The 143,462-nt window shown below is 47.9% G+C and overlaps 4 protein-coding genes across 4 annotated transcripts; all 4 read left to right on the forward strand.

Moving 5' to 3' along the window:
* The first annotated feature begins 2,956 nt into the window (after positions 1–2,956).
* Positions 2,957–24,524, forward strand: LOC146356539 (vomeronasal type-2 receptor 26-like). The gene is made up of 9 exons (XM_084830171.1): positions 2,957–3,118; positions 3,749–4,552; positions 8,288–8,515; positions 9,381–9,507; positions 15,413–16,306; positions 16,549–16,607; positions 17,345–17,374; positions 18,167–18,234; positions 24,356–24,524. Exons 1-9 carry the CDS (start codon positions 2,957–2,959, stop codon positions 24,522–24,524), a joined length of 2,541 nt encoding a protein of 846 aa, XP_084686297.1.
* A 174-nt stretch (positions 24,525–24,698) lies between these two features.
* LOC146356540 (vomeronasal type-2 receptor 26-like) lies at positions 24,699–38,967 on the forward strand. The gene is made up of 5 exons (XM_084830172.1): positions 24,699–24,751; positions 28,498–28,789; positions 31,487–32,302; positions 33,275–33,496; positions 38,890–38,967. The coding sequence occupies exons 1-5, from the start codon at positions 24,699–24,701 to the stop codon at positions 38,965–38,967; spliced, it is 1,461 nt and encodes a 486-aa protein (XP_084686298.1).
* Positions 38,968–40,328: 1,361 nt separating this feature from the next.
* LOC146356541 (vomeronasal type-2 receptor 26-like) lies at positions 40,329–56,370 on the forward strand. The gene is made up of 9 exons (XM_084830173.1): positions 40,329–40,585; positions 45,135–45,232; positions 45,339–45,426; positions 47,287–47,472; positions 49,498–49,795; positions 50,409–51,233; positions 52,276–52,497; positions 54,375–54,501; positions 55,460–56,370. Exons 1-9 carry the CDS (start codon positions 40,329–40,331, stop codon positions 56,368–56,370), a joined length of 3,012 nt encoding a protein of 1,003 aa, XP_084686299.1.
* A 12,177-nt stretch (positions 56,371–68,547) lies between these two features.
* Positions 68,548–80,152, forward strand: LOC146356542 (vomeronasal type-2 receptor 26-like). The gene is made up of 7 exons (XM_084841134.1): positions 68,548–68,774; positions 69,906–70,078; positions 72,815–73,054; positions 73,658–74,482; positions 75,525–75,746; positions 77,622–77,748; positions 78,707–80,152. Exons 2-7 carry the CDS (start codon positions 70,076–70,078, stop codon positions 79,615–79,617), a joined length of 2,328 nt encoding a protein of 775 aa, XP_084697260.1. The 5' UTR covers positions 68,548–68,774; positions 69,906–70,075; the 3' UTR covers positions 79,618–80,152.
* Positions 80,153–143,462: the final 63,310 nt, after the last annotated feature.

Consider the following 143,462-nt stretch of genomic DNA (forward strand, 5'->3'; position numbering starts at 1 on the left):
GTATATAAATATTGGAAATAAATAATAAATACACCTGAACTGCTTTTGTTTTAAAAAGGAGAATGGCTACTGACCCTGAAACAAAGCTCCCCTCCCCTCCCCACCCCACCCCACCCCACCCACAAACACATAAACTATTAAGAGCGGATTGGAGATTGTGCATCTGGCTTTAGCTCAGGATCACTGTTAATTTCAGTCAAGTTCTGGAAATGTAATGCATATATATATATATATATATATATATATATATATATATGACAGAAAGACTAGCAGCGGAGTATTCAAAAGCTAAACAAAGAATTCAAAAGCAACAGTGTTAGTTTGAGTGAGGTTCTGCAAATGTTATGTGCATAAGAACACAAAAAGAGCCATGCAGGATCAGACCAAAGGTCCATATAGTTCAGCACACTTGTTTCCACAATGGCCAACCAGCTGTCCACGGGAAACCCACAAGCAGGACATGAGGAGAACAGCACCCTCCTACCCATGTTCCCCAGCAATTGGTGTACTGATTCTGACACTGGAGGTAGCACAGAGCCATCAGGACTAGTAGCCATTGAAAGTTTTATCCTCCAGGAATTTGTCCAATTCCCTTATAAAGCCAACCAAATTGGTGGCCATCACTATGTCTTGTGGAAGTGAATTCCATAGTGTAACTGTGGACTGTGTGAAGAAGCCCTTCCATTTATCTGTCCTGAATCTCCCACCAATCAGCTTCATGAGATGGCCCCGGGTTCCAGTATTATGAGAGAGGGAGAAAAATGTCTGCATATCCACTTTCTCAACACTATACATAATTTTTTTAAATACATTTTATTTATTTTAACTTTAGAAATGAAATAAACAATACCAAAAATACCAACCACCTGATCAATACTACAATTTCCCAACAATACAATATTCTGATGAGGACACCACAGTAACAAAAAGAAAAGGAAAAAGAAAAAAAGAAAAAAAGGAAAAGGGAGGAGGAAAGGAAGTGAAGAAGAAAAAAAGAAGATTCTTTCCCCTTCCCTCCCCCCCTCCCTCTCCCTCCCCTTTAAAGAATTAAGTTTAAACTCCAATACCCCCCGGCCTCTGATGCCATTCTATTTTAAAAACTATATCTATAACCTTAACAATCTTACAGTTTAATAAACAACCTTACATTTCAATATCATATCATCAATCTTATACCAAAGAAACAGGTCCGCAATTCATTCCCAGATGATGACAACAATGATAATGATGATAATAATAATAATAATAATAATAAAAATAGTGCTATTTAATAATAAAATTATTTAAATAAATAAATTTAAATACAGCATACCATATCTATTTTGAAATAAAAAATATAAAGAAAAGCAAGAAAAAATGAAAGATGAAAGAGAATAAATGAATATATGTATAATCATTTATCTTCTGACTAGCCTGGATCATGTAGACTAAACACAAACAGTTAACAAAGCTTTTTAAAGATTCCCGTTCATGGGGTTGTAACAGAAATCTCACACATTTTTATGTTCAGCCATGCCTCCGCCATTTCATGATTTAGAAACTTCTTCATCTGACCTTCAGACACAATACAAAGTGTAGCAGGATATTTTAAGTAATATTGTAAGTTCATTGTTTTGCCATATGTTTTGCTTTGATAAATTGCCTTCTTTTATTCGCCACCTCTTTGATGTAATCTGGAAATAGCATAACTTTATCTTGTTTCCAGGAAAGGCTTTTGCCAAACACAGGATATAATTCTTTGTGGAGACTTTTGCAAATTGGACTATGATCATATAGTCAGTCCCTTTAGCATTTGGCACACGAAATGCCTGTTCAATCTCAAGTAAATAATCAGATGGAATAGGGAGAATCTCATGCAAAAGTTTATCCACAAAATAGGCAATTTTACATCATTACACAGATTTTTAATCCCAATAATACGTACATTGGATCTTCTCATGAAGGCCTCCAGTTGAGAAATTCTATCAGAGGCATTTTTAAAAAAGAATGTGTCGTAGTTTCATTTCCTGCCACTCTGTCTTCCAGCTTGTTAATTTTGTCTCCATTTTTCCCCATGATGCACTAATTAAATCCACAGCTCCTTGCAAGGCAGTGATGGAATTTTGGATTAAATCCAGCCTTTTGGGTTGCTCCATAAATTGCGAAGATAAAGTCTTTATCAGAGTAATTAATTCCCCTATATCTTCTGTTTTTGAAACTTTTGACACAGAGGGTGCGGGGGGAGTTGATGCCAGCTCCTTTCTTCTCCTCAGTGCTGTCATGTTTCTCTCATAACAGATCTTGCAGGTCTTCAGATGTTCTCAAATATTGTTAATATGTATTAAATCATCCCTCAGGAGTTGTTGATATTTCTTAAAGCATATATTATTATGGAACATGTCAGCCCTGTTTTCTCCTATGAAATAGGAGTCTCAGAACAGCTTTTTGCATTGGTAAAGCTCTGGAGGGATAATCCTGGAATCCATTCCCCCCCACTATCTTGAGGGGGGTACTTTTCTCCAAGATGTTTTCCAGATGTTGCCTTGCCCCCCTTCTAATTCCAGGGGGGAATGAAAAGGTTTTTCAACCTTTTAAAAAGCTGTTGGAGAAAGCTACCATGGAGAGCCTGTGAGATGCTACCAAAGCGACATTGGTTCCAACCGGAAGTCAACACTATGCATAATTTTGTGCAACTCTATCATGCCTCCCCTCACTCACCTTTTATCCAAGCTAAAGATCTCTCTCTCTCTCTCTCCTTGAAAGACTCATGGAGAAAGAAGCAAGAATTGAATATTTTAGTTTCCTTGAAGCCAGGATGACAGTGTGACACATACATTTTTTTGCCAGGGAAATAGCGACGAGATACTGGAACAACCTTTCCTTCCTATTCGCCACCCAGGAGATCAACCAGAATCCCAGGCTGTTACCAAACATCACACTGGGCTACAACATCCACGACACCTATTTTGATGCAATAATGACTGCTGATGCCCTACTGAGCCTGCTCTCTACAGGGCAGGCAAATGTGCCCAACTACTACTGTGGAAGACAGAAGAACCCACTGGCTGTTCTTGAAGGGTCCAATTCTGACATCTCCATCCAGATTTCATCTGTGTTGGGCATCTACAAAATCCCACAGGTGTGTGTGTGTGTGTTGGGGGGGGGGGCTACATTTGCAGCTGAGTGTACAGTAACTCTACTTGGAGTTCCTTCCAGAGGAATCAAAAAGTTCTCTAGAGAACTTCAATGGGAACATCCCCTCATAATGACAATACGAGACATGTGGGGGTGGTGATCTGGACTCACAGTGGGGCATAAAGGGAAAGAGATCTCCAACCCTTCAAGCCCAGTCCCAATCTGTACTGCAGGGAACACTGGATATTTGTGAATGAAAAATCCTGCACACACGGGCAAAGCATGAGTTTAACTTCACGTTAACTTCATGTGAACTGATATGCTTATAGCTGAATGAAGGGGGGACTTGGGGGCAACAGAGACAAGGGAGGGTAAACTTCTTCAAAGCTCTTGTTCACCCTAAGAATCAAGTGTGCTCCTATTTTGGGTTCTTGGTTTAGTTTCTTGACCATGTTAGACAATGATGGGAATGTGGGATAAACTAATACTTGTTCCATTAGTATGAAGTCAGATCCCAGAAATATCTGATGAAGATTGTCTGAGTTATTGAAGAAGCTTGCACATTTTGTGAGGTAATATAGATTTGAGCTTTTATCTGAAACAACATGCATTAATCTCTTCCTTCCTCTGCTAGATCTCCTATGCTTTTGTTTCTCATGATCTGAATGATAAAACCCACTTCCCTTTTTTCTACCGGGTGTTCCCAAGAGATGAATACCTGTACATGAAGATTGTTAAACTGCTCCTGCATTTCAGGTGGACGATGACTGGTCTCTTTGCTCCAGACACTGACAATGGAGAGATGTTCGTAAAGATGTTGACGCCTGAGCTCATCAGAAAGGGTGTTTGTGTTGTTTTCTCGGTGATCATCCCAGCACTGAATACAGTAGAAATCCGTCTCCGTCATTCTTCATCTCACAGGTGGCCACAAGTGAATGTCTATGTTTACTATGCAGAGACTATTTCCTTCTTTGAAGGAATACTTCATATGCAAAAAGTAGTTGAAAAGTTTGTGAAACCCACTGTGGGGAAAGTCTGGATCACAACCGTTTTGTGGGACATCAACTTTGAGTTGATATATAGTAAGTTCTTTTTAGAGAGTATCCATGGTATTTTTTCCTTCTTCATCCCGAACATTAAAACATCCAATTTTGTTGATTTGCGACCCCTTCTGTCTGCTATCATGCAGTTTGGGGGGAAAGCATTTAGCTGTTCATACTCAAAGCACGCATTGTCTGTGAAAGGATGGACAAGATGCACAGAGAGCGAGGAACTGGAGGCCCTGCCCCTAGAGGACATGGAAAGAATCCTGTCTATAGACAACTACATGATTTACAACACTGTCCATGTTGTGGCTCATGCCTTAGATGCAGCTTATTCATCCAGATCCAAGAGGATGGCGGTGGAGGGCAGAGGCAGGCTGTTACAGCCATGGCAGGTATTCCCTTTTCCCTCACAGATATGCATGCTGAGTCAATTGTACAATCAACAGTACAGTTCCAGGATTATTGTCTTGGGTTTAGAATTTGTCAGAATGTGAAATGTAGAGCTTGGATGAAATGTGTATTTATAGGAGGGCTGTGCACCACCTTGTTAGGAAGCCCGAATAGTGAGGTGAAGCGGGCTTATTTGGAGCAAAATCCTCGTGATACAAAGCGGGTCAGAACAGTACTGAGGCGCCCTGGGGTGAAGTGCCCTCCCCCCACGAAGCACCTCCTCTGCCCTGTATATTCGGAGCTCTGCTTAATGCCTGAGCAGTCCAGAAGTTCATCAACTTCTGAATGCTCATGCGGAGGGGCATGAGGAAGAGGAGGAGGAGGAGGGAGGGAGGGATGGGGAAGGCGAGCGCAGGAGGAGGAGAGAGGGTGTTTTGGCGAATAGGAACTGTCAGCCAGAACTGACGGCAGCAGTCTCCAGTCAGAGAGAGGTGGAGGAAGGGTGTATACATACTTTGGCGAAAGGCTGCACTCAATTATTGTGCTAGCTGTGTCTTTGGGAGAGGGCTGATGTGGGTAGATGATTGTGTGTGTGTGTGTGTGCACGTGTGTGTGCACGTGTGTGTGCATTCCTAGGAGTTGTTCCTTCAATTTATTTGATTTTGATCACCGCCAGGCTTTCCTTAAAATTTAAATTAAAAAATTATTTATTTATTTGTTTGTTTGTTTGTTTGTTTATTTATTTCTATACCGCCCAATAGCCGAAGCTCTCTTGGTTCTCTCCCAGTACAACCAAAGAAACAGCTTGGTTGTACTGGGAGCGTTCCCTTCCCTCGCTCCTTGATCGTCCGTCCCCATTGGGACGGTGTCTTTTGCAGCACCTCTTCCAGCCGCTTTCTCCTATATCTTTGTACCTCCAGCTCGTTTGTTATTTGTATTTGATTTAGGGATGTCAGAGAATTCCGCGACGGATCTCGGTGAGGCCGAATGCCAGTGCATTTGGCTCCCCGAAATCCATCGCAGAACGAAGCCCCCGCCCCCCCACAAAAGGCACGCGGGACGAAGTCCCCACCGCCCCAACCCCACGAAAGGCGCACAAAACAGAGCACTTGCCTGCTCCTGTCTGCGCTGCTATGCGAATGGTGGGCGTCCTGCGGCCACCATTCGCTTCCTCCTCTTCAGCCTAGGGATGTACGAAAATTCTGCCATGTATCTCAGGGAGGCCAAATGCCAGAATATTCGGCCCCCCAAAATCGGTGGCAGAACGCCCCCCCCCCGGGACGAGACTTACCTTGGGCGGATCTTCCTGGAGGCAGCGGCTCTGGCAGCGGCTCCAGCGGCGGTTCAGAGGTGGCGGTTGCGGCGGCCAGTCTTCTGACCAGCTGCCGCCACCGTCATTTCCAGTTTAAAACAACAACAACAACAACAACAAAGTGATAGGCTACATAAATGTTTACGTAGCCTATCACGGCTGACTTTTTTTAAAAAAAACAAAAAACGCGCGTACGCAAATGGCGGCAGCCACGGCCGCCGCCATTTGCATTCCTTACTTTGGCACATCTTAGTCTACGTAAACATTTACGTAGACTAAGACATCGGAAATAAGGGGAACGCAAATAGCGTAGACGCTACGCTATTTGCATTCCCCTTATTTTTGCCGTCTTAGTCTACGTAAATGTTTACGTAGACTAAAACGTGCCAAAATAAGGAATGCAAATGGCAGCAGCTGTGGCCGCCGCCATTTGCGTACACGCGTTTTTTGTTTTTTGTTTTAAATCAGCCATGATAGGCTACGTAAACATTTATGTAGCCTATCACGGCTGACTGCAGGGACGCAAATGGCGGCGGCTATGGCCGCCGCCATTTGCGTCCATGCTAGCCAGCGGCCGGATGTCTGGCTGCTGGCGGAGCTGGCCGGCGGCTCCACAGAATTGCTGCCGAGCACAGCCGGCCGGCCAGGATTTCATGGGGGGGGGAGGAACGGAGTGCCTCCCCCCCAGCGAGGATTCCGGGGGGGGGACGGTACGCCTCCCCCCCAACCATAAACATAATTCGCGAAAGGTAAGTACCTTTCGTACATCCCTACTTCAGCCAGGATAGGCTACGTAAATACTTACGTAGCCTATCACGGCTAATGCAGGGACGCCATTTGCATCCCTGTATTTAGCCGTGATAGGCTACGTAAGTATTTACGTAGCCTATCATGGCGGGGGGGGGGAACCCCAGCGTATGCAAACGGTGGTAGCCGCCATTTGCTTAAGTATTTACGCAGCCTATCATGGCAGGAGGGACAAAAACCCTGTGTACACATATGGCGGCTACTACCATTTGCGTATGCTGGGCTTTTCCCCCTTGCCTTGATAGGCTGTGTAAATATTTGCGTCGCCTATCACGGCTCAATACAGGGATGCAAATGGCGGCGGCTATGACAGCCGCCATTTGCGTCCCTGCAGGGCTGCCCAGTGGCCGGATGTCTGGCTGCGGATGGCCGGAGCCGGCCGGCGGCTCCGCGGCTTGGCTACAGAGCGGAGCTGGCTGGGCAGGATTCCGGGGGGAGGGATGGAGCGCCTCCCCCCTACCGCGGATGCCCCTGCGCGGAGCCAGGTAGGTGTTTCGTACATCCCTGATTTGATTAGATTCATCACTCCTTTCCATATTTTGTCAAACTAACATTGCTTTTCCTCACTTGTTGCTGCTACGCTCTCCCCTCCCCTGCCATGCCTCTGTTTGTTTATCTCGATTTTGGACACCAGAAAAGGCTGAGTTTGTTGTTTAACGTCGAACCTTACTTCTGCTTACTCCGTTCTATTTCCTTGCCATTTTTGTCAGTCCACTCTGTCTCTTTTAGATTTTTACAAACCCAGTCTTATTTCTATTTTTAAAAACAAACATTGACTTCTGGGCATGTTCCTCCCCCCACCCTTTTAAAGCCATATTCAAGTGTTTTGTTTCTTCTTTCTTTCTAAATTCCTAAAGAAAGGCATATTATAGCAGCCTATGTGTGTAGTGTTTGTCCCTCCCCGCCCCCGTGCCGAACCGTCTGTGTCTTCTCTGGGTTGATCCTCCCTAAACCGAAATTAAAGAAGGTTGTTGTTGTTTTAAAGGGTTGTAGTTCCACCAACACTATACATCCAAATTTCAAGGCAGTGTTGAAAAAGCACCAGACACATAGTATTTATATTAACTACCTTCTTATTCCAAGAACACTCCACTGTGTGGCAAAGCAATCGAGCGCAATATGAGGGATCTTTGGAGTGTTGGCAGGGGCAGAGGTGGGTGAGGCCCTGCTCTCAGTAGGACCACTTTGACTTGGGAGTGGATCCCAGCACTGCCGTCTGCTGCCACTGCAAGGTGCCTCTGAGAAGGGGGAAACAGCCAGGGCACTACAGCACCAAAAGCCTTCTCCTGCCCTTCAGGAGGCAGCACCAATCAATCTTGCTCTGGGAAGAAGCCCCCGCGGCCCAGCAGGGCAGCAGTAGGGGCAAACAGAAGGCTGGTAGTGCTGCCGGAACTCCTGCAAGCTCTCCGTCTCTCACCCCAAAGAGGCTTAGACAGGCCACCATGGAGGAGATGGGGTGCGGGAAGTATGGATCCACCAGGTGGAGATTTCCAGTGTTCACTTGGGTTTAGGACCAGGCCTGAGTCATATGACAGACCCGAGACTGAAAGAGGCTGAACTGAGATATTGAACTTGGTGTTCTGTTTCCTAAATGGGGGTGTTTTCTCTGTCACTCTAGCTTCATCCTTACCTGAAAAACTCCCAGTTTTACAACACTGCCATGGGTGGAGTGTATCTGGATGAGAAAGGAGACCTCGCAAGTGACCTCGACATTGTGAACTGGGTGGTGTTTCCTAATATAACTGTTGTTAGAGTGAAATTTGGGAGCATAGAGAGACGGGGATCCACAGACTTCAAGTTCACCATTGATGAGGAGGCCATTGTGTGGCCCAAATGGCTCAACGAGGTGGGAGAAATCATGCATTTCATTCCACTGTAGGTATCATCTCCGAAGATCTAATAATGGCAACAGAGTGTATGAGCTTTTCTAGAAGAGGTTTTTATTGTGCACTTTCTGTTCCTCACTCAGGTGCTTTAGATGATAAGGTCACTATCCAGTTTCTCTTCTGTTCTTTAGCAATTTCAGAGGGTTTGGAGGAGTGGAGAAAATTCAGTATTCTTTGCCAAAGTGAAACAAAGTGCTAGTCACCACCAGTGTAGTTGCATTATTCCATTATACTAAAGTGCCACCTAGAGGTTATGTAGTGGAAAGGAAGGAAAATAAATTCATGTAGAGCTCCGAACTTAATTCTGCAACTAAACCAGAGGCAGAAAGTCCAGGTAAAACAACCTCATTTAAAACAGTTATATGTGGAGTTGCCTTGGAATGCTGGTAAATTCCAGCTTGCAGCAGTCCTTCAAGATCTCAGAGAGGGGTGGATGTTTTCCCAGCTCTTCTACCTGACCATGCAGTAAAAGCCTGGTCTTCCAACACAGGCTGGTGGTCACATGGAACTTAAATTATTTATTTATAGAACCATCATTGTGCATGGCTCTTTACAGGCTGAAAGAAGACAGGTCCCTGCCCCAACTAGCTTACAGTCTAACATTTGCCAGAAGGAAACAACAGCAAAAGGGGTTGGAAGAGGATACACAGGATAAACAGGGGAGCAATATTCAGTTCTTTCAGTTGCACATAAATACACATAGTTGCAAGCATTAAGTTAAACTTGGGACTAGATGAATGCCGGGTCCTTTCTAATGCCATGTTTGCTTTCCATAGATAAATTATCCATAATGCGTTCCTTGATGTTTCTTGTTTTTATGCTTAGACCCTGCCTCTTTCCCGGTGCGTGGAAAGCTGTCACCCTGGACTCATGAAGGTGGTTCAGGAAGGAGTGCCAGTGTGCTGCTATGACTGTGCTCCCTGCGCGGAAGGGACCATCTCCACCCAGGAAGGTGGGTGACTCGGGTGAAAGGGCAGCTCTTGGGGAAGAGGCAAAGATTTAATGAGCTTCCGTCGTGCATTAAAAATGTGGTTGTTCAGGCAGGCATTTGGGGTGGGTTAGAGTATTTTAAAAAATGTTTTTACTGTAGAATTTTATTGTTTTAAACTGTTTTATTGTATGTTGTACATCGCCCAGAGTGGCTGGGTGACCAGCCCGATGGGCGATTAATAAATTTAATAATAATAATAAATAAAGATTCACCCAGACATTTTCTGTGAAAATATTTGAAGTTCTTTGTTGCACTATCCGTATGTTATTTCACAAACGGAGTCACAAGATGTGACTTTGGAGGGTGGACTGGAGGGTGGGTGGGGAGACAGTGGATAGGACAGGCAACCTCTGCCCTTTCAATGACATGCAGGTAGGAACCTCCTCATACATCAACTGGGAACCAGCTTTTGTGTGCATGGGGCTTCCAACCTTGGGGAAGTCTAGGAAACATGAACCTGCCCCAGTCAGCTTCTCCTGCCCTGCACCTTCTCCCATTGAGTGAGTGTGCAGGGCAGGCAAAACTTAATTGGCTGGCAATTGCAGAAATTTCCAAAATTTATGGGCCACTTGAGTCTTACTGGATTGCTAGAGGAATCCTCCTGTGAGCTGACCCATGGCTGTTTGTTGCTTACATCAGTAACTGACCCAATGGGTTAAACAGTAGATGGGGGGGTCTCCTCGGATGCAGCAGGGCTGAGAGTGGTACCACTGCTAATGACTTGGGGTGTGGTCTTGGAGCTGTATTTCCTAGCATCATTGTGATTGAGGATATGGCCTCTAAGGAGAAATGTCAAAGCAAGTTTTGGAAACAGTACGTACATTTCATAACTTTTTAAGAGACACTAAGAAAAGGTGTACCTTGGCAGTGTGGGCATGTGAAGCATATTGATTCTGAGCAGGAATGGCTTGCTTCCCCCCCCCCATTTTTATTTCAAAATAAAGTTAACAAAATAAAGGCAACAACAACAAGAAGGAGAATATACATAATAGTCAATCAAGGTGGGGGAAGGGTGAATGGGGCAGGGATCATCATTAATAGTCTACGGGTGTCTTCTGACATGCACCCTGGTGTCATTTAGTTCCTGGTTGATGCAGTGGGAGGATATTTATTTATTACATGTACTGTATATCCCACCTTTCTTCCATGGTGGAACTCAAGGTTGCTACATGTGGTTCCCAGGTGGTCCCCCCTCCAAGCACTGACCAGACCCAGACCTGCTTAGCTTCAGCAAAGTGGCTGCCTCACGTGCCTTCAGACCAGGCCCTGGATAATACTCCTGCAACATCCAGCAGGAAAAGGCTTCAGTGTGAATGTGGCTTTCCAAGTTGGAGAAGGGAAGGCCCACAAGCAGTGAATCTGCCCCAACTGGCTTCTCCTCCCCTGCACCTTCAACCATTGGGTTAGGACTAGGGATGTCCACAGTTGGGAAATCCCGTTCTTTATTTTTTAAAAATTTGATGGAGTTCTGCAGCATTTACGACTTGCTTTGCATTTGCAAACCAAGCTACTGGCCTTTTCCGGGAACTCTGGGAAAATTTTGCACATTTTCTTTCTCTGGATTACAGAGATTTGGAGGCCACATTAGGCCTGTGGGCCAGATGTTCTGCACCCCTGTTCTAGACCTTATTGACAAATTGAAAGCTGAAACATCACTGGGTCCAGATGCTATCCATCCAAGAATTTGTAGGGATTGAAAATGTGAAACTGCTGATCTTCTAAAGAAAATATGTGATGTGTCCCTAAGATCATCCTGTCTAGCAGAAGAATTGGAGAGTGGTCAATGTAACACCAGTGTTTAAAAAAGGGATCCAGGGTTGATCCTGGAAATTACAGGACAGTTAGCATAATGTCTTTTATGAGTAAATTGGTGGCTAACATTTATAGGTAAAAAAATTACCAAGCATATAGAATGACACATCCTGCTGAAAAGTATCAACAAGTCTTCTGCAAAGGAAAATCCTGCCTCACTAAGGGTTCTTTTTAAGTGTCAAAAAGCAGGTGGGCATGGCTGGGATGTCTTCCATGGGACAGGACAGCAAGAAAAGGACTCTGCAGAGCAGGGGGCTTCTGGGGTGTGGCCTAAAATGCGCTGACAGCTAAAGAGGAACAGAGGTTTCTGGTGAGGTGTAGAGCACAGTTTCGAGCTAGGTTTCTCTGCCAGGATTGAATGTCTGAGAGGGATCTTTAGTGGCCACTCCCCTGTATTCAAGCTAGGGAAAAGACTCTGGCTCGGAGCCCCGGATGCCAGTCCGCAGACCCTAGGGCTTGCTCGATTTGGTGCATGCTGAGCTGGGCAAGTGCGTGGTCATCCACTTCCTTGCCAAGCGCCATTTTCCACTGAAATGGCTGCCCGTGCTTTTCCGTAACTATCCCATATACACAAAATGGGGCCTTAAAGGGGCCATGTCAGCAACATTACAGGTGTTAGAATCATAGAATCATAGCATAGTAGGGTTGGAAGAGGCCTATAAGACCCTTGAGTTCAACACCCTGCTCAATGCAGGAATCGAAGTCAAAGCATCCCTGACAGATGGCTGTCCAGCCTCATCTTGTATGCCTCCAGGGTGGGACAGCCCACCACCTCCCTAGGTAATCGGTTCCATTGCTGTATTACTCTAACAGTCAGGATGTTTTTCGTGATGTTCAGCCAGAATCTGACTTGCTGTCACTTGAGCCCATTATTCCGTGTCCTGCACTCTGGGATGATCAAGAAGAGATCCTGACCTTCTTCTCTGTAACAGCCTTTCAAGTCCTTGAAGAGTGCTATCCTATCTCCCCTCAGTCTTCTCTTCTCAAGGCTAAACATGCCCAGTTCTTTCAGTCTCTCCTCATAGGGCTTTGTTTCCAGTCCCCTGAACATCTTCGTCACCCTCCTCTGAACCCTCTCCAGTTTGTCTGCATCCTTCTTAAAGTGTGGTGCCCAGAACTGGACACAGTACTCCAGATGAAGCCTAACCAGTGCTGAGTACAGGGGAACTAGCACTTCCTGGGATTTGGAAGCTATGCTTCTATTAATGCAGCCCAAAAGAGCATTGGCCTTTTTTGCAGCCACATCACATTGTTGGCTCATATTCAGCTTGTGATGGACAACAATTCCAAATGTTTATGGCTGTAATGTTGCTGACATGGCCCCTTTAAAGCCCCCTTTAAGGCTCCCCATCCTGCTGCCTCCCACTGCTACAAGACTACAGCCAGCCACCACTGTGCTCACAATGGCAGCTCATTGGGGAATTGTGCACCATCTTGACGGACTTCTGTGGACCTCTGGGCAGCTCACACCCTGGCATGAGCAGGGATGGGCAGCTGGCAGGGGTCTGATGACTGGAAGGTGAGGCAGCAGCAGATGAGTGCATCCATCCATAATTGAAGCAAAGGCAACAGAACTATGGCACAATCTGTCCTCCGCTGATTATTATCGGGACTGTGAAGCCTGAAAGCCAGTTCAATATTTCAGTAGGGACGGGGGAGAATTTCTCCCCGAAACTTTGGGGGGCCGAGTGCCAACGCATTCGGTCCTCCGAAGGTTGTTCGGGGAGAACTTCTCCGCCCCCGCCGCCCCTGCCCCCCCCGGGATGGGACTTACCTTTCACGAATGTCCCTCCCAGCGGCGGGTCCCGGCGGCGGTTCGGCAGGTCTTCGTCAAGGCGGGGGCAGCAGCCGGTCTTTCGACCGGCTGCCACCGCCGCCATTACAAGCAAAGCAAAAAAACCAAAACGCCCCCTGTGATAGGCTACGTAATGATTAACGTAGCCTATCACGGCTAGATTTGCAAAGTCAGCCATGATAGGCTACATTAATCGTCACGTAGCCTATCACGGGTGACTTTAAAAAAAAAAAGCACGTACGGCTAATGGCGGCCCCCATAGGGAGCCGCCATTCACGTTCCTTATTTGGTCCCTGTAGCCTACGTAAAGATTTACGTAGACTACAGCGAAAATAAGGACAACGCAAATAGCGTTGCCCTTATTTTCGCCGTAGTCTACGTAATTCTTTACGTAGACTACAGGGACCAAATAAGGAACGCGAATGGCAGCTCCCTATGGGGGCCGCCATTTGCGTACGCGCTTTTTTTTTTTTCCAAAGTCACCCTTGATAGGCTACGTGATGATTAATGTAGCCTATCACGGCTGACTTTGCAGATCTAGCCGTGATAGGCTACGTTAATCGTTACGTAGCCTATCACAGGGGCGTTTTGTTTTGTTTTTTCTTTTGAAGTTCGCGGCTGGGGAGACGGGGCGCTTCTCCCCAGCCTGAATTTCGGCCGGGCAAGGAGGGAAGCTTCCATCCCCCGGCCTGAACTTCAGGGGGAGCAGCGAAGCGCCTCCCCCCCCACCGCGAAGCAAGCTGTGAGACCAGGTAAGTGACTTTCGTGCACCCCTATATTACAGCAATAAAAGGTTTACTGAAATGTGTGAGCCACAATATTGGGATGTCCAGATCTGACAAGATGAGAGGTCCTCTTATGGAGCAGTAACAGGTTTAAGAAGAGAAAGAAAGAGCTGGAAAAAATGGCCAGCAATGGAGGGATGTAAATAGTGGGCTTCCCCAAACATCTGAATTGGGACCAGTGCTTTTTATCCTGTTCATAAATGGTCTGGCATTAGGGGTGAGCAATGATGGAGCCAAGTTTGCCAACAACACCAAATTGTTGAGGAGATGTAAGGATTGGACCCCACATCTCTGAAGAAGCATCCAGAGAAGGAGTGGGAAGAGAGTCAGAGTCAAATGAAGAAGAGGGAGAAGGGATGGAAGAGCTACCAAGGCAGAGCGACAGTGACAGGGAGGAGTCTTTCCAGATGCCAGCTAATCAGTTGGATCAAATGTTCTCCATCCACCATGGGAATGCCTGATCTTACAATGGGGCAGGAGTTGGGAGTGACAGACCCAAGGATCAGATGTTGGGTGAGGAGGGAGAAGCAACTTCTGGAAGTGAGGTGGTCTAAAAGGTTGGCCACTCAAAAGAGGTCCCTAGGGGAAGACTCTCCCTGAGGGTGCCTGGAACAGCCACTCAGGTTTTCTACTGCTGTTCAGCACCAGTTTTGTCTCAACGTCCTAGCATAGTGCATTCAACAGAGAGAACTTCTTGTCGTCTAATTAGTATTGCACAAAGCTGACTAGAGAACTTAGCTCTGTGTTGCTGGGTGCTCGTTAGGTCTTTAACCTGAAGAGCTGTTGATCTTGCTGTGATTTGCATAATAAATCTATTTACCAAAAGATTGTCTTCCTTGTGTGACTGCAAAGATGCCTGGAGGCTTTGACAGGGGGGTTAAATTAGGAAGGAATTGCTATGAGTTCTGAAAGGATCGCTCATAACTGGGGGAATGATCCCTCCTCAGCCAGGAGCTTAGAACTGGGTGAAATTAGATGAGTTATTATTTCTCACCCTAACTTAACCACATGTATGCTACCAGACCAACTTCAAGGAAGTGTAGGATTCAAATTCAATACACAAGCATTGTCCTCTTGGACTATTTTGGGTTCATTTACCTGCCACCACACAGCTATTTGAACAACATTTAACATTTAACATTTAAATCCATTTTTTGGATTCGCAGCAAATGGTCCACCACAAAACTGCCTACCATCACTGGCATAGGTTCTCCAATGTGTTTGGGAGATGGTCCTCCCTGTCTTGCTGCATCCATTTAGTTGCAGATATCCAGTCATTATACTGAGGTTTCCTGCAAGCCAAGCATGTCCCCTACCAATGAACTTCTTCTCTTCCCCATCCCGACTATATGACCTCTCCACCACTCCAAGATTTTCAGACCCTTCGATTTCAGAAAATGCCCCCAAACATTATTTGATGGAATGAAAAAGAACATGGATTATTTAAGGAAGCAGCTCTTTTTGTTTTTTGCAGATGCAGACAATTGCAACAAGTGTCCAGAAGATCAGCACCCAAACAAGGACCAAGAGCGTTGTATCCCCAAGGTGATAACTTACCTCTCCTATGGACAATATTTGGGCATCATCTTGGCTTCCTTTGCCCTATTCTTGTCCTTAACCATGGGCTTTGTGTTAGGAATCTTCATTAAATACTTAGATACTCCAATAGTCAAAGCCAACAACCGGGACCTCTCCTACATTCTCCTCATCTCCCTCCTGCTTTCTTTCTTGACCTCCTTCCTCTTCATTGGCCAGCCAAGGAAAATGACTTGCCTCCTCAGACAAACAGCCTTCAGCATCATCTTTTCAGTTGCTGTGTCTTCTGTGTTGGCAAAAACAATCACTGTGGTGCTGGCCTTCCTGGCCACAAAGCCAGGGAACAGCATGAGAAGATGGCTGGGGAAGAGTCTGGCCAACTCCATTATCATTTTTTGTTCCAGTGTCCAAATTGTCCTCTGCACCATCTGGTTGGGGACCTCTCCACCCTTCCCTGTCTCCGACATGCACTCCCAGCCTGGAGAGATCATCCTGCAATGTAATGAAGGTTCTGTTGCCATGTTCTATAGTGCCCTTGGCTACATGGGCTTCCTGGCTGCCATCTGTTTCATGGTGGCTTTCCTAGCCCGGAAGCTGCCTGGAGCCTTCAATGAAGCCAAGCTGATCACTTTCAGCATGCTGCTCTTCTGCAGTGTTTGGGTGTCCTTTGTGCCCACCTACCTGAGCACCAAGGGGAAATACATGGTGGCCGTGCAGGTCTTCTCTATTTTGGCTTCCAGTGCTGGGTTGCTGGGCTGCATCTTTATTCCAAAGTGCTACATCATTATACTGAGGCCTGCTCTGAATACGAAGGAGCACCTAATGATGAATAGTAAAATAAATGTATAGTGTGTATGGAATTGTTTCTCAAGTGGGTCATTTAGCAAGCACAAAGCAAAGCATCTGCTTCCCATTCACCTGCACCCCTGTGTTTCAGATCATATTTAATCATTCTTTCAGGGGGATGACAATATCTCTGACTGCTTTGCTGAGTGATAGTAATATCTTTCCTGTCTATGGGCTTCTCTATATTAAGCAACAATCCCGCATCCTTACCTGGGCTTTTTCTTCCAGAGTCTGTCCAGGTTTACAATGGGCTCCTTGCAAACACGCGATTCGGAATTGAAAACTTGGCAATGCTTGGCAATGCTCTATATGTTCAATGAAAAAATGCCATCTAGTGGCTGAATTATAGCACAACGGTGGCATTCCACACGGCCGATATGGCACCATTTATTGCAGCTTAACTCTGATTTTTTTGAAAGTGGGATAAAGGGGGGAAAGCATGGAAAACATTATTGAGGTTGACAACATCATGCAAGGACCCCCAAACTTCTGTGAGTGACCAAGCACGAGTGTGCAATAAATTGTTCATGTAGAGAAGCTCTATAATATAACCAGAATTTTTTTTAATGTTTTTGAAACTTCATGCTTGAAAATGTTATAAAAATGCCAGTACCTCCAAATTCCAATTTATAAATTTGGGACTCCTCCCTGCCATCTGAAAGCATGGGCCATCATTCTATGTGGATGTTATCGGTTGCCAGCTGGGCACTTGTAACATGGAATGGTAACTTCAATTGCATGATCACTTCAGTTGCATAGACTCCATATGTCTGTTCCAGTGAACAGACAAATACTGGACTTTGGTCCACCACTCTGCCACTCACAACCATCCAGCTCCAAGGAACTGGTGAAGCCAGATATTACCACAGCATAAGATACCATTTCATATAAATAATGGCCTAAATAATGTGTCCAGTAAGGGCTTGGCCCTTTACAGCCATCATTTTATGGCCTTTTGGAGCTTGAGTGAATACGAAAAACCCTTAATGCAACATGTTGAATATAAAAGTTTTTTGTTTATTAGAGGGACACAGGAGTGCCCCTTTTGGTTAAGGTGAGTCACACACACACACACACACACACACAGAGTGATATAACCTAATTAGCCATACTGAAGTGACTGCACTGCAAAGGCACAGCCCATCACTAAGGAAATAGTTATGAAATACATAATAAATATATCCCGGGCAACAAGAAATATACCCCCATGGATCTACACAGCTGGTAAAGGTCCCCCACCCTTTCAGTATAATACACCGGGATGACCCTGCTTTTATTAGATTTGGGCAGGGGAACTGCATAGTTAAGGTTAGCATGTGCATTGATCAGGGAGGTTTCCTTGAGAAGTTTATATAAACCCAAGGCTCTTGTGCCCACAGTTCTGGTCTGGACCACAATTTCAGTTCCCATCAGCTCTCCATTTCTAGCTTCCTTGCTGAAATCACTGTGCTCAAACCACTGTAAGACACAGAAGCTAGGCCTTTGCCAGAGAGCCTTCTATATTGACAAAGGCTCATTGCCCTCAGCAGCTACAGGAGATGCTCTCCACTTCTGCATCATCTTCAGGATGATCCATCCCTGGAAAGGAATATTTCAAACCCCGTCCTACCATCTGGAGGTCCTTTCTCTACCATTTGTAGCCTCCTTCTCTTTTACCCACTTTCCGTTGTGTGATTGTGCAAGTGAGTGTGGAAACGTGACCTATCTTGGATTCAGTTGTGTGGTCGGAAGCCCAGCCACTTAAGTGCAGCCCTTCCCTGGTGTGCTAATGGAGAGGATTGAAGCCAGACCCCCTTTTGGGATCTCCCTGTGCCCCCCTTCCGAAGTGATGGACCGTTCAATTTAGTGGAGAGCTCCCAAGTGTGGCCAGAAGAAACTTCACTACCTTTGCTGCACTGCTCTAGTGTTCCAAGGGTAATGGGGGCCAAAAAAGGGTGTGTCTGGGGCGGATTGGGGAAGCCCCCTTGTTTCCTGGACAAGGGGGCCTAAACAGGGGGAAAAAATTATCCTAGCCTTGAAGCTGGTGCAGTAATTTCCCCTCCTATTGGAATCAAGGGGGGGGGATGAAAAAGAAAACTGGACAAGGGAAAAGACAAAATACAGTAACACACACATCCAACACACACACACACACACATACCCCTTCATGACCCTGGCATGGCTTAGGAAGTTGCCATTCCTCCATCATGAAAACTGAAGGAGGCAAGCATCCAAATTAAACCACAAAGAAGAGAAACAGGTTCTCAGGATACAAAACAATTTTATGGTAGGAAGCCCAATGTACACCTTTTGTAGGGATGTCGGAGAATTTCTCCACGAATCTCTGGGAGGCTGAATGCCAACGCATTCGGCCCCCCGAAATTGGTGGAGAAATGGTCCCCCCCCCCGGGATGGGACTTACCTTCGGCGAATGTCCCTGGCGGAGGCAGCTCCCAGCGGCGGTTTGGCGGCAGTTTGGCGGTGGTGGCAGCGGCCGGTCTTCCGACCGGCTGCCGCCGCCGCCATTTCCAAGTAAAAACAACAACAACAACAAACATGATAGGCTACATAAAGATTTACGTAGCCTATCACAGCTGACTGCAGGCCAGGGACGCAAACGGCAGCGGCTACGGCCGCCGCCATTTGCGTCCCTGCTGCCCAGAGGCCGGATGTACGACTGCCGGTGGAGCTGGCCGGCGGCTCTGCGGAATCCCCGTGGAGCAGAGCCAGCCGGGCAGGATTCCGGGGGGAGGGACAGAGCGCCTCCCCCTCACCGCGAAGCAGATCCGCGAAACGGGAAGTGACTTTCGTACATCCCTAAATATCTTAAACAAATGTATTGATCTTGGTTCATATATGAAGATGTTACATTGGTAATTGTAAGGCCAAGTTCAACTCCCCACCCCCACCCCTGTCTCATGTTAAGATTATGGCACTGCATCAGTGAGTTCTCACAAAGATGTTTTTCTCCAGCTGTGCACTTCCAAAAAGAAAGTTAAGGAGCTTGCAGAGCTGATACAACTTCTTCCCCTTATAATGAATGCAGTCATGGTGGTTATTATTATTCTCTCCAAAGCTCAAGGGATTTTTTTCCCCAAGTATCACCTTTGAGTCCACTGACATAAACAACAGATTGGAGAGCAACAGGAAGTGAAGTCTTGTATCCAGACTGGTTCATAAATGTGTATGTTCCATTGAGAGGTTGGGAGGGAATTTGGAGCAGGTGAGAAGGACTGTGTCATGTGATTTCCCTACTTTCATCCCCTGAAGATGTGAAGCCTTGTCTGGCTGGGCTCCATCTATATTAGGAAAGTCCCTGTTGCAGAAGGGTGTTGGCTTCTTTTAATGATTCTTCTAATTAGTTGAAAGGAGCAGCCAGAAAGACAGAGGCTGTACCAGGCATATCCAGAATGATTCTGCTACTGTTGTTGCTTCTGCTACCCCTGGAAACCTGTGGGATGCTCAAGGCCAAATGCCAGCTGAATTTGAAAAGGGATGGAATAGATCTACTTAATTATTACAGACCAGGAGACCACCTCATTAGTAGGGTTATCTCTGCAACACGTGCGATGTTTCTACCATACATTTTCAACAAGGCCCCCTCTTACAGATCCAACGCGTAAGTCATTCCTTGTGTGATGGGATTACTGATGCTCCACTTGCTACAGATTTCGTAAAATCTAATAATCTCTAATTACCAGGGACTGTCCCATTATCTGGGACCTGGCAAATCACTGTACTATTTTGCCATTGGGGGACGAATTTGGGGATGCACCAACACTAAAAGACAGCCTGCCATGTCAGAAGGTGAAGCTAGATGGGTTCTTTATGAAATATCAAATGAGGTAACATATCACCTCATTTGTGCCCTTCCTGCCCTCTCTTTAATTTGCGGAATTAACATCCAGTTCTCTTTCAAAACATGCAAACAGGCACTGGCTGTAGGTGACAGAGAGGTGCCTGGTCACCTCTCTGTCCTCTCCCTGCCACCCTAACTGCCTATTAAGATTGTAAACATCAGCCTGGAAACCAAATCTGATGAGGAAGAGCTGTAAGAGTTGAGTATGTTTAGCCTGGAATACAGAAGATTAAAAAGAAGATAGTTGTCTACAAATATCTGAAGGGCTGTCGTGCAGAAGCTACCGCAATCTTGTTCTCTGTTGCCCAGGATGGCAGGAGTAAAACAAGGGAGTAGAAATTGCAGTGAAGTAGATTTTGGCAATACTAGGGATGCCAGAGAATTTTGCCACGAATCTCCGGGAGGTCGAATCCCAGCGCATTCGGCCCCCCGAAATCGGTGGCGGAACAGTCTGCCCCCCCGCCCCCCCGGGACGGGACTTACCTTGGGCGTATCTTCCTGGCGGCGGCGGCTCTGGAGGCTGTTCGGTGGCAGTGGCTGCGGCAGCCGGTCTTCCGCCGCCATTTCCAGTAAAAAAAAAACAAAAACAAAAAAACGTGATAGCCTACATAAAGATTTGCATAGCCTATCACGGCTAGATTTTTAAAAAACACCATGATAGGCTATGTAAATGTTTACGTAGCCTATCACAGCTGATTTAAAAGAAAAAAAAACATGCGTGTACGCAAATGGCGGCGCCCATGGGCGCCGCCATTTGTGTTCCTTGTTTTGGCACGTCTTAGTCTATGTAAACATTTATGTAGACTAAGATGGCGAAAATAAGGGGAACGCAAATAGCGTAGATGCTATAAAAATGACATCTGTTGAGCTGGTAACTTGAAACTTGACATCCATGACCTACCTGCAGTTGTGCACATTTTTAAACCAATACGATAAAATTTTCGAAAGGTATAGAAACTTAAAGAGTGCTGGAAATTGACACAGTTGCACTTTTTACTCCAAGCTGTGGCTCAGCATGTCATTTCTTTCTTCCAACTTTTGGTGAAAACTACCACTGTACCTTATTTTGGCTTGTTTGTTTGTTTGTTTATATACCACCCAATAGCTGAAGCTCTCTGGGCGGTTCACAAAAATTAAAACCAAAAGGCACACAGTAAAACGATATAAAATATATAAAAAATTGAAACCACAGTATAACACTACAACCAGAATACAACCAGAGTAAAACCTAGCAGCAATGCAGAGATTTAAAATACAGGTTTAAAACAGCAAACCAAAAAGACTAGAAAGCTAATATGCTAAAATGCCTGGGAAAATAAAAAGGTCTTCACTTGGCACCAGAAGGAATACAATGTAGGTGCCAGGAGAACCTCACTAGGGAGCTCATTTCACAGCCAGGGTGCCACCATGGAAAAAGCCCTCCTCCTAGTAGCCACCAGCCTCACTTCCTTTGTCCGAGGATGGCCGCTGAGGATGATCTTAAGGTCCAGGCAGGCACAGATGGGAGGAAGTGATTCTTCAGATAGCCTGGCCTCAAACCGTTAAGGGTTTTGAATGTTAATGCCAGCACTTTGAATAGGGCCTGGGAATGGACTGGCAGCCAGTGCAGCTGGAAAAGTACTGGCATAATATGAGCTCACTGGCTAGTCCCTGCTAACAATCTTGCTTCCCTATTTTGGAACAGCTGAAGTTTCCAGACCATTTTCAAAGGCAGCCCCACGTATAACGCATTGCAGTAATCCAGACGAGAAGTTATCAGAGCATGGATAACTGTAGCTAGGCTCTCTCTGTCCAGATAAGGGCATAGTTGATATACCAGCCTAAGCTGATAAAAAGTGCTCCATGCCACGGAATTCACCTGTGCCTCAAGTGACAATTCTGGGTCTAAGAACAACCCGAAAGTTCAAACCTGATCCTTTAGTGGGAGTGTAACCCCCTCCAGAATAGGTTCAATATCACCTAGCTGGGCAGACGAACTGCCCACTAACAGTACCTCCATCTTGTCTGGATTGAGTTTCAGTTTATTGGCCCTCATCTAGCCCATTACAGTGCCCAGGCACTTATTCAGAACAGCCACTGCCTCACCTGGGTTTGATGAGAAAGAGAGGTAGAGCTGGGTGTCATCCACATATTGATGGTACCTCAGCCCACACCTCCAGATAACCTCCCCCAGCTGTTTCATGTAGATGTTAAACAGCATGGGGGATAAAATCGAGCCCTGTGGAACCCCATGGCACAATTGCCATGGTACAGAGCAACAACCTGCCAGCACCACCTTCTGGAATCGGCCATCCAAGTAGGAGCGGAACCACTGCAGTGCAGTGCAGTGCCTCCAACTCCCAACCCAGACAGCCTATCCAGAAGGATACCATGGTCAATGGTATCAAAAGTCACTGAGAGGTCCAGGAGAATCAACAGGGTCGCACTCCCCCTGACCCTCTCCCGGCAGAGGTCAATCCACAGGGTGACCAAGGCAGTTTCCATTCCAAAACCAGGCCTGAAGCCCGATTGAAATAGATCTAGATAATCCATTTCATTCAAGGGTGCCTGGAGCTGTCCTGCACCCGCTCAAGCACCTTGCCCAAGAAGGGGATGTTGGCCACTGGCCTATAATCGTTATCGTGTGAGTCTGTCCATCCCTTTAAAAATACTTCTACCGCAGTAAAAACAGTTCAAGGAGCAGTAAAATGGGTGGCATTATTAATTTACTGAAAGCCCAGGGAAAGCTTGGGTGAACCAGTGTGTTTTCAGGAGGCATTGTGAAGATGTCACATTTTCTACCTCCCAAGCTGCACAATGGAGGGTTCTCCAGAGGGTGGATGCCACTACAGAGAAGGCCCACCATTAGGCATGGTGGAGAATTCCGCCATGGATCTCGGTGAGGCCGAATGCCAACGCATTTGGCCCCCCAAAATCTGTGGCGGAACAAAGCCCCCCACCCCCCTGCCCCACGAAATGGGCCTGGAACAGAGCCTACCTTGGTCGGCCGTTCCGGTGATCCTCAAATGGTGGCCGCGTCTGCAGCTGCCATTTGCGTCTTTCCAATGGCCATGACAGGGATGGACAAAAGACACTTACCTGATCCCGACGCTTGCTTTGCGGTGGGGGGGAGGCGCTCCGTCCCTCCCCCCAAAATTCTGGCTGGGGGGGAGGTGCCCCATCCCTTCCCGCTGAAATTCTGGCTGGGTGGGAGTGCCCCGCCTCTCCGGCTGCGGATGTTCTTCTGCCGGGAAGAAGTAAAAAAAAAAAAAAAAGTGATAGGCTACGTAAAGATTTACATAGCCTATCACGGCTGGATTTTCAAAAAACACCGTGATAGGATACGTAAATCTTTACGTAGCCTACCACGGCTGACTTTGAAAAAAAAAAAAGCACGTACCCAAATGGCGGCGCGCATGGGTGCTGCCATTTGGGTTCCTCATTTTTGCACGGTGGTCGACGTAAATATTTACGTAGACTACGGTGAAAATAAGGACAACGCTATTTCCGCTTTTTTTTTTTCAAAGTCAGCCGTGATAGGCTACGTGACGATTAACGTAGCCTATCACGGCTGACTTTGCAGATCTAGCCATGATAGGCTACGTAAATCGTTACGTAGCCTATCACGGGGCTTTTTTTTTTACTTTTCTTTTGAAGTTCGCGGCCGGGGAGACGGGGCGCTTTTCCCCGGCCTGAATTTCGGCCGGGCGAGGCGGGAAGCCTCCCCCCCAGCCTGAATTTCAGCCGGGCGAGGCGGGAAGACACCCCCCCCCTCGCATGAACTTTGGGGGGAGAAGCGAAGCGCCTCCCCCCCACCGCGAAAAAAGCTGCGGGACAAGGTAAGTCCCTTTCATACATCCCTAGTCTGGGAACATATGATATGGCAAATGGGATTTTTCTGCCATGCTGTTAATGTGCAGAACCAATATCCTGCTCCCCAAACAGCCTCATAAGATGGTTAATGTTAGTCTGGAAATGAGGTCTTCTGAGGAACTGTTGAAAGAGCTCTGGACTTTTAGAATGGAGAAGAGAAGATTAAGGGGCTTTAAAAAGGGATTGGGCAGATTCCTGGAGAAGAAGGCTATCAATGGCTACTAGCCTCGGTGACTATATGCCACCTGTAGTATCAGAGGCAGTGTGCCTATGTACCTCAGTTGCTGGGGAACATGGGCATGAGGATGCTACTGCCCTGATGTCCTGCCCATGGGTTTCCCACAGGCAGCCGGTTGGCTGCTTTGGGAACAGAATGCTGGACGAGATGGACTCCTGGTCTCCTCTAGCATCCGGGTTCTTCTTGTGTCCGAAAGGGAGTCAGGACAGCCGTGTTCAAATGCTGAAGGGCTGTGATGCTGAAGATGGAGCTGACGTGATCTCTAAGACCATGTGAAGGAATTGTGAGGAGGTGTATTTCAGCTAAGCATTAGAAGAGATTTATCATCACTTTTGGACAGTGGAACAGACGCCTTTGGGAATGCTCTCCTGCACTCGGATGTATTTAAGTGGAGGCTGCATGGCCAAATGTCAGGGACACTCTAGTTGCATCCTGCCTGGTAGACCCTGTATGGAGTTCTTTGATGATGTGACTATATCTGTTGAAGTGGCAGATATTCTGCAGTAAAGTGGGACCAAATCCACGGCGAGATTCAGTATTATATCAGGCATTCTTAAGTTGTATAAGACTGAAACTCTTGGTAATCTCATGTGCCAGTGCAGCCAGGGCAGAGTAGGAGACTGCACAGGGGGGGGGGTCCTTGGTGGGAGAATTGTATACGTGTGTGTGTGTGTGTGTTTAGGGGCTGGTTGTGACTATTTTCATTTCCTTGTGATTAAAGAGTGTGTGATCTCAGTTTCTAGATCCATTTGTATGTGAAGCAATGCTTTGCATGGGAGTGAGTGGTGGAGGAGGAGAGCTGATTTGCAGCCTGAAGTTAACAGCATTCCAGGGATGTTGCGACTCTTTCTCATTCCCTGAGGAAAGTATGGATAACACAAGACAACGTGCTACGTGTAATACATGTCTTGAAATTATAAAGATAAGAACATGAACAGGGATAATATGGGGCTAAGAATAAAAAGAGTATTTTGTGCATCATCCCAGAATGCAGGACACGGAATATTGGGCTCAAGTTACAGGAAGCCAGATTCTGGCTGAACATCAGGAAAAACTTCCTGACTGTTAGAGCAATATGACAATGGAACCAATTCCCTAGGGAGGTGGTGGGCTGTCCCACGCTGGAGGCATTCAAGACGAGGCTGGACATCCATCTGTCAGGGATGCTCTGACTTGGATTCCTGCATTGAGCAGGGGGTTGGACTAGATGGCCTTGTAGGCCCCTTCCAACCCTACTATTCTATGATTCTATGATAGGACAGTTCTTCTGTACCTTAACAGACAATACTAATGCTATGGATTGTACATAATCTATTGTAAATAATAGAGTTATTTATTTATTTTTAAACACAACAATTCTATGATGCAGGGTGGTGCTGGGCTAAAACTGAGACAAAGTTAATTGCACAGCCCTGGAATGTCACTCGCTGTTGTTAGGGCGGACTTCAAATGAACTGAACTGGACAGAAATCTCAAAAAAGGATACAGAGTAGAAACCGCAAGAAACCACCACTCAGTGTGGTCCAGACAACTCCCTCCCGCTCTATTGCCCATAGATACACATACGAAGGCATGCAAAAAAAATCTATTCACTCATTTTCTTCATAATTTAGATGCTGGTGGTTATATTTTAGCACAAGAAATTCCAAGCACCACCATCTTATTTGATGCAGCAAATACAGTAGGGATGGATGAAAGTCACTTACCTGATCCCGAAGCTTGCTTCACGGTGGGGGGGAGGCGCTCCGTCCCTCCCCCTGAAATTCTGGCTGGGGGGGAGGCGCCCCATCCCTCCCCACTGAAATTCTGGCTGGGGGGGAGGCGCCCCGTCCCTCCCTGCCGAAATTCTGGCCGGGGGGAGGCGTCCTGTCCCTCCAGCCGTGAAACCTCGTCTCCTGCCAGGACGCAAATGGCAGCGGCCGTAGCCACCACCGTTTGTGTCCCTGGCCTGCAGTCAGACGTGATAGGCTACGTAAATGTTTACGTAGCCTATCACGGCTGACTTTGGGGGAAAAAAAATGCGTACAACAGTGAAAATAAGGGCAACGCTATTTGCGTTGCCCTTATTTTCGCTGTAGTCTACGTAAATGTTTCCGTAGACTACACGTGCCAAACTAAGGAACACAAATGGCGGCGCCCATGGGCTCCGCCATTTGCGTACGCGTTTTTTTTTCCCCAAAGTCACTTGGGGAACACAAAGTCACTTGGGGAATAAGGGCAACAGCGTTGCCCTTGTTTTCGCCGTAGTCTACGTAATCTTTACATAGACTACAGCGACCAAATAAGGAACGCGAATGGCGGCTCCCTATGGGGGCCGCCATTAGCCGTACGCCCTTTTTTTTTTTTTAAGTCACCCGTGATAGGCTACGTGACGATTTACGTAGCCTATCACGGCTGACTTCGGAAATCTAGCCGTGATAGGCTACGTTAATCGTCACATAGCCTATCACGGGGACGTTGGTTTTTTTTTACTTTTATTGGAATGGCGGCGGCAGCAGCCGGTTGAAAGACCGGCTGCCGCCCCCGCCCCTGTCGAAGCCCTGCCGAACTGCTGCTGCGACCCGCCACCGGGAGCGACATTCGGGAAAGGTAAGTCCCATCCCGGGCGGGGCGGGGGGCGGGGGGGCGGAGAATTTCTCCCCGAAACTACTTCGGGGGTCCGAATACGTTGGCACTCGGCCCCCTGAAGTTTCGGCGAGAAATTCTCTGACACCCCCAGTGTAGCCTATCACGTTTGTTTGTTTGTTTTACTTGGAAATGGTGATGGCGGCGGCCAGTCAGAAGACTGGCTGCCGCCGCCGCCACCGCTGAACTGCTGCCGAACCGCCTCTGGAGCTGCTGCCGCCAGGGACATTCGAGCAAGGTAAGTCCTGTCCTGGGGGGGCGGGGGGGCAGACCGTTTCTCCACCAATTTTGGGGGGCTGAATGCGCTGGTATTCGGCCTCCCTGAGATTCGTGGAGAAATTCTCTGACATCCCTAAAATACAAGCAAAGCCAGTGTGGACACTGGTGATGTTAAAGAGAAGTTGCAAAACTCAGGTTCTGCCATCATAAGCCTCAAAATTCTACCACTTCTACAAATACTGTTGAGCTAATAACTTGACACTATGTATTCATAATCTACCTGATGGGGTCTACGAATGGCAAAACAGAAAACGATCCAATACAAATTGCTATAGACATAGTGAGTTAAAATGGGCTGAGAATTGTCCTCTTTACACCAAGCTGAGGCTCAGCATATCATATATCCCTTTCACATTTTTGTGGCGATTACTGATCGAGGGTTTTCTTCTTCTCGGAACGGCAATATCTGGCTCACTCGCACAACTCATGACACACTTCCCAGTCCATTGCCCACTCGATAGTTCTCTCTAAATGCAATGGATTGCACATTTGCTGGGCAAGAGCTGAAGCACATGGCTAATTCCAGGACTGGGACTGCTTAGGTTTTGTTTCCGAATGGACAATGGCTGTTTACCTTGTGTAATGGCCCCATCAGTGTAACAAAGTTACCTGTAGTTTTAGAGGGACCTAGAGATCCATAATGCTTGGCTTAGGTTCATTATAAGTGCAATTTCCTTGCTAGTGGGCCTCTGAGCATGTGAGATGAGTCAAAGGTCACTCGCGTGGCCTCAGCTCTTTCCATGCTAACGAAGGCTAGTATCTTATCAGGGCCTAGGATGTGCCTGCAAAGTGAGGCTCTGTTTAGGCTGAGTTACAGGTGGCTGTTCTGGGAAAGTTCTGATTGTTTTCCTTCTGAATAAGCACCGTTAGTCTACGCTGGGACAGTTGCAGATGAACGCTAATTAACACTTGCTGCTGTCATGCTGCCTCACTGCTGACATGTATGGCATACAACCCATGTTACCCCTTGGCTCTGGGTTCAGAGAAGCTGCCTGATCCAACCACTGGGTATGCCTGTATGTTGTAGGCACTCAATAAAGTCTCCTTGTAAGCAAACCTGGGTCTGGCTTCTCATTATCTCGGCACCTCCAAACCTTAGCAGCCCATGGGTGGGGCATACACCCTGGAACAAGGTATCCTTCCCACCCCACAGACACAAACACCATTCAGTGGGGATTGCTTGTTGTGTTTCTGGCTTTGGTTATGCATGACTGGAGTTTTAAAAATTTAATGCAGAGTTATATATTGCCTGGAAAGGCTCATGCATTGAAAGAAGCAATCACTGAGTATTTTAGTTCCATTGGAGAAAGGATGACAGTGTAGCACCTATATTTTTTCTTCCTAGGGAAGGATCTGATAAACTCTGGTACAAGTTGTCCTTCTTGTTTGCCATTCAGGAGCTCAACCAGAATGCCAAGCTCTTAGCCAACATCACCCTGGGCTACAACATCTTTCAGAACTATTTTGATGCAAGAATAACTTTGGAGGCCTTGGTAGACCTGCTTTCTACTGGGCAGGGGAATGTTCCGAACTACTACTGTGGAAGACAGAATAACCTGTTGGTTGTTCTTGAAGGGGCTAACTCTGACGTCTCCATCCAGATGTCACACATGCTGGGCATCTACAAAATCTCACAGGTGTGTTCCTGTGTGCAGGGGGTGGGTGCATTTGCAGACTGAGTATAACTCTACTTGTGTTCTCTCCAGAGAAATCAAAAAGTTCTCCAGAGAACTTCAGTGGGGAGACTGGATCTTCACTGGGGGCAAAGGGTTAAAGTCCCCATACCCCACTGCTGGATATTTGGGGGCATGCTGGATACTTGTGAAAGAAAAATCTGGCAGTCAAGAGCAAATCATCTGGTTTAATGTCACATATAGTTTTGTCCTCATTCTTATGCTTGTAGCTCAGAAACGCATGAATGCTAGTGAGGTGGGAGGTTCAACTACTTCTCCACTGTTGGCCACCATTAAGAATCGAGTGTAGGAATGTCGGATGAACTTTTTGAAAGTCACTTCCTTTATGGAGGCCCATGCGGTACTCCATTGTTTTGGACATCCCTATTTTCCTGGTGTCCTAACATTATGAAGATAGAAATTTTTATTCATCATAAAATTAATGACCCATTGGTATGAGGTGTGGCACAGATAATTGCATGTTTAGAGGTATGATCTGACCAAATATTTGAGGAAGAACAGCTGCGTTATAGAAGACGCTTGTCCAGTTTGCACTGACAGCCGCTGATGGGGGACCCATTTATTTATTCATTCATTCATTTGTTTGTTTGTTTGTTCATTTATTTATTTATTAAATTTATTAATCACCCATCTGGTGGGTTACCCAGCCACTCTGTGTGATGTAAGACAATAAAATAGTTTTAAACAGTAAAATTCTACATTAAAAACATCGTTTTTCTTAAAATGCCCTAACCCACCCCAAATGCCTGCCTGAACAACCACATTTTTAATGTGTGGCGGAAGCTCATTAAAGAGGGGGCATGGCGGAGTTCCCTAAGGAAGGAGTTCCACAGAGTGGGGGCCACCACAGAGAAGGCCCTCTCCCTCATCCTCACCAGCCTAGCTGTGCTGGCTGATGGGACAGAAAGAAGGCCATCCGAGGCTGATATTGTTGAGCAGTCTATCTGGTGTTGCTGGAGGTGCTCCTTGAGATAGGCTGGGCCAGAACTGTATAGGGTTTTAAAGGTCAAAACCTATACCTTGAATTTGGCCTGGAAAACAACTGGTAACCAGTGCAACTCCTTCAGCACTGGAGTGATGTGGTCTCGCCGGTGGCTGCCTTTAATCAGGCGAGCTGCCACGTTCTGTACCAGCTGCAGCTTCCGAACCATCTTCAAGGGTAACCCCACGTAGAGCACATTACAGTAGTCTAGATAAGAGGAGACCAGGGCATGTACTACCAATGGGAGCAGATGGTCAGGAAGGTAGGGGCACAGCCACTGAATCAGATGGAGTTTATACAGCGCTGCCCAGCTCACAGCTGACACCTGAGCCTCCATGATCAACTGGGAGTCTAAAATGACCCCCAGGCTGTGGACCTCGTCTTTCAAGGGTACCTGTATCCAATTCAACACCAGGTCAACATCCCTCAACCTCCTCTTGTCTCCCACCAAAAGTACCTCGGTCTTGTCAGGGTTCAGCTTCAGCTTATTCCTCCCCGTCCAGCCACTCACCGTCTCCAGACATTTGGACAGGGATTCTACAGCTAACCTTGGTGAAGATTTGAATGAGAGGTAGAGCTGCATGTCATCAGCATATTGATGACACTGCACCCCAAACCTCCTGATGATAGCCCCCAGAGGCTTCACATAGATGGACCCATGGAAGGAAGCTTGAGCCAAGTGAACAGGGAGGAATTGTACCCACCCAAGGGTCCTCCTTGTGATTGATGGGATCTTTGTACCTCATAATCACCAGCATCTTTCCAATCTGTTACTACAGATGGGCTGCGAGGGGAGGAAGGGAGTTGCCCAAACTCCCGGTTCTGTAAGCAGGGTCAAAAGTTTGCTCAGATTGAACAATAACCTAGCATGGTAGGCTGCCACTACCCCTTGCATCCAACTCAGTCAGAGCAGGGAATTCACAGACATTACACACTCTTGTAGCTTTATGAAACAAGGGTCCAAGCCAGTACCTTCTGTTTCAAAGTTCTAAGCCTGAAACTAAAACAGTAGCAATAGCCAAGAGGAAAGGTCTGGACTTAGTACCAAGGCTCAATTGGAATGAAGTATACACATTTCCTTATGATAGGTGGTAAGTTAATTTACAGAAAAAGGGGATGGAAAAGGGATAACATACTACAAACAGGGCAATACTTGGAAATAATACTTATAGAGCAAAACAGTAAAACTGGCTGAACCTGTCTGTAGGTACCAGTTTTTTGAGTCTTCAATGGAAAAGGACTTTGGAAAGCCAACCCTCCAAGGCAAATCTTGGAGAGGCCAAAATGAAACCAAAGGAAGACAAAAGATAGCTTCTTACCCTCCTTGTTTTATACCCCAAAGGCTTTAGCAAGGCTTCTTATTAGGCAATCACATGCTAACTGAAACAGTCTTCCCAGGCTTTCTGGGGGGGGGGGGGGAGTCAGCTGAACTCATTCAGTCCCATTAATGGGAGTGCTGCGAAAGCCCTGAAGCCCTGGACAGGATGAGATAACACACACAGATGGCATGACGCATATGCGCAGCTCAGACTAACGGAATGGAACTTTTCAGGCTGCTAAGACATAGACAGAAAACTGATTTCTTAACATCGTGTAACAAATATTTGAGCTTTGATCTGAAATGAAATACAACCTTGATCTCTTCCTTTTCTTGATAGGTCACTTATGATTTTGCTTCTCATGTTCTGAATGATCAAACCCAGTTCCCTTTTTTCTACTGGATGGTTCCCAAAGAAGGAACACAGTACCTGGAGATTGCCAAACTGCTCCTGCATTTCAGGTGGATTTTGATTGGTCTGTTTGCTCCAGACACTGACAATGGGGAGAGGTTCGTCAAGGTTTCGATGCCTGTGCTCATCAGAAATGGCATTTGTTTAGTTTTCTTGCAGAGCATCCCAGCACTGAATACAGACATAATATCATTGCATGCTGCTCCATTCCTCAAGTGGAGACAAGTCAATGTCTTTGTCTACTATGCAGAGAATAGTTCCTTCTTACATCTAATAGCAATTATGCAACAAGTCATTGAATCTTTGATCAATCCCATTGTAGGGAAAGTCTGGATCATTACAGCTTTGTGGGACATCACTTTGGAGTTGACGTATGTTCATCTGCCTTCCCAACACATCCATGGCATATTTTCCTTCTTGATCCAGACAATGAAAATGATGAATTATGTTGATCTGCCCCTCCTTTTCAATGCTATGAAAGAGTTTTCAGAAAAAGCATTTCATCGTTCCTATATGAAACATGCTCTGTCTGTGAAAGGCTGGACAAGATGCAGAGAGAAGAAGGAACTGGAGGCCCTGCGCCAAGAGGACATGGAGAGAATCCTATCTCTAGACAGCTACATCATTTACATCACCATCCATGCTGTAGCCCATGCCATAGATGCTGCTCATTCATCCAGAACCCAGAGGATGGCAGTGGAGGGTGGACACAATTTGCCTATTCAGAGGCTACAGCCATGGCAGGTACTCCCTTTTCCATCACAGAGAGCCATGCTGAATGAATTGGACAATCAAGTGTACCATTCCAGGACCATTGCCTTGGACTTCGCCTATGAGAAACGGTCAAATGTACTACTTGGATGAAATGTTCTGCATTTCTACAGCAAATCTAGTTGCAAAATGCCCTGTGCTAGTCCCTCAGCTCTCGACACCTACACCTATGTCTGCAGGGACCCATTACTCATGTTTCAGCATGGGTGTGAGAAACGCCCCCTACCCACTGCATGGGATTCCCTTGGATGAGGACAGGGGTACTATGCTGGTTTTCTTTGTGGCTTTGTGCTTCCTGACTGGGCTGTTACTTTAGGGCTGACCTGAGACATCTGTGGCACCTTCCTCACTCCTCCCATTCTCAATGTGTGTGGTGAGGGGCCCTTCATGCTTTTATATCAAGCGGATGATTACAAAAAAAATAAAAGATCAGCTCATAAAATGTGATGCTTGAAGCAAGAAATGCAGATGTCTCTCCTAAGCACACAGAAAAAAAGATACTTTTTGCCATTTACGTTATACATGAGTATGCTCAGAAGTACATCCTGTGAAAACCAATGCAACTTAATCCTACATTAGTGTGTGTAGGACTGCAGCATTAATAACATGACCAATGATTTCTGCCCTTGTAACGGTCCCCAAAATGTGCCACATAGAGAGATGCCCTGACTTTGCCTCAGGGTAAGAACAGGGCCAGATGGAAGAATTCTCCCTAGGGTGCCAAAAATGCATTTATATGTCTAGTAACTTCCCAAAATGCTAAAGCAGACAGAAGGTGTTTAGGAATGAAATCAGGTCCCTTCCACAATCTAACACACACACACACACACACACACACACACCCCTGAGCAATGGGAGAGAGACCCAAGCTTGAAATAGGCAGAACTGAGATGTCAAACATGGTGTCCAGTTTCCCACATTCTGGTGTTTTCTCTGCCATTGTAGCTTCACCCTTTCCTGATGAGCTCCCATTTTGACAATACTTCCATGGACGGAGTGTATAAGCATGGAGAGCTGGCAGCCGGCCTTGACATTGTGAACTGGGTGGTGTTTCCCAATAAGTCCATCATTGGAGTGAAATTTGGAAGTATAGAAAGACGGGGATCCCCAGACCTCAAGTTCACCATTGATGAGGATGACATTGTGTGGCCCAAATGGCTCAACCAGGTAAGGAAAAGCATTACTGTTGTTTCACGGTATCGACCATCTCTGAAGTATGAATAACTGCGACAGACTCCATGTGGGGCAGCCTTTGAGTGCCTGTCCATTCCAACTAGAAGACGCCCTTCTGCATCTCAGAGAGAGGTGGGTCTTCTCCCAGCACTGCTTCCCAGCTGTAGATCAAAGGTAAAGACTGGGGGTCATTCATGGGGATGCTGGAGAAATTCACGATGGAGTGACATGGGCTTGGATTTCTAAAGATCCGACCTGCAGAATCCACTGAGGAGTGATCCCAGCAGGCTGCACCGAGTCCGTGGACTTTAGGAAGTTCCTTTTACTTCCCCAAATTTACACATACTTATTTGTAGGAAAATGTGCATGTTTCTGCTGAGGAAAAGATGAATGGAATGGGGGACAAAACACTAAATATTATGTATTAAGATAAGTTATGTAAATGTAACGAAATCTCTTACGTATTTGTGTATTTTTCTGCATGATGAAAAAAGAATGTCATCTATCTGAGAGTGGATGACAGTAAAAAAAAAGGCACCGACAATGTGTGTGAAACACAAATGGGGTGGATTTTACATAGTCTGTATATCCCTAGTCATTCAGTACTTAAATTATTTAGAGATCAATCCTACGGTCCCTAGGAGAGCATTTCAGGGACCATAAGATTGCTGGGGAAAACCCTTTCAAGGTCAGAGACAGTGCCCTGACCTCAGAAGGATATTCACTTGTATACCACCAAAATTTTGCAAAGTGCTTTAAAGGCTTAGGGATGGTGGAGAATTTCTCCCTGAATCTCCAGGAGGCCGAATGCCAATGCATTCGGCCCCATGAAATTGGCGGTGAAATTCTCCGCCGCCACCCCCCGGGATGGGACTTACCTTTGGCGAATGTCCCTCCCGGCGGCGGGTCCTGGCGGTGGTTCAGCGGCATTTCGGCAGGGGCGGGGGCGACAGCCGGTCTTCCGACCGGCTGCCGCCACCGCCATTACAAAATAAAGTAAAAAAAAAAAAAAACATGATAGGCTACGTAACGATTAACGTAGCCTATCACGGCTAGATTTCCAAAGTCAGCCATGATAGGCTACGTTAATCGTTACGTAGCCTATCACAGGTGACTTTGAAAAAAAAAAAGCGCATACGCAAATAGCATTGCCCTTATTTTCACCGTAGTCCACGTAAATCTTTACGTAGACTATCAGGACCAAATAAGGAACGCAAATGGCAGCACCCATCGGGCGCCACCATTTACATACGCGCTTTTTTTTTTCAAAGTCACCCGTGATAGGCGACGTAATGATTTACATAGCCTATCACGGCTGACTTTGGAAATCTAGCCATCATAGGCTGCGTAAATCGTTACGTAGCCTATCATGGGGTTTTGTTTGTTTTTTTCACTTTTTCTTTCGCGGCCGGGGAGACGGGGTGCTTCTCCCCGGCCTGAATTTCGGGGGAGCGAAGCGCCTTCCCCCCACAGCGAAGCAAGCAGTGGGACAAGGTAAGTCCCTTTCGTACATCCCTAGGCTTCATGGAGACAGGTCCCTGCCCCGACAACCTTACAGATGAAAAATTGACACAAGGGAAACAACAGAAAAGGTGGGTGCTAAGAAAGGTCAATGGGAGCAATAGGCAGTTGTTTCAGTGGCATGTATTTAGGCTTCCTTACAGGCTCAATGTTCAGTCATGTTAAATGTGGAGCTATTGGACCATTGGGTCTTTTCCATTTCTGTGTCACCTTTACATGGATTACCTAGCTTGTCTCATCTTCCTTGATGTGCCTTGTCTTTATGCTTAGACCCTGCCTCTTTCCCAGTGCATCAAAAGCTGTTGCCCTGGATTTGTCAAGGTGGTTCAGGAAGGAAAGGCAATTTGCTGCTATGCTTGTGCTCCCTGCGCAGAAGGGACCATCTCCACTCAGGAAGGTGGGTGACTCTTGGGGAAAGGGTAGACCCTTGGGGAGGAGGCCAAGATCCACCAATATATTTTCTGTGGATGTTTTTTTTTTTTGAAAAAACATTTCTTAAGTTGGACCCTTTCTTTCAACATCCATAATTTAATTTAGGGATGTCAGAGAATTCTGCCACAGATCTCGGGGAGGCCGAATGCCAGCGTGTTCGGCCCCCCGAAATTGGTGGCAGAACGGTCTGCCCCCCCGCCCCCCCCGGAACGGGACTTACCTTGGGCGTATCTTCCTGGCGGCGGCGGCTCCGGCGGCGGCGTGGCAGCGGTTTGGCGGCGGCGGATCTTCTGACTGGCTTCCACTGCCGCCATTTCCAGTTTTAAAAAAAAAAAGTGATAGGCTACGTACCGATTTACGTAGCCTATCACGGCTAGATTTTTAAAAAACACCATGATAGGCTACATAAATTTTTACGTAGCCTATCACGGCTGATTTTTTTTAAAAAAACGCGCGTACGCAAATGGCGGCGCCCATGGGCGCCGCCATTTGCGTTCCTTATTTTGGCACGTCTTAGTCTATGTAAACATTTGCATAGACTAAGACGGCGAAAATAAGGGGAACACAAATAGCATAGATGGAAAATAAGGGGAACACAAATAGCGTAATCCATGCCAAAATAAAGAACGCAAATGGTGGCACCCATGGGCGCCGCAATTTGCGTGCACACGTTTTTTGTTTTTGTTTTAAATCAGTAAACATTTATGTAGCCTATCACGGCTGACTACAGGGACGCAAACGGTGGCGGGGTGTCCCTTTGCGTCCCTGCTAGCCAGCGGCCGGATGTCCAGCTGCTGGCGGAGCCGGCCGGTGGCTCCGCAGAATCCCTGCAGAGCAAAGCTGGCCGGCCAGGATTCCGGGGAGGGGGAGAAACGGAGCGCCTCCCCTCAGCGAGGATTCCGGGGGGAGGGATGGAATGCCTCCCCCCCAACCATTAGCATAATCCCCGAAAGGTCAGTGATTTTCGTACATCCCTATAACTTATTTCACAAAGCGAATCGCAAGAAAGGACCTTCGCATCATCATTGAGCCAGTGTAGTGTAGTGGTGAGAGTGACGGACTGGGAGCCGGGAGATCCGGGTTCTAGTCCCCACTTGGCCATGGAAGCTCACTGGGTGACTTTGGGCCAGTCACAGACTCTCAGCCCAACCTACCTCACAGGGTTGTTGTTGTGAGGATACAACGGTGAGGAGGAGGATAATGTAAGCCGCCTTGAGTTCCTTGCGAGAGGGAGAAAGGCGGGGTATAAATGCAATAAATAAATAAATAAATAAATTGATGGCAAAACCACCATTGAATTGCTACCTTTACTGCATCCTCTCAGCGTTGCCTGGCAGAACTCTCTTGGGTGGTTTGTTGCCTTCTACAGGTAGGGATGGGGGAGAATTTCTACCTGAAACTTCGGGGGGCCGAGTGCCAACGCATTTGGCCCCCCAAAATCGGCAGTGAAATTCTCCGCGCCCCCCTCTTCCCCCGGGATGGGACTTAACTTTGATGAATGTCCCTCCCGGCGGCGGGTCCCGGCGGCGGTTCGGCGGGTTTTCGTCAGGAGCGGGGGCAGCAGCCAGTCTTTCGACCGGCTGCCGCTGCCACCATTACAAGTGAAGTAAAAAAAAAAAAACCCGTGATAGGCTACGTAATGATTAACGTAGCCTATCACGGCTAGATCTCCAAAGTCAACCGTCATAGGCTACGTAAATCGTCACGTAGCCTATCACGGGTGACTTTGGAAAAAAAAAAAAGTGCGTACGCAAATGGCGGCCCCCATGGGGCACCGCCATTTGCATTCCTTATTTGGTCACTGTAGTCTATGTAAAGATTTACATAGACTACGGCAAAAATAAGGGCAACGGAAATAGCGTGTGTTTTTTTTCAAAGTCACCCATGATAGGCTACGTGACAATTACGTAGCCTATCATGGCTGACTTTGGAAAACTAGCCATGATAGCCTACGTAAATTGTCATGTAGCCTATCACAGGGGCGTTGTTTTTTTTTTACTTTTTTTTGTGGCGGGGTAGACGGGGCGCTTCTACCCGGCCTGAATTTCGCCAGCGAGGGATGGAGCGCCTCCCCCCCGGCCTGAATTTCGGCCGGGCGAGGCGGGGCGCCTCCCCCCCCTCACATGAACTTCGGGGGGAGAACCGAAGCGCCTCCCCCCACCGTGAAGCAAGCTTTGAGGACAGGTAAGGGACCTTCGCCCATCCCTATCTACAGGTAGGGATGGCCGTGAATTTCTCCATGAATCTCACGGAGGCCGAATGCCAACACATTCGGCCCCCCAATATTGTTGGTGAAATTCTCCGCCCCCCCCCCCCCGGGATGAGACTTACCTCCCTCGAATGTCCCTCTCGGCGGCAGGTCCCAGCGGCGGTTCGGCGGTGATTCGACGGGGGCGGGGGCGGCGGCGGCGGCCGGTCTTTTGACCGGCTGCCGCCGCCGCCATTACAAAATAATGTAAAAAAACACAACAACATGTGATAGGCTACATAATGATTAACGTAGCCTATCACAGCTGACTTTGAAAATCTTTGGAAATCTATCACGGGTGTGTGGGGTTTTTTTTTAAATTCACTTTTGTATTTCGCAGCCGGTGAGACGGGGCGCTTCTCCCCGGCCTGAATTTCGGCCGGGCGAGGTGGGGTGCCTCCCCCCTCGGCCTGAAGTTCCACCGGGCAAGGCAGGGTGCCTCCGCCCCCGGCCTGAACTTTGGGGGGAGAACCAAAGAGCCTCCCCCCCACCGCGAAGCAAGCTGCGGGACCAGGTAAGTGACTTTCGTACATCACTATCTACAGGTTGACCAGAAGAATGATCTAAGTGGACCCTCAACCGCTTGTTGAGATAAATTAGCAGTATCTTTGAGGATCAAAGTCACTCAGTTCCACCATGACTTGGACTCTAGAGGCGATGCATCCAGATGGTGGTAGTGACCAATCTACCAATTTCTCCAGTTTTCTGGGATGAGATTTAGTGGATGAGGTCTGTCCACCTGTGCTCTTGTCCTTATGCCCTTTATGGCTGATTATACCCAGTAGATCTGGCCTTAGCACCTGGATGCAGGAAGTGATCCAGCCTTCTGTGAGAGATGGCTTGCTACAAGTCTCATTAAAAGAGATAACAGCTTGGCCTCTTTCAAAGAGGCCTGGGAGAGATCTAGAGGATTTTTATACTTTTAGACCAGTAACCAGTTTTCCATTTGGGGGGCAAGGGGATTTAGTGGATAGTTTCTGGCCAACTTCAGGCCCCTCTGGACCACACTGATTATTTGAACCAATTTCAGTTTCAATCAACTTATACCCCACCCTGAAACATTTTGTCACCTTTTCTGGCTTTGGGGTATAATCAGCTCTCACACCAGAAAAAGGTATTTGATTGAATATAAAAGAAAGGAGAGTCAGAAAGAATGTTAGGGGGATGTTACTCTTGCTCTTGGCAGATGCAGATCTTTGCACCAAGTGTCCAGATGATCAATAACCAAACAAGGACTGAGATCAATGTATCCCCAAGACTATAACCTTCCTGACCTATGGAGAACATTTGGGGATTATCCTGGCTTCCTTTGCCCTCTTCTTGCCTTTAATCCTGGGCTTGGTGTTTGGACTCTTCATTAAAAACCTAGAAACTCCCATAGTCAAGGCCAACAACCGGGACCTCTCCTACATTCTCCTCGTCTCCCTCCTGCTTTCCTTCTTGTCCTCCTTCCTCCTCATTGGCCAGCCACAGAAAGCGACCTGCCTTCTCCGACAAACAGCCTTCAGCATCATCTTCTCAGTTGCTGTGTCTTCTGTGTTGGCCAAAACGATCACCGTGGTGCTGGCCTTCCTGGCCACAAAGCCAAGGAACAGTATGAGGAGATGGCTGGGGAAGACTTTGGCCAATGCCATTGTATTTTCCTGTTCTGGCATTCAAGCTGTCATCTGCACCATCTGGTTGGGCATCTCTCCTCCATTCCCAGACTCTGACATGCACTCCCACCCTGGACAGATCATACTGCATTGCAATGAAGGGTCTGTCACCATGTTTTACACTGCCCTTTGCTACATGGGCTTCCTGGCTGTTATCTGCTTCACGGTGGCCTTCCTGGCCAGGAAGCTGCCTGGGGCTTTCAATGAAGCCAAGCTGATCACCTTCAGCATGCTGGTCTTTTGCAGTGTTTGGGTGTCCTTTGTGCCCACCTACCTGAGCACCAAGGGCAAATACATGGTGGCCGTGCAGGTCTTCTCTATCTTGGCCTCCAGTGCTGGGCTACTGGGCTGCATCTTCATTCCCAAGTGCTACATAATTGTACTGAGGCCTGATCTGAATACAAAGGAGCAGCTAACGATGAATAGCAAAAGAGTAAACTAGAAATCAGCTTCTAATGGATGTTTTCTCATGGGCATCATTTAGCAAGCACAATCCAAACCCTCTTCTGGTGATATATGATTATTCCTCATTGGAGAGAGGGGCAGCAATATATCTGGCTACTTTGAAGAGTGGTGTGCATGTAGTTCCAATCTAAAACATAGCTAATATAGTATATCAGAAAGACTTTTTTTTTCTTCACAGGATGACAGAAATTGCACAACCTAAAAAGTGGTGTATTGCAAATTAAATACATATTTAAAAAGATCCATTGAGTGCAGGAAGTAAGCAACATGGCAGTTCAGGTGTGCTACACATTCCCCTTCTTCAACCACACAGCTACATCATGCCCACCAGTGCAGATGGAACAAAGCAGGATGTACACATAGAAAAAGCACAATACCACCCACAGTGTTGAAAGTAGGGATGGCAGAGAATTCCGCCCCGGATTCCAGTTCCACCAATCCATGGCGGAACTGCCTCCTGCCCCCCCCCCGCAGAATCCCCCAGGACGGCATTTACCTGGGGCGGATGCGGCGGATGAGGCAGCTGCCGCTTCGGTGGCGGTGGCGGATTCGGCAGTGGCGGATTCGGTGGGTGCAGCAGGCATGGCAGTGGCATGTGCAGCGGCGGGGGTGGCGGCAGAGGCGGGTGCAGCGGTGGGTGCGGGTGAAGTGGCAGCGGGTGCTGCGGCAGTGGCGGGTGCTGCGGCAGCGGCGGGTGCTGCGGCGGAGGGTGCGGCGGAGGGTGCGGCAGAGGGTGCGGCGGGTGCAGCGGGTGCAGCGGCGGTGGGTGCGGCAGCGGTGGGTGTGGCTGGTTTCCTGGCCGGCTGCAGCTGGGCGCAGCATACACACATGGCAGTGGCTACGGTGGCCGCCATTTGCGTTCACTATGTTTAGCCGTTCTAGCCTACATAAATATTTATGCACGCTTTTTTATTTACTTTGACGTGATAGGCTACGTAAATATTTACGTAGTCTATCACGGTTAAGTACAGGGATGTGAACGGTGGCAGCTACGGCTGCCGCCATTTGCATCCCTGCTGCCCAGTGGCCGGATGTCCGGCTGCGGGCAGAGCCGGGCGGCGGCGCCGCAAAATCCACGTGGAGCACAGCAGGCTGAGCAGGACACTGAGGGGAGGGATGGAGCACCTCCCCCTCACCACGAAACAGATCCGCGAAATGGTAAGTGACTTTCGTACATCCCTAGTTGAAAGTAGGGATGGACGAAAGTCCCTTACCTGTTCTCGAAGCTTGCTTCACAGTGGGGAGGAGGCGCTTCGGTTCTCTCCCCAAAGTTCAGGCAAGGGGGGGAGGCACCCCGCCTCGCCCGGCCAAAATTCAGGCTGAGGGGGAGGCGCCCCATCCCTCACCGGCAAAATTCAGGCCGGGTAGAAGCGCCCCATCTACCCGGCAGTGAAAAAAAAAAGTAAAAAAAACAACAACACACACACACACCCGTGATAGGCTATGTAACGATTTACGTAGCCTATCACGGCTAGATTTCCAAAGTCAGCCGTGATAGGCTATGTAAATCGTCATGTAGCCTATCACGGGTGAATTTGGAAAAAAAAAAAGCGCATATGCAAATGGCGGCTCCCATGGGGACCGCCATTTGCATTCCTTATTTTGACACATCTAGTCTACGTAAAGATTTACGTAGACTACGGCGAAAATAAGGGTAACGCTATTTGCGTTGTCCTTATTTTCGCCATAGTCTACGTAAATCTTTACGTAGACTACAGGGACCAAATAAGGAACGCGAATGGCAGCGCCCATGGGCCGCCGCCATTTGCGTACGCACTTTTTTTTTTTTCAAAGTCACCCGTGATAGGCTACGTGACGATTTACATAGCCTATCACGGCTGACTTTGGAAATCTAGCCGTCATAGGCTACGTAAATCGTTACGTAGCCTATCATGGGTGTGTGTATTTTTTTGACATTCACTTTTTTTTTTGCAATGGCGGCGGCGGCAGCCGGTCGGGGGACCAGCCGCCGCCCCCGCCCCCGCCTCCGATGAACCGCCACCGAACCGCCGCCGGGACCCGCCGCCGAGAGGGACATTCGGCCATGGTAAGTCCCATCCCGGGGGGGGGGGCCGGCGGAGAATTTCCCCACCGATTTCGGGGGGCCGAATGTGTTGGCATTCGGCCTCCCAAAGATTCGGGGAGAAATTCTCCGCCATCCCTAGTTGAAAGTCAGTTGCAACTATTGGCTTTTGATACCATGGACCATGGTATCCTCCTGGACCGACTCAATGGGATGGGTACTGGAGGCACTGTGCTACAGTGGTTCCAGTCCTACCTACGGGGCCAATTTCAGAGAGTAACATTGGGTGACTATTCCTCAGCCCCGTGGCAACTGAGCTTTGGAGTGCCACAGGGTACCATCTTGTCCCCACTGTTGTTTAACATGAAGCCACTGGGAGTGGTCATTAGGGGATTTGGAGCTAAATGCCATCAGTATGCTGATGACACACAGCTCTGTCTCCCTGTGACAATTGAATCAGAAGAGGCTGTGCATTTACGGCTGCATTTAGGTTAATCTAACAGCTTTATGGCTGCAAATGGTGTCCACATCTGGAGTTAGCCCTCACTCAGCCAGCGATATGGCACGGCAATGGCGGCGGGCCGTATCACCAGCGATGCGGAGCTGGCGGCTGCCTCCATGGGATCCCCATGGAGCGGAGCCAGCTCAGATGGATTCTGGAGGTAGGCGGAGGTAACTGCTCCGTTCCGCCCTGGACTCTGGAGGCAGGATTCTTTGGAATCCAGCCTCATTGGGGTCCGTGGCGGAATTCTCCGCCATCCCTACTTGCAAATGGACTTATATTTGGATATTTGGTCTGCTTTTAATGAAGTTTGTGTATAACCATTTCCCCCTCTTTTTCTATCTTTAGAATATTGTAATATTTGAAACTGAGGATTTTAGAGTTGCTGTTATTTATTCATTTTTTAAGGGGGGTGTTAATGATTTCTGGTTGTTTGTTGGTCAAAATCTACAATAAAACTTGATTAAAAAGTATTAAGTGCTAAGAGCTCTCCTTCCTGAAGGCTGTTTGGTAGTGTGGACATGTGAATTTGGTTGTCATAACTGTTTATTTGGAAATGTACGTGGTCCGGATGGCCATAAACCACAGCACCTAGGACACCTTTGGGAACCCAATAGATGCAGATCTAGCTGCAGGGAGACATTTGTCTCCCTCTCTCATAACACTAGATCCTGAGGTCATCCCCCGAAGCGGATTGGTGGGAGATTCAGGACAGATCAAAGGAAGGACTTGTTCACATGGTGCAGAGTTAAACGATGGAATTAGCTACCACAGGATGTTGTGATGGCCACCCATTTGGATGGCTTTAAAAGGGGGTTAGACCGATTCCTGGAGGAGAAGTCTGTCTGGGACTACTAGGCCTGAGGACCATGTGTTACCTCCATTACCATCGGCGGTATGCCTATGCACACCAGTTGTCTGTCTGGTGTCTTGGAAACCAGCTGATGACATTTGGAGGGAGCATCAGGGAGGCCTTAAGAATGGTTACATGTCATGAAAGAAACACAAGCAAACATATAAATAAGGTACAGAAGCTCTTTACCTCCAGGAAGAAAGAAGGTTTCCTTCAAAATTAGAGGGAAATTCTTTAAAGATAATTTTTCATTTTCCAAAATGGGGGCTTGGCTGTTATTTGCATCTTTATTCAGCAACCTTAGGGACAACCTGGAACCTTCATGACACCTTGCAGCATAAGGGTCAGTTATCTTGGACCTTCCAGACATTTCTGGTTCTCCAGCACCCATAAGATATTGCCAGTATTCCAGCTTCCATCAGTCCAGCCAAATGTCAGCATGGGCAATGATGTTGGATGAGGGGAGTTTTAGCTCAACGATATTGGGAAGGCTGCAGATTTCCCACTTCTGTAGCACAGTGCAATCCTGCTGAGTCCGCCATCTCCTCCTCCTTCCATTTTAAGACTGGGACAAAATGTGGCTTCAATATCAAGCCAGCTTGCTTCCCTTTCACCATTTTGGTTATCATTGGGGATGGACAGGTGCTCCTTCCCCACCCATTTCCCGGAGGTACTGTTAGTGGGTGGTTCATCTGCACGGCTAGGTGATAATGACATTCAACCTGTTCTGGAGGGGGTTGCACTCCCCCAAAAGAATCATGTTCATAGTTTGGGGGTGCTCTTGAACCCAGAACTGTCATCTGTGGCTGCGGCACAGGTGAATTCAGTGACACAGAGCACTTTTTATCAGCTTAGGCTGGTATACCAACTAGACCCTTATCTGGACAGAGAGAGCCTAGCTACAGTTATCCATGCTGTGATAATTTCTCGTCCGGATTACTGCAATGTGTGATACGTGGGGCTGCCTTTGAACATGATCCGGAAACTTCAGCCAGTCCAAAATAGGGCAGCAAGATTATTAGCAGGGACTGGACAACAAGCTCATATTATGCCAGTACTTTTCCAGCTGCACTGGCTGCCACTCCATTTCCGGGCCCAATTCAAAGTGCTAGTCTTAACATTCAACGCCCTGAACCGCTTGGGGCCTGGTTATCAGAGCGATCGCCTCCTCCCATATGATCCTGCCCAGACCCTAAGATCATCCTCTGGGGTCCTTCTCCAGGAGTCCCTGCCAAAGGAAGTGAGGCAGGTGGCTACCAGGAAGAGGGCCTTTTCTGCTGTGGCACCCCAATTGTCGAATGAGCTCCCTAGAGAGGTTTGCCTGGCACCTACGTTGTTCTCCTTCTGGTGCCAGGTGAAGACCAATAAAATAAATGCTTTATTTTAGCATTTTAGCTTTCTAGACTTTTGGCTTCGCTGTTTTAAATCTGTATTTAAATCTCTGCATTGCTGCTCGGTTTTACTCTGGTTTTATTCTGGTTGTATTGTTATACTGTGGTTTTAATGTTTTTATATTTTTATATTTTATATCGTTTTACAGTGCGCTTTTTGGTTCTAATCTTTGAGAACCGCCAAGAAAGCTTCAGCTATTGGACAGTATAGAAATGAAATGAACAAACATACAAACTCAAGATTGACTCTGCTTTTTTGTGTTTAAGTCTATGGACAGACTGCTGATCACCATGTTTTAAAAGAACATGGAGATTGCGGCGGAGGTAGACAGGCCTGGGCAAGTTGCGGGCCACTCACAAAGTGCGGGAGGGGCTCGGGCATGGTCTGGGGACCAGAGAGAGGGGGAGGGCTCAGCGGATGTGGCTCAGGGGGCACGGATGCTGGTGGCCCGACAGATTTATGGACCGAAACGGGGGCCCACACCATCCCTAACTAGCATTCACCTTGACCAGGGTGCATCTCCCTCTTTCCCCCTCTCTAGCTGGTCTGCGTCCTTTGAATATAGTATAGAAACCCAGATCTCTGGTGCCTATTATTCCATTTCAGACCACAATTGCATCTTCCTGGTGGCTCTCAATTGTGAGCTTCCTTGCTGAAATCACTCCACAGAAATCATCTCTAAGTCATGGAGAATCTTCCCCCCAGAACCCCGATTCTAATACTCCTGGTCCTGCTTCTGCTAAAGCAGAGGCCCAAGAAGCCCAAAAGCCACAGGAGTTACTCCGCACTCCAGCACCATCTTCAAGGCAATCCAAAGGAGTCCCTGGAAAGGGGTAATTCAAAACTATCCTAACCTTGGAGCTGATGCAGTATTTTCCCCTCCCATTGGAATGAGTGGGAGGGGAGAAATTTAAAAGAAAATCTGGCAAGGAACAAAGATATATACCATCAAAATCTCTCCCGCACACATCCATACAACCTCATGACCCTGGCATGGCTTAGGAACGTGTTTCCTCCATCATGGTCGACCCCCCTCCTGAGCTCCATAGGGTTGCATTTCCCATTAAACATTTTGACAGACTCATCTCCTGCCCCATCTCTGGAGCTCAAAGTGGGTGAGAATGTGGTGATTATTCTGCCCTGTGCATATGGCAGGCCTATTGAGTGGAGAAGCCAGGAATCGAACCTGCTGTGGGGAAAGGGAGAGGCACAATATAGAGCAAATGGGTTTTTTTTTGGGGGGGGGTGCTAGTAAACATCCTAGACAGGAGCCCTGGGCCATCAGAGAAGGCAATATTGGGCTGAAGGCACCTTGAAGACTCACAAATCCATGTCTATACTTATCCTAAGCGAATATATTGATCCTGGTTCATATGACAGTGTTCCATTGGTGAAGGTCAGGCCAAGCTCACCTCTCCACTCCACCCGCCACTCACTGGCCCACATCAATAGCTTGGATCAGCATTGCTGAGTTCTCATAAACATGTTTTTCTCCACCATGCTCCTGCTCATGGAGGACAACAGAAAGTCAAGGAAGTTACAGAGCTGAAGTTGCAGACTCCTTCCGCTTATAATTTCTTTTTTAAAAACATAGTTATTTACGATGTGGATTGTTCTCTGAAGCTCAAGGGATTCTTCCAAAGCTCCCCTTTGAGTCCACTGACATAAACATCAGATTCAACAGCAGCATGAGTTGATGTCTTCCATGCAGGTAGAAAAAGACTGGCTCGTAAATGCCTTCTGCGCCACTGAGAGTTGGGGTGGGAATTTAGAGCAGGTGAGGAGGACCGTGTGGGTGTGAGTTCTATGTCCTGTCGTCCCCTTCAGAGGTGAAGCCTTGGCAAGGGCTTTGGCTTTTTGCAAGGATTTTATTTTCGTTAGTCGTGAGGAGCAGGGTGGAGGCTGAACCAGGCATAGCAAAAATGATTATGCTGTTGTTGTTGCTGATATTTCAGGCAGCCTGTGGGATGCTCAAGGCCAAATGCGCCTTGACTTTGAGAAGGGATAGACTCGACTCAGTGAATCATTACAAGCCAGGAGACCACCTCATTAGCGGGGTGATCTCTACAACACATACGGCATTTCAGCCATACAGTTTCGACCATCCTCCCTCTAAGAGAAATGAATGGTAAGTCATTATGTGTGTGATGGAGTGACAGCTATTGCACTCGTGACAGACTTCTTGAGCTCCAGTCATCCCTAATTACCAGGGCCTGTGCTCGTTACTATGTACTGGGTAAATCCCTGTCCCATTGTGTCTTTGAGGAAGAATTTGGGGATACATCAATGCTAAAGGACAGCCTGCCATTTCAGAAGCCTGTCTGGGAACATCTGATATGTCTGGGAACATCTGATATGGCAAATGGGATTTTTCTGCCATGCTGTTAATGTGCAGAACCAATATCCTGCTCCCCAAACAGCCTAATAAGATGGTTAATGTTAGTCTGGAAATGAGGTCCTCTGAAGAACTGTTGAAAGAGCTCGGGACTTTTAGAATGGAGAAGAGAAGATTAAGGGGCTTTAAAAAGGGATTGGGCAGATTCCTGGAGAAGAAGGCTATTGATGGCTACTAGCCTCGGCAACTATATGCCACCTGTAGTATCAGAGGCAGTGTGCCTACGTAGCCCAGTTGCTGGGGAACATGGGCATGAGGATGCTACTGCCCTGATGTCCTGCCCATGGGTTTCCCACAGGCAGCCGGTTGGCTGCTTTGGGAACAGAATGCTGGACGAGATGGACTCCCGGTCTCCTCCAGCATCTGGGTTCTTCTTATGTCCGAAAGGGAGTCCGGACAGCTGTGTTCAAATGCTGAAGGGCTGTGATGCTGAAGATGGAGCTGACGTGATCTCTGTTGCTCTGCAGGGCAGGACTAAGACCATGTGAAGGAATTGTGAGGAGGCGCATTTCAGCTGAGCATTAGGAGAGCCTTAACATAAGAACTTTGTCACAGTTTCACAGTCCTGTCACAGGACGCCTTCGGGAATGTTCTCCTTCACTAGGACTTATTTAAGCGGAGGCTGCATGGCCAAATGTCAGGGACGCTCTAGTTGCATCCTGCCTCATAGACCCTGTATCAAGTTCTTCGATGTTATGACTATATCTGTTAAAGTGGCATATATTCTGCAGTAAAGTGGGACCAAATCCACAGTGAGATTCAGTATTCTATCAGGCGTTCTTCAGTTGTATAAGACTGAAGCTCTTGGTAATCTCATGTGCCAGTGCAGCCAGGGCAGAGTAGTAGGCTGCACAGAGGTGGGGTGTGATCCTTGGTGGGAGAATTGTGTACGTGTGTGTGTGTGTGTGTTTAGGGGCTGGTTGTGACTGTTTTCATCTCCTTGTGATTAGAGAGTGTGTGATGTTAGTTTCTAGATCCATTTGTATGTGAAGCAATGCTTTGCATGGGAGTGAGTGGCAGAGGAGGACAGCTGATTTGCAGCCTGAAGTTAACAGTATTCCAGGGTTGTAGTGACTCTTTCTCATTCCCTGAGGAATGTCTGGATAATGCAAGGCAATGTGGTATGCTTAATACGTGTCTTGAAAGTATTGGACAAATTATGAAGATAAGAACATGAACAGGGATAATACGGGGCTAAGAAGAAAAAGATCCTTTTTTATGTGACAGGGTTTTTCTTTTTCAGTACCTTAACTGACAATATTAATGCTAGGATTTGTAGAGCTTCAGGGAAATGAACTACCCACCTTGCCTGGCCCAAAGCCTTGATGTTGATTAATGAATAAAGGAATAAATAATAGAGTTATTTATTTAGTTATTCACTCATTCCTTCATAAACAAAGCAATTCTATGATGCAGGGTGGTGGTGGGCTAAAACTGAGACAAAGTGACTTGCACAGCCCTGGAATGTCACTTGCTGTTGTTAGGGCAGACTTCAAATGAACCAAACTGGACAGCAATCTCAGAAAGGATACAGAGTAGCTTAGTAGAGCTGCAAGAAACCGCTGCTCAATGTGGTCCTGACAACCTCCCCCTGCTCTATCGCCCATGGATACACACGCACGCATGTACGAAATATCTTTTCACTCATTTACTTCATAATTTGAAGGCTGGTGGTTATATTTTAGCAAAGTAATTCCAAGCACCACCATCTTATTTGATGTAGCAAATACAAGCAAAGCTAATGTGGACACTGGTAAAGTTAAAGAGAAGTTGCAAAAATCAGGTTCTGCCATCATAAGCCTCAAAATTCTACCACTTCTACAAATACTGTTGAGCTAACAACTTGACACTATGCATTCATCATCTACCTGATGGGATCTACAAATGGCAAAACAGAAAATGATCCAATACAAATTGCAATAGACACAGTGAGATAAGATGGGCTGAGAATTGTCCTTGCCACTCCAAGCTGAGGCTCAGCATATCATATATTCCTTTCACATTTTTGTGCAGATTACTGATCGAGGCTCTTCTTCTTCTTCTTCTTCTTCTTCTTCTTCTTCTTCTTCTTCTTCTTCTTCTTCTTCTTCTTCTTCTTCTTCTTCTTGGAACTGCAATATCTGGCTCACTTGCACAGCTCATTGCACACTTCCCAATCCATTGCCCCCTCGATAGTTCTCTCTAAATGCAATGGATTGCACATTTGCCAGCAAGAGCTGAAGCACATGGCTAATTCCAGGACTGGAACTGCAAAGGTTTTGTTTCCAAATGGACAATGGCTGTTTACCCTGGAACAAGGTGCCCTTCCCATCCCACAGACACAAATGCCATTCAGTGGGGATTGCCTGTTGTGCTTCTGGCTTTGGCTCTGCATGGGTAGAGTTTTGAAATTTAATGCACAGTTATCTCTTGCCTGGAAAGGCTCATGCATTCAAAGTAGCAATCGCTGAGTACTTTAGTTCCATTGGAGAAAGGATGACAGTGTGGCACCTATATTTTTTCTTTCTAGGGAAGGATCTGACAAACTCTGGTACATCTTGTCCTTCTTGTTTGCCATTCAGGAGCTCAACCAGAATGCCAAGCTCTTAGCCAACATCACCCTGGGCTACAACATCTTTGAGAATTATTTTGATGCAAGAATAACTTCGGAGGCCTTGGTAGACCTGCTTTCTACTGGGTGGAGGAATGTTCCGAACTACTACTTTGGAAGACAGAATAACCTGTTGGCTGTTCTTGAAGGGGCCAGCTCTGATGTCTCCATCCAGATGTCAAGCATGCTGGGCATCTACAAAATCCCACAGGGGTGTGTGTGTGTGTGTGTGTGTGTGTGTGTGCTGGGTGGGTGGGTGGGTGCATTTGCAGACTGAGGATAACTCTACTTGTGTTCTCTCCAGAGAAATCAAGACGTTCTCTAAAGAACTTCAGTGGGGAGACTGGATCTTCACTGGGGGCAAAGGGGTCAAGTCCCCATACTCTAATGCTGGGTATTTGGGGCCATGCTGGATATTTGTGAAAGAAAAATCTGGCAGTCAAGAGCAAATCATGTGATGTAATAGGATGCAAAAGTCAGCGTCTTACCCTCCTTGTTTTATATCCCAAATGCTTTAGCAAAACTAAGTTGATTCTTATTAGTCAATCACATGCTAGCTGAAACAGTCTTCCCAGGCTTTCTCAGAGGGGGGAGTGAGCTGAATTCATTCAACGCCATTAATGGAAGTGCTGTTGAAGCCCTGAAGCCCTGGACATTACGAGATAACACACAGATGGCATGAACAATACGTGCAGGCTCAACCTCACAGAAGGGAACTTTTCAGGCTCCTAAGACATAGACAGAACGCTGATTTCTTGACATTGGGTAACAAATATTTGAGCTTTGATCTGAAACAAAATACAACCTTGATCTCTTCCTTTTCTTGATAGGTCACTTATGATTTTGCTTCTCGTGTTCTGAATGATCACACCCAGTTCCCTTTTTTTTACCGGATGGTTCCCAAAGGAGGAACCCAGTACCTGGAGATTGCCAAACTGCTCCTGCATTTCAGGTGGATTTTGATTGGTCTCTTTGCTCCTGACACTGACAATGGGAAGTGGTTCGTCAAGGTTTCGATGTCTGTGCTCATCAGAAATGGCATTTGTGTTGTCTTCTTGCAGAGCATCCCAGCAATGAATACAGACATAATATCATTGCATGCTGCTCCATTCCTCAAGTGGAGACAAGTCAATGTCTTTGTCTACTATGCAGAGAACAGTTTCTTCCTACATGTAATAGCAATTATGCAACAAGTCATTGAATCTTTGATCAATCCCATTGTAGGGAAAGTCTGGATCATTACAGCTTTGTGGGACATCACCTCGGAGTTGATGTATGTTCATCTGCCTTCCCAACACATCCATGGTATTGTTTCCTTCTTGGTCCAGACAGTGAAAACGTCAACAATGAATTATGTTGATTTTCCACCCCTTTACTCTGCTATGAAAGAGATTTCAGAAAAAGCATTTCATTGTTCCTATTCGAAACATGCTCTGTCTGTGAAAGGCTGGACAAGATGCCGAGAGAAGAAGGAACTGGAGGCCCTGCGCCAAGAGGACATGGAGAGAATCCTGTCTTTAGACAGCTACATCATTTACAACACCATCCATGCTGTAGCCCATGCCATAGATGCTGCTCATGCATCCAGAACCCAGAGGAGGATGGCAGTGGAGGGTGGACACAATTTGCCTATTCAGAGGCTACAGCCATGGCAGGTACTCCCTTTTCCATCACAGAGAGCCATGCTGAATGAATTGGACAATCAAGTGTACCATTCCAGGACCATTGCCTTGGACTTCGCCTATGAGAAACAGTCAAATGTACTACTTGGATGAAATGTTCTGCATTTCTACAGCAAATCTAGTTGCAAAATGCCCTGTGCTAGTCCCTCAGCTCTCGACACCTACACCTATGTCTGCAGGGACCCATTACTCATGTTTCAGCATGGGTGTGAGAAACGCCCCCTACCCACTGCATGGGATTCCCTTGGATGAGGACAGGGGTACTATGCTGGTTTTCTTTGTGGCTTTGTGCTTCCTGACTGGGCTGTTACTTTAGGGCTGACCTGGGCCATCTGTGGTGCCTTCCTCACTCCTCCCATTCTCAATGTGTGTGGTGAGGGGCCCTTCATGCTTTTATATCAAGCGGATGATTATAAAGAAATAAAATAAAAGATCAGCTCATACAATGTGATGCCTGAAGCAAGAAATGCAGATGTCTCTCCTAAGCACACAGAAAAAAGATACTTTTTGCCACTTATATTATACATGAGTCTGTCAGAAGTACATCCTGTGAAAATCAATGTGACTTCATAGAATCATAGAATAGCAGGGTTGGAAGGGGCCTACAAGGCCATCGAGTCCAACCCCCTTATACACTGCAACTTACTCCTACGTTAGTGTGTGTAGGACTGCAGCATTAATAACATGACCAATGATTTCTGCCCTTGTAACGGTCCCCAAAATGTGCCACATAGAGAGATGCCCTGATTTTGCCTCAGGGTAAGAACAGGGCCAGATGGCAGAATTCTCCCTACGGTGCCAAAAATGCATTTATATGTCTAGTAACTTCACAAAATGCTAAAGCAGACAGAAGGTGTTTAGGAATGAAATCAGGTCCCTTCCACAATCTAACACACACACACACACACACACCCCTGAGCGATGGGAGGGAGATCCAAGCTTGAAATGGGCAGAACTGAGATGTCGAACATGGTGTCCAGTTTCCCACATTCTGGTGTTTCCTCTGCCATTGTAGCTTCATCCTTTCCTGATGAGCTCCCATTTTGACAATACTTCCATGGACGGAGTGTATAAGCATGGAGAGCTGGCGGCCGGCCTTGACATTGTGAACTGGGTGGTGTTTCCCAATAAGTCCGTCGTTGGAGTAAAATTTGGAAGTATAGAAAGACGGGGATCCCCAGACCTCAAGTTCACCATTGATGAGGATGCCATTGTGTGGCCCAAATGGCTCAACCAGGTAAGGAAAAGCATTACTGTTGTTTCACGGTATCGACCATCTCTGAAGCGCGAATAACTGCGACAGACTCCATGTGGGGCTGCCTTTGAATGCCTGTCCATTCCAACTAGAAGACACCCTTCAGCATCTCAGAGAGAGGTGGGTCTTCTCCCAGCACTGCTCCCCAGCTGTGCATCAAAGGTAAAGACTGGGGGTCATACATGGGGATGCTGGAGAAATTCACGATGGAGTGACATGGGCTTGGATTTCTAAAGATCCGACCTGCAGAATCCACTGAAGAGTGATCCCAGCAGGCCGCACCGAGTCTGTGGACTTTTGGAAGTTCCTTTTACTTCCCCAAATTTACACATACTTATTTGTAGGAAAATGTGCATGTTTCTGCTGAGGAAACGTTGGATGGAATGGGGGACAAAACACTAAATATTATGTATTAAGGTAAATTATGTAAATGTTACGAAATCTCTTACGTATTTGCGTATTTTTCTGGATGATGAAAAAACAAATTCACATCCATATGGGAGTGTATGACAGTAAAAAAAAAAAAAGGCGCCTGACAATGTGTGTGAAACACAAATGGCATGGATTTTACACAGTCTGTATATCCCTGGTCATTCAGTACTTAAATTATTTAGAGATCAATCCTACAGTCCCTGGGAGTAGGGATGGACGAAAGGGACTTACCTTGTCCCGCAGCTTGCTTCGTGGTGGGGGGGAGGCGCTTCGCTTCTCCCCCCGAAGTTCAGGCGAGGGGGGGAGGCGCCCCGCCTCACCTGGACGAAATTCAGGCTGGGGGGGAGGCACCCCATCCCTCGCTGCCGAAATTCAGGCCGGGGAGGAGCGCCCCGTCTACCCGGCCGCGAAAAAAAAAGTAAAGTAAAAAAACCCCACACACCCATGATAGGCTACGTAACGATTTACGTAGCCTATCACGGCTAGATTTCCAAAGTTTCCAAACGGCTAGATTTCCAACGCTATTTGTGTTGCCCTTATTTTCGCCGTAGTCTACGTAAATGTTTACGTAGACTAGACGTGCCAAAATAAGGAACACAAATGGCAGCGCCCCATGGGCGCCGCCATTTGCGTATGCACTTTTTTTTTTTTCAAAGTCACCCGTGATAGGCTACGTGATGATTTACGTAGCCCATCATGGCTGACTTTGGGAATCTAGCCGTGATAGGCTACGTAAATCATTACGTAGCCTATCACGGGTGTGTGTGTGCGTGTTTTTTACTTTACTTTTTTATTTTGCAATAGCGGCGGTGGCAGCCGGTCAGAAGACTGGCCGTCGCCGCCACCCCCGCCAAAACGCCGCCGAACCACCACCAGGACCCACCGCCGAGAGGGACATTCGCATGAGGTAAGTCCAATCCCGGGGGGGCGGGGGGCCGGCGGAGAATTTCTCCACCAATTTCGGGGGGCCGAATGCGTTGGCATTCAGCCTCCCGGAGATTCGTGGAGAAATTCTCCGCCATCCCTACCTGGGAGAGCATTTCAGGGACCATAGGATTGCTGTGGAAATCCCTTTCAAGGTCGCACACAGGGCCCTGACCTCAGAAGGATATTCACTTGTATACCACCAAAATTCTGCAAAGTGCTTTAAAGGCTTCAAGGAGACAGGTCCCTGCCCCGACAACTTTACAGATGAAAAATTGACACAAAGGAAACAACAGAGAAGGGGGGGGGGGCTAAGAAAGATCAATGGGAGCAATAGGCAGTTGTATCAGTGGCATGTATTTAGGCTTCCTTACAGGCTCAATGTTCAGTCATGTTAAAAGTGGAGCTATTGGACCATTGGGTCTTTTCCATTTCTGTGTCGCCTTTATATGGATTACCTAGCTTGTCTCATCTTCCTTGATGTGCCTTGTTTTTATGCTTAGACCCTGCCTCTTTCCCGGTGCGTCAAAAGCTGTTGCCCTGGATTTGTCAAGGTGGTTCAGGAAGGAAAGCCAATTTGCTGCTATGCATGTGCTCTCTGCGCAGAAGGGACCATCTCCACTCAGGAAGGTGGGTGACTCTTGGGGAAAGGGTAGACCCTTGGGGAGGAGGGCAAAGATTCCCCTGGATCTTTTCTGTGGATGTATTTTTAAAAAAGCATTTCTTAAGTTGGATCCTTTCTTCCAACATCCATAATTTATTTCACAAAGCGAATCACAAGAAAGGACCTCCGCATCATCATTGATGGCAAAACCACCACTGAATTGCTACCTTTACCACATCCTCTCAGCGTTGCCTGGCAGAACTCTCTTGTGTGGTTTGTTGCCTTCTACAGGTTGACCAGAAGAATGATCTTAGTGGACCCTCAACCGCTTGTTGAGATAAATTAGCAGTATCTTTGAGGATCCAAGTCACTCAGTTCCACCATGACGTGGACTCTAGAGGCAATGCAAACCAGATAGTGGTAGTGTCCAGTCCACCATTTTCTCCAGTTTTCTGGGATGAGATTCAGTGGTTGAGGCCTAATGACACAGACAGAATGCTTGTATCTGTCCACCTGTGCTCTTGTCCTTCTGCCCTTAATGGCTGATTATGCCCAGTAGATCTGGCCTTAGCACCTGGATGCAGGAAGTGATCCACCCGTCCGTGAGAGATGGCTTGCTACAAGTCTCATTAAAAGAGATAACGGTTTGGCCTCTTTCAAAGAGGCCTGGGAGAGATCTAGAGGATTTTTATACTTTTAGACCAGTAACCAGTTTTCCATTTGGGGGGCAAGGGGATTTAGTGGATAGTTTCTGGCCAACTTCAGGCCCCTCTGGACCACACTGATTATTTGAACCAATTTCAGTTTCAATCAACTTATACCCCACCCTGATACATTTTGTCTATTCATGGCCTTGCTTCTCCCCCAGCTTTTCTGGCTTTGGGGTATAATCAGCTCTCACACCAGAAAATGGTATTGGATTGTATATAAAAGAAAAGAGAGTCAGAAAGAATGTTAGGGGGATGTTACCCTTGCTCTTGGCAGATGCAGATCTTTGCACCAAGTGTCCAGATGATCAACAACCAAACAAGGACCGAAATCAATGTATCCCCAAGATTATAACCTTCCTGGCCCATGGAGAATATTTGGGGATCATCCTGGCTTCCTTTGCCCTCTTCTTGTCTTTAATCCTGGGCTTGGTGTTTGGACTCTTCATTAAAAACCTTGAAACTCCCATAGTCAAGGCCAACAACCGGGACCTCTCCTACATTCTCCTCGTCTCCCTCCTGCTTTCCTTCTTGTCCTCCTTCCTGTTCATTGGCCAGCCACAGAAAGCAACCTGCCTTCTCCGACAAACAGCCTTCAGCTTCATCTTCTCGGTTGCTGTGTCTTCTGTGTTGGCCAAAACGATCACTGTGGTGCTGGCCTTCCTGGCCACAAAGCCAGGGAACAGGGTGAGAAGATGGCTGGGGAAGAGTTTGGCCAATGCCATTGTACTTTCCTGTTCTGGCATTCAAGCTGTCATCTGCACCATCTGGTTGGGCATCTCTCCTCCATTCCCAGACTCTGACATGCACTCCCAGCCTGGACAGATCATCTTGCAATGCAACGAAGGGTCTGTCACCATGTTTTATACTGCCCTTGGCTACATGGGCTTCCTGGCTGCCATCTGCTTCATGGTGGCTTTCCTGGCCAGGAAGCTGCCTGGGGCCTTCAATGAAGCCAAGCTGATCACCTTCAGCATGCTGGTCTTCTGCAGTGTTTGGGTGTCCTTTGTGCCCACCTACCTAAGCACCAAGGGCAAATACATGGTAGCTGTGCAGGTCTTCTCCATCTTGGCCTCCAGTGCTGGGTTACTGGGCTGCATCTTCATTCCCAAGTGCTACGTTATTATACTCAGGCCTGATCTGAATACAAAGGAGCAGCTAATGATGAATAGCAACAGAGTAAACTAGAAATCTGCTTCTAATGGAAGATATTCTCATGGACATAATTTAGGAAGCACAATCTCTTCAGATGAGATGTGATTATTCCTCATTGTAGAGAGGGGAAACTATATATCTGGCTTCTTTGAAGAGTGATGTGTAAATAGTAGGGATGTCAGAGAATTCTGCCATGAATCTCGGTGAGGTCGAATGCCTGTGCATTCGGCCCCCTGAAATCTGTTGTGGAATGAAGCCCCCCCACCCCCTGCCCTGCGAAATGGGCCTGGAACGGAGCACCTACCTGCTACCGTCCGCACTGATTTGCGAATGGCGGCCGCATCTGCGGGCGTTAGGGATGTCAGAGAATTCTGCCATGGATCTCGGTGAGGCCAAATGCCAGTGCATTCGGCCCCTGAAATCTGTGGCGGACCAGCCTACCACCCCCTGCCCCCCACAGATCCCTCACCCGGGACGAGACTTCTTGGGCGGATCTTCCGGGTGGCAGCAGCTCTGGCGGCGGCCGGTCTTCTGACCGGCTGCTGCCGCCGCCATTTCGAAGCTTGTGAAAAAAAAAAAAAAAAGACATGATAGGCTACGTAAATCTTACATAAAGTCAATTTCAACTATTGGCTTTTGATACCATTGACGATGGTATCCTCCTGGACAGACTCTGTGGGATGCGTATTGGAGGCGCTGTGCTACGGTGGTTCCGGTCTTCCCTATGGGGCCGATTTCAGAGAGTAACATTGGGTGACTATTTGGGGTGCCACAGGGCATCATCTTGTCCCCAATGTTGTTTAACATCTATGTGAAGCCACTGGGAGCAGTCATTCAGGGATTTGGAGCTAAATGCCATCCGTATGCTGATGACACGCTGCTCTATCTCCCTGTGACAATTGAATCAGGAGAGGCTGTGCAAGTCCTGAATCAGTGACTTGACTTGGGAATGGGCTGGATGAGGGCCAATAAACTGAAGCTGAATCCTGGTGAGACGGAAGCCCTGTGGGTGAGTGGTTCCCAGGTCCCAGAGGCAGGCTTATTGCCTGTTCTTGATGGGCTTGCACTTCCTCTGAAAGATCAAGTCCATAGTCTGGAGGTACTTCGAGATCCATCATCGTTGCTGGTGTCCCAAGGGCCCATGGTGGCTCAGAGTGCCTTTTACCAGCTTCAGCTTGTTCGCCTGCTACAGCCTCTCCTGGTCAGGGATAGCTTGGCCACGGTGGTGCAGGTGCTAATAACATCAAGACTGGATGGCTGCAATGTGCTGTATGTGGGGCTGCCCTCAAAGCTGCTGCAGAAGCTGGAGCTAGTGCAGAAAGCAGCCACTCGGCTGTTGTCGGGAGCTGCCCCTTTTCAGCCTGCAACTCCTCTGCTGAGGGCACTGCACTGGCTGCCTATTCGCAACTGGGCCAGGTTTAAGGTATTAGCACTAGTGTACAAAGCCCTAAACAACTTGGGACCAGGATACCTGAGGGAGCACCTTCTCCCTTACTGCCCTGCCTCATCAGAGGGCAAGTTCATGGTGGTTCCACATGGACCTCTGGCCCAAGGGGAGTCCTCCAAGAAAAGAGCCTTCAGTGTGGTGGCCCCCTTCCTGTGGAATTCCCTGCCTTTAGAGGTCAGGTAGCTGCCAATCTTGTGTTCCTTCCAGCACCTCCTGGAGACGTTGTTATTCTAAGAGGCCTTCCTTGCATGACCAGCTGCAGTTTATTCAATTCTACATTATTAGGGTTTGTCTCTTTAAAAAATGTCTTAACTCTTTTAACCTGCTGTTTTATTCTTTTACCTTGTTGTTCACTGCTCTGAAATCTCCTGATGTGGAGCAGTATACAAATATTGTAAACAAACAAACAAACAATCTCCTCTTCTGGCTTACACATCGTCTCTTTAACAAAGGCTTGTCAAATCTGGCTAATTGTTGGAGGTGTAATGTAGTCAACTAGTAACGTATGGCTGTGACAGCTGGACTGCAAGGAAGGCTGAGCGCCGAAGAATTGAGGCCTTCGAACTGTGGTGCTGGAGAAGACTCTTACAAGTCCCCTGGACTGCAAGGAGGTCCAATCAGCCCATCCTAAAGGAAATCAACCCTGACTGCTCATTGGAAGGACAGATACTGAAGCTGAAGCTCAAATATTTTGGCCACCTAATGCGAAGAGAAAACTCCCTGGAAAAGACTCTGATGCCGGGAAAGATCGAAGGCAAAAGGAGAAGGGGCTGGCAGAGGATGAGATGGCTAGATAGCATCACCGATGCAATGAATATGAACTTGAGCACGCTCCAGGAGAGAGCAGAAGACAGGAAGGACTGGCGTGCTAAGGTCCATGGGGCCATGAAGAGTCAGACATGACTGAACGACTGAACAACAACACCAACAACAACAATGTAGTCAACACTTCTCTTTTAGGGATGTACGAAAGTCACTTACCTGAACCCAAAAGTTGATTCGCGGTAGGGGGGAGGCACTCCGTCCCTCCCCCCGAAATTCTGGCTGGGGGGAAGGCGCCCCGTCCCTCCCGCTTCGAATCCTGTCCTGCCGGGATGCAAATGGTGGCGGACATAGCCACCACTGTTTGTGTCCCTGCAGTCAGCCATGATAGGCTACGTAAATGTTTATTTTTAAAATAAAATGTTTATTTTACATGATAGGCTATGTAAATGTTTAAAATGTGGTAGGCTACGTAAACATTTACGTAGCCTAACATGGCTGACTGCAGAGATGCAAACGGCGGTGGCTACAGCCACCGCCATTTGCGTCCCTGCTAGTCAGCGGCCAGAAATCTGGCTGCTGGTGGAGCCGGCCAGCAGCTCCACAGAATCCCTGTGGAGCGGAGCCAGCCAGCCAGGATTCTGGGGAGGAAGCGCGGATCCTTCCCTAGGGATATATAGGGATCCTTCCCTAGGATATCAGATCCTTCCCTAGGAAGAAAAAATATAAGTGCCACACTGTCATCCTTTCTGCAATGGAACTAAAATACTCAGTGATTGCTTCTTTGAATGCATGAGCCTTTCCAGGCAAGAGATAACTGTGCATCAAATTTCCAAAACTCTACCCATGCAGAGCCAAAGCCAGAAGCACAACAGGCAATCCCCACTGAATGGCGTTTGTGTCTGTGGGGTGGGAAGGGCACCTTGTTCCAGGGTAAACAGCCATTGTCCATTTGGAAACAAAACCTATGCAGTTCCAGTCCTGGAATTAGCCATGTGCTTCATCACATGTGCAATCCATTGCATTTAGAGAGAACTATCGAGGGGGCAATGGATTGGGAAGTGTGTCATGAGCTGTGCAAGTGAGCCAGATATTGCAGTTCCAAGAAGAAGAAGAAGAAGAAGAAGAAGAAGAAGAAGAAGAAGAAGAAGAAGAAGAAGAAGAAGAAGAAGAAGTGCCTCGATCAGTAAACTGCACAAAAATGTAAAAGGAATATATGATATGCTGAGCCTCAGCTTGGAGTGACAAGGACAATTCTCAGCCCATTTTATCTCACTGTGTCTATAGCAATTTGTATTGGATCATTTTCTGTTTTGCCATTTGTAGACCCCATCAGGTAGATGATGAATGCATAGTGTCAAGTTATTAGCTCAACAGTATTTGTAGAAGCGGTAGAATTTTGAGGCTTATGATGGCAGAACCTGATTTTTGCAACTTCTCTTTAACTTTACCAGTGTCCACATTAGCTTTGCTTGTATTTGCTACATCAAATAAGATGGTGGTGCTTGGAATTACTTTGCTAAAATATAACCACCAGCCTCCAAATTATGAAGTAAATGTGTGAACAGATATTTTGTGCACACGTGCGTGTGTGTATCCATGGCTGATAGAGCGGCCTTTCCCCCTGGGATGAGACTTACCTGGGGCAGATCTTCCGGGAGGCGGCGGCTCCGGCAGCGGCAGCTGGGCAGCCGGTCTTCCAACTGGCTGCCGCCGCTGCCATTTCTAGTTAAAAATAAAAAAAAGACGTGATAGGCTACGTAAAGATTTACGTAGCCTATCACGACTAGGTTTAAAAAAAAAAAAACCATGATAGGCTACGTAAATCTTTACGTAGCCTATCATGTCTGACTTTAAAAAAAAAAAAACCCGCGCATACGCAAATGGCGGTGGCTACGGCCGCCGCCATTTGCGTTCCTTATTTTGCAGCATCCGCTACACTATTTGCGTTCCCCTTATTTTCGCTGTCTTAGTCTACGTAAATCTTGACGTAGACTAAGACGTGCCAAAATAAGGAACGGAAATGCAAAATAAGACTAAGAACTAGGGTTGGCAGAGAATTTCTCCCCGAAACTAAGGGGGCCGAGTGCCAACGTGTTCGGCCCCCCGAAAAAGTTTTGGTGAGAAATTCTCCGCACTCCCCCCGCCCCCCGCCCCCCCCAGGACGGGACTTACCTTTCCCGAATGTCCCTCCCGGCGGCGGGTCCCGGCGGCGGTTCGTCGGGTCTTTGTCAGGGCGGGGGCGGCAGCCGATCTTTCGACCGGCTGCCGCTGCCGCCATTCCAATAAAAGTAAATAAAAATAAAACGCCCCCGGGATAGGTTACGTGACGATTAACGTAGCCAATCACGGCTAGATTTGCAAAGTCAGCCGTGATAAGCTACGTAAATCGTCACGTAGCCTATCACGGGTGACTTAAAAAAAAAAAAAGCACGTATGGATAATGGCGGCCCCATAGGGAGCCGCCATTCATGTTCCTTATTTGGTCGCTGTAGTCTACGTAAAGATTACGTAGATTACGGCGAAAATAAGGGCAACGCTATTTGCCTTTGATCAGATTTACATAGACTACAGCGTAAATCTGATCAATATGGGGGCCGCCATTATCCGTACGCGCTTTTTTTTTTTTTTTAAGTCACCCGTGATAGGCTACATGACGATTTACGTAGCCTATCATGGCTCACTTTGCAGATCTAGCCATGATAGGCTACGTTAATCGTCACGTAGCCTATCACGGGGGCGTGGTTTTTTTTTTAACTTTTAATTTCGCGGCTGGGAGAGGCAAGGCGAGGCGCCTCCCCCCTGGCCTGAATTTTGGCCGGGCGAGGCAGGAAGCCTCCCCCCCCCCAGCCTGAACTTCGGGGGGAGAGCAGCGAAGCGCCTCCCCCCAACCGCGAAAAGCTGCGAGACCAGGTAAGTGACTTTCGGGCACCCCTACTAAGAACGAAAAATAAGGAAAGCAAATTTGCGTACGTGCGTTGTTGTTTTTTTAAGTCAGACATGATAGGCTACATAAACATTCACGTAGCCTATCATGGCTGACTGCAGGGATGCTAACGGAGGTGGTTACGGCCACCGCCATTTGCGTCCCTGCTAGCCAGCGGCCAGATGTCTGGCTGCTGGCGGAGCCGGCCGGCGACTCCGCAGAATCCCTGCGGAGAGGAGCGGAGCCAGCCAGCCAGGATTCTGGGGGGGAGGAACAGAGCGCCTCCCCCCCCAGCCAGGATTCCGGGGGGAGGGACGGAACACCTCCCCCCCACCATCAACATAATCCGCAAACAGGTAAGTGACTTTCGTACATCCCTACCCTGCCCACACTCGGTGAATGGCCTGCACTCACCCCGGCACCCTTGTGAAGCTTTGTGGTCACCATTTTCTCAGAAATAAAATGGTGATCACAAAAATGTGCACATTTGCGCACATGCAAAAATGTTCATGTTTGCATATGCTCATATTGGCATATGCGAAATGCACATTTTGTAAATGCACATCTTTACATATGAATGAGAATGCATATTTTATGAAAAATGCACATTTTCGTGAACACGCTAATGTGTGCCTTCAGAAAAATGTTTTTGTGCTTACAAAAACGTGTGCATATTTGCGATCACCCTTTTAATTTCTTAGAAACGGTGACCACAGAGCTCAAGAAGGCCTTGTAAGAAGTTATTATACTGGTATATTTTGTATTGGAAAGCTCTTTAATATTTACTGATGTCAATGTTCTCTGAAATTATTTACCAGGGGGTTTTTTTTTGGAATGTGACACATGGTCAGCATAAATGCATCTTTTGAGCCCTTGTGGTTGCTAAAACACTGATACTACAATACTGGCAGGATAAAAGCTCACTGCCTATAATGCAATGTTTCCAGACTTAACAATGCTAGCAACATTTGAACAAGTGGTATATAGGCATAACTTGCAAATGGACTTACATTTGGATATTTGGTCTGCTTTTACTGAAGTTTATGTATAACCATTTCCCCCCTCTTCTTCTATCCTTAGAACATTGTAATATTTGAAACTGAGGATTTTGGCGTATGCTGTTATATTTTTAAATTGGGGGGTGGTGATGATTTTTGTTAGTTTGTTTTTTTGTTGGTCACAATAAAAATTGATTATAAAAAAAAATATTAAGTGCCAAGGGCTCTCTATCCTGAAGACCCATTTGGTAGTGTGGACATGTGAATTTGGTCGGTCATAACTGTGGTTATTTTGTGGACTTCCCGATGGCCGTAAACCACAGCACCTAGGACTAGGGATGTACAAAACTCTTGCCTGGCTCTGCGCCGGGCAATCCGCAGTGGGGGGGAGGCGCTCTGTCCCTCCCCCAAGAATTCTTCCCAGCTGGATCCACTCCACGGAGCCACTGGCCAGGGCTACACTCAGCCGGACATCCGGCCACTGGACTGCACAGGGACACAAATGGCAGCCACTGCAGCTGCCGCCATTTGTATCCGTGTTTTTAACTGTGATAGGCTACATAAATATATACGTAGCCTATCATGGCTAAAGAGACAGACGCAAATGGCGGCAGCTACGGCAGCCGCCATTTGCATTCCTTCCTATTGCCATGATAGGCTACGTATATATTTATGTAGCCTGTCACGGCAAAAGACGGGAGCGCAAATGGCGTTCCTGAGTTAGCCATGATAGGCTACGTAAATACCTACGTAGCCTATCACGGCCTTTCAAAAGAGGCGAATGGCGGCCGCAGATGTGGCCGCCATTCAAGGAGCACCCGAACGGGCAACAAAGGTGGGCTCCGTTCAGGGCCCATTTCGTGGGGTGGTGGGGTGGGTGGCTTTGTTCCGCCATGGATTCCAGGGGGCCGAATGCCCTGGCATTCGGCATCCCTGGAATCTGTGGCGGAATTCTCCAACGTCCCTACCTAGGACACCTGTGGGTCCCCAAAAGTTGCAGATCTAGCTGCAAGGAGATTTTTGTCTCCCTCTCCCATAATATTAGAACCTGCTCATCCCATGAAGCTGATCGGTGGGAGATCCAGGACAGATAAAAGGAAGGACTTGTTCACACAGTTAAACGATGGAATTAGCTAGCACAGGATGTTGTGATGGCCACCCATTTGGATGGCTTTAAGAGGGGGTTAGACGCATTCCTGGAGGAGAAGTCTGTCCAGGGCTACTAGGCCTGAGGACCATGTGTTACCTCCATTACCATCGGCGGTATGCCTATGTACACCAGTTGTCTGTCTGGTGTCTTGGAACCCAGCTGATGACATTTGGAGGGAGCATCAGGAAGGCCTTAAGAATGGTGACATGTCATGAAAGAAACACAGGAAAACATATAAGTAGGATACAGAAGCTCTTTACCTCCAGTAAAGAGCCAGGCTCGGTGCAGATGTTCCAACTGATAGCCATCTCCTCCTCGTGAGCAGAAGCGAGCTGCCAGCCGCAGCCCCACCCTGCCTGGTTGGCTGTCAAAGAAGCTGCAGGACGAGATGCAGTGCACCGCCCAGCTGCTCTTGCCACAGGGCGCATGCGGCGACAAGTCCAGGCTGCTCACAAGCTCCAGGCGGTTCATCGGCTAGGCCTGCTCAGCAAGCCTGGAGCAGGGGGCTGGGTGCAGGGGGTTTTGCCAGCTTCCTGGGCTAAATCGGGTGCTTGCGACATCCCTTGTTATCTTCCAGCTAGACAAAGGGTTGTGACTGGGGCAGAAATAAAGCGGTGAGACACGGATAAGCGTGTTGAGCTAGGGCCACACTGTCTTAACCCCACAGAATCTGCAAAGGGTTGCTGTATGAGAATGTGGCATCTGCATCTGTCAGAAACTTCTGTATCTGTGGGCTATTTGGGCCAGACCAGCCTGGACTGCTGTGCAGTGGACCTAGATCTGGTGTACCTCTTGTGGACTGGACTGTTGTGCGGTGCACCTCTTCATAGGATCATAGAATCACAGAATCCTAGAATCCTACAGCAGTAGTGTTGGAAGGGGCCTATTAGACCCTCGAGTCCAACCCCCTGCTCAATGCAGGAGTCCAAGTCAGAGTATCCCTGACAGATGGCTGTCCAGCCTCATCTTGAATGCCTCCAGTGTGGGAGAGCCCACCACCTCCCTAGGTCATGGGTTCCATTGTCGTCTTGCTCTAGCAGTCAGGAATTTTTTCCTGATCTTCAGCCAGAATCCGGCTTTCTGTAATGTGAGCCCATTCCTCCATGTCCTGCACTCTGGGATGATTGAGAAGAGATCCTGGCCATCCTCCCTGTGATAACCTTTCAAGTCCTTGAAGAGCACTATCCTATCTCCCCTCAGTCTTCTCTTCTCAAGGCTAAACATGCCCAGTTCTTCAGATCCATACACTTACAGGTGAGTAGTGAGGCCTTCCCATGTTACCTCCTCCTGCACCTAATATGACCACAGCCTGCCAGTAGGGGTGTATAGATTCCCCACCATCCATTCCAGTGGGGAATCAGTGGGGGGGGAGGTGATCTGTTCCTCTCCCTCCAAATCCTCCAGAGCGGCTTCGCACCGCAAGGATTCCGGGGGGAGGGAATGGCTTGGGGGCCGCTTGCCTTCCCTCCTGCCAGCCAAATCCACTCGCTTCCTCCCTGCTGATCGCCATGTCTTTAAAAACAAAAACAAAAATGGCGATCAGCAGGATGTGCCCATAGACTTATACACGAAATAGAGCCATGAATCTTGCGTATAAGCCTATGGACACATAGAGTTAGATGCAAGACTCATGGCTCTATTTGTGTCTAAGTCTATGGGCACATCCTGCTGATGGCCTTTAAAAAAAGAAAAAGACATGGCGATCGGCAGGGAGGAGGCAAATGGCTCCGGCTGGCAAGAAGCAGCCTAGTGCCATTCGGCCTCCAGTCCTCCTGGAGCGGAGGTAAGTGGTCCCGATCCGCTGTGGATTCCTGAGGCTGGATTCCAAAGAATCCTACCTCATTTGAATCCGCAGCGTATTTCTCTGACACCCCTACCTGCCAGTGATCCTGGTCCATGCGTCCTTGCAAACTCGGAGCCTTGAATTTCCACGAACTAAGCTTGTGCCCCCTCCAATTTAATGGCCATAGCTTGTGGGGGAAGATACCCCAATCCAGGCTGGAACAGGGTCAGTTGGAAGTGGGCCCGTTACATGCCACACCTGCGCAACCTCTTGCCCAGACTATGCTGGGATTCAGGGCTTGATCATGACACCCCGCGGCTGACCCAGAGCACTCTACTGTGTCTGCAGTTGGGAACCCCCGCCAGCACCCTTTCCCTCTGGGGAGGAGTGGAGAACAACAACATGAGCATCGTGAAGTGCCAAATGTTCATGGCATCAGCTCATGCAGAGGCCTTGGGTGTAGTACAATAGCAGCCATGCAGAACCGCTGCCCTGGAGCTGAACCCGGCCTTCTGGGGGCACAGTTCTGGCCCTCCAGGGTTCTCCAGATGGTCACACCCCCTTCTCCTGTGCCTGTCAGGGTGGACACTGAGCCCATAGAATCCCAGAGTAGTTCTGATTCTGAGGAAGAGCAGTCGCTCCTGGGAGAGGAGCGTGCTCCTCTTTCCCAGGACCAACAGCTGATGGAGATTCCACCCACCAGCATTCCTAGCTTAGATAGCAGTCCAGGGAGTGACAGAGCGCGGGAAGCAGACTTGATGGACGCGTGATGCCGATGCAGAGAGCGGCTCCAAATGGAGGGCGCAGAAAGGAGGCGTATTGCCCGGTTGGCGCGCAAACAACGGCTGCACCCAGAGGATCCAAGGGAAAAGGGGAGGGACTCTGCCTAGCCCTTACGTTCAGGGGTCTGCCAGTGATTCCCTTTCAAACGGGGACCAACTGTTCCAACGTAGGGCATAGGTACTGTGCTGCTCAGATCTAGTTGCAAACGGTATAGTTGTTAAGTTGTAAAAGAAGAATAAAGCTTGGAAAGGAATCCCTTTGTCTGTGGCTGGACTTAGCTACTGGATTAGACTGAGAGAGCCCTCCAAGGAGCCCTTGACAGCGCCCACCCCTTTTTCTCCAACCAGTGATTCCCCCAAAGCAGTGGTTCTGAATTTGGCATGGGCTTTTCTCTGTTCCAAAAGCCTCTCCTAAGGCTTAGTGACGTAGGCAGGAAACGTTATTCACTAAACTATGCTGGTATTTTGGGTGTTTTGGCCCTTCCTCTTTTGGCTGTGGTCCCGGCCACCACTGCAATGTGGCCCCCAAGAGCTTCTCCATAACGGAATTCGGCCCTTGTGCTGACAAAGCTTCTGCACCTCTGTACTCTAGGAAGGCCCAGTCTTGATCAGAGTTGGCCAGAGGAAATCTGTCCTGTGGAGATTAGCAATAGGGATGAACGAACTCAGTAGACTGTGGCCTCGGCGGGTGCTTGTGCAGCCACTGCCACCGCCACCGTGCGAGCCCCGGGAGAGCTCGGTGAGCTGTCCAGGAGCGTGCTGCAGCTGCCCGCTCCTCTAAGTGAGCTTCCCTCTATTATGCAACATGGGGCCCTGTTTTGTTGTAGAATTATTGTTGCATGCAACGGTGGCTGGTAAGGGCCATTTCCACAAGATTAAGAGGCCACTAATGCTGTAGACCTGGCCGTACCCAGCTACCACTGTGTACTACAAGAAACGTACATAAATTTAGAGCCCCGTGTGGCATAAAAGGGGCTCTATATTTGTACTGGGGGCGGGGGTAGGGGAAGGATCTACCTTGTCTCCTTTTCCTTCCCAGGCCAGCTCCACAGGGGCAGCGGCTTGAGGAGAGGAGGGCGGCCTCCTCTCTCACTTCCTTCCTCCTTTCAAGCCACTGCCTTCACATAGCTGGGATGGCGAGCAGAGAAAGGACCGCTCCTGTCTCCCTCTCCCATCCCAGGACAGCTCCCAGGACAGCTTGACGAGAGGAGGGCAGCAAGACGGGCTCCCCTCTCATCTCCCTCTTGCCATCAAGCTGTTGCCTTCACAGGAGCTCAGATGGGAGGGGGAGAACAGATCGCCCCTGCCCCCACTGAACCGTGTGCCAGCAACTGTTTGTTTGTTTTTAATTCAATCTTGTGCACAGCGGCGATTGGCAGTCTGTCTCCATAGACTTATCCACAAGCAAGCACCATGAATCTTGCCTGTACGGGCAATTCACGGTGCTTTTTGCGTGTAAGTCTGTGTGTGCACAGAAGTGCTGTGAATTGCCCATAGACTCAAGATTGACTGTGCTTTTTTGTGTATAAGTCTATGGAGACAGACTGCTGATCACCATGTTTTTGAAAAAAACATGGCGATTGTGGCAGAGGTGGACGGGCCCGGGCAAGTTGCGGGCCACTCAGAAAGCGCAGGAGGGGCTCGAGCGCAGTCTGAAGACCGGCAAGAGGGGGCAGGGCTCAGCAGACGTGGCTCTTAATCGTGAAATCACTCCACGGAAATCATCTTTATTTTAGCATTGTAGCTTTCTAGTCTTTTGGCTTTGCTGTTTTAAATCTGTATTTTAAATCTCTGCATTGCTGCTAGGTTTTACTCTGGTTTTATTCTGGATGTATTGTTATTCTGTGGTCTTAATGTTTTTATATTTTAATGTTTTTATATATTATATTGTTTTACCATGCACTTTTTGGTTCTAATTTTTGTGAACCGCCCAGAAAGCTTCAGCTATTGGGCAGTATAGAAATGAAACAAACAAACAAACAAACAAACTCAAGATTGACTGTGCTTTTTTGTGTATAAGTGTATGGATACAGACTGCTGATCACCATGTTTTTTAAAAGCATGGAGATTGCGGCGGAGGTAGACAGGCCTGGGCAAGTTGCGGGCCACTCACAAAGCGCGGGAGGGGCTCGGGCATGGTCTGGGGACCAGAGAGAGGGGGAGGGCTCAGCGGATGTGGCTCAGGGGCCACGGATGCCTGTGGCCCGACAGATTTGTGGCCCGAAACGGGGGCCCGCACCACCCCTAACTAGCATTCACCTTGACCAGGGTGCATCTCCCTCTTTCCCCCTCTCTATCTGGTCTGCGTCCTTTGAATATAGTATAGAAACCCAGATCTCTGGTGCCTATTATTCCATTTCAGACCACAATTACATCATCCTGGTGGTTCTCGATCGTGAACTTCCTTGCTGAAATCACTCCACAGAAATCATCTCTAAGCCATGGAGAACCTTCCCCCCAGAACCCCGATTCTAATTCTCCCAGTCCTGCTTCTGCTAAAGCAGAGGACCAATAAGCCCCAAAGCCACAGGAGTTACTCCGCACTCCAGCACCATCTTCAAGGCAATCCAAAGGAATCCCTGGAAACGGGTAATTCGAAACTATCCTAACCTTGGAGCTGATGCAGTATTTTCCCCTCCCATTGGAATGAGTGGGAGGGGAGAAATTTAAAAGAAAATCTGGCAAGGAAAGAAGATATATACCATCAAAATCTCTCCCGCACACATCCGTACAACCTCATGACCCTGGCATGGCTTAGGAACGTGTTTCCTCCATCATGGCTGATCCCCCTCCTGAGCTCCATAGGGTTGCATTTCCCATTAAACATTTTGACAGACTCATATCCTGCCCCATCTCTACAGCCCAAGGGGGGTGAGAATGTGGTGATTATTCTGCCCTGTGCATATGGCAGGCCTATTGAGTGGAGAAGCCAGGAATCGAACCTGCTGTGGGGAAAGGGAGAGGAACAATACAGAGCAAACAGGGTTTTTTTTTTTTGGGGGGGGGGTGCTAGTAAACATCCTAGACAGGAGCCCTGGGCCATCAGAGAAGGCAATATTGGGCTGAAGGCACCTTGAAGACTCACAAATCCATGTCTATATTTATCCTAAACCAATATATTGATCCTGGTTCATATGACGGTGTTCCATTGGTGAAGGTTAGGCCAAGCTCACCTCTCCACTCCACCCGCCACTCACTGGCCCACATCAATAGCTTGGATCAGCATTGCTGAGTTCTCATAAACATGTTTTTCTCCACCATGCTCCTGCGTGCTCATGGAGGCCAACAGAAAGTCCAGGAAGTTACAGAGCTGAAGTTACAGACTCCTTCCGCTTATAATTTCTTTTTTAAAAACATAGTTATTTATGATGTTGACTGTTCTCTGAAGCTCAAGAGATTCTTCCAAAGCTCCCCTTTGAGTCCACTGACATAAACATCAGATTCAACAGCAGCATGAGTTGATGTCTTCCATGCAGGTAGAAAAAGACTGGCTCATAAATGCCTTCTGCGCCACTGAGAGTTTGGGTGGGAATTTAGAGCAGGTGAGGAGGACCGTGTGGGTGTGAGTTCTATGTCCTGTCGTCCCCTTCAGAGGTGAAGCCTTGGCAAGGGCTTTGGCTTTTTGCAAGGATTTTATTTTCGTTAGTCGTGAGGAGCAGGGTGGAGGCTGAACCAGGCATAGCAAAAATGATTATGCTGTTGTTGTTGCTGATATTTCAGGCAGCCTGTGGGATGCTCAAGGCCAAATGCGCCTTGACTTTGAGAAGGGATAGACTCGACTCAGTGAATCATTACAAGCCAGGAGACCACCTCATTAGCGGGGTGATCTCTACAACACATACGGCATTTCAGCCATACAGTTTCGACCATCCTCCCTCTAAGAGAAATGAATGGTAAGTCATTACGTGTGTGATGGAGTGACAGCTATTGCACTCGTGACAGACTTCTTGAGCTCCAGTCATCCCTAATTACCAGGGCCTGTGCTTGTTACTATGTACCTGGTAAATCCCTGTCCCATTGTGTCTTTGAGGAAGAATTTGGGGATGCATCAATGCTAAAGGACAGCCTGCCATTTCAGAAGCTGTCTGGGAACATCTGATATGTCTGGGAACATCTGATATGGCAAATGGGATTTTTCTGCCATGCTGTTAATGTGCAGAACCAATATCCCGCTCCCCAAACAGCCTAATAAGATGGTTAATGTTAGTCTAGAAATGAGGTCTTCTGAGGAACTGTTGAAAGAGCTCTGGACTTTTAGAATGGAGAAGAGAAGATTAAGGGGCTTTAAAGGGGGATTGGGCAGATTCCTGGAGAAGAAGGCTATCGATGGCAGCTAGCCCTGGTGACTATATGCTACCTGTAGTATCAGAGGCAGTGTGCCTACGTAGCCCAGTTGCTGGGGAACACGAGCAGGAGGATGCTACTGCCCTGATGTCCTGCCCATGGGTTTCCCACAGGCAGCCGGTTGGCTGCTTTGGGAACAGAATGCTGGACGAGATGGACTCCTGGTCTCCTCCAGCATCCGGGTTCGTCTTATGTCCGAAAGGGAGTCCGGACAGCCGTGTTCAAATGCTGAAGGGCTGTGATGCTGAAGATGGAGCTGACGTGATCTCTGTTGCTCTGCAGGGCAGGACTAAGACCATGTGAAGGAATTGTGAGGAGGCGCATTTCAGCTGAGCATTAGGAGAGCCTTAACATAAGAACTTTGTCACAGTTTCACAGTCCTGTCACAGGACGCCTTCGGGAATGTTCTCCTTCACTAGGACTTTTTTAAGTGGAGGCTGCATGGCCAAATGTCAGGGATGCTCTAGTTGCATCCTGCCTCGTAGACCCTGCATCACGTTCTTCGATGTTATGACTATATCTGTTGAAGTGCAGATATTCTGCAGTAAAGTGGGACCAAATCCACAGTGAGATTCAGTATTCTATCAGGCGTTCTTCAGTTGTATAAGACTGAAGCTCTTGGTAATCTCTTGTGCCAGTGCAGCCATGGCAGAGTAAAAGGCTGCACGGGGGGGGGGGGGGTGATCCTTGGTGGGAGAATTGTGTACGTGTGTGTGTGTGTGTTTAGGGGCTGGTTGTGACTGTTTTCATCTCCTTGTGATTAGAGAGTGTGTGATGTTAGTTTCTAGATCCATTTGTATGTGAAGCAATGCTTTGCATGGGAGTGAGCGGTGGCGGAGGAGAGCTGATTTGCAGCCTGAAGTTAACAGCATTCCAGGGTTGTTGTGACTCTTTCTCATTCCCTGAGGAATGTCTGGATAACACAAGACCATGTGGTATGCTTAATACCTGTCTTGAGAATATTGGACAAACTATGAAGATAAGAAAATGAACAGGGATAATACGAGGCTAAGAAGAAAAAGATTTTATGGGACAGGTTTTTTTTTCAGTACCTTAACTGACAACATTAATGCTAGGATTTGTAGAGCTGCGGTGAAATTAACAAGCCACCTCGCCCAGCCCAAAGCCTTGATGTTGATTAATGAATAAAGGAATAAATAATAGATTTATTTATTTAGTTATTCACTCGTTCCTTCATAAACACAGCAATTCTATGATGCAGGGTGGTGGTGGGCTAAAACTGAGACAAAGTGACTTGCACAGCCCTGGAATGTCACTCGCTGTTGGTTAGGGCAGACTTCAAATGAACTGAACTGGACAGAAATCTCAGAAAGGATACAGAGTAGGTTAGTAGAGCTGCAAGAAACTGCTGCTCAGTGTGGTCCTGACAACCTCCCCCTGCTCTATCGCCCATAGATACACACACGCACGCATGCACAAAATATCTGTTCACTCATTTACTTCATAATTTGAAGGCTGGTGGTTATATTTTAGCAAAGTAATTCCAAGTGCCACCATCTTATTTGATGTAGCAAATACAAGCAAAGCTAATGTGGACACTGGTAAAGTTAAAGAGAAGTTGCAAAGATCAGGTTCTGCCATCATAAGCCTCAAAATTCTACAACTTCTACAAATACTGTTGAGCTGACACAGTGAGATAAGATGGGCTGAGAATTGTCCTTGCCACTCCAAGCTGAGGCTCGGCATATCATATATTCCTTTCACATTTTTGTGCAGATTACTGATCGAGGCTCTTCTTCTTCTTCTTCTTCTTCTTCTTCTTCTTCTTCTTCTTCTTCTTCTTCTTCTTCTTCTTCTTCTTCTTCATCGTGGAACTGCAATATCTGGCTCACTTGCACAGCTCATGACACACTTCCCAATCCATTGCCCCCTCAATAGTTCTCTCTAAATGCAATGGATTGCACATTTGCCAGCAAGAGCTGAAGCACATGGCTAATTCCAGGACTGGAACTGCAAAGGTTTTGTTTCCAAATGGACAATGGCTATTCACCCTGGAACAAGGTGCCCTTCCTACCCCACAGACACAAACGCCATTCAGTGGGGATTGCCTGTTGTGCTTCTGGCTTTGGCTCTGCATGGGTAGAGTTCTGAAATTTAATGCACAGTTATCTATTGCCTGGAAAGGCTCATGCATTCAAAGTAGCAATCGCTGAGTACTTTAGTTCCATTGGAGAAAGGATGACAGTGTGGCACCTATATTTTTTCTTTCTAGGGAAGGATCTGACAAACTCTGGTACATCTTGTCCTTCTTGTTTGCCATTCAGGAGCTCAACCAGAATGCCAAGCTCTTAGCCAACATCACCCTGGGCTACAACATCTTTGAGAATTATTTTGATGCAAGAATAACTTCGGAGGCCTTGGTAGACCTGCTTTCTACTGGGTGGAGGAATGTTCCGAACTACTACTTTGGAAGACAGAATAACCTGTTGGCTGTTCTTGAAGGGGCCAGCTCTGATGTCTCCATCCAGATGTCAAGCATGCTGGGCATCTACAAAATCCCACAGGTGTGTGTGTGTGTGTGCTGGGTGGGTGGGTGGGTGCATTTGCAGACTGAGGATAACTCTACTTGTGTTCTCTCCAGAGAAATCAAGACGTTCTCTAAAGAACGTCAGTGGGGAGACTGGACCTTCACTGGGGGCAAAGGGTTCAAGTCCCCATTCTCTAATGCTGGGTATTTGGGGCCATGCTGGATATTTGTGAAAGAAAAATCTGGCAGTCAAGAGCAAATCATGTGATGTAATAGGATGCAAAAGACAGCGTCTTACCCTCCTTGTTTTATATCCCAAATGCTTTAGCAAAACTAAGTTGATTCTTATTAGTCAATCACATGCTAGCTGAAACAGTCTTCCCAGGCTTTCTCAGAGGGGGGAGTGAGCTGAATTCATTCAACGCCATTAATGGAAGTGCTGTTGAAGCCCTGAAGCCCTGGACATTACGAGATAACACACAGATGGCATGAACAATACGTGCAGGCTCAACCTCACAGAAGGGAACTTTTCAGGCTCCTAAGACATAGACAGAACGCTGATTTCTTGACATCGGGTAACAAATATTTGAGCTTTGATCTGAAACAAAATACAACCTTGATCTCTTCCTTTTCTTGATAGGTCACTTATGATTTTGCTTCTCGTGTTCTGAATGATCACACCCAGTTCCCTTTTTTTTACCGGATGGTTCCCAAAGGAGGAACCCAGTACCTGGAGATTGCCAAACTGCTCCTGCATTTCAGGTGGATTTTGATTGGTCTCTTTGCTCCTGACACTGACAATGGGAAGAGGTTCATCAAGGTTTCGATGTCTGTGCTCATCAAAAATGGCATTTGTGTTGTCTTCTTGCAGAGCATCCCAGCAATGAATACAGACACAATATCATTGCATGCTGCTCCATTCCTCAAGTGGAGACAAGTCAATGTCTTTGTCTACTATGCAGAGAACAGTTTCTTCCTACATGTAATAGCAATTATGCAACAAGTCATTGAATCTTTGATCAATCCCATTGTAGGGAAAGTCTGGATCATTACAGCTTTGTGGGACATCACCTCGGAGTTGATGTATGTTCATCTGCCTTCCCAACACATCCATGGTATTGTTTCCTTCTTGGTCCAGACAGTGAAAACGTCAACAATGAATTATGTTGATTTTCCACCCCTTTACTCTGCTATGAAAGAGATTTCAGAAAAAGCATTTCATTGTTCCTATTCGAAACATGCTCTGTCTGTGAAAGGCTGGACAAGATGCCGAGAGAAGAAGGAACTGGAGGCCCTGCGCCAAGAGGACATGGAGAGAATCCTGTCTTTAGACAGCTACATCATTTACAACACCATCCATGCTGTAGCCCATGCCATAGATGCTGCTCATGCATCCAGAACCCAGAGGAGGATGGCAGTGGAGGGTGGACACAATTTGCCTATTCAGAGGCTACAGCCATGGCAGGTACTCCCTTTTCCATCACAGAGAGCCATGCTGAATGAATTGGACAATCAAGTGTACCATTCCAGGACCATTGCCTTGGACTTCGCCTATGAGAAACAGTCAAATGTACTACTTGGATGAAATGTTCTGCATTTCTACAGCAAATCTAGTTGCAAAATGCCCTGTGCTAGTCCCTCAGCTCTCGACACCTACACCTATGTCTGCAGGGACCCATTACTCATGTTTCAGCATGGGTGTGAGAAACGCCCCCTACCCACTGCATGGGATTCCCTTGGATGAGGACAGGGGTACTATGCTGGTTTTCTTTGTGGCTTTGTGCTTCCTGACTGGGCTGTTACTTTAGGGCTGACCTGGGCCATCTGTGGTGCCTTCCTCACTCCTCCCATTCTCAATGTGTGTGGTGAGGGGCCCTTCATGCTTTTATATCAAGCGGATGATTATAAAGAAATAAAATAAAAGATCAGCTCATACAATGTGATGCCTGAAGCAAGAAATGCAGATGTCTCTCCTAAGCACACAGAAAAAAGATACTTTTTGCCACTTATATTATACATGAGTCTGTCAGAAGTACATCCTGTGAAAATCAATGTGACTTCATAGAATCATAGAATAGCAGGGTTGGAAGGGGCCTACAAGGCCATCGAGTCCAACCCCCTTATACACTGCAACTTACTCCTACGTTAGTGTGTGTAGGACTGCAGCATTAATAACATGACCAATGATTTCTGCCCTTGTAACGGTCCCCAAAATGTGCCACATAGAGAGATGCCCTGACTTTGCCTCAGGGTAAGAACAGGGCCAGATGGCAGAATTCTCCCTACGGTGCCAAAAATGCATTTATATGTCTAGTAACTTCACAAAATGCTAAAGCAGACAGAAGGTGTTTAGGAATGAAATCAGGTCCCTTCCACAATCTAACACACACACACACACACACACCCCTGAGCGATGGGAGGGAGATCCAAGCTTGAAATGGGCAGAACTGAGATGTCGAACATGGTGTCCAGTTTCCCACATTCTGGTGTTTCCTCTGCCATTGTAGCTTCATCCTTTCCTGATGAGCTCCCATTTTGACAATACTTCCATGGACGGAGTGTATAAGCATGGAGAGCTGGCGGCCGGCCTTGACATTGTGAACTGGGTGGTGTTTCCCAATAAGTCCGTCGTTGGAGTGAAATTTGGAAGTATAGAAAGACGGGGATCCCCAGACCTCAAGTTCACCATTGATGAGGATGCCATTGTGTGGCCCAAATGGCTCAACCAGGTAAGGAAAAGCATTACTGTTGTTTCACGGTATCGACCATCTCTGAAGCGCGAATAACTGCGACAGACTCCATGTGGGGCTGCCTTTGAATGCCTGTCCATTCCAACTAGAAGACACCCTTCAGCATCTCAGAGAGAGGTGGGTCTTCTCCCAGCACTGCTCCCCAGCTGTGCATCAAAGGTAAAGACTGGGGGTCATACATGGGGATGCTGGAGAAATTCACGATGGAGTGACATGGGCTTGGATTTCTAAAGATCCGACCTGCAGAATCCACTGAAGAGTGATCCCAGCAGGCCGCACCGAATCTGTGGACTTTTGGAAGTTCCTTTTACTTCCCCAAATTTACACATACTTATTTGTAGGAAAATGTGCATGTTTCTGCTGAGGAAACGTTGGATGGAATGGGGGACAAAACACTAAATATTATGTATTAAGGTAAATTATGTAAATGTTACGAAATCTCTTACGTATTTGCGTATTTTTCTGGATGATGAAAAAACAAATTCACATCCATATGGGAGTGTATGACAGTAAAAAAAAAAAGGCGCCTGACAATGTGTGTGAAACACAAATGGCATGGATTTTACACAGTCTGTATATCCCTGGTCATTCAGTACTTAAATTATTTAGAGATCAATCCTACGGTCCCTGGGAGTAGGGATGGACGAAAGGGACTTACCTTGTCCCGCAGCTTGCTTCGTGGTGGGGGGGAGGCGCTTCGCTTCTCCCCCCGAAGTTCAGGCGAGGGGGGGAGGCGCCCCGCCTCACCTGGACGAAATTCAGGCTGGGGGGGAGGCACCCCATCCCTCGCTGCCGAAATTCAGGCCGGGGAGGAGCGCCCCGTCTACCCGGCCGCGAAAAAAAAAGTAAAGTAAAAAAAACCCACACACCCATGATAGGCTACGTAACGATTTACGTAGCCTATCACGGCTAGATTTCCAAAGTTTCCAAACGGCTAGATTTCCAACGCTATTTGTGTTGCCCTTATTTTCGCTGTAGTCTACGTAAATGTTTACGTAGACTAGACGTGCCAAAATAAGGAACACAAATGGCGGCGCCCCATGGGCGCCGCCATTTGCGTATGCACTTTTTTTTTTTCAAAGTCACCCGTGATAGGCTACGTGATGATTTACGTAGCCCATCATGGCTGACTTTGGGAATCTAGCCGTGATAGGCTACGTAAATCGTTACGTAGCCTATCACGGGTGTGTGTGTGCATGTTTTTTACTTTACTTTTTTATTTTGCAATAGCGGCGGTGGCAGCCGGTCAGAAGACTGGCCGTCGCCGCCACCCCCGCCAAAACGCCGCCAAACCACCACCAGGACCCACCGCCGAGAGGGACATTCGCATGAGGTAAGTCCAATCCCGGGGGGGCGGGGGGCCGGCGGAGAATTTCTCCACCAATTTCGGGGGGCCGAATGCGTTGGCATTCAGCCTCCCGGAGATTCGTGGAGAAATTCTCCGCCATCCCTACCTGGGAGAGCATTTCAGGGACCATAGGATTGCTGTGGAAATCCCTTTCAAGGTCGCACACAGGGCCCTGACCTCAGAAGGATATTCACTTGTATACCACCAAAATTCTGCAAAGTGCTTTAAAGGCTTCAAGGAGACAGGTCCCTGCCCCGACAACTTTACAGATGAAAAATTGACACAAAGGAAACAACAGAGAAGGGGGGGGGGGGCTAAGAAAGATCAATGGGAGCAATAGGCAGTTGTATCAGTGGCATGTATTTAGGCTTCCTTACAGGCTCAATGTTCAGTCATGTTAAAAGTGGAGCTATTGGACCATTGGGTCTTTTCCATTTCTGTGTCGCCTTTATATGGATTACCTAGCTTGTCTCATCTTCCTTGATGTGCCTTGTTTTTATGCTTAGACCCTGCCTCTTTCCCGGTGCGTCAAAAGCTGTTGCCCTGGATTTGTCAAGGTGGTTCAGGAAGGAAAGCCAATTTGCTGCTATGCATGTGCTCTCTGCGCAGAAGGGACCATCTCCACTCAGGAAGGTGGGTGACTCTTGGGGAAAGGGTAGACCCTTGGGGAGGAGGGCAAAGATTCCCCTGGATCTTTTCTGTGGATGTATTTTTAAAAAAGCATTTCTTAAGTTGGATCCTTTCTTCCAACATCCATAATTTATTTCACAAAGCGAATCACAAGAAAGGACCTCCGCATCATCATTGATGGCAAAACCACCACTGAATTGCTACCTTTACCACATCCTCTCAGCGTTGCCTGGCAGAACTCTCTTGTGTGGTTTGTTGCCTTCTACAGGTTGACCAGAAGAATGATCTTAGTGGACCCTCAACCGCTTGTTGAGATAAATTAGCAGTATCTTTGAGGATCCAAGTCACTCAGTTCCACCATGACGTGGACTCTAGAGGCAATGCAAACCAGATAGTGGTAGTGTCCAGTCCACCATTTTCTCCAGTTTTCTGGGATGAGATTCAGTGGTTGAGGCCTAATGACACAGACAGAATGCTTGTATCTGTCCACCTGTGCTCTTGTCCTTCTGCCCTGAATGGCTGATTATGCCCAGTAGATCTGGCCTTAGCACCTGGATGCAGGAAGTGATCCACCCTTCCGTGACAGATGGCTTGCTACAAGTCTCATTAAAAGAGATAACGGTTTGGCCTCTTTCAAAGAGGCCTGGGAGAGATCTAGAGGATTTTTATACTTTTAGACCAGTAACCAGTTTTCCATTTGGGGGGCAAGGGGATTTAGTGGATAGTTTCTGGCCAACTTCAGGCCCCTCTGGACCACACTGATTATTTGAACCAATTTCAGTTTCAATCAACTTATACCCCACCCTGATACATTTTGTCTATTCATGGCCTTGCTTCTCCCCCAGCTTTTCTGGCTTTGGGGTATAATCAGCTCTCACACCAGAAAATGGTATTGGATTGTATATAAAAGAAAAGAGAGTCAGAAAGAATGTTAGGGGGATGTTACCCTTGCTCTTGGCAGATGCAGATCTTTGCACCAAGTGTCCAGATGATCAACAACCAAACAAGGACCAAAATCAATGTATCCCCAAGATTATAACCTTCCTGGCCCATGGAGAATATTTGGGGATCATCCTGGCTTCCTTTGCCCTCTTCTTGTCTTTAATCCTGGGCTTGGTGTTTGGACTCTTCATTAAAAACCTTGAAACTCCCTTAGTCAAGGCCAACAACCGGGACCTCTCCTACATTCTCCTCGTCTCCCTCCTGCTTTCCTTCTTGTCCTCCTTCCTGTTCATTGGCCAGCCACAGAAAGCAACCTGCCTTCTCCGACAAACAGCCTTCAGCATCATCTTCTCGGTTGCTGTGTCTTCTGTGTTGGCCAAAACGATCACTGTGGTGCTGGCCTTCCTGGCCACAAAGCCAGGGAACACAGTGAGAAGATGGCTGGGGAAGAGTTTGGCCAATGCCATTGTACTTTCCTGTTCTGGCATTCAAGCTGTCATCTGCACCATCTGGTTGGGCATCTCTCCTCCATTCCCAGACTCTGACATGCACTCCCAGCCTGGACAGATCATCTTGCAATGCAACGAAGGGTCTGTCACCATGTTTTATACTGCCCTTGGCTACATGGGCTTCCTGGCTGCCATCTGCTTCATGGTGGCTTTCCTGGCCAGGAAGCTGCCTGGGGCCTTCAATGAAGCCAAGCTGATCACCTTCAGCATGCTGGTCTTCTGCAGTGTTTGGGTGTCCTTTGTGCCCACCTACCTAAGCACCAAGGGCAAATACATGGTCGCCGTGCAGGTCTTCTCCATCTTGGCCTCCAGTGCTGGGTTACTGGGCTGCATCTTCATTCCCAAGTGCTACGTTATTATACTCAGGCCTGATCTGAATACAAAGGAGCAGCTAATGATGAATAGCAACAGAGTAAACTAGAAATCTGCTTCTAATGGAAGATATTCTCATGGACATAATTTAGGAAGCACAATCTCTTCAGATGAGATGTGATTATTCCTCATTGTAGAGAGGGGAAACTATATATCTGGCTTCTTTGAAGAGTGATGTGTAAATAGTAGGGATGTCAGAGAATTCTGCCATGAATCTCGGTGAGGTCGAATGCCTGTGCATTCGGCCTCCTGAAATCTGTTGTGGAATGAAGCCCCCCCACCTCCTGCCCTGCGAAATGGGCCTGGAACGGAGCACCTACCTGCAACCGTCCGCACTGATTTGCGAATGGCGGCCGCGTCTGCGGGCGCTAGGGATGTCAGAGAATTCTGCCATGGATCTCGGTGAGGCCAAATGCCAGTGCATTCGGCCCCTGAAATCTGTGGCGGACCAGCCTACCACCCCCTGCCCCCCACAGATCCCTCACCCGGGACGAGACTTCTTGGGGAGATCTTCCGGGTGGCAGCAGCTCTGGCGGCGGCCGGTCTTCTGACCGGCTGCTGCCACCGCCATTTCGAAGCTTGTGAAAAAAAAAAAAAAAGACATGATAGGCTACGTAAATCTTACATAAAGTCAATTTCAACTATTGGCTTTTGATACCATTGACCATGGTATCCTCCTGGACAGACTCTGTGGGATGCGTATTGGAGGCGCTGTGCTACGGTGGTTCCGGTCTTCCCTATGGGGCCGATTTCAGAGAGTAACATTGGGTGACTATTTGGGGTGCCACAGGGCATCATCTTGTCCTCAATGTTGTTTAACATCTATGTGAAGCCACTGGGAGCAGTCATTCAGGGATTTGGAGCTAAATGCCATCCGTATGCTGATGACACGCTGCTCTATCTCCCTGTGACAATTGAATCAGGAGAGGCTGTGCAAGTCCTGAATCAGTGACTTGACTTGGGAATGGGCTGGATGAGGGCCAATAAACTGAAGCTGAATCCTGGTGAGACGGAAGCCCTGTGGGTGAGTGGTTCCCAGGTCCCAGAGGCAGGCTTATTGCCTGTTCTGGATGGGCTTGCACTTCCTCTGAAAGATCAAGTCCATAGTCTGGAGGTACTTCGAGATCCATCATCGTTGCTGGTGGCCCAAGGGCCCATGGTGGCTCAGAGTGCCTTTTACCAGCTTCAGCTTGTTCGCCTGCTACGGCCTCTCCTGGTCAGGGATAGCTTGGCCACGGTGGTGCAGGTGCTAATAACATCAAGACTGGATGGCTGCAATGTGCTGTATGTGGGGCTGCCCTCAAAGCTGCTGCAGAAGCTGGAGCTAGTGCAGAAAGCAGCCACTCGGCTGTTGTCGGGAGCTGCCCCTTTTCAGCCTGCAACTCCTCTGCTGAGGGCACTGCACTGGCTGCCTATTCCCAACTGGGCCAGGTTTAAGGTATTAGCACTAGTGTACAAAGCCCTAAACAACTTGGGACCAGGATATCTGAGGGAACACCTTCTCCCTTACCGCCCTGCCTCATCAGAGGGCAAGTTCATGGTGGTTCCACATGGACCTCTGGCCCAAGGGGAGTCCTCCAAGAAAAGAGCCTTCAGTGTGGTGGCCCCCTTCCTGTGGAATTCCCTGCCTTTAGAGGTCAGGTAGCTGCCAATCTTGTGTTCCTTCCAGCACCTCCTGGAGACGTTGTTATTCTGAGAGGCCTTCCTTGCATGACCAGCTGCAGTTTATTCAATTCTACATTATTAGGGTTTGTCTCTTTAAAAAATGTCTTAACTCTTTTAACCAGCTGTTTTATTCTTTTACCTTGTTGTTCACTGCTCCGAAATCTCCTGATGTGGAGCAGTATACAAATATTGAAAACAAACAAACAAACAATCTCCTCTTCTGGCTTACACATCGTCTCTTTAACAGAGGCTTGTCAAATTTGGCTAATTGTTGGAGGTGTAATGTAGTCAACTAGTAACGTATGGCTGTGACAGCTGGACTGCAAGGAAGGCTGAGCGCCGAAGAATTGAGGCCTTCAAACTGTGGTGCTGGAGAAGACTCTTACGAGTCCCCTGGACTGCAAGGAGGTCCAATCAGTCCATCCTAAAGGAAATCAACCCTGACTGCTCATTGGAAGGACAGATACTGAAGCTGAAGCTGAAATATTTTGGCCAACTAATGCGAAGAGAAAACTCCCTGGAAAAGACCCTGATGCTGGGAAAGATTGAAGGCAAAAGGAGAAGGGGCTGGCAGAGGATGAGATGGCTAGATAGCATCACCGCTGCAATGAATATGAACTTGAGCACGCTCCAGGAGAGAGCGGAGGACAGGAAGGACTGGCGTGCTAAGGTCCATGGGGCCATGAAGAGTCAGACATGATTGAACGACTGAACAACAACACCAACAACAACAATGTAGTCAACACTTCTCTTTTAGGGATGTACGAAAGTCACTTACCTGAACCCGAAAGTTGATTCGCGGTAGGGGGGAGGCACTCCGTCCCTCCCCCCAAAATTCTGGCCAGGAGGGAGGCGCCCTGTCACTCCCCCCCAAGATTCTGGCTGGGGGGGAGGCACCCCATCCCTCCTTCCCAAAATTCTGGCTGGGGGGAAGGCACCCCGTCCCTCCCGCTTCAAATCCTGTCCTGCCGGGATGCAAATGGTGGCGGCCATAGCCACCACTGTTTGCATCCCTGCAGTCAGCCGTGATAGGCTACGTAAATGTTTACGTAGCCTATCACGGCTGAGTGAAAAAGAAAAAAAAACCCGCGCGTACGCAAACGCTATTTGCGCAATGCTATTTGCGTTCCCCTTATTTTCGCCGTAGTCTACGTAAATGTTTACATAGACTACACGTGCCAAAATAAGGAACGCAAATGGCGGTGCCCATGGTTTGGTTTTTTTTTCAGTCAGCCATGATAGGCTACGTAAACATTTACGTCGCCTATCACGTTTTGTTTTGTTTTAACTTGGAAATGGCGGCGGCGGCAGCCGGTCGGAAGACTGCCCACCACAGCCACCACCACCGAACCGCCACCGAACTGCCGCCGGAGCCGCCACCGCCAGGGACATTCGCACAAGGTAAGTCCCGTCCCGGGGCGGGGCGGGGGGCAGACCGTTTCTCCACCAATTTTGGGGGGCCGAATGCGCTGGCATTTGGCCTCCCCAAGATTCGTGGAGAAATTCTCTGACATCCCTACTCTTATTCATAAATTTTGGAAATGCCCAATAGTAGTGAGTGGTAGCATGGGTGCTCAATTCAGTCTGGGAATCCGACGGACCTGCTCCTGCCTGCACCCCCAAGCCCCACTCACTGAGCCCCTGCCCCTGCTTTCCCCCCGCCCTAGGGATGTCAGAGAATTCTGCCATAGATCTCGGCGAGGCCGAATGCCAGTGCATTCAGCCCCCCAAATTGGTGGAGGAATGGCCTGCCCCCCCCCGCCCCCAGGATGAGACTTACCTGGGGCGGATCTTCCGGGCGGTGGCGGCTCCGGTGATGGTGGCTGGTCGGATACTGAAGCTGAAGCTCAAATATTTTGGCCACCTAATGCGAAGAGAAAACTCCCTGGAAAAGACTCTGATGCCGGGAAAGATCGAAGGCAAAAGGAGAAGGGGCTGGCAGAGGATGAGATGGTTAGATAGCATCACCGATGCAATGAATATGAACTTGAGCACCCTCCAGAAGAGAGCAGAAGACAGGAAGGACTGGCGTGCTAAGGTCCATGGGGCCATGAAGAGTCAGACATGACTGAACGACTGAACAACAACACCAACAACAACAATGTAGTCAACACTTCTCTTTTAGGGATGTACGAGAGTCACTTACCTGAACCCAAAAGTTGATTCGCGGTAGGGGGGAGGCACTCCGTCCCTCCCCCCGAAATTCTGGCTGGGGGGAAGGCGCCCCGTCCCTCCCGCTTCGAATCCTGTCCTGCCGGGATGCAAATGGTGGCGGACATAGCCACCACTGTTTGTGTCCCTGCAGTCAGCCATGATAGGCTACGTAAATGTTTATTTTTAAAATAAAATGTTTATTTTACATGATAGGCTATGTAAATGTTTAAAATGTGGTAGGCTACGTAAACATTTACGTAGCCTAACATGGCTGACTGCAGAGATGCAAACGGCGGTGGCTACAGCCACCGCCATTTGCGTCCCTGCTAGCCAGCGGCCAGAAATCTGGCTGCTGGCGGAGCCGGCCAGCAGCTCCGCAGAATCCCTGCGGAGCGGAGCCAGCCAGCCAGGATTCTGGGGAGGAAGCGCTGATCCTTCCCTAGGGATATATAGGGATCCTTCCCTAGGATATCAGATCCTTCCCTAGGAAGAAAAAATATAAGTGCCACACTGTCATCCTTTCTGCAATGGAACTAAAATACTCAGTGATTGCTTCTTTGAATGCATGAGCCTTTCCAGGCAAGAGATAACTGTGCATTAAATTTCCAAAACTCTACCCATGCAGAGCCAAAGCCAGAAGCACAACAGGCAATCCCCACTGAATGGCGTTTGTGTCTGTGGGGTGGGAAGGGCACCTTGTTCCAGGGTAAACAGCCATTGTCCATTTGGAAACAAAACCTATGCAGTTCCAGTCCTGGAATTAGCCATGTGCTTCATCACATGTGCAATCCATTGCATTTAGAGAGAACTATCGAGGGGGCAATGGATTGGGAAGTGTGTCATGAGCTGTGCAAGTGAGCCAGATATTGCAGTTCCAAGAAGAAGAAGAAGAAGAAGAAGAAGAAGAAGAAGAAGAAGAAGAAGAAGAAGAAGAAGAAGAAGAAGAAGAAGAGCCTCGATCAGTAATCTGCACAAAAATGTAAAAGGAATATATGATATGCTGAGCCTCAGCTTGGAGTGACAAGGACAATTCTCAGCCCATTTTATCTCACTGTGTCTATAGCAATTTGTATTGGATCATTTTCTGTTTTGCCATTTGTAGACCCCATCAGGTAGATGATGAATGCATAGTGTCAAGTTATTAGCTCAACAGTATTTGTAGAAGCGGTAGAATTTTGAGGCTTATGATGGCAGAACCTGATTTTTGCAACTTCTCTTTAACTCTACCAGTGTCCACATTAGCTTTGCTTGTATTTGCTACATCAAATAAGATGGTGGTGCTTGGAATTACTTTGCTAAAATATAACCACCAGCCTCCAAATTATGAAGTAAATGTGTGAACAGATATTTTGTGCACACGTGCGTGTGTGTATCCATGGCTGATAGAGCGGCCTTTCCCCCTGGGATGAGACTTACCTGGGGCGGATCTTCCGGGAGGCGGCGGCTCCGGCAGCGGCGGCTGGGCAGCCGGTCTTCCAACTGGCTGCCGCCGCTGCCATTTCTAGTTAAAAATAAAAAAAAAGACGTGATAGGCTACGTAAAGATTTACGTAGCCTATCACGACTAGGTTTAAAAAAAAAAAACCATGATAGGCTACGTAAATGTTTACGTAGCCTATCATGTCTGACTTTTTTAAAAAAAAAAACCCGCGCATATGCAAATGGCGGTGGCTACGGCCGCCGCCATTTGCGTTCCTTATTTTGCAGCATCCGCTACACTATTTGCGTTCCCCTTATTTTCGCCGTCTTAGTCTACGTAAATCTTGACGTAGACTAAGACGTGCCAAAATAAGGAACGGAAATGCAAAATAAGACTAAGAACTAGGGTTGGCAGAGAATTTCTCCCCGAAACTAAGGGGGCCGAGTGCCAACGTGTTCGGCCCCCCGAAAAAGTTTTGGTGAGAAATTCTCCGCACTCCCCTCGCCCCCCGCCCCCCCCAGGACGGGACTTACCTTTCCCGAATGTCCCTCCCGGCGGCGGGTCCCGGCGGCGGTTCGTCGGGTCTTCGTCAGGGGCGGGGGCGGCAGCCGATCTTTCGACCGGCTGCCGCTGCCGCCATTCCAATAAAAGTAAATAAAAATAAAACGCCCCCGGGATAGGTTACGTGACGATTAACGTAGCCAATCACGGCTAGATTTGCAAAGTCAGCCGTGATAGGCTACGTAAATCGTCACGTAGCCTATCACGGGTGACTTAAAAAAAAAAAAAAGCGCGTATGGATAATGGTGGCCCCATAGGGAGCCGCCATTCATGTTCCTTATTTGGTCGCTGTAGTCTACGTAAAGATTACGTAGATTACGGCGAAAATAAGGGCAACGCTATTTGCCTTTGATCAGATTTACGTAGACTACAGCGTAAATCTGATCAATATGGGGGCCGCCATTATCCGTACGCGCTTTTTTTTTTTTTTAAGTCACCCGTGATAGGCTACGTGACGATTTACGTAGCCTATCACGGCTGACTTTGCAGATCTAGCCATGATAGGCTACGTTAATCGTCACGTAGCCTATCACGGGGGCGTGGTTTTTTTTTAACTTTTAATTTCGCGGCTGGGAGAGGCAAGGCGAGGCGCCTCCCCCCTGGCCTGAATTTTGGCCGGGCGAGGCAGGAAGCCTCCCCCCCCCAGCCTGAACTTCGGGGGGAGAGCAGCGAAGCGCCTCCCCCCAACCGCGAAAAGCTGCGAGACCAGGTAAGTGACTTTCGTGCACCCCTACTAAGAACGAAAAATAAGGAAAGCAAATTTGCGTACGTGCGTTGTTGTTTTTTTAAGTCAGACATGATAGGCTACATAAACATTCACGTAGCCTATCATGGCTGACTGCAGGGATGCTAACGGAGGTGGTTACGGCCGCCGCCATTTGCGTCCCTGCTAGCCAGCGGCCAGATGTCTGGCTGCTGGCGGAGCCGGCCGGCGACTCCGCAGAATCCCTGCGGAGAGGAGCGGAGCCAGCCAGCCAGGATTCTGGGGGGGAGGAACAGAGCGCCTCCCCCCCCAGCCAGGATTCCGGGGGGAGGGACGGAACACCTCCCCCCCACCATCAACATAATCCGCAAACAGGTAAGTGACTTTCGTACATCCCTACCCTGCCCACACTCGGTGAATGGCCTGCACTCACCCCGGCACCCTTGTGAAGCTTTGTGGTCACCATTTTCTCAGAAATAAAATGGTGATCACAAAAATGTGCACATTTGCGCACATGCAAAAATGTTCATGTTTGCATATGCTCATATTGGCATATGCGAAATGCACATTTTGTAAATGCACATCTTTACATATGAATGAGAATGCATATTTTATGAAAAATGCACATTTTCGTGAACACGCTAATGTGTGCCTTCAGAAAAATGTTTTTGTGCTTACAAAAACGTGTGCATATTTGCGATCACCCTTTTAATTTCTTAGAAACGGTGACCACAGAGCTCAAGAAGGCCTTGTAAGAAGTTATTATACTGGTATATTTTGTATTGGAAAGCTCTTTAATATTTACTGATGTCAATGTTCTCTGAAATTATTTACCAGGGGGGTTTTTTTGGAATGTGACACATGGTCAGCATAAATGGATCTTTTGAGCCCTTGTGGTTGCTAAAACACTGATACTACAATACTGGCAGGATAAAAGCTCACTGCCTATAATGCAATGTTTCCAGACTTAACAATGCTAGCAACATTTGAACAAGTGGTATATAGGCATAACTTGCAAATGGACTTACATTTGGATATTTGGTCTGCTTTTACTGAAGTTTATGTATAACCATTTCCCCCCTCTTCTTCTATCCTTAGAACATTGTAATATTTGAAACTGAGGATTTTGGAGTATGCTGTTATATTTTTAAATTGGGGGGTGGTGATGATTTTTGTTAGTTTGTTTTTTTGTTGGTCACAATAAAAATTGATTATAAAAAAAAATATTAAGTGCCAAGGGCTCTCTATCCTGAAGACCCATTTGGTAGTGTGGACATGTGAATTTGGTCGGTCATAACTGTGGTTATTTTGTGGAGTTCCCGATGGCCGTAAACCACAGCACCTAGGACTAGGGATGTACAAAACTCTTGCCTGGCTCTGCGCCGGGCAATCCGCAGTGGGGGGGAGGCGCTCTGTCCCTCCCCCAAGAATTCTTCCCAGCTGGATCCACTCCACGGAGCCACTGGCCAGGGCTACACTCAGCCAGACATCCGGCCACTGGACTGCACAGGGACACAAATGGCAGCCACTGCAGCTGCCGCCATTTGTGTCCGTGTTTTTAACTGTGATAGGCTACATAAATATATACGTAGCCTATCATGGCTAAAGAGACAGACGCAAATGGCGGCAGCTACGGCAGCCGCCATTTGCATTCCTTCCTATTGCCATGATAGGCTACGTATATATTTATGTAGCCTGTCACGGCAAAAGACGGGAGCGCAAATGGCGTTCCTGAGTTAGCCATGATAGGCTACGTAAATACCTACGTAGCCTATCACGGCCTTTCAAAAGAGGCGAATGGCGGCCGCAGATGTGGCCGCCATTGGAGGAGCACCCGAACGGGCAACAAAGGTGGGCTCCGTTCAGGGCCCATTTCGTGGGGTGGTGGGGTGGGTGGCTTTGTTCCGCCATGGATTCCGGGGGGCCGAATGCCCTGGCATTCGGCATCCCTGGAATCTGTGGCGGAATTCTCCAACGTCCCTACCTAGGACACCTGTGGGTCCCCAAAAGTTGCAGATCTAGCTGCAAGGAGACTTTTGTCTCCCTCTCCCATAATATTAGAACCTGCTCATCCCATGAAGCTGATCGGTGGGAGATCCAGGACAGATAAAAGGAAGGACTTGTTCACACAGTTAAACGATGGAATTAGCTAGCACAGGATGTTGTGATGGCCACCCATTTGGATGGCTTTAAAAGGGGGTTAGACGCATTCCTGGAGGAGAAGTCTGTCCAGGGCTACTAGGCCTGAGGACCATGTGTTACCTCCATTACCATCGGCGGTATGCCTATGTACACCAGTTGTCTGTCTGGTGTCTTGGAACCCAGCTGATGACATTTGGAGGGAGCATCAGGGAGGCCTTAAGAATGGTGACATGTCATGAAAGAAACACAGGAAAACATATAAGTAGGATACAGAAGCTCTTTACCTCCAGTAAAGAGCCAGGCTCGGTGCAGATGTTCCAACTGATAGCCATCTCCTCCTCGTGAGCAGAAGCGAGCTGCCAGCCGCAGCCCCACCCTGCCTGGTTGGCTGTCAAAGAAGCTGCAGGACGAGATGCAGTGCACCGCCCAGCTGCTCTTGCCACAGGGCGCATGCGGCGACAAGTCCAGGCTGCTCACAAGCTCCAGGCGGTTCATCGGCTAGGCCTGCTCAGCAAGCCTGGAGCAGGGGGCTGGGTGCAGGGGGTTTTGCCAGCTTCCTGGGCTAAATCGGGTGCTTGCGACATCCCTTGTTATCTTCCAGCTAGACAAAGGGTTGTGACTGGGGCAGAAATAAAGCGGTGAGACACGGATAAGCGTGTTGAGCTAGGGCCACACTGTCTTAACCCCACAGAATCTGCAAAGGGTTGCTGTATGAGAATGTGGCATCTGCATCTGTCAGAAACTTCTGTATCTGTGGGCTATTTGGGCCAGACCAGCCTGGACTGCTGTGCAGTGGACCTAGATCTGGTGTACCTCTTGTGGACTGGACTGTTGTGCGGTGCACCTCTTCATAGGATCATAGAATCACAGAATCCTAGAATCCTACAGCAGTAGTGTTGGAAGGGGCCTATTAGACCCTCGAGTCCAACCCCCTGCTCAATGCAGGAGTCCAAGTCAGAGTATCCCTGACAGATGGCTGTCCAGCCTCGTCTTGAATGCCTCCAGTGTGGGAGAGCCCACCACCTCCCTAGGTCATGGGTTCCATTGTCATCTTGCTCTACAGTCAGGAATTTTTTCCTGATGTTCAGCCGGAATCCGGCTTCCTGTAATGTGAGCCCATTCCTCCTTATCCTGCGCTCTGGGATGATCGAGAAGAGATCCTGGCCATCCTCCCTGTGACAACCTTTCAAGTACTTGAAGAGTGCTATCCTATCTCCCCTCAGTCTTCTCTTCTCAAGGCTAAACATGCCCAGTTCTTCAGATCCATACACTTACAGGTGAGTAGTGAGGCCTTCCCATGTTACCTCCTCCTGCACCTAATATGACCACAGCCTGCCAGTAGGGGTGTATAGATTCCCCACCATCCATTCCAGTGGGGAATCAGTGGGGGGGGAGGTGATCTGTTCCTCTCCCTCCAAATCCTCCGGAGCGGCTTCGCACCGCAAGGATTCCGGGGGGAGGGAATGGCTTGGGGGCCGCTTGCCTTCCCTCCTGCCAGCCAAATCCACTCGCTTCCTCCCTGCTGATCGCCATGTCTTTAAAAACAAAAACAAAAATGGCGATCAGCAGGATGTGCCCATAGACTTATACACAAAATAGAGCCATGAATCTTGCGTATAAGCCTATGGACACATAGAGTTAGATGCAAGACTCATGGCTCTATTTGTGTCTAAGTCTATGGGCACATCCTGCTGATGGCCTTTAAAAAAAGAAAAAGACATGGCGATCGGCAGGGAGGAGGCAAATGGCTCCGGCTGGCAAGAAGCAGCCTAGTGCCATTTGGCCTCCAGTCCTCCTGGAGTGGAGGTAAGTGGTCCCGATCCGCTGTGGATTCCTGAGGCTGGATTCCAAAGAATCCTACCTCATTTGAATCCGCAGCGTATTTCTCTGACACCCCTACCTGCCAGTGATCCTGGTCCATGTGTCCTTGCAAACTCGGAGCCTTGAATTTCCACGAACTAAGCTTGTGCCCCCTCCAATTTAATGGCCATAGCTTGTGGGGGAAGATACCCCAATCCAGGCTGGAACAGGGTCAGTTGGAAGTGGGCCGTTACATGCCACACCTGCACAACCTCTTGCCCAGACTATGCTGGGATTCAGGGCTTGATCATGACACCCCGCGGCTGACCCAGAGCACTCTACTGTGTCTGCAGTTGGGAACCCCCGCCAGCACCCTTTCCCTCTGGGGAGGAGTGGAGAACAACAACATGAGCATCGTGAAGTGCCAAATGTTCATGGCATCAGCTCATGCAGAGGCCTTGGGTGTAGTACAATAGCAGCCATGCAGAACCGCTGCCCTGGAGCTGAACCCGGCCTTCTGGGGGCACAGTTCTGGCCCTCCAGGGTTCTCCAGATGGTCACACCCCCTTCTCCTGTGCCTGTCAGGGTGGACACTGAGCCCATAGAATCCCAGAGTAGTTCTGATTCTGAGGAAGAGCAGTCGCTCCTGGGAGAGGAGCGCACTCCTCTTTCCCAGGACCAACAGCTGACGGAGATTCCACCCACCAGCATTCCTAGCTTAGATAGCAGTCCAGGGAGTGACAGAGCGCGGGAAGCAGACTTGATGGACGCGTGATGCCGATGCAGAGAGCGGCTCCAAATGGAGGGCGCAGAAAGGAGGCGTATTGCCCGGTTGGCGCGCAAACAACGGCTGCGCCCAGAGGATCCAAGGGAAAAGGGGAGGGACTCTGCCTAGCCCTTACGTTCAGGGGTCTGCCAGTGATTCCCTTTCAAACGGGGACCAACTGTTCCAACGTAGGGCATAGGTACTGTGCTGCTCAGATCTAGTTGCAAACGGTATAGTTGTTAAGTTGTAAAAGAAGAATAAAGCTTGGAAAGGAATCCCTTTGTCTGTGGCTGGACTTAGCTACTGGATTAGACTGAGAGAGCCCTCCAAGGAGCCCTTGACAGCGCCCACCCCTTTTTCTCCAACCAGTGATTCCCCCAAAGCAGTGGTTCTGAATTTGGCATGGGCTTTTCTCCGTTCCAAAAGCCTCTCCTAAGGCTTAGTGACGTAGGCAGGAAATGTTATTCACTAAACTATGCTGGTATTTTGGGTGTTTTGGCCCTTCCTCTTTTGGCTGTGGTCCCGGCCACCACTGCAATGTGGCCCCCAAGAGCTTCTCCACAACAGAATTCGGCCCTTGTGCTGACAAAGCTTCTGCACCTCTGTACTCTAGGAAGGCCCAGTCTTGATCAGAGTTGGCCAGAGGAAATCTGTCCTGTGGAGATTAGCAATAGGGATGAACGAACTCAGTAGACTCTGGCCTCGGCGGGTGCTTGTGCAGCCGCTGCCACCGCCACCGTGCGAGCCCCGGGAGAGCTCGGTGAGCTGTCCAGGAGCGTGCTGCAGCTGCCCGCTCCTCTAAGTGAGCTTCCCTCTATTATGCAACATGGGGCCCTGTTTTGTTGTAGAATTATTGTTGCATGCAACGGTGGCTGGTAAGGGCCATTTCCACAATATTAAGAGGCCACTAATGCTGTAGACCTGGCCGTACCCAGCTACCACTGTGTACTACAAGAAACGTACATAAATTTAGAGCCCCGTGTGGCATAAAAGGGGCTCTATATTTGTACTGGGGGCGGGGGTAGGGGAAGGATCTACCTTGTCTCCTTTTCCTTCCCAGGCCAGCTCCACAGGGGCAGTGGCTTGAGGAGAGGAGGGCGGCCTCCTCTCTCACTTCCTTCCTCCTTTCAAGCCACTGCCTTCACATAGCTGGGATGGCGAGCAGAGAAAGGACTGCTCCTGTCTCCCTCTCCCATCCCAGGACAGCTCCCAGGACAGCTTGACGAGAGGAGGGCAGCAAGACGGGCTCCCCTCTCATCTCCCTCTTGCCATCAAGCTGTTGCCTTCACAGGAGCTCAGATGGGAGGGGGAGAACAGATCGCCCCTGCCCCCACTGAACCGTGTGCCAGCAACTGTTTGTTTGTTTTTAATTCAATCTTGTGCACAGCGGCGATTGGCAGTCTGTCTCCATAGACTTATCCACAAGCAAGCACCATGAATCTTGCCTGTACGGGCAATTCACGGTGCTTTTTGCGTGTAAGTCTGTGTGTGCACAGAAGTGCTGTGAATTGCCCATAGACTCAAGATTGACTGTGCTTTTTTGTGTATAAGTCTATGGAGACAGACTGCTGATCACCATGTTTTTGAAAAAAACATGGCGATTGTGGCAGAGGTGGACGGGCCCGGGCAAGTTGCGGGCCACTCAGAAAGCGCAGGAGGGGCTCGAGCGCAGTCTGAAGACCGGCAAGAGGGGGCAGGGCTCAGCAGACGTGGCTCTTAATCGTGAAATCACTCCACGGAAATCATCTTTATTTTAGCATTGTAGCTTTCTAGTCTTTTGGCTTTGCTGTTTTAAATCTGTATTTTAAATCTCTGCATTGCTGCTAGGTTTTACTCTGGTTTTATTCTGGATGTATTGTTATTCTGTGGTCTTAATGTTTTTATATTTTAATGTTTTTATATATTATATTGTTTTACCATGCACTTTTTGGTTCTAATTTTTGTGAACCGCCCAGAAAGCTTCAGCTATTGGGCAGTATAGAAATGAAACAAACAAACAAACAAACAAACTCAAGATTGACTGTGCTTTTTTGTGTATAAGTGTATGGATACAGACTGCTGATCACCATGTTTTTTAAAAGCATGGAGATTGCGGCGGAGGTAGACAGGCCTGGGCAAGTTGCGGGCCACTCACAAAGCGCGGGAGGGGCTCGGGCATGGTCTGGGGACCAGAGAGAGGGGGAGGGCTCAGCGGATGTGGCTCAGGGGCCACGGATGCCTGTGGCCCGACAGATTTGTGGCCCGAAACGGGGGCCCGCACCACCCCTAACTAGCATTCACCTTGACCAGGGTGCATCTCCCTCTTTCCCCCTCTCTATCTGGTCTGCGTCCTTTGAATATAGTATAGAAACCCAGATCTCTGGTGCCTATTATTCCATTTCAGACCACAATTACATCATCCTGGTGGTTCTCGATCGTGAACTTCCTTGCTGAAATCACTCCACAGAAATCATCTCTAAGCCATGGAGAACCTTCCCCCCAGAACCCCGATTCTAATTCTCCCAGTCCTGCTTCTGCTAAAGCAGAGGACCAATAAGCCCCAAAGCCACAGGAGTTACTCCGCACTCCAGCACCATCTTCAAGGCAATCCAAAGGAATCCTTGGAAACGGGTAATTCGAAACTATCCTAACCTTGGAGCTGATGCAGTATTTTCCCCTCCCATTGGAATGAGTGGGAGGGGAGAAATTTAAAAGAAAATCTGGCAAGGAAAGAAGATATATACCATCAAAATCTCTCCCGCACACATCCGTACAACCTCATGACCCTGGCATGGCTTAGGAACGTGTTTCCTCCATCATGGTTGATCCCCCTCCTGAGCTCCATAGGGTTGCATTTCCCATTAAACATTTTGACAGACTCATCTCCTGCCCCATCTCTACAGCCCAAGGGGGGTGAGAATGTGGTGATTATTCTGCCCTGTGCATATGGCAGGCCTATTGAGTGGAGAAGCCAGGAATCGAACCTGCTGTGGGGAAAGGGAGAGGAACAATACAGAGCAAACAGGGTTTTTTTTTGGGGGGGGGTGCTAGTAAACATCCTAGACAGGAGCCCTGGGCCATCAGAGAAGGCAATATTGGGCTGAAGGTACCTTGAAGACTCACAAATCCATGTCTATATTTATCCTAAACCAATATATTGATCCTGGTTCATATGACGGTGTTCCATTGGTGAAGGTTAGGCCAAGCTCACCTCTCCACTCCACCCGCCACTCACTGGCCCACATCAATAGCTTGGATCAGCATTGCTGAGTTCTCATAAACATGTTTTTCTCCACCATGCTCCTGCGTGCTCATGGAGGCCAACAGAAAGTCCAGGAAGTTACAGAGCTGAAGTTACAGACTCCTTCCGCTTATAATTTCTTTTTTAAAAACATAGTTATTTATGATGTTGACTGTTCTCTGAAGCTCAAGAGATTCTTCCAAAGCTCCCCTTTGAGTCCACTGACATAAACATCAGATTCAACAGCAGCATGAGTTGATGTCTTCCATGCAGGTAGAAAAAGACTGGCTCGTAAATGCCTTCTGCGCCACTGAGAGTTTGGGTGGGAATTTAGAGCAGGTGAGGAGGACCGTGTGGGTGTGAGTTCTATGTCCTGTCGTCCCCTTCAGAGGTGAAGCCTTGGCAAGGGCTTTGGCTTTTTGCAAGGATTTTATTTTCGTTAGTCATGAGGAGCAGGGTGGAGGCTGAACCAGGCATAGCAAAAATGATTATGCTGTTGTTGTTGCTGATATTTCAGGCAGCCTGTGGGATGCTCAAGGCCAAATGCGCCTTGACTTTGAGAAGGGATAGACTCGACTCAGTGAATCATTACAAGCCAGGAGACCACCTCATTAGCGGGGTGATCTCTACAACACATACGGCATTTCAGCCATACAGTTTCGACCATCCTCCCTCTAAGAGAAATGAATGGTAAGTCATTACGTGTGTGATGGAGTGACAGCTATTGCACTCGTGACAGACTTCTTGAGCTCCAGTCATCCCTAATTACCAGGGCCTGTGCTTGTTACTATGTACCTGGTAAATCCCTGTCCCATTGTGTCTTTGAGGAAGAATTTGGGGATGCATCAATGCTAAAGGACAGCCTGCCATTTCAGAAGCTGTCTGGGAACATCTGATATGTCTGGGAACATCTGATATGGCAAATGGGATTTTTCTGCCATGCTGTTAATGTGCAGAACCAATATCCCGCTCCCCAAACAGCCTAATAAGATGGTTAATGTTAGTCTAGAAATGAGGTCTTCTGAGGAACTGTTGAAAGAGCTCTGGACTTTTAGAATGGAGAAGAGAAGATTAAGGGGCTTTAAAGGGGGATTGGGCAGATTCCTGGAGAAGAAGGCTATCGATGGCAGCTAGCCCTGGTGACTATATGCTACCTGTAGTATCAGAGGCAGTGTGCCTACGTAGCCCAGTTGCTGGGGAACACGAGCAGGAGGATGCTACTGCCCTGATGTCCTGCCCATGGGTTTCCCACAGGCAGCCGGTTGGCTGCTTTGGGAACAGAATGCTGGACGAGATGGACTCCTGGTCTCCTCCAGCATCCGGGTTCGTCTTATGTCCGAAAGGGAGTCCGGACAGCCGTGTTCAAATGCTGAAGGGCTGTGATGCTGAAGATGGAGCTGACGTGATCTCTGTTGCTCTGCAGGGCAGGACTAAGACCATGTGAAGGAATTGTGAGGAGGCGCATTTCAGCTGAGCATTAGGAGAGCCTTAACATAAGAACTTTGTCACAGTTTCACAGTCCTGTCACAGGACGCCTTCGGGAATGTTCTCCTTCACTAGGACTTTTTTAAGTGGAGGCTGCATGGCCAAATGTCAGGGATGCTCTAGTTGCATCCTGCCTCGTAGACCCTGCATCACGTTCTTCGATGTTATGACTATATCTGTTGAAGTGCAGATATTCTGCAGTAAAGTGGGACCAAATCCACAGTGAGATTCAGTATTCTATCAGGCGTTCTTCAGTTGTATAAGACTGAAGCTCTTGGTAATCTCTTGTGCCAGTGCAGCCATGGCAGAGTAAAAGGCTGCACGGGGGGGGGGGGTGATCCTTGGTGGGAGAATTGTGTACGTGTGTGTGTGTGTGTTTAGGGGCTGGTTGTGACTGTTTTCATCTCCTTGTGATTAGAGTGTGTGTGATGTTAGTTTCTAGATCCATTTGTATGTGAAGCAATGCTTTGCATGGGAGTGAGCGGTGGCGGAGGAGAGCTGATTTGCAGCCTGAAGTTAACAGCATTCCAGGGTTGTTGTGACTCTTTCTCATTCCCTGAGGAATGTCTGGATAACACAAGACCATGTGGTATGCTTAATACCTGTCTTGAGAATATTGGACAAACTATGAAGATAAGAAAATGAACAGGGATAATACGAGGCTAAGAAGAAAAAGATTTTATGGGACAGGTTTTTTTTTCAGTACCTTAACTGACAACATTAATGCTAGGATTTGTAGAGCTGCGGTGAAATTAACAAGCCACCTCGCCCAGCCCAAAGCCTTGATGTTGATTAATGAATAAAGGAATAAATAATAGATTTATTTATTTAGTTATTCACTCGTTCCTTCATAAACACAGCAATTCTATGATGCAGGGTGGTGGTGGGCTAAAACTGAGACAAAGTGACTTGCACAGCCCTGGAATGTCACTCGCTGTTGGTTAGGGCAGACTTCAAATGAACTGAACTGGACAGAAATCTCAGAAAGGATACAGAGTAGGTTAGTAGAGCTGCAAGAAACTGCTGCTCAGTGTGGTCCTGACAACCTCCCCCTGCTCTATCGCCCATAGATACACACACGCACGCATGCACAAAATATCTGTTCACTCATTTACTTCATAATTTGAAGGCTGGTGGTTATATTTTAGCAAAGTAATTCCAAGCACCACCATCTTATTTGATGTAGCAAATACAAGCAAAGCTAATGTGGACACTGGTAAAGTTAAAGAGAAGTTGCAAAAATCAGGTTCTGCCATCATAAGCCTCAAAATTCTACCACTTCTACAAATACTGTTGAGCTGACACAGTGAGATAAGATGGGCTGAGAATTGTCCTTGCCACTCCAAGCTGAGGCTCGGCATATCATATATTCCTTTCACATTTTTGTGCAGATTACTGATCGAGGCTCTTCTTCTTCTTCTTCTTCTTCTTCTTCTTCTTCTTCTTCTTCTTCTTCTTCTTCATCGTGGAACTGCAATATCTGGCTCACTTGCACAGCTCATGACACACTTCCCAATCCATTGCCCCCTCAATAGTTCTCTCTAAATGCAATGGATTGCACATTTGCCAGCAAGAGCTGAAGCACATGGCTAATTCCAGGACTGGAACTGCAAAGGTTTTGTTTCCAAATGGACAATGGCTGTTCACCCTGGAACAAGGTGCCCTTCCTACCCCACAGACACAAACGCCATTCAGTGGGGATTGCCTGTTGTGCTTCTGGCTTTGGATCTGCATGGGTAGAGTTTTGAAATTTAATGCACAGTTATCTCTTGCCTGGAAAGGCTCATGCATTCAAAGTAGCAATCGCTGAGTACTTTAGTTCCATTGGAGAAAGGATGACAGTGTGGCACCTATATTTTTTCTTTCTAGGGAAGGATCTGACAAACTCTGGTACATCTTGTCCTTCTTGTTTGCCATTCAGGAGCTCAACCAGAATGCCAAGCTCTTAGCCAACATCACCCTGGGCTACAACATCTTTGAGAATTATTTTGATGCAAGAATAACTTCGGAGGCCTTGGTAGACCTGCTTTCTACCGGGTGGAGGAATGTTCCGAACTACTACTTTGGAAGACAGAATAACCTGTTGGCTGTTCTTGAAGGGGCCAGCTCTGATGTCTCCATCCAGATGTCAAGCATGCTGGGCATCTACAAAATCCCACAGGTGTGTGTGTGTGTGTGTGTGTGTGTGCTGGGTGGGTGGGTGGGTGCATTTGCAGACTGAGGATAACTCTACTTGTGTTCTCTCCAGAGAAATCAAGACGTTCTCTAAAGAACTTCAGTGGGGAGACTGGATCTTCACTGGGGGCAAAGGGTTCAAGTCCCCATACTCTAATGCTGGGTATTTGGGGCCATGCTGGATATTTGTGAAAGAAAAATCTGGCAGTCAAGAGCAAATCATGTGATGTAATAGGATGCAAAAGTCAGCGTCTTACCCTCCTTGTTTTATATCCCAAATGCTTTAGCAAAACTAAGTTGATTCTTATTAGTCAATCACATGCTAGCTGAAACAGTCTTCCCAGGCTTTCTCAGAGGGGGGAGTGAGCTGAATTCATTCAACGCCATTAATGGAAGTGCTGTTGAAGCCCTGAAGCCCTGGACATTACGAGATAACACACAGATGGCATGAACAATACGTGCAGGCTCAACCTCACAGAAGGGAACTTTTCAGGCTCCTAAGACATAGACAGAACGCTGATTTCTTGACATCGGGTAACAAATATTTGAGCTTTGATCTGAAACAAAATACAACCTTGATCTCTTCCTTTTCTTGATAGGTCACTTATGATTTTGCTTCTCGTGTTCTGAATGATCACACCCAGTTCCCTTTTTTTTACCGGATGGTTCCCAAAGGAGGAACCCAGTACCTGGAGATTGCCAAACTGCTCCTGCATTTCAGGTGGATTTTGATTGGTCTCTTTGCTCCTGACACTGACAATGGGAAGTGGTTCATCAAGGTTTCGATGTCTGTGCTCATCAGAAATGGCATTTGTGTTGTCTTCTTGCAGAGCATCCCAGCAATGAATACAGACATAATATCAATGCATGCTGCTCCATTCCTCAAGTGGAGACAAGTCAATGTCTTTGTCTACTATGCAGAGAACAGTTTCTTCCTACATGTAATAGCGATTATGCAACAAGTCATTGAATCTTTGATCAATCCCATTGTAGGGAAAGTCTGGATCATTACAGCTTTGTGGGACATCACCTTGGAGTTGATGTATGTTCATCTGCCTTCCCAACACATCCATGGCATTGTTTCCTTCTTGATTCAGACAGTGAAAATGTCAACGATGAATTTTGTTGATTTGGCACTCCTTTACTCTGCTATGAAAGAGTTTTCAGACAAAGCATTTCATTGTTCCTATTCGAAACATGCTCTGTCTGTGAAAGGCTGGACAAGATGCCGAGAGAAGAAGGAACTGGAGGCCCTGCGCCAAGAGGACGTGGAGAGAATCCTGTCTTTAGACAGCTACATCATTTACAACACCATCCATGCTGTAGCCCATGCCATAGATGCTGCTCATGCATCCAGAACCCAGAGGAGGATGGCAGTGGAGGGTGGACACAATTTGCCTATTCAGAGGCTACAGCCATGGCAGGTACTCCCTTTTCCATCACAGAGAGCCATGCTGAATGAATTGGACAATCAAGTGTACCATTCCAGGACCATTGCCTTGGACTTCGCCTATGAGAAACAGTCAAATGTACTACTTGGATGAAATGTTCTGCATTTCTACAGCAAATCTAGTTGCAAAATGCCCTGTGCTAGTCCCTCAGCTCTCGACACCTACACCTATGTCTGCAGGGACCCATTACTCATGTTTCAGCATGGGTGTGAGAAACGCCCCCTACCCACTGCATGGGATTCCCTTGGATGAGGACAGGGGTACTATGCTGGTTTTCTTTGTGGCTTTGTGCTTCCTGACTGGGCTGTTACTTTAGGGCTGACCTGGGCCATCTGTGGCACCTTCCTCACTCCTCCCATTCTCAATGTGTGTGGTGAGGAGCCCTTCATGCTTTTATATCAAGCGGATGATTACAAAGAAATAAAATAAAACATCAGCTCATACAATGTGATGCCTGAAGCAAGAAATGTAGATGTCTCTCCTAAGCACACAGAAAAAAGATACTTTTTGCCACTTATATTATACATGAGTCTGTCAGAAGTACATCCTGTGAAAATCAATGTGACTTCATAGAATCATAGAATAGCAGGGTTGGAAGGGGCCTACAAGGCCATCGGGTCCAACCCCCTTATACACTGCAACTTACTCCTACGTTAGTGTGTGTAGGACTGCAGCATTAATAACATGACCAACGGTTTCTGCCCTTGTAACGGTCCCCAAAATGTGCCACATGGAGTGATGCCCTGACTTTGCCTCTGGGTAAGAACAGGGCCAGATGGCAGAATTCTCTCTGAGTGCCAAAAATGCATTTATATGTCTAGTAACTTCCCATAATGCTAAAGCAGACAGAAGGTGTTTAGGAATGAAATCAGGTCCCTGTCCCAATCTAACACACACACACACACACACACACACACACCCCTGAGCGATGGGAGAGAGATCCAAGCTTGAAATGGGCAGAACTGAGATGTCAAACATGGTTTCCAGTTTCCCACATTCTGGTGTTTTCTCTGCCATTGCAGCTTCATCCTTTCCTGATGAGCTCCCATTTTGACAATACTTCCATGGACGGAGTGTATCCGGATAACCATGGAGAGCTGGCGGCCGGCCTTGACATTGTGAACTGGGTGGTGTTTCCCAATAAGTCCGTCGTTGGAGTGAAATTTGGAAGTATAGAAAGACGGGGATCCCCAGACCTCAAGTTCACTGTTGATGAGGATGCCATTGTGTGGCCCAAATGGCTCAACCAGGTAAGGAAAAGCATTACTGTTGTTTCACGGTATCGACGATCTCTGAAGCACGAATAACTGCGACAGACTCCATGTGGGGCTGCCTTTGAATGCCTGTCCATTCCAACTAGAAGGCGCCCTTCAGCATCTCAGAGAGAGGTGGGTCTTCTCCCAGCACCGCTCCCCAGCTGTGCATCAAACGTAAAGACTGGGGGTCATTCATGGGAATGCTGGAGAAATTCACGATGGAGTGACATGGGCTTGGATTTCTACAGATCCAGCCTGCAGAATCCACTGAAGAGGAGGCTTCAAGGCTTCAAGGAGACAGGTCCCTGCCCCGACAATCTTACAGATGAAAAATTGACACAAGGGAAACAACAGAGAAGGGGGGGCTAAGAAAGGTCAATGGAAGCAATAGGCAGTTGTATCAGTGGCATGTATTTAGGCTTCCTTACAGGCTCAGTGTTCAGTCATATTAAATGTGGAGCTATTGGACCATTGGGTCTTTTCCATTTCTGTGTCGCCTTTACATGGATTACCTAGCTTGTCTCATCTTCCTTGATGTGCCTTGTCTTTATGCTTAGACCCTGCCTCTTTCCCGGTGCGTCAAAAGCTGTTGCCCTGGATTTGTCAAGGTGGTTCAGGAAGGAAAGCCAATTTGCTGCTATGCTTGTGCTCCCTGCGCAGAAGGGACCATCTCCACTCAGGAAGGTGGGTGACTCTTGGGGAAAGGGTAGACCCTTGGGGAGGAGGGCAAAGATTCCCCCCTATATTTTCTGTGGATGTATTTTTTTGAGAAAACATTTCTTAAGTTGGATCCTTTCTTCCAACATCCATAATTTATTTCACAAAGCGAATCACAAGACCTTCGCATCATCATTGATGGCAAAACCACCATTGAATTGCTACCTTTACCGCATCCTCTCAGCGTTGCCTGGCAGAACTCTCTTGTGTGGTTTGTTGCCTTCTACAGGTTGACCAGAAGAATGATCTAAGTGGACCCTCAACCTGCTTGTTGAGATAAATTAGCAGTATCTTTGAGGATCCAAGTCACTGAGTTCCACCATGACGTGGACTCTAGAGGCAATGCAAACCAGATGGTGTTAGTGTCCAATCTACCATTTTCTCCAGTTTTCTGGGATGAGATTCAGTGGGTGAGGCCTGATGACACAGACAGAACGCTTGTATCTGTCCACCTGTGCTCTTGTCCTTCTGCCCTTAATGGCTGATTATTCCCAGTAGATCTGGCCTTAGCACCTGGATGCAGGAAGTGATCCACCCTTCCGTGACAGATGGCTTGCTACAAGTCTCATCAAAAGAGATAACAGCTTGGCCTCTTTCAAAGAGGCCTGGGAGAGATCTAGAGGATTTTTATACTATTAGACCAGTAACCAGTTTTCCATTTGGGGGGCAAGGGGATTTAGTGGATAGTTTCTGGCCAACTTCAGGCCCCTCTGGACCACATTGATTATTTGAACCAATTTCCGTTTCAATCAGCTTATACCCCACCCTGATACATTTTGACAATTCATGGCCTTGCTTCTCCCCCAGCTTTTCTGGCTTTGGGGTATAATCAGTTCTCACACCAGAAAAAGGTATTAGATCGAATATAAAAGAAAAGAAAGTCAGAAAGAATGTTAGGGGGATGTTACCCTTGCTCTTGGCAGATGCAGATCTTTGCACCAAGTGTCCAGATGATCAACAACCAAACAAGGACCGAGATCAATGTATCCCCAAGATTATAACCTTCCTGGCCCATGGAGAATATTTGGGGATCATCCTGGCTTCCTTTGCCCTCTTCTTGTCTTTAATCCTGGGCTTGGTGTTTGGACTCTTCATTAAAAACCTTGAAACTCCCATAGTCAAGGCCAACAACCGGGACCTCTCCTACATTCTCCTCATCTCCCTCCTACTTTCCTTCTTGTCCTCCTTCCTGTTCATTGGCCAGCCACAGAAAGCAACCTGCCTTCTCCGACAAACAGCCTTCAGCATCATCTTCTCAGTTGCTGTGTCTTCTGTGTTGGCCAAAACGATCACTGTGGTGCTGGCTTTCCTTGCAACAAAGCCAGGGAACAGGGTGAGAAGATGGCTGGGGAAGAGTTTGGCCAATGCCATTGTACTTTCCTGTTCTGGCATTCAAGCTGTCATCTGCACCATCTGGTTGGGCATCTCTCCTCCATTCCCAGACTCTGACATGTACTCCCAGCCTGGACAGATCATCTTGCAATGCAACGAAGGGTCTGTCACCATGTTTTATACTGCCCTTGGCTACATGGGCTCCCTGGCTGCCATCTGCTTCATGGTGGCTTTCCTGGCCAGGAAGCTGCCTGGGGCCTTCAATGAAGCCAAGCTGATCACCTTCAGCATGCTGGTCTTCTGCAGTGTTTGGGTGTCCTTTGTGCCCACCTACCTAAGCACCAAGGGCAAATACATGGTAGCTGTGCAGGTCTTCTCCATCTTGGCCTCCAGTGCTGGGTTACTGGGCTGCATCTTCATTCCCAAGTGCTACATTATTATACTCAGGCCTGATCTGAATACAAAGGAGCAGCTAATGATGAATAGCAACAGAGTAAACTAGAAATCTGCTTCTAATGGAAGATTTTCTCATGGACATCATTTAGCAAGCACAATCCAAAGCCTCTTCAGATGAGATGTGATTATTCCTCATTGGAGAGAGGGGCAACTATATATCTGGCTTCTTTGAAGAGTGATGTGTAAATAGTAGGGATGTCAGAGAATTCCGCCATGAATCTCGGTGAAATCTGAAATCTGTTGTGGAACGAAGCCCCCCCACCCCCTGCCCCGTGAAATGGGCCCAGAACGGAGCACCTACCTGCTACCGTCCGCGCTGACTTGCAAATGGCAGCCGCGTCTGCGGCCACTAGGGATGTCAGAAAATTCTGCCACAGATCTCGGTGAGGCCGAATGCCAGTGCATTCGGCCCCTGAAATCTGTGGCGGACCGGCCTCCCACCCCTCGCCCCCCGCGGATCCCTCCCCCAGACGAGACTTCCTGGGCGGATCTTCCGGGCGGCGGCGGCTCCGGCGGCGGCCGGTCTTCTGACCGGCTGCCACCGCCGCCATTTCCAAGCTTGTGAAAAAAAAAAAAGACGTGATAGGCTACGTAAATCTTACATAAAGTCAATTTCAACTATTGGTTTTTGATACCATTGACGATGGTATCCTCCTGGACAGACTCTGTGGGATGGGTATTGGAGGCGCTGTGCTACAGTAGTTCCGGTCTTCCCTAAGGGGCCAATTTCAGAGAGTAACATTGGGTGACTATTCCTCGGCCCCTTGGCAATTGAGCTTTGGGGTGCCACAGGGTATCATCTTGTCCCCAATGTTGTTTAACATCTATGTGAAACCACTGAGAGCAGTCATTCAGGGATTTGGAGCTAAATGCCATCCGTATGCTGATGACACGCTGCTCTATCTCCCTGTGACAATTGAATCAGGAGAGGCTGTGCAAGTCCTGAATCAGTGACTTGACTCGGTAATGGGCTGGATGAGGGCCAATAAACTGAAGCTGAATCCTGGTGAGACGGAAGCCCTGTGGGTGAGTGGTTCCCGGGTCCCAGAGGCAGGCTTATTGCCTGTTCTGGATGGGCTTGCACTTCCTCTGAAAGATCAGGTCCGTCGTCTGGAGGTACTTCGAGATCCATCATCGTTGCTGGTCCCAAGGGCCCATGGTGGCTCAGAGTGCCTTTTACCAGCTTCAGCTTGTTCGCCTGCTCCGGCCTGTCCTGGTCAGGGATAGCTTGGCCACGGTGGTGCAGGTGCTAATAACGTCAAGACTGGATGGCTGCAATGTGCTGTATGTGGGGCTGCCCTCAAAGCTGCTGCAGAAGCTGGAGCTAGTGCAGAAAGCAGCCACTCGGCTGTTGTCGGGAGCTGCCCCTTTTCAGCCTGCAACTCCTCTGCTGAGGGCACTGCACTGGCTGCCTATTCGCAACTGGGCCAGGTTTAAGGTATTAGCACTAGTGTACAAAGCCCTAAACAACTTGGGACCAGGATACCTGAGGGAACACCTTCTCCCTTACCGCCCTGCCTCATCAGAGGGCAAGTTCATGGTGGTTCCACATGGACCTCTGGCCCAAGGGGAGTCCTCCAAGAAAAGAGCCTTCAGTGTGGTGGCCCCCTTCCTGTGGAATTCCCTGCCTTTAGAGGTCAGGTAGCTGCCAATCTTGTGTTCCTTCCAGCACCTCCTGGAGACGTTGTTATTCTGAGAGGCCTTCCTTGCATGACCAGCTGCAGTTTATTCAATTCTACATTATTAGGGTTTGTCTCTTTAAAAAATGTCTTAACTCTTTTAACCAGCTGTTTTATTCTTTTACCTTGTTGTTCACTGCTCCGAAATCTCCTGATGTGGAGCAGTATACAAATATTGAAAACAAACAAACAAACAATCTCCTCTTCTGGCTTACACATCGTCTCTTTAACAAAGGCTTGTCAAATTTGGCTAATTGTTGGAGGTGTAATGTAGTCAACTAGTAACGTATGGCTGTGACAGCTGGACTGCAAGGAAGGCTGAGCGCCGAAGAATTGAGGCCTTCAAACTGTGGTGCTGGAGAAGACTCTTACGAGTCCCCTGGACTGCAAGGAGGTCCAATCAGTCCATCCTAAAGGAAATCAACCCTGACTGCTCATTGGAAGGACAGATACTGAAGCTGAAGCTGAAATATTTTGGCCAACTAATGCGAAGAGAAAACTCCCTGGAAAAGACCCTGATGCTGGGAAAGACTGAAGGCATAGAATCATAGAATCATAGAATAGTAGGGTTGGAAGGGGCCTACAAGGCCATCGAGTCCAACCCCCTGCTCAATGCAGGAATCCAAGTCAGAGCATCCCTGACAAATGGCTGTCCAGCCTCGTCTTGAAGGCCTCCAGTGTGGGAGAGCCCACCACCTCCCCAGGTAATTGGTTCCATTGCCGTATTGCTCTGACACTCAGGAAGTTTTTCCTGATGTTCAGTCGGAATCTGGCTTCCTGTAACTTGAGCCCATTATTCCGTGTCCTGCACTCTGGGATGATCAAGAAGAGATCCTGGCCTTCTTCTCTGTGACAACCTTTCAAGTACTTGAAGAGCGCTATCATATCTCCCCTCAGTCTTCTCTTCTCAAGGCTAAACATGCCCAGTTCTTTCAGTCTCTCTTCATAGGGCTTTGTTTCCAGTCCCCTGATCATCTTTGTTGCCCTCCTTTGAACCCTCTCCAGCTTGTCTGCATCCTTCTTAAAGTGCGGTGCCCAGAACTGGACACAGTACTCCAGATGAGGCCTAACCAGTGCTGAGTAGAGGGGAACTAGTACTTCCCGGGATTTGGAAGCGATGCTTCTATGAATGCAGCCCAAAATAGCATTTGCCTTTTTTGCAGCCACATCACATTGTTGGCTCATATTCAGCTTGTGATCGACGACAATTCCAAGATCCTTCTCGCTCGTAGTGTGGTTGAGCCACGTATCCCCCATCTTGTAACTGTGCATTTGGTTTCTTTTTCCTAGGTGCAGAACTTGGCATTTGTCCCTATTAAATGCCATTCTGTTGTTTTCTGCCCAGCACTCCAGTCTATCCAGATCACTTTGAATTTTGTTTCTGTCTTCCAAAGTATTAGCTATCCCTCCCAATTTTGTGTCATCTGCAAATTTGATCAGCATTCCCTGCACCTCCTCCTCCAAGTCATTAATAAAAATATTGAAGAGCACTGGGCCCAGGACTGAGCCCTGCGGTACCCCACTCGTTACCTCTCCCCAGCTTGAGAAGGTCCCATTGATAAGCACTCTTTGAGTCCGATTCTGTAGCCAACTGTGGATCCACTGGATCGTTGTTTCATCTAGCCCACTTCGAGCTAGTTTGCTCATCAGGATATCATGGGGCACTTTGTCGAAAGCTTTGCTGAAGTCGAGGTATATGATGTCTACAGCATTCCCACGGTCTACAAGGGAGGTGACTTGATCAAAAAATGAGATCAGATTTGTCTGGCAGGACTTGTTTTTGACAAATCCATGTTGGCTTCGAGTAATCACGGCATTGTTGTCAAGGTGCTTCCAGATGGATTGCTTTATGATCTGCTCCAGAATTTTCCCAGGGATTGATGTCAGACTGACTGGTCTGTAGTTCCCAGGTTCCTCCTTTTTACCCTTTTTGAAGATAGGGACAACGTTAGCCCTCCTCCAGTCATCTGGCACTTCCCCGGTCCTCCATGATTTCTCAAAGAGAATAGACAGCGGTTCTGAGAGCTCTTCTGCCAGTTCCTTTATGACTCTAGGATGCAGTTCATCTGGCCCTGGAGATTTGAACTCATTCAAAGTAATGAGGTGTTCCTTGACCATATGCCTGTCGATCTCAAGCTGCAATCCTGCCCCTTCAGCCTGTACTTCGCCTTTGCCAGGGGGGTCATAGACCCTCTTTTGGGAGAAGACTGAGCCAAAGTAGGAATTGAGCACCTCTGCCTTTTCTTTGTCCTCTGTTATCATTTTGCCATCCTTATTTAATAGCTGAACAACCATTTCTTTCCTCTGCCTTTTACTATGCACGTAGCTGAAGAAAGCCTTTTTGTTGTTTTTAGCATCCCTCGCTAACCTCACCTCGTTCTCCGCTTTAGCCTTCCTGACGCCATCCCTGCAATTCTGTGCTACCTGCCTGTACTCTTCCTTTGTTACTTGGCCTTCTTTCCACTTCCTATATGTGTCCTTTTTTGTTTTCAGGTCATCCCTAAGCTTTTTGTGAAGCCACATTGGCTTCTTCTGTTGTCTTCCACCTTTTCTTCTTGTTGGAATTGTTTGTGATTGTGCCTTGAGAATTTCCTTTTTTAAAAGTTCCCACCCATCTTGGACTCCTTTTCTCGCTAGCATTGCTTGCCATGGGACCTTACTGATCATTGTTCTGAGTTTATTAAAATCAGCTTTCCTAAAATCCAGGGTACGCGTTTGAGTACACTCGGCTTTTGCTTCCCTTAGAACCAAGAACTCAAGTACAACATGGTCGCTTTCCCCCAGAGTTCCTGTAACTGCTACTTTATCCACTAAGTCATCTCTGTTGGTTAGGATCAAGTCAAGGATAGCCGATCCTCTAGTTCCTTCCTCTACTTTCTGTAGGAGGAAGTTATCCGCCACACAAGTCAGGAATTTCCTGGAGGGGCCATGTTTTGCAGAATTTGTCTCCCAACAAATATCGGGGAAATTGAAGTCCCCCATTACTACTACATCATGCTTCCTTAAAACATTGGCTATTTGCTTTTCAAAAGTTTCATCCTTGGCTTCTCCTTGATTGGGTGGCCGGTAGTAGACTCCGACCACCAGGCTCCTTTTATTCTTTGCTCCATTTATTTCAACCCAGATGCTTTCGATGGGGCTACCAAGCTCCTCCTCCTGTATTTCTGTGCAGAGATATGTATTTTTCACATACAGTGCAACCCCGCCTCCCTTTCTGTTCCTCCTGTTCTTTTTGAACAAGTTATATCCTTCAACTGCTGTATTCCAGTCATGAGAGTCATCCCACCAAGTCTCAGTTATACCTATCAAGTCATAATTTCCCTCCTGTATTAAGAGTTCAAGTTCGTTCTGTTTGTTTCCCATACTCTGGGCATTAGTATATAGACATCGAAGACCATGTGCTTCATAGTCTGGCTTTCTTCCTACATGTGTCTGAAGACTATTATTGGGCGCTATCAGCGCTGTTCTCTCCATTGCAGTGCATGCGCCTACGTCCATTGTTACCCCCAACATTACATCTCCCTTCCCCGTAGGATTCAGTTTAAAGCCCTCCTGATGAAGTTCTTCATGCTGTGGCCAAACACATTCTTCCCAGCCTTTGTGAGGTGCAACCCATCCCTAGCCAACAGCCCATCTTCCAGGAAGTATAGCCCGTGGTCCCAGAATCCAAATCTCTCTCGTCGGCACCACCTTCGTAGCCAGTCATTCACCCGGAGTATTTTTCGTTCCCTTTCTATCCCTCTTCTAACTACTGGAAGGATGGATGAGAAAACTATCTGGGCCCCAAAGTTCTTGAGTTTCCTTCCCAAAGCTTCAAAGTCTGACGTGATCTCTTCGTAGCTCCGCTTGGCAGTATCATTTGTTCCCACATGGATGAGAAGAAAGGGATACCTGTCAGTGGGCTTTATGAGTGCAGGCAACCTTTCAGTCACGTCTCTAATCTGTCCTCCCGGGAGACAACATACCTGGCGAGTCCACGGGTCTTCGCGACATACTTGGGTCTCGATCCCACGCAGCAAGGAGTCTCCCACTACTACCACTCTTCTCTTCTTCTTCTTGTAGGCCTGGGTTTCATCGCCTCTGTTTGACTGACCTTTAGCCTCTTGCTCACTCTCATGCAGGGTCCCCTGTGATTCTTCCTCTGCAGGCTGTCCTCCAGTCTCATCTGCAAGTACCTGGAATCGGTTCCACAGCTCCACCGCTTCCACTGGTGCAGAGTGGCGTCTAGTTCTTCTTCTCCTAACTGTCACCGTTTTCCAAGGAGTATCCTCTACTCCATTTTTCTTCACCTCAGCATTTCCCACTGCCTCATCTTGCTGTTGCTCTTCAAGCTTCTGGTCTGCCCTTTGCTGCTGTAGTTCCCCCATTCTGTCCAAGAACTCTTCGTGTTCTCTTATTCCCCGGAGGGTTGACAGTCGCCGCTCCACTCCACTTACTTTTTCCTCCAGCAGCGTGATCAACTTGCACTTGTTGCAGGTGTAGGCCATGTTGTTCTCAGGCAAGAAAACAAACATTGCACACACCTTGCAGGTCACCACCACTGGAGAGTCTTGTCCTTCCATAGCCTTTTTTCCCTTTTTGTGTCTAGCTTTGTGATTGTTCTAGACTAGCCTGTGCCTGCTCCTCTACTCAGTAGAGGTTAAAAGCAGAGTCCCACTGGTGTGGAAGTGTGTGTTACAAGACAAATAAATGGGAAAAAGTTAGTTAAAAAAAAATGTTAGGGGCCTCCCCCTTGACCTCCCCTGCCGAACTCCCCTGGCCAACTCCTGTTTGCTCCCCCTGTTCGCTCGCTCTGTTCGCTCGCTCTCTGGGAGCTTGCCTGCTTCTGTAGTCCCTGGACCAGCTGGAGCAGCTTGCTCTGCTCTGCTCTGCTCAGCTGGGAGGCGGGAAACAGACAAAAGGAGAAGGGGACGGCAGAGGATGAGATGGCTAGATAGCATCACCGCTGCAATGAATATGAACTTGAGCACGCTCCAGGAGAGAGCGGAGGACAGGAAGGACTGGCGTGCTAAGGTCCATGGGGCCATGAAGAGTCAGACATGATTGAACGACTGAACAACAACACCAACAACAACAATGTAGTCAACACTTCTCTTTTAGGGATGTACGAAAGTCACTTACCTGAACCCGAAAGTTGATTCGCGGTAGGGGGGAGGCACTCCGTCCCTCCCCCCAAAATTCTGGCCAGGAGGGAGGCACCCTGTCCCTCCCCCCCAAGATTCTGGCTGGGGGGGAGGCACCCCATCCCTCCTTCCCAAAATTCTGGCTGGGGGGAAGGCGCCCCGTCCCTCCCGCTTCAAATCCTGTCCTGCCGGGATGCAAATGGTGGCGGCCATAGCCACCACTGTTTGCATCCCTGCAGTCAGCCGTGATAGGCTACGTAAATGTTTACGTAGCCTATCACGGCTGAGTGAAAAAGAAAAAAAAACCCGCGCGTACGCAAACGCTATTTGCGCAATGCTATTTGCGTTCCCCTTATTTTCGCCGTAGTCTACGTAAATGTTTACATAGACTACACGTGCCAAAATAAGGAACGCAAATGGCGGTGCCCATGGTTTGGTTTTTTTTTCAGTCAGCCATGATAGGCTACGTAAACATTTACGTCACCTATCACGTTTTGTTTTGTTTTAACTTGGAAATGGCGGCGGCGGCAGCCGGTCGGAAGACTGCCCACCACAGCCACCACCACCGAACCGCCACCGAACTGCCGCCGGAGCCGCCACCGCCAGGGACATTCGCACAAGGTAAGTCCCGTCCCGGGGCGGGGCGGGGGGCAGACCGTTTCTCCACCAATTTTGGGGGGCCGAATGCGCTGGCATTTGGCCTCCCCAAGATTCGTGGAGAAATTCTCTGACATCCCTACTCTTATTCATAAATTTTGGAAATGCCCAATAGTAGTGAGTGGTAGCATGGGTGCTCAATTCAGTCTGGGAATCCGACGGACCTGCTCCTGCCTGCACCCCCAAGCCCCACTCACTGAGCCCCTGCCCCTGCTTTCCCCCCGCCCTAGGGATGTCAGAGAATTCTGCCATAGATCTCGGCGAGGCCGAATGCCAGTGCATTCAGCCCCCCAAATTGGTGGAGGAATGGCCTGCCCCCCCCGCCCCCAGGATGAGACTTACCTGGGGCGGATCTTCCGGGCGGTGGCGGCTCCGGTGATGGTGGCTGGTCGGCCGGTCTTCCGACCGGCTGCCACTGCCGTCATTTCCAGTTAAAAAAAAAAAAAAAGACATGATAAGCTACGTAAAAATTTACGTAGCCTATCATGTCTGATTTTTTTAAAAAAACAAACAAACTGCACGTACGCAAATGGCGGCGGCTATGGCCGCCGCCATTTGCATTCCTTATTTTTGCACGTCCTAGTCTACGTCAAGATTTACATAGACTAAGACGGCGAAAATAAGGGGAACACAAATAGCGCAGCATCCGCTACGTTATTTGCGTTCCCCTTATTTTCGCCGTCTTAGTCTACGTAAATCTTGACATAGACTAAGACGTGCCAAAATAAGGAACGCAAATGAAAAATAAGACTAAGAATGAAAAATAAGGAATGCAAATTTGCGTACGTGCATTGTTGTTAAGTCAGACATGATAGGCTAAGTAAACATTTACGTAGCCTATCATGGCTGACTGCAGGGACGCAAATGACGGTGGCTACAGCCACCGCCATTTGCATCCCTGCTAGCCAGCGGCTGGAAATCCGGCTGCTGGCGGAGCTGGCCGGCAGCTCTGCAGAATCCCTGCGGAGCGGAGCCAGCCAGCCAGGATTCTGGGGAGGAAGCGCGGATCCTTCCCTAGGGATATATAGGGATCCTTCCCTAGGATATCAGATCCTTCCCTAGGAAGAAAAAATATAGGTGCCACACTATCATCCTTTCTGCAATGGAACTAAAATACTCAGTGATTGCTTCTTTGAATGCATGAGCCTTTGCAGGCAAGAGATAACTGTGCATTAAATTTCCAAAACTCTACCCATGCAGAGCCAAAGCCAGAAGCACAACAGGCAATCCCCACTGAATGGCGTTTGTGTCTGTGGGGTGGGAAGGGCACCTTGTTCCAGGGTAAACAGCCATTGTCCATTTGGAAACAAAACCTATGCAGTTCCAGTCCTGGAATTAGCCATGTGCTTCATCACATGTGCAATCCATTGCATTTAGAGAGAACTATCGAGGGGGCAATGGATTGGGAAGTGTGTCATGAGCTGTGCAAGTGAGCCAGATATTGCAGTTCCAAGAAGAAGAAGAAGAAGAAGAAGAAGAAGAAGAAGAAGAAGAAGAAGAAGAAGAAGAAGAAAAAGAAGAAGAAGAAGAAGAGCCTCGATCAGTAATCTGCACAAAAATGTAAAAGGAATATATGATATGCTGAGCCTCAGCTTGGAGTGACAAGGACAATTCTCAGCCCATTTTATCTCACTGTGTCTATAGCAATTTGTATTGGATCATTTGCTGTTTTGCCATTTGTAGACCCCATCAGGTAGATGATGAATGTATAGTGGCCAGTTATTAGCTCAACAGTATTTGTAGAAGTGGTAGAATTTTGAGGCTTATGATGGCAGAACCTGATTTTTGCAACTTCTCTTTAACTTTACCAGTGTCCACATTAGCTTTGCTTGTATTTGCTACATCAAATAAGATGGTGGTGCTTGGAATTACTTTGCTAAAATATAACCACCAGCCTCCAAATTATGAAGTAAATGTGTGAACAGAGATTTTGTGCACACATGCGTGTGTGTATCCATGGGTGATAGAGCGGCCTTCACCCCCGGGACAAGACTTACCTGGGGCGGATCTTCCGGGAGGCGGCAGCTCTGGCAGCGGCGGCTGGGCGGCCGGTCTTCCGACCAGCTGCCGCCGCTGCCATTTCTAGTTTAAAAAAAAAAAAGACATGATAGGCTACATAAACATTCACGTAGCCTATCACAGCTGACTGCAGGGACGCTAACGGAGGTGGCTACGGCCGCTGCCATTTGCGTCCCTGCTAGCCAGCAGCCGGATGTCTGACTGCTGGCGGAGCCGGCCGGCGACTCCGCAGAATCCCTGCGGAGCGGAGCCAGCCAGCCAGGATTCCGGGGGGGAGGAACAGAGCGCCTCCCCCCCCAGCCAGGATTCCGGGGGGAGGGACGGAACGCCTCCCCCCACCATCAACATAATCCGCAAACAGGTAAGTGACTTTCGTACATCCCTACCCTGCCCACACTCGGCGAATGGCCTGCACTCACCCCGGCACCCTTGTGAAGCTTTGTGGTCACCATTTTCTCAGAAATAAAATGGTGATCGCAAAAATGTGCACATTTGTGCACATGCAAAAATGTGCATGTTTGCATATGCGCATATTCGCATACGCGAAATGCACATTTTGTGAATGCACATCTTTACATATGAACGAAAATGTATATTTTATGAAAAATGCACATTTTTGTGCACACACTAATGTGTGCCTTCAGAAAAATGTTTTTGTGCTTACAAAAACGTATGCGTTTTTGCAATCACCCTTTTAATTTCTTAGAAACTGTGACCACAGAGCTCAACAAGGCCTTGTAAGAAGTTATTATACTGGTATATTTTGTATTGGAAAGCTCTTTAATATTTACTGATGTTAATGTTCTCTTAAATTATTTATCGGATGGGGGGGTTGGAATGTGACACATGGTCAGCATAAATGGATCTTTTGAGCCCTTGTGGTTGCTAAAACACTGATACTACAACACTGGTAGGATAAAAGCTCACTGCCTATAATGCAATGTTTCCAGACTTAACAATACTAGCAACATTTGAACGAGTGGTATATAGGCATAACTTGCAAATGGACTTACATTTGGATATTTGGTCTGCTTTTACTGAAGTTTATGTATAACCATTTCCCCCCTCTTCTTCTATCCTTAGAACATTGTAATATTTGAAACTTAGGATTTTGGAGTATGCTGTTATATTTTTAAATTGGGGGATGGTGACGATTTTTGTTAGTTTGTTTTTTGTTGGTCACAATAAAAATTGATTATAAAAAAATTATTAAGTGCCAAGAGCTCTCGATCCTGAAGACCCATTTGGTAGTGTGGACATGTGAATTTGGTTGGTCATAACTGTTTATTTGGAAATGTAAGTGGTTATATTGTGGAGGTCCGGATGGTCATAAACCACAGCACCTAGGACTAGGGATGTACAAAACTCTTGCCTGGCTCTGCACCAGGCAATCCGCGGTGGGGGAGAGGCGCTCTGTCCCTCCCCAAGAATTCTTCCCAGCTGGATCCGCTCCACGGCGACTCCGTGGAGTCGCTGGCCAGGGCTGCCCTCAGCTGGACATCCGAGCACTGGGCTGCACAGGGACACAAATGGCGGCCAATGTAGCCACCGCCATTTGCGTCCATGTCTCTAATTGTGATAGGCTACGTAAATATATACGTAGCCTATCATGGCTAAAGACACAGATGCAAATGGCGGGAGCTACGGCAGCCGCCATTTGTGTTCCTTCCTATTGCCATGAAGGCCTTTCGAAAGAGGTGAATGTCTCTTTATGTCACGGCTTTTCGAAAGAGGTGAATGGCGGCCACAGATGTGGCCGCCATTCGAGGAGCACCGGAACGGGCAACAAAGGTGGGCTCTGTTCAGGGCCCATTTCGTGGGGTGGGGGGGGTGGCTTTGTTCCGCCATGGATTCCGGGGGGCTGAATGCTCTGGCATTTGGCATCCCTGGAATCCATGGCGGAATTCTCCAACATCCCTACCTAGGATACCTGTGGGATCCCAAAATTTGCGGATCTAGCTGCAGGGATACTTTTGTCTCCCTCTCCCATAATATTAGAACCTGCTCATCCCATGAAGCTGATCGGTGGGAGATCCAGGACAGATAAAAGGAAGTACTTGTTCACACAGTGCAGAGTTAAATGATGGAATTAGCTACCACAGGATGTTGTGATGGCCACCCATTTGGGTGGTTTTAAAACGGGGTTAGACAGATTCCTGGAGGAGAAGACTGTCCACGGCTACTAGACCTGAGGACCATGTGTTACCTCCATTACCATCGGCGGTATGCCTATGTACACCAGTTGTCTGTCTGGTGTCTTGGAAACCCTCTGATGACATTTGGAGGGAGCATCAGGGAGGCCTTAAGAATGGTGACATGTCGTGAAAGAAACACAGGAAAACATATAAGTAGGATACAGAAGCTCTTTACCTCCAGTAAAGAGCCAGGGTCGGTGCAGATGTTCCAACTGATAGCCATCTCCTCCTCATGAGCAGAAGCGAGCTGCCAGCCACAGCCCCAACCTGCCTGGTTGGCTGCCAAAGAAGCCGTAGGATGAGATGCAGTGCACTCCCCAGTTGCTCTTGCCACAAGGCGCATGCGGCAACAAGTCCAGGCTGCGCATGAGCTCCAGGTGGCTCATCGACTGGGCCTGCCAGTGACCTAGACCTCAGCGAGCCTGGTGCAGGGGGCTGGGTGCAGGGGGTTTTGCCAGCTTCCTGTGCTAAATCGGGTGCTTGCAACATACCACATTATCTTCCAGCTAGACGAAGGGTTGTGACCGGGGCAGAAATAAAGCGGTGAGACACAGATAACTGTGTTGAGCTAGGGCCACACTGTCTTAACACCACAGAATCTGCAAAGGGTTGCTGTATGAGAATGTGACATCTGCATCTGTCAGAAACTTCTTATCTGTGGGCTATTTGGGCCAGACCAGCCTGGACTGTTGTGCAGTGTACCTAGAACTGGTGTACCTCTTGTGGACTGGACTGTTGTGCAGTGCACCTCCTCATAGGGTCATAGAATCACAGAATCATAGAATCCTAGAGCAGTAGGGTTGGAAGGGGCCTATAAGACCCTCGAGTTCAACCCCCTGCTCAATGCAAGTCAGAGCATCCCTGAGAGATGGCTGTCCAGCCTCATCTTGAATGCCTCCAGTGTGGGAGAGCCCACCACCTCCCTAGGTCATGGGTTCCATTGTCATCTTGCTCTACAGTCAGGAATTTTTTCCTGATGTTCAGCCGGAATCCGGCTTCCTGTAATGTGAGCCCATTCCTCCTTATCCTGCGCTCTGGGATGATCGAGAAGAGATCCTGGCCATCCTCCCTGTGACAACCTTTCAAGTACTTGAAGAGTGCTATCCTATCTCCCCTCAGTCTTCTCTTCTCAAGGCTAAACATGCCCAGTTCTTCAGATCCATACACTTACAGGTGAGTAGTGAGGCCTTCCCATGTTACCTCCTCCTGCACCTAATATGACCACAGCCTGCCAGTAGGGGTGTATAGATTCCCCACCATCCATTCCAGTGGGGAATCAGTGGGGGGGGAGGTGATCTGTTCCTCTCCCTCCAAATCCTCCGGAGCGGCTTCGCACCGCAAGGATTCCGGGGGGAGGGAATGGCTTGGGGGCCGCTTGCCTTCCCTCCTGCCAGCCAAATCCACTCGCTTCCTCCCTGCTGATCGCCATGTCTTTAAAAACAAAAACAAAAATGGCGATCAGCAGGATGTGCCCATAGACTTATACACGAAATAGAGCCATGAATCTTGCATATAAGCCTATGGACACATAGAGTTAGATGCAAGACTCATGGCTCTATTTGTGTCTACGTCTATGGGCACATCCTGCTGATGGCCTTTAAAAAAAGAAAAAGACATGGCGATCAGCAGGGAGGAGGCGAACGGCTCCGGCTGGCAAGAAGCAGCCTAGTGCCCTTCCGCCTCCAGTCCTCCTGGAGCGGAGGTAAGTGGTCCCGATCCGCTGTGGATTCCTGAGGCCGGATTCCTAGGAATCCTACCTCATTTGAATCCGCAGCGTATTTCTCTGACACCCCTACCTGCCAGAGATCCTGGTCCATGCGTCCTTGCAAACTCGGAGCCTTGAATTTCCACGAACTAAGTTTGTGCCCCCTCCCTGTAGTCAGCCGTGATAGGCTACATAAATCTTTACATAGCCTATCATGTCTGAATTAAAACAAAAACACGTGCGTCCGCAAATGGTGGCGGCTACAGCCGCCGCCATTTGCATTCCTTATTTTGGCCCGTCTTAGTCTACGTAAATATTTACGTAAACTAAGACGGCAAAAATAAGGGGAACGCAAATAGCGGCGGCCGTAGCCACTGCCATTTGCGGATGCGCATGTTCGTTTGTTTGTTTTAAGTCAGACATGATTGGCTACTTAAAGATTTACGTAGCCTATCACGGCTGACTTGATCAGTCATTCAGTCGTGTCCGACTCTTCGTCACCCCATGGACCATAACACTCCAGGCCTTCCTGGCCTGCACTCTCTCCCAGAGCGTGCTCAAGTTCATATTCATTGCATCGGTGATGCTATGTAGCCATCTCATCCTCTGCCGTCCCCTTCTCCTTTTGCCTTCAGTCTTTCCCAGCATCAGGGTCTTTTCCAGAGAGTTTTCCCTTCGCATTAGGTGGCCAAAATATTTGAGCTTCAGCTTTAGTATCTGTCCTTCCAATGAGCACTCAGGTTGATTTCCTTTAGGATGGACTGATTTGACCTCCTTGCAGTCCAGGGCACTCGTAAGAGTCTTCTCCAGCACCACAGTTCGAAAGCATCAATTATTCGGTGCTCAGCCTTCCTTATAGTCCTGCTCTCACAGCCATACATTACTACTGGGAAAACCATAGCTTTGATTAGACGGACCTCTGTTGGCAAGGTGGTGTCTCTGCTTCTTACTATGCTGTCTAGGTTGGCCATAGCTTTCCTCCCAAGGAGCAAGCGTCTTTTAATTTCATGGCTACAGTGACCGTCTGCAGTGATCTTGGAGCCCAAGAAAATAAAATCTGTCACAGCTTCCATTTCTTCCCCTTCTACATGCCAGGAAGTGATGGGGCCAGATGCCATGATCTTAGTTTTTTTAATGTTGAGTTTCAAACCAGCTTTAGCACTCTCCTCTTTCACCCTCAACAAGAGGCTCTTGAGATCCTCTTCGCTTTCTGGCATTAGGGTGGTATCATCTGCATATCGGAGGTTGTTGATAATTCTCCCAGCAATCTTAATTCCGACCTGTGATTCATCCAACCTGGTGTTTCTCTTGATGTACTCTGCAGATAAATTAAATAAGCAGGGTGACAATATGCAGCCTTGTCGTACTCCTTTCCCAGTTTTGAACCAATCGGTTGTTCCATGTCTGGTTCTTACTGTTGCTTCTTGACCCTCGTACAGGTTTCTCAGGAGACAGGTAAGGTGGTCTGGTACTCCCATCACTTTCAGAATTTGCCACAGTTTGTTGTGATCCACACAATCAAAGACTTTAGCGTAGTCAACGAAGCAGAAATAGACATTTTTTTGGAATTCTCTTGCTTTCTCCATGATCCAGCGAATGTTGGCGATTTGATCTCTAGTTCCTCTGCCTCTTTGAAACCCAGCTTGTACTTCTGGTAGTTCTCGGTTCGCATACTGCTGAAGCCTAGCTTGTAGGATTTTGAGCATCACCTTGCTGGCATGTGAAATGAGCACAATTGTGCGGTAGTTTGATCACTCTTTGGCATTGCCCTTCTTTGGAATTGGAATGTAAACTGACCTTTTCCAGTCTTGTGGCCACTGTTGAGTGTTCCAAATTTGTTGGCATATTGAGTGCAGCACTTTAACAGCATCATCGATCTTTTAGGATTTTAAATAGCTCAGCTGGAAGACTGTCATCTCGTCTAGCTATGTTGTTACTTATGCTTCCTAAGGCCCACTTGACTTCACTCTCGAGTATGTCCGGCTCAAGTTCAGGGACCGCACTATCATGGCTATCAGGTACATTCAGATCTGTCCTGTATAGTTCTGCTGTGTATTCTTTCCACCTCTTCTTCATCTCATCTGCTTCAGTTAGGTCCCTGCCTTTTTTGTCCTTTATCATGCCCATCTTGGCACAAAACATTCCCTTGAGATCTCCAATTTTCTTGAAGAGATCTCTAGTCTTTCCCATTCTATTGTTTTCCTCGATTTCTTTGCATTGTTCATTTAAGAAGGCTTTCTTGTCTCTCCTTGCTATTCTCTGGAACTCTGCATTCAGTTGGATATATCTTCCCCTTTCTCCCTTGCTTTTTGCTTCCCTTCTTTCCTCAGCTACTTGTAATGCCTCATCAGACAGCCACTTGGCTTTCTTGCATTTCTTTTTCTTTGGGATGGATTTCGTTGCTGCCTCCTGAACAATGTTACGGACCTCTGTCCATAGTTCCTCAGGCACTCTGTCTATCAGGTCTAATCCCTGAAATCTATTCCTCACCTCCACGGTATATTCATAAGGGATATGATTTAGGTCATACCTGAATGGTTTAGTGGTTTTCCCTACGTTCTTCAATTTAAGCCGAAATTTTGCAACAAGAAGCTCATGATCTGAGCCACAGTCAGCTCCAGGTCTTGTTTTGACTGACTGTATAGAGCTTCTCCATCTTTGGCTGCAAAGGACATAATCAATCTGATTTCGATATTGACCATCTGGTGATGTCCATGTGTAGAGTCGCCTCTTGTGCTGTTGGAAAAGAGTGTTTGCTATGATCAGCATGTTCTCTTGGCAAAACTCTATTAGCTTTTGTCCTGCTTCATTTTGTACACCAAGGCCATGCCTGCCTGTTATCCTGGTGATTTCTTGACTTCCTACTTTAGCATTCCAATCCCCTATGATGAAGAGGACATCTTTTTTGGTGTTCGTTCTAGAAGGTGTTGTAGGTCTTCATAGAACCAATCAACCTCAGCTTCTTCAGTTGGGGCACAGACCTGAATTACTGTGATGTTGAATGGTTTGCCTTGGATTCGTACTGAGATCATTCTATCATTTTTAAGATTGTACCCCAGTACTGCTTTTCCCACCCTTTTGTTGACTATGAGTGCTACTCCATTTCTTCTAAGGGATTCTTGCCAACAGTAGTAGATATGATGGTCACCTGAATTAAATTCACCCATGCCTGTCCATTTTAGTTCGCTGATTCCCAAGCTGTCGATGTTCAATCCTGCCATCTCATGTTTGACCACCTCCAGCTTGCCTTGATCCATTGACCTTACATTCCAGGTTCCTAAACTATATTGTTCTTTACAGCATCGGATTTTCTTTTCACCACCAGACCACATTTTGTCAGAACTCTCTGCCATGACCTGTCCGTCTTGGGTGGCCCTGCACAGCATAGCTTATGGCTTCACTGAGTTATGCAAGCCCCTTCGCCACAACAAGGCAGTGATCCATGAAGAGGATCACGGCTGACTACAGGGATGCAAACGGCAGCGGTTATGGCTGCCGCCATTTGTGTCCCTGCTAGCCAGCAGCCGGATGTCCGGCTTTCCCCTTATTTGCGTTCCCCTTATTTTGCGTTTGCGTTCCCCTTATTTTGGCCATCTTATTCTATGTAAATATTTACGTAGACTAAGACAGGCCAAAATAAGGAACGCAAATGGCGGCGGCCATAGACGCCGCCATTTGTGGACGCGCGTTGTTTCTTTTTTAAAAAATCAGACGTGATTGGCTACGTAAAGATTTACATAGCCTATCACATCTTTTTTTTTTTCAAGACTGGAAATGGCGGTGGCGGCAGCCGGTCGGAAGACCAGCCACCGCCTCCGCCTCCGCCATCGGGGAGATCCGCCCCAGGTAACTCTCGTTCCAGGGGGGATCTGCGGGGGAGGTGGCAGGCCATTTCGCCACGGAGTTCAGGGGACAGAATGTACTGGAATTCAAACTCAACAAGATCTGTGGCGGAATTCTCTGACACCCCTACCTGCCAGTGATCCTGGTCCATGCGTGCTTGCAAACTTGGAGCCTTGAATTTCCACAAACTAAGCTTGTACCCACTCCAATTTAATGGCCATAGCTTGCAGGGGAAGATACCCCAATCCAGGCTGGAACAGGGTCAGTTGGAGGTGGGCCCATTGCATGCCACACCTGCGCAACCTCTTGCCAAGACTAAGCTGGGATTCAGGGCTTGATCATGACACCCCGCGGCTGACCCAGAGCACTCTACTGTGTCTGCAGTTGGGAACCCCCGCCAGCATCCTTTCCCTCTGGGGAGGAGTGGAGAAAAACAACATGAGCATCGTGAAGTGCCAAATGTTCATGGGATCAGCTCATGCAGAGGCCTCGGGTGTAGTACTATAGCAGCGATGCGGAACCGCTGCCCTGGGAGCTGAACCCGGCCCTCTGAGGGCACAATTCTGGCCCTCCAGGGTTCTCCAGATGGTCACGCCCCCTTCTCCTGTGCCCACCCCTTTTTCTCCAACCAGTGATTCCCCCAAAGCAGTGGTTCTGAATTTGGCATGGGCTTTTCTCCATTCCAAAAGCCTCTCCTAAGGCTTGGTGACGTAGGCAGGAAAAGTTATTCGCTAAACTATGCTGGTATTTCGGGTATTTTGGCCCTTCCTCTTTTGGCTGTGGTCCCGGCCACCACTGCAATGCGGCCCCCAAGAGCTTCTCCAGAACGGAATTCGGCCCTTGTGCTGACAAAGCTTCTGCACCTCTGTACTCTAGGAAGGCCCAGTCTTGATCAGAGTTGGCCAGAGGAAATCTGTCCTGTGGAGATTAGCAATAGGGATGAACGAACTCAGTAGACTCTGGCCTCGGCAGGTGCTCGTGCAGCCGCTGCCAGTGCCGGTGCCACCGTGCGAGCCCCGGGAGAGCTCGGTGAGCTGTCCAGGAGCGTGCTGCAGCTGCCCACTCCTCTAAGCGAGCTTCCCTCTATTATGCAACATGGGGCCCTGTTTTGTTGTAGAATTATTGTTGCATGCAACAGTGGCTGGAAAGGGCCATTTCCACAATATTAAGAGGCCACTAATGCTGTAGACCTGGCCGTACCCAGCTACCACTGTGTACTACAAGAAACGTACATAAATTTAGAGCCCCGTCTTGCATAAAAGGGAGTCTATATTTGTACTGGGGGTGGGGGTAGGGGAAGGATCTACCCTGTCTCCTTTTCCTTCCCAGGCCAGTTCCCTGAGGCAGCGGCTTGATGAGAGGAGGGCGGGCTCCCCTCTCGCTTCCTTCCTCCTTTCAAGCCACTGCCTTCACATAGCTGGGATGGCAAGCAGAGAAAGGACCACAATTGTGGCAGAGGTGGACAGGCCCAGGCAAGTTGCGGGCCACTCAGAAAGCGCGGGAGGGGCTCGAGCACAGTCTGAAGACCAGCGGGAGGGGGATGGCACAGCAGACGTGGCTCTCAATCGTGAAATCACTCCACAGAAATCATCTTTATTTTAGCATTGTAGCTTTCTAGACTTTTGGCTTTGCTGTTTTAAATCTGTATTTTAAATCTCTGCATTGCTGCTAGGTTTTACTCTGGTTTTATTCTGGATGTATTGTTATTCTGTGGTTTTAATGTTTTTATATTTTAATGTTTTTTATATTTTATATTGTTTTACCATGCGCTTTTTGGTTCTAATTTTTGTGAACCGCCCAGAGAGCTTCAGCTATTGGGCAGTATAGAAATGAAATAAATAAACAAGCAAACAAACAAACAAACTCAAGATTGACTCTGCTTTTTTGTGTATAAGTCTATGGATACAGACTGCTGATCACCATGTTTTTTTAAAGCATGGAGATTGCGGTGGAGGTAGACAGGCCTGGGCAAGTTGTGGGCCACTCACAAAGCGCGGGAGGGGCTTGGGCATGGTCTGGGGACCAGAGAGACGGGGAGGGCTCAGCGGATGTGGCTCAGGAGGCACGGATGCTGGTGGCCCAACAGATTTGTGGCCCGAAATGGGCACCCGCACCATCCCTAACTAGCATTCACCTTGACCAGGGTGCATCTCCCTCTTTCCGCCCTCTCTAACTTGTCTGCTTCCTTTGAATATAGTATAGAAACCCAGATCTCTGGTGACTACTGTCCCATTTCAGACCACAACTGCATCTTCCTGGTGGCTCTCGATCATGAGCTTCCTTGCTGAAATCACTCCACAGAAATCATCTCTAAGCCATGGAGAACCTTCCCCCCAGAACCCCAATTCTAATTCTCCCAGTCCTGCTTCTGCTAAAGCAGAGGACCAATAAGCCCCAAAGCCACAGGACTTACTCTGCACTCCAGCACCATCTTCAAGGCACTCCAAAGGAATCCCTGGAAACGGGTAATTCGAAACTATCCTAACCTTGGAGCTGATGCAGTATTTTCCCCTCCCATTGGAATGAGTGGGAGGGGAGAAATTTAAAAGAAAATCTGGCAAGGAAAGAAGATATATACCATCAAAATCTCTCCCGCACACATCCGTACAACCTCATGACCCTGGCATGGCTTAGGAACTTGTCTTTCCTCCGTCATGGTCGACCCCCCTCCTGAGCTCCATAGGGTTGCATTTCCCATTAAACATTTTGACAGACTCATATCCTGCCCCATCTTTACAGCCCAAGGGGGGTGAGAATGTGGTGATTATTCTGCCCTGTGCAGGCCTACTGAGTGGAGAAGCCAGGAATCGAACCTGCTGTGTGGAAAGGGAGAGGCACAATACAGAGCAAAAGAGGGGGGGTTGGGGGGTGCTGGGAAACATCCTAGACAGGAGCCCTGGGCCATCAGAGAAGGCAATATTGGGCTGAAGGCGCCTTGAAGAATCACAAATCCATGTCCATATTTATCCGAAACGAATATATTGATCCTGGTTCATATGACGGTGTTCCACTGGTGAAGGTCAGGCCAAGCTCACCTCGCCACCCCACCCGCCACTCACTGGCCAACATCAGTAGCTTGGCTCAGCATTGCTGAATTCTCATAAACATGTTTTTCTCCACCATGCTCCTGCTCATGGAGGACAACAGAAAGTCCAGGAAGTTACAGAGCTGAAGTTACAGACTCCTTCCGCTTATAATTTCTTTTTAAAAAACATAGTTATTTACGATGTGGATTGTTCTCTGAAGCTCAAGGGATTCTTCCAAAGCTCCCCTTTGAGTCCACAGACATAAACATCAGATTCAACAGCAGCATGAGTTGATGTCTTCCATGCAGGTAGAAAAAGACTGGCTCGTAAATGCCTTCTGCGCCACTGAGAGTTTGGGTGGGAATTTAGAGCAGGTGAGGAGGACCGTGTGGGTGTGAGGTCTATGTCCTGTTGTCCCCTTCAGAGGTGAAGCCTTTGCTGGGTGGGCTCTATTGGTGTTAGGAAAGCCACAGAAGCCTCAGTCTTGCACGGGGGCTTTGGCTTTTTGCAAGGATTTTATTTTAGTTAGTTGTGAGGAGCAGAGTGGAGGCTGTACCAGGCATAGCAAAAATGATTATGCTGTTGTTATTGCTGATGCCTCAGGCAACCTGTGGGATGCTCAAGGCCAAATGCGCCTTGAATTTGAAAAGGGATGGACTCGACTCAGTGAATCATTACAAGCCAGGAGACCACCTCATTAGCGGGGTGATCTCTACAACACATACGGCATTTCAGCCATACAGTTTCGACAAGCCTCCCTCTAAGAGAAATGACGGGTAAGTCATTGTGTGGATGATGGAGTGATGCCTATTCCACTCGTGACTGATTTCTGGAGCTCCAGTCATCCCTAATTACCAGGGCCTGTCCTTGTTACTATGTACCTGGTAAATCCCTGTCCCATTGTGTCTTTGAGGAAGAATTTGGGGATGCATCAATGCTAAAGGACAGCCTGCCATTTCAGAAGCTGTCTGGGAACATCTGATATGTCTGGGAACATCTGATATGGCAAATGGGATTTTTCTGCCATGCTGTTAATGTGCAGAACCAATATCCCGCTCCCCAAACTGCCTAATAAGGTTGATAATGTTATTCTGGAAATGAAGTCCTCTGAGGAACTGTTGAAAGAGCTTGGTACTTTTAGAATGGAGAAGAGAAGATTAAAGGGCTTTAAAAAGGGATTGGGCAGATTCCTGGGGAAGAAGGCTATTGATGGCTACTAGCCCTGGTGACTATATGCCACCTGTAGTATCAGAGGCAGTGTGCCTATGTACCCCAGTTGCTGGGGAACATGGGCATGAGGATGCTACTGCCATGATGTCCTGCCCATGGGTTTCCCACAGGCAGCCAGTTGGCTGCTTTGGGAACCGAATGCTGGACAAGATGGACTCCTGGTCGCCTCCAGCATCAGGGTTCTTCTTATGTCTGAAAGGGAGTCAGGACAACCATGTTCAAATGCTGAAGGGCTGTGATGCTGAAGATGGAGCTGACGTGATCTCTGTTGCTCTGCAGGGCAGAACTAAGACCATGTGAAGGAATTGTGAGGAGGCGCATTTCAGCTGAGCATTAGGAGAGCCTTAACACTTTTTGACAGTGGAACAGACGCCTTCGGGAATGTTTTCTTCACTAGGACTTATTTAAGCAGAGGCTGCATGGCCAAATGTCAGTGACGCTCTAGTTGCATCCTGCCTTGTAGTTGTTGTTGTTGTTCAGTAATTCAGTCGTGTCCGACTCTTCGTGACCCCATGGACCATAGCATGCCAGGCCTTCCTGTCCTGCCTCGTAGACCCTGTATCAAATTCTTCGATGATATGATTATAGCTGTTGAAGTGGCAGATATTCTGCAGTAAAGTGGGACCAAATCCACAGTGAGATTCAGTATTCTGTCAGGTATTGTTAAGCTTTATAAGACTGAAACTCTTGGTAATCTCATGTGCCAGTGCAGCCATGGCAGAGTAGGAGGCTGCACAGAGAGGGTGTGTGATCCTTGGTGGGAGAATTGTGTACGTGTGTGTGTGTGTGTGTTTAGGGGCTGGTTGTGACTATTTTCATCTCCTTGTAATTAGAGAGAGTGTGATGTTAGTTTCTAGATCCATTTGTATGTGAAGCAATGCTTTGCATGGGAGTGAGTGGCGGAGGAGGAGAGCTGATTTGCAACCTGAAGTTAACAGCATTCCAGGGTTGTTGTGACTCCTTCTCATTCCCTGAGGAATGTACGGATAACACCTTAACAGGGTTTGGATAGTACCTTAACAACGTGGTATGCATAATATATGTCTTGAAATTATAAAGATAAGACCATAAACAGGGATAATATGGCGCTAAGAATAAAAAGAGTCTTTTCTGCATCATCCCAGAATGCAGGACACAGAATAATGGGCTCAAATGACAGGAAGCCAGATTCTGGCTGAACATCAGGAAACACTTCCTGACTGTTAGAGGAATACCACAATGGAACCAATTACCTAGGGAGATGGTGGGCTCTCCCACACTGGAGGCATTCAAGATGAGGCTGGACAGCCATCTGTCAGGGATGCTCTGACTTGGATTCCTGTATTGAGCAGGGGGGTGGACTCGATGGTCTTGTAGGCCCCTTCCAACCCTACTATCCTATGATTCTAAGATAGGAAAGGTTTTTTTAGTACCTTAACAGGTACTTTAGTACCTTTAGTAACTTAACAGACAATACTAATGCCATGGATTGTAGCACTGCAGTGAAATTAACTGCCCACCCTGCCCTGCCGAAAGCATTGATATTGAATAATGAATAAATGAACAAATAATAGAGTTATTTATTTATTTTTAAACTCAGCAATTCTATGATGCAGGGTGGAGGTGGGCTAAAACTGAGACAAAGTGACTTGCACAGCTCTGGAATGTCACTCCCTGTTGTTAGGGCAGACTTCAAATGAACCGAACTGGACAGAAATCTCAGAAAGGATACAGCGTAGCTTAGTAGAGCTGCAAGAAACCGCTGCTCAGTGTGGTCCTGACAACCTCCTCCCGCTCTATCGCCCATAGATACACACACGCACGTGTGCACAAAATATCTGTTCACTCATTTACTTCATAATTTGGAGGCTGGTGGTTATATTTTAGCAAAGTAATTCCAAGCACCACCATCTTATTTGATGTAGCAAATACAAGTAAAGCTAATATGGACACTGGTAAAGTTAAAGAGAAGTTGCAAAAATCAGGTTCTGCCATCATAAGCCTCAAAATTCTACCGCTTCTACAAATACTGTTGAGCTAATAACTGGACAGTATGTATTCATCATCTACCTGATGGGGTCTACAAATGGCAAAACAGCAAATGATCCAATACAAATTGCTATAGACACAGTGAGTTAAAATGGGCTGAGAACTGTCCTTTTCACTCCAAGCTGAGGCTCAGCATATCATATATTCCTTTCACAATTTTGTGCAGATTACTGATCAAACATTTTCTTCTTCTTCTTCTTCTTCTTCTTGGAATGGCAATATCTAGGGATGGGGGAGAATTTCTCCCCGAAACTTCGGGGGGCCGAGTGCCAACGTATTCGGCCCCCCAAAGTAGTTTCGGGGAGAAATTCTCCGCCCCCCCCCACCCCCCCCCCCGGGATGGGACTTACCTTTCCCGAATGTCCCTCCCAGCGGCGGGTCCCGGCAGCGGTTCGGCAGGTCTTTGACAGGGGCAGAGGCGGCAGCCGGTCTTTTGACCGGCTGCCGCCGCCACCATTCCAATAAAAGTAAAAAAAAAAACGCCCCCGTGATAGGCTACGTGACGATTAACGTAGCCTATCACGGCTAGATTTGCAAAGTTAGCCGTGATAGGATACGTAAATCGTCACGTAGCCTATCACGGGTGACTTAAAAATTAAAAAAAAAAGCACGTACAGCTAATGGCGGCCCCCACAGGGAGCCGCCATTCGCCTTCCTTATTTGGTCTCTGTAGTCTACGTAAAGATTTACGTAGACTACAGCGACCAAATAAGGAACGCGAATGGTGGCTCCCTATGGGGGCCGCCATTTGCATACACGCTTTTTTTTTTTTAAGTCACCCGTAATAGGCTACGTGATGATTAACGTAGCCTATCATGGCTGACTTGGCAGATCTAGCCATGATAGGCTACATTAATTGTCACGTAGCCTATCACGGGGGCGTTTTTTGGTGTTTTTTTTAACTTCTTATTTCGTGGCCAGGCGAGGTGAGGCGCCTCCTCCCCGGCCTGAATTTCGGCCGGGCGAGACGGGAAGCCTCCCCCCCAGCCTGAATTTCGGCCGGGCAAGGAGGGAAGCCTTCCCCCCCTGGCCTGAACTTCGGGGGGAGCAGCGAAGCGCCCCCCCCACCGCGAAGCAAGCTGTGAGACCAGGTAAGTGGCTTTCGTGCACCCCTAGCAATATCTGGCTCAGTCACACAGCCTGTGACACACTTCCCAATCCATTGCCCACTCGATATTTCTCTCTAAATTCAATGGACTGCATATTTGTCAGGCAAGAGCAGAAGAACATGGCTAATTCCAGCACTGGAGCTGCATAGGTTTTGTTTCCAAATGGACAATAGCTGTTTACCCTGTGTAATGGCCCCAGGAGTGTAACCAAGTCACCTGTAGTTTTAGAGGGGCCTAGAGATCCATAATGCTTGGCCTAGGTTCATTATAAGTGCAATTTCCTTGCTAGTGGGCCTCTGAGCATGTGAGATGAGTCAAAGGTTGATCACGCTCATTCCATGCTAATGAAGGCTAGTATCTTATAAGGGCCTAGGATGTGCCTGTGAAGTGAGGCTCTGTTTATGCCGAGTTACAGGTGGCTGTTCTGGGAAAGTTCTGATTGTTTTCCTTCTGAATAAGCACTGTTAGTCTACACTGGGACAGTTGCAGATGAACGCTAATTAACGCTTGCTGCTGTCATGCTGCCTCACTGCTGACATATATGGTATACAACCCATGTTACCCCTTGGCTCTGGGTTCAGATTAGCTGCCTGATCCAACCACTGGGTATGCCTGTATGCTGTAAGCACTCAATAAAGTCTCCTTGTAAGCAAACCTGGGTCTGGCTTCTCATTATCTCGGCACCTCCAAACCTTAGCAGCCCACGGGCGGGGCATACACCCTGAAACAAGGTGCCCTTTCCACCCCACAGACACAAATGCCATTCAGTGCGGATTGCCTGTTGTGTTTCTGGCTTTGGCTCTGCATGAGTTGAGTTTTAGAAATTTAATACAGAGTTATACATATATTGCCTGGAAAGACTCATGCATTGAAAGAAGCAATCACTGAGTACTTTAGTTCCATTGGAGAAAGGATGACAGTGTGGCACCTATATTTTTTTCTTTCTAGGGAAGGATCTGATAAACTCTGGTACATCTTGTCCTTCTTGTTTGCCATTCAGGAGCTCAACCAGAATGCCAAGCTCTTAGCCAACATCACCCTGGGCTACAACATCTTTGAGAACTATTTTGATGCAAGAATAACTTCAGAGGCCTTGGTGGACCTGCTATCTACTGGGCAGGGGAATGTTCCGAACTACTACTGTGGAAGACAGAATAACCTGTTGGCTGTTCTTGAAGGGGCCAACTCTGACATCTCCATCCAGATGTCAAGCATACTGGGCATCTACAAAATCCCACAGGTGTGTGTGTGTGTGTGTGTGTGTGTGCAGGGTGGGTTGGTGCATTTGCAGACTGAGTATAACTCTACTTGTGTTCTCTCTGGAGAAATCAAAATGTTCTCCAAAGAACTTCAGTGGGGAGAATGGATCTACACTGGGGGCAAAGGGTTACAGTCCCCATACCCCAATGTTGGATATTTGGGGCCATGCTGGATACTTGAAAGAAAAACCTGGCAGTCAAGAGCAAATCATCTGGTTTAATGTCATACATAATTTTGTCCTCATTCTTATGCTTGTAGCTCAGAAACTCATGAATGCTAGTGAGGTGGGAGGTTCAACTACTTCTCCACTGTTGGCCACCATTAAGAATCAATTGGAGGAATGTCGGATGAACTTTTTGAAAGTCACTTCCTTTATGGAGGCCCATGCGGTACTCCATAGTTTTGGACATCCTTATTTTCCTGGTGTCCTAACATTATGAAGATATAAATTTTTATTTATCATAAAATTAATGACCCATTGGTATGAGGTGTGGCACAGATAAGTGCATGTTAAGAGGTATGATCTGGCCAAATATTTGAGGAAGAACAGCTGCGTTATACAAGATGCTTGTCCAGTTTGCACTAACAGCCGCTGATGGGAAACCCATGGAAGGAAGCTTGAACCAAGTGAACAGGGAGGAATTGTACCCACCCAAGGGTCCTCCTTGTGATTGATGGGACCTTTGTTCCTCATAATCACCAGCATCTTTCTAATCCTTGTTACTACAGATGGGCTGAGAGGGGAGGAAGGGAGTTGCCCAAACTCCTGGTTCTGTAGGCAGGGTCAAAAGTTTGCTCAGATTGAACACTAACCTAGCACAGTAGGCTGCCATCACCCCTTACATCCAACTCAGTCTGAGCAGGGAACACATAGACATTAGAGACACTCCTATAGCTTTATGAAACAAGGGTCCAAGCCAGTACCCACTGTTTCAAAGTTCTAAGCCTGAAACGTTAAACAGTAGCAATAGCCAAAAGGAAATCATAGAATCATAGAATCATAGAACAGTAGGGTTGGAAGGGGCCTACAAGGCCATCGAGTCCAACCCCCTGCTCAATGCAGGAATCCAAGTCAGAGCATCCCTGACAGATGGCTGTCCAGCCTCATCTTGAATGCCTCCAGTGTGGGAGAGCCCACCACCGCCCTCAGCCATTGGTTCCATTGTCATAAGACTCAGGAAGTTTTTTCCTAGTTCCATGTGTGTGTATCATGAGGTGACCACAATGTAACTTGGAGGTTACCAGAGCATAGTCTACTGAAGCCAGGTTATTCCTCTCCTGATATGGGGTAGAATCATAGAATAGTAGGGTTGGAAGGGGCCTACACGGCCTCATCTTCTTCCTGACTGGATTACCTCATCCAGTTGGGTCACCATTAGGGATGGACGAAAGTCCCTTACCTGTTCTCGAAGCTTGCTTCGCGGTGGGGGGGAGGCGCTTCGGTTCTCCCCCCGAAGTTCAGGCAAGGGGGGGAGGTGCCCTGCCCCGCCCGGCTGAAATTCAGGCTGGGGGGGAGGCGCCCCATCCCTTGCCGCCGAAATTCAGGCCAGGGAGGAGCGCCCCGTCTCCCCGGCCAAGAAAAAAAAGTAAAGTAAAAACAAACAAACACACACACCCGTGATAGGCTACGTGACGATTTACGTAGCCTATCACGGCTAGATTTCCAAAGTCTATGGAAATTTGCGTTCCTTATCCTTATTCCATTTGCGTTCCTTATTTTGGCACGTCTAGTCTACGTAAAGATTTACGTAGACTATGGCGAAAATAAGGGCAACGCAAATAGCGTTCACTTATTTTCGCTGTAGTCTACGTAAATCTTTACGTAGACTACCCCTGTCCAAATACGGAACGCAAATGGCGGCGCCCATGGGCGCTGCCATTTACGTACGCGCTTTTTTTTTTTTTCAAAGTCACCCATGATAGGCTACGTGACGATTTACGTAGCCTATCATGGCTGACTTTGGAAATCTAGCCATGATAGGCTACGTAAATCGTCACATGGCCTATCACGGGTGTGTGTTTTTTTTTAACTTTACTTTTTTATTTTGTAATGGCAGCGGCGGCAGCCAGTCAGGAGACCGGCCGCCACCCCCACCCCCGCCGAAATGCCGCCGAAACGCCACCGGGACCCACAGCCGAGAGGGACATTCGCCGAAGGTAAGTCCCATCCAGGGGGGGCGGGGGGCCGGCGGAGAATTTCCCCACCAATTTTGGGGGGCCGAATGGATCGGCATTCGGCCTCCCGGAGGTTCGTGGAGAAATTCTCCGCCATCCCTAGTCACCATTTAGTGGTCGCAAAAGACAAATGAACTTTGAAACATGGAATATACGGACACTGCTGGACAAGCAGATAGTGAACTCCCTGAACACAGGGCTGCCATCATTGCAAGGGAGCTGAGATGTTTTAACATTGACATAGCAGCACTCCAAGAAACTCGAAGAGCAGCAGAGGGACAACTGAAGGTAGAAAAAGGAGGTTACACCTTCTTTTGGAAAGGACTGCCTGAACAAAAACGATGAATACATGGAATAGGCTTTGCTATTAAAAATGATCTTACGAAGCTCTTGTCAGAAGTTCCTACTGGCATTAACGAATGACTCTCAACTAGGGATGTCAGAGAATTTCGCCACAAATCTCGGGGAGGCTGAATGCCAGTGCATTTGGCCCCTCGAAATCGGTGGCAAAACGGTCTGCCCCCCCTGCCCCCCCCGGATGGGACTTACCTTGGGTGAATCTCCCCGCCTGTGGCAGCTCCGGTGGCGGCTCCGGCGTAGGGATGTACGAAAGTCACTTACCTTTTTGCAGCTTGGCTTCGCGGTGGGGGGGAGGCGCTTCGCTTTTCCCCCCGAAGTTCAGGCGAAGGGGGGGAGGCTTCCCGCCTTGCCCAGCTGAAATTCAGGCCGGGGAGAAGCGCCCCGTCTCCCCGGCCGCGAAAAAAAAGTAAAAAAAAAAAAAAGACCCCGTGATAGGCTACGTGACGATTTACATAGCCTATTACGGCTAGATTTCCAAAGTCAGCCATGATAGGCTATGTAAATCGTCACGTAGCCTATCATGGGTGACTTTGAAAAAAAACAACACGTACGCAAATGGCGGCGGCCCATGGGCGCCGCCATTTGCATTCCTTATTTTGGCACATCTAGTCTACGTAAAGATTTACGTAGACAACGGCGAAAATAAGAGCAACGCAAATAGCGTGCCCTTATTTTCGTCGTAGTCTATGTAAATCTTTACGTAGACTAGACGTGCCAAAATAAGGACCGCAAATGGCGGCGCCCATGGGCCGCCGCCATTTGCGTACGCGCTTTTTTTTTTCAAAGTCACCCGTGATAGGCTACGTGACGATTTACATAGCCTATCACGGCTGTCTTTGGAAATCTAGCCGTGGTAGGCTACGTAAATCGTTACTTAGCCTATGAACGGGTGTTGTTTTTTTTACTTTAGTTTTTTTTTTGCAATGGCGGCAGCGGCAGCCGGTCGGGAGACCAGCCACCACCCCTGCCCTCTACGAACCGCCGCTGAACCGCTGCCGGGACCCGCCGCCGGGAGGGACATTCGCCAAAGGTAAGTCCCGTCCTGGGGGGGGCGGGGGGTGGAAAATTTCACCGCCAATTTTGGGGGGCCAAATGCATTGGCGCTCGGCCCCCTGAAGATTCGGGGAGAAATTCTCCGCCATCCCTACTCTGGCGGCGGTTCGGCAGCGGTTCGGCAGCAGCGGCAGCGGTGGCTGCGGCAGCCGGTCTTCCTCCGCCATTTCCAAGTTAAAAAAAAAAGGAAAAAGTGATAGGTTACGTAAATATTTACATAGCCTATTACGGCTAGATTTTTTAAAAACACCGTGATAGGCTACGTAAATGTTTACGTAGCCTATCACGGCTGAGTGGGGAAAAAAAAAACTGTGCGTACACAAATGGTGGTGCCCATGGCCGCCATTTGCGTTCTTTATTTTGGCACGTGTAGTCTACGTAAATATTTACGTAGACTTAAGGATGGACAAATGTCCCTTACCTGGTCCTGCAGCTTGCTTCGTGGTGGACGGGAGGCGCTTCAGTTCTTGGTGGGGGGGAGGCACCCCGTCCCTCCCCGCCGAAATTCTGGCCGGGGGGGAGGTGCCCCATCCCTCACCACCGAAATTCTGGCCGGGGGGGAGCTCCCCGTCTCCCTGGCCGTGAAATAAAAAAGTAATGGGGGGGGAACATGTGATAGGCTATGTAATGATTTATGTAGCCTATCATGGCTAGATTTTCAAAGTCAGCCATGATAGGCTACGTAAATTGATACGTAGCCTATCATGGCTGACTTTGGAAAAAAAAAAGCGCGTACGCAAATGGCGGCACCCATGGGCGCCGCCATTTGCATTCCTTATTTTGGCACGGGTAGTCTACGTAAAGATTTACTTAGACTACGGTGAAAATAAGGGCAACGCAAATAGTGTTCCCCTTATTTTCGCCGTAGTCTATGTAAGTGTTTACGTAGACTACACGTGCCAAAATAAGGAACGCAAATGGTGGCGCCCATGGGGTTTTGTTTTGTTTTTGTTTTGTTTTTCACTCAGCCGTGATAGGCTACATAAATATTTACATAGCCTATCACGGCTGACTGCAGGGACGCAAACGGCGGCGGCTACAGCCGCCGCCATTTGCGTCCGGGCAGGACAGGATTCACTGCGGGAGGGACAGCGCGCCTCCCCGCCGGACAGAATTTTGGGGGGGAGGGACGGCGCGCCTCCCCCCCCAGCCAGACTTTCAGGGGGAGGGACGGAGCGCCTCCCCCCCACCGCAAATCAACTTTTGGGTTCAGGTAAGTGACTTTCGTACATCCCTACTCTCAACCCTCCGCATAAAACTCGCCAAAAACCAGCAGGCAACTATTCTAAGTGCCTATGCACCAACATTAGATGCTGAAGACGTCAAAGAAAAAATTTACTCCCAACTTGACACCATCTTATCAGAGATACCTAAGGAGGATAAAATCATCCTCCTGGGCGATTTCAATGCAAGAGTTGGGCGTGATTTTGATTTGTGGCTGGGGACCACTGATAAAGAAGGAGTTGGCAATAGCAACCAGAATGGAATTCTACTTCTGACTAAATGTGCAAAGCATAATCTTGTCATTACCAACACACTTGTTCGCCAGAAAAATAAATTTAAACATCATGGAAACACCCCCGGTCGAAGCACTGGCATCTTCCAGATTATGTAATTGTCCGTGCCAGAGATCACTGCAATGTACTCCTCACTAGAGCCATGATGAGTGCTGATGACTGCTGGACAGATCACCGATTAATTCGTTCCATGATGGCCATTAAGATTATCCCTCAACGTAGGCTCCAAGGAAGAAAATCAAGGCATAAAGCCTCAAGGAACATCTACCTATGGAAACCCCTGAAAATGTCAAGGAACACTGGAATAAACTGAAGACTTCAGCCTGTGAACAAACTATCGGATACCAAAGTAAGAAACATCTGTACTGGTTTGATGAGAATGATAGGGAGATTGAACATATTATTGATAAGAAAAGGAAAGCTTTCCAAATATGGCAAAAAGACATCAACTGTGCCACTAAGAAAAAAAACCTATGCCAGTGCAAAGGTTGAGGTCCAAAGAAGAACTAGAGAACTTAGGAACACTTGGTGGCTAAAGAAAGCTCAAGACATCCATCATTTTGCAGATGCCCATGATGCATGGGGCTTCTTTAATGCCACAAAGGCCATCTACGGACCAACAAACCATGATACAAACCCCTTACGCTCAATAGATGGTGCCGAACTTCTAAAGGACAAAGAGTCTATTGCACCGCATTGGAAAGAGCATTACCACTAGGGATGGGGGAGAATTTCTCCCCAAAACTTCGGGGGGCCGAGTGCCAACGCATTTGGTCCTCTGAAGGTTCGGGAAGAAATTCTCCGCCATCCCCCCGCCACCCCCCGCCACCCCCCGCCACCCCCCGCCACCCCCCGGGATGGGACTTACCTTTCATGAATGTCACTCCCGGTGGCGGGTCCCGGCAGCGGTTCGGCAGGTCTTTGTCAGGGGCGGGGGCGGCAGCCAGTCTTTTGACCGGCTGCCGCCGCCGCCATTACAAGAAAAGTAAAAAAAAAAAAGAAGCCCTGTGATAGGCTACGTAACGATTTACATAGCCTATCTCGGCTAGATCTGCAAAGTCAGCCGTGATAGGCTACGTTAATCGTCACGTAGCCTATCACGGGTGACTTAAAAAAAAAAAGCGCGTACGCAAATGGCGGCCCCCATAGGGAGCCGCCATTCGTGTTCCTTATTTGGTCCCTGTAGTCTACGTAAAGATTTACGTAGACTACAGGGACCAAATGAGGAACTTGAATGGCGGCTCCCTATGGGGGCCGCCATTAGTGTACACGCTTTTTTTTTTTAAAGTCACCCGTGATAGGCTACGTGACGATTAACGTAGCCTATCACGGCTGACTTTGCAGATCTAGCCGAGATAGGCTATGTAAATCGTTACATAGCCTATCACAGGGCTTCTTCTTTTTTTCTTTTGAAGTTCACGGCTGGGGAGACGGGGCGCTTCTCCCCAGCCTGAATTTCGGCCGGGCGAGGCAGGAAGCCTCCCCCCCCGGCCCGAACTTCGGGGGGAGAAGTGAAGCGCCTCCCCCCCACCACGAAGCAAGCTGCGAGACCAGGTAAGTGACTTTCGTACATCCCTAAATTTACCACAACCTCCTTAACTGTAACTCTATTGCGGCTGATGAGGTTTTCTCGCAAATCACACAAAAACAAACCAGAGATGAGCTTGCAGTATCCCCTAGTTTGGAGGATGTCAGTAAAGCCATTAACCAAATGAAAAATAATAAAGCTAGTGGACCTGATGGGATCCCTGTTGAAGTCTTTAAAAAAGGTGGGCCTGAAGCTACACAACAGTTTCACAAGCTCATCGAAAAAATCTGAATGAGGGAGATCCCAGCAGACTTCAGGGATGCCATAACTATCACTCTCTGTAAAAAGGGTGATAGAACAGATTGTGGAAACTATCGCGGCATCTCCCTTGTAGCTACAGCAGGCAAAATCCTGGCAAGGATCCTTGCAAACCACCTTTTACCTATCTCAGAAGACATCCTCCCTGAATCCCAAAATGGCTTCTACCCTTCCAGGGGGACAGTGGATATGATCTTCACCGCACGACAGCTCCAAGAAAAATGCAGGGAGTAAAACCAACCCCTGTACATGGCGTTTATTGATCTGACTAAGGCCTAACCATCAGGAAGTTTCTCCTGATGTTCAGCCAGAATCTGGCTTCCTGTAACTTGAGCCCATTATTCCGTGTCATGCACTCTGGAATGATCGAGAAGAGATCCTGGCCTTCAACTCTGTGACAACCTTTCAAGTACTTGAAGAGTGCTATCATATCTCCCCTCAATCTTCTCTTCTCAAGGAAAGGTCTGGACTTAGTACCAAGGCTCAACTGGAATGAAGTACATACATTCCCTTATGATAGGTGCTAAGTTTATTTACACAAAAAGGGGATGGAAAGGGGATAACACACTACAAACAGGGCAATACTTGGAAGTAATACTTATAGGGCAAAACAATAAAACTGGCTGAACCTGTCTGTATGTACCAGTTTTATGGGTCTTTATTGGAGAAGGACTTTGGAAAGCCAACCCCCCAAGGCAAATCTTGGACAGGCCATAATGAAACCAAAAGAAGACAAAAGATAGCTTCTTACCCTCCTTGTTTTATACCCCAAAGGCTTTAGCAAAGCTTCTTATTCTCATTACGCAATCACATGCTAACTGAAACAGTCTTCCCAGGCTTTTCGGGGGGGGGGGAGAGTCAGCTGAACTCATTCAGCCCTGTTAATGGGAGTGCATCCAAAGCCCTGAACCCTTGTACAGTACTAGATAACACACACAGATGGCATGACGCATATGAGCAGGCTGAGCTTCACGGAATGGAACTTTTCAGGCTGCTAAGACATAGACAGAAAACTGATTTCTTGACATTGTGTAACAAATATTTGAGCTTTGATCTGAAACAAAACACAACCTTGATCTCTTCCTTTTCCTGATAGGTCACTTATGATTTTGTTTCTCGTGTTCTGAATGATCAAACCCAGTTCCCTTTTTTCTACCGGATGGTTCCCAAAGAAGGAACCCAATACCTGGAGATTGCCAAACTGCTCCTGCATTTCAGGTGGATTTTGATTGGTCTCTTTGCTCCAGACACTGACAATGGGGAGAGGTTCATCAAAGTTTTGATGCCTGTGCTCATCAGAAATGGCATTTGTGTTGTCTTCTTGCAGAGCATCCCAGCACTGAATACAAACATAATAGCATTGCCTGTTACTCCATTCCTCAAGTGGAGACAAGTCAATGTCTTTGTCTACTATGCGGAGAATAGTTCTTTCTTACATATAATAGACATTATGCAACAAGTCATTGAATATTTGATCAATCCCATTGTAGGGAAAGTCTGGATCATTACAGCTTTGTGGGACATCACCTTGGAGTTGATGTATATTCACCTGTCTTCCCAACACATCCATGGCATTTTTTCCTTCTTGATCCAGACAATGAAAACGATGAATTATGTTGATCTGCCACTCCTTTTGTCTGCTATGAAAGAGTTTTCAGACAAAGCATTTCATTGTTCCTATTCGAAACATGCTCTGTCTGTGAAAGGCTGGACAAGATGCCGAGAGAAGAAGGAACTGGAGGCCCTGCCCCAAGAGGATATGCAGAGAATCCTGTCTCTAGACAACTACATCATTTACAATACCATCCAGGCTGTAGCCCATGCCATAGATGCTGCTCATTCATCCAGAACCAAGAGGACAGTGGTGGAGCGTGGAGACAGGCTGGATGTTCAAAGGCTACAACCCTGGCAGGTAACTCCCTTTTCCATCACAGAGACCCACACTGAATGAATTGTACAATCAAGTGTACAATTCCAGGACCATTGCCTTGGACTTAGCCTATGCGAAACTGTCAAATGTAGTACTTGGATGAAATGTTGTGCATTTATAGAGCAAACCCAGTTAGAAAACTCCCTGTGCTAGTCTTTTCGCCCACATACACTGACCTGAGAGGAGACAGCGCATCTGGCCATAGTCCCCATCACTGGTCCAACTCTCAACAACTACATCTATATTTGCAGTGGCCCATGTCCCATGCTCCAGCATGGGCATGAGACCCCTGTAAGGATTTTTTTTCTTTGGGTTTTTTTTTTCCATTTAGTACAGAGATATAATGAGGTGTATGGATATATGTGGGCAGGGGGACACAGCTTACGGGGCGCAGGGGAGTTTAACGGCTATGAGAACCTATTAGTGGGGCTGTCAGGGCTGGATCAGGGCCCAGAGAGCCCCAAAGCAGTTCTGATTCTGAGGAAGAGATAGACGCTGCGGGAGAGGAACCCACACACTGTTCAGAGGAGCAGCCAGGGGGAGAGCCCCTCCCGGTATACATTCCTGAGAGTGATAGTGACCCTGGCAGGGAGAGGGAGGTGCAACAGCAGTTTCTGGATGCTAGACGCCGGCGCAGCATCAAGCAGGAGATGGCGGGTGCCAAGAGGAGGCATTCAGCCCGCTTGGTGCGACAGCAACAGCAGTGCCCCGATGCCCCATGGGAAAGGGGTGGACTCTCTCCTCCTAGCCCGTACGTTCAGAGGTTTCCTGCTTTCCCCTCCAAATGGACATCAACTGTTTCCTAAGGCTAGAACGCCCGAGTAGGCAGCTCTCTAAAGTCTCACTCGTAGGATCAAGCAATTAGCATCTGTAAGCGTCATTAGGTTGAATGGAAATAAAGCCTTGGAAAAGGGCCCTATTGTCTGCATGTTTATTCCAGCTACCTGAGGATCTCAGAAGGCAGCAGGGGTGACCTCCCGACAGTGGCATGCTGAAGGGGCTTAAGGGATAGTACTTATAAATGGGGGTAACACAATAGTGTTTAAGGGGGCAAGTAGGGAAACATGGAGCACAGATCCATTGTATCAGACATAGGGATGTGCAAACCCACCCCTGTCCAGGTTCTCCGGGTGCCCACCCAGCCCTTGCCCCTGCTCACTTGTCCCTAGACTGTGCTCGAGCCCCTCCCGTGCTTAGCAAGCAGCCCACACTCACTGTGGCAGCCTCATCAAGCTCTGCGGTCACTATTTTTTAAAAAATTAAATGGAGACCGTAAAATGAGCATATTTGCGCACGTGCAAAAATGCACATTTTTTGTGAATGCACATATTTGCATATGTGCAAAAGTGCACATTTAGCAAAAATGTGCACTTTCATGCATTTGCAAATATGCACATTAAAATGAGCATTTTTGAGTGTGTGCAAATATGAACATTTTTGAGATCAGGGGTGTGGGCAAGGGCAGTTCCGCCAGATTCTAGGGATGGACGAAAGGGACTTACCTCGTCCCACAGCTTGCTTCGCGGTGGGGGGGAGGCGCCCCGTCCCTCCCCCCAAAGTTCAGGCGAGGAGGGGGAGGCGCCCCGCCTCGCCCGGCCGAAATTCAGGCCGGGAGGGAGGCGCCCCCATCCCTCGCCGGCGAAATTCAGGCCGGGTAGGAGTGCCCCGTCTACCCAGCCACAAAAAAAAAAGTAAAAAAAACACACACACACCCGTGATAGGCTACACAACGATTTATGTAGCCTATCACGGCTAGATTTCCAAAGTCAGCCATGATAGGCTATGTAAATCATCACGTAGCCTATCATGGGTGACTTTGAAAAAAAAAAAGCACGTACGCAAATGGCGGCTCCCATTGGGACTGCCATTTGCGTTCCTTATTTTGGCACGTCTAGTCTACGTAAAGATTTACGTAGACTACGGCGAAAATAAGGGCAACGCAAATAGCGTTCCCTTATTTTCACCGTAGTCTATGTAAATCTTTACGTAGACTACCCCTGTCCAAATAAGGAATGCAAATGGCGGCGCCCCATGGGGCGCCGCCATTTGCGTATGCGCTTTTTTTTTTTCAAAGTCACCCGTGATAGGCTACGTGACAATTTACGTAGCCTATCACGGCTAACTTTGGAAATCTAGCCGTGATAGGCTACATAAATCGTTACGTAGCCTATCAGGGTGTTTTGTTTTGTTTTTACTTTATTTTTATTTTTTTGTAATGGTGGCAGCAGCAGCCGGTCAGGAGACCGGCCGCCGCCCCCGCCCCCGCCGAACCGCCGCCAGGACCCGCCGCCAAGAGGGACATTCGCCAAAGGTAAGTCCCATCCCGGGGGGGGCAGGGGGCCGGCGGAGAATTTCCCCAACACTTTCGGGGGGCCGAATGCATCAGCATTCAGCCTCCCGAAGGATTCGGGGAGAAATTCTCCACCAGCCCTAACAGATTCTCACATGGAATTGGGTGCCTGCACCATCCCTAATCAGAAGCTTATTAGAGGCAATGCATATATTGATAAGGAATGCTTTATTGCTCTTTGAATTGTTTGAGGCCTTGTTTGTATGTATCAAAGTGACCAGTCAAAGGTTAGTATTACCACAGAAAATTAGAACTTAGGCCCATGTGGAGTCAACGCCTTACGTCAAGGAGGAGGTGACTTTGGGGACAAAAGGTTGGGCTTTCTGGGAATAAGATGACCTAAAAGATTACATGGACCAATAGATGTGAAGATTTTAGAATATGCGTTAAGAAGGAGGTCACCAATTTTGAAAAGTTTTTAAAGCCTAAGCATAATGGGACTGGGTGTCCCTTCTTCCTGACTGCGGGGCCTCAAAGGAGGTCCTGCATTGTGAGCAGGTTCCCTTTGCCAGTGAAAGAAGATTTCCTTTACTGGTAAATTATGGTGTGAATGATAGACATACAGCTGCTAGATCTGTAAGTATGGCTTTTCTCTGCTGAGCAGGGTTTGCGGGTGTGTTCAACTTTCTTTATCTTTAATAAATGCATTCAGCTTATGCCATTGTTCTAGTCCTTATTTGTAGAATTTAAGTGCATTTGAGTGAGCGCAATCATCCTAACTCGAGTCTACAACTTGGAATTGTTCTAGATCGCAAGCTGAATATGAGCCAACAATGTGATGTGGCTGCAAAAAAGGCAAATCCTCTTTTGGGCTGCATTAATAGAAGCATAGCTTCCAAATCCCAGGAAGTACTAGTTCCCCTCTACTCAGCACTGGTTAGGCCTCATCTGGAGTACTGTGTCCAGTTCTGGGCACCACACTTGAAGAAGGATGCAGACAAACTGGAGAGGATTCAGAGGAGGGCAATGGATGATCAGGGGACTGGAAACACAGCCAGTCAAAGCCTCTGTGGAGAGGCTGAAAGAACTGGGCATGTTTAGCCTTGAGAAGAGAAGACTGAGGGGAGATAGGATAGCACTCTTCAAGTACTTGAAAGGTTGTCACAGAGAGAAAGGCCAGGATATCTTCTTGGTCATCCCAGAGTGCAGGACATGGAATAATGGGCTCAAGTGACAGGAAGCCAGATTCCAGCTGAACACCAGGAAAAACGTCTGGACTGTTAGAGCAATACGACAATGTAACCAATGACCTAGGGAGGTGGTGGGGTCTCCCACAGTGGAGGTACACTGGACAGCCAACTGTCAGGGATGCTTTGACTTGGATTCCTGCACTGAGCAGGAGGTTGGACTTGATGGTCTTATGATCCCCTTTCAACCCTACTATTCTATGATTCTGTGATTCCTCAAAGGAACCCCACCTACAACATCAGGGACATGCTTAGACTGGTTAAAGTAAGTGTGCCCAGGTATCCAATACCAGGGACCATGAAATTTCAGCCTCCAGGTTTCCCCTTACATCCCCACCCTACCCTCTTTTTGAGCCTTTCTGCCTCCTTGCCAGGCTGTTACTTAATGGCCAACCTGCCCCCACTGTGGCACCTCCCTCACTCCTTCTATTCTCTGTGAGAGTGTGTATAGAGAAAGACCCTTCGTGCTTTTATACGAAGCAGATAATATTTGTGTGTTGGGAGCATTTTTTTAAAAAAAATAAATAAATCTTGTACTATTTGATGGCTGAAGCAAGAAATTCAGATGTCTCTCACAAGCACACAGTAAAATATACTGTTTACCATTTGCATTATATGTGCATTCACTCAGAATACATCCCATGAAATTCAGTATGACTCACTCTTAGGTAGGGATGGATGGACTCACCTGTGACCAGTTTTGCTGGGTGTACAGCAAGACATTGCCACTGCCTGCCCCTGATTGAAGCTCCGTGCAGGTTTCACCATGGCCTAGCGAGGGCCTGACAAAGCCACGGGGCCGCCTGTCCTCCATAGCGAGCCACCATTGTGCACAACAATGGAGGCTTGGATGCTTCCGGGTAGGAAATGTTGCATACTTGGAGGCGGTAAAGGCCCCTTTTACACAACACGACAGGCATGACTGGCCCCTTTACAGCTAACAGGTATGCAACATTACCTACCCGGAAGCACATGAGCCACCATTGTTGCCCACAACAGCAGCTCTCTAGGGAGGAGGGGAGGCAGCCAGGCATTCACCAAGCCATGGGGTGCTTGCTGAGCAGGTCTGTGAGTGCCCTGCAGTTCAGCAAGCGGGGTCTGGGAGGGAGGGTGAGAGATAGTCCATTGGACTCCCTCCCTCTCCCCTGAGGACTCTCATGACATCCCTACTCCCAGGTGAGATTGCAGCATTAATAACACGACCGACAATTTCCTCCCTTGTAATGGTACCCAAACTGTGCCATATGAAGTGATGCCCTGACTTTGCCCCTGGGTAAGAACAGGGCCAGGTTGCAGAATTCTCCCTAGGGTGCAAAAAATAAGTGTATACTTATAGGGACCTACCAAAATGCTGAAGCAGACAGAGGGTGTTGAGGAATAAAATTAGGTCCCTCCAAATGTAACGCACGCGCGTGCGCGCACACACACACACACACACACAGGGAGAGAAAGAGAGAGAGGGAGAGAGAGAGAGAGAGAGAGAGAGAGAAAGGGAGAGACAAAGAGAGAGAGAGAGAGAGCCCTGAATGGTAGGAGAGAGTTCCAAGCTTGAAATGGGCAGAACTTCAATATCAAACTTGGTTTCCAGTTTCCCAAATTCTGGTGTTTTCTCTGTCATTGTAGCTTCACCCTTTCCTGATGAGCTCCCATTTTGACAATACTTCCATGGACGGAGTGTATTCAGATGAGAACGGAGACCTGGCAGCTGGCTTTGACATTGTGAACTGGGTAGTGTTTCCCAATAAGTCTGTTGTTAGAGTGAAATTTGGAAGTATAGAAAGACGGGGATCCCCAGATCTCAAGTTCACCATTGATGAGAATGCCATTGTGTGGCCCAAATGGCTCAACCAGGTAAGGAAAAGCATTACTGTTGTTTCATGGTATTTACCATCTCTTCAGCACTAATAACTGCAAAAGACTCCATGTAGGGCTGCCTTTGAATGCCTGTTCATTCCAACTGGAAGACGCCCTTCAGCATCTCAGAAAGAGGTGGGTCTTTTCCCAGCTCTGCTACCCAGCAGTGCATCAGAACTAATGACTTGAAACACAGACTGGAGGTCATTCAGTACTTAAATTGTTTAGAGAACAATCCTATGGTCCTTGTGAGACCATTCCAAGGAGAATAGGATTGCTAGAAAAAACCCCTCCGAGGTCAGAGACAGTGCCCCAACCTCAAAAGGTTATTCAGTTATATAGCACCATCATTGTGCATGGTGCTTTATGGGCTACAAGGAGACAGGTCCCTGCCCCAACATGCTTACAGACTAAAAATTGACACAAGGGAAATACAGAGAAAGGGG

This window comes from Heloderma suspectum, chromosome 2 (assembly GCF_057233095.1).
Source record: "Heloderma suspectum isolate Gila_16-S chromosome 2, 16-S_ref, whole genome shotgun sequence".
In the NCBI taxonomy this organism is placed as follows: Eukaryota; Metazoa; Chordata; class Lepidosauria; order Squamata; family Helodermatidae; genus Heloderma; species Heloderma suspectum.

Bases quoted from the DNA above. Each gene is read 5' to 3' on its own strand.
- LOC146356542 (XM_084841134.1), top strand. The intron at 75,747-77,621 runs GTAAGGAAAAGC...TTTTATGCTTAG, and splicing joins GGCCCAAATGGCTCAACCAG to ACCCTGCCTCTTTCCCGGTG. The intron at 77,749-78,706 runs GTGGGTGACTCT...TGCTCTTGGCAG, and splicing joins GACCATCTCCACTCAGGAAG to ATGCAGATCTTTGCACCAAG.
- LOC146356540 (XM_084830172.1), top strand. From the start codon at position 24,699: ATGGAGTTCTTTGATGATGTGACTATATCTGTTGAAGTGGCAGATATT. The intron at 32,303-33,274 runs GTACTCCCTTTT...CTGCCATTGTAG, and splicing joins AGAGGCTACAGCCATGGCAG to CTTCACCCTTTCCTGATGAG. The intron at 33,497-38,889 runs GTAAGGAAAAGC...TGCTCTTGGCAG, and splicing joins GGCCCAAATGGCTCAACCAG to ATGCAGATCTTTGCACCAAG.
- LOC146356539 (XM_084830171.1), top strand. From the start codon at position 2,957: ATGACTGCTGATGCCCTACTGAGCCTGCTCTCTACAGGGCAGGCAAAT. The intron at 3,119-3,748 runs GTGTGTGTGTGT...TTCCTCTGCTAG, and splicing joins GCATCTACAAAATCCCACAG to ATCTCCTATGCTTTTGTTTC. The intron at 17,375-18,166 runs GTGAGTCACACA...CGTTCAATTTAG, and splicing joins GAGTGCCCCTTTTGGTTAAG to TGGAGAGCTCCCAAGTGTGG.
- LOC146356541 (XM_084830173.1), top strand. From the start codon at position 40,329: ATGCGGCGGATGAGGCAGCTGCCGCTTCGGTGGCGGTGGCGGATTCGG. The intron at 47,473-49,497 runs GTGAAGGAATTG...TTTTCTTTCTAG, and splicing joins CAGGGCAGGACTAAGACCAT to GGAAGGATCTGACAAACTCT. The intron at 52,498-54,374 runs GTAAGGAAAAGC...TTTTATGCTTAG, and splicing joins GGCCCAAATGGCTCAACCAG to ACCCTGCCTCTTTCCCGGTG.